Source organism: Phascolarctos cinereus, unplaced genomic scaffold, assembly GCF_003287225.1.
Source record: "Phascolarctos cinereus isolate Bilbo 61053 unplaced genomic scaffold, phaCin_HiC Scaffold_9;HRSCAF=440, whole genome shotgun sequence".
Lineage (NCBI taxonomy): Eukaryota > Metazoa > Chordata > Mammalia > Diprotodontia > Phascolarctidae > Phascolarctos > Phascolarctos cinereus.
In genome coordinates, this window is record NW_027556402.1 from 114,028,895 (window position 1) to 114,173,073 (window position 144,179).

Consider the following 144,179-nt stretch of genomic DNA (forward strand, 5'->3'; position numbering starts at 1 on the left):
CAAGTAATTTTCTACAGCAGATCATAATTTTTAGTTATATAATTTAGTGAAAGGTACAGAGGATACATAGTCCCCACTGTGCAGAATATTTGTTGATTACAAAAAATTAAATAAATGAATGAATGAATAAATTAACCTGGTAGAGCAAAAATTAACCTGCACGACTCCCTTTCAACAAGGGATCTCTTATATAGACATTAAGATCATACAAAATTGCTTGATAAATGCAACCACATATATGAATGTAATGGAATACTATTGTGCTATAAGAAATGATGAACAGGCTGACTTCAGAAAAACCTGGAAAGACTTAGATGGTCTGATGCTGAGTGAAGTGAGCAGAACCAAGAGGACTTTGTACACAATAACAGCCACGTTATGGGATGACTAATATTGTTAAACTGAACCCTTCTCAGCATCGCAAGGATCTAAGACATCTCCAGAGGCCTCGGGATGGAAAATGCTGTCCACATCCAAAGAAAGAACTATGGAAGTCGAATCACTATCACTTGTTTTTACCTTCTGTTGAGTTTTGTTTCCTCTTTCTGATGGTTCCTCCTATTGGTTTTAATTTTTACTTACAACTTCACTAATGTGAAAAAATGTTTAATGGGTATGTAAATATAAAGCCTATATCAGATTGTGTGCAGTCTTGGGGAGGGTTGGTGGGAGCAAGGGGGAGAAAAATTTTCAACTCAAAAGCATATGGAAGTGATTGTTGATAAATCAAAATAAATTAATAAAATTAAAAAAAAAAGACTAATGCAACCACAGAGATGACTGTACGATCACACTCTAACATCAAATATAATACAGGGAGCTTTATCCCTGTCAAAGGTGTGTTTGTCACTGTCATGGAGGATGTCTTCTCTTCTCCCCACCCACTAGGCTGTCCCTATCTAGAGGCTTATAGCATAACATTCTCACTCAAACCAGCCAGGCAGGAAAGAGAACTAGTCCTACCTGTCTAATACTTTTTGAATGCATGCTGTATTCCTTCTCATAATTTCTAGGCACTCATTGGCCAATACTAGTCTCCCATTACTCTTGAAAAACAAGCTGCACACAAGAGATAGTCACAGTTTTATGAACAATCCTCTTTTTTATTTTATCTTGTATGTGGAAAAGCTCACTTTATTTAATGTTTAAATTCAGAATAAAAAAAGAATGTGAGCTGTATGAGGATAAACTGTTTTTGGCAATGTTTGGCACATGGTAAGCATTTAATAAATGTTTGTTGACTGGCTAATTGACAAGAAGATAAAAGTTCAATCCATTAAGCAACTCCAGCAGTTCATATCTGGGCACGGACAATGAACTGGGCCCATATAAGGAGAATTCAAACTGGGCTAACAACATGACCAAGATTGGATAATAAGTTAGACCAGAACTAATCCAAGAAGAGGCCTGGTACCCTAGAGTAGGTATATGGGACTGGTATATGCCCCTGTGGGACTTGAACAGAAGCTGAAAGTCTGGAAAAGATAAAAGAGAGAGGGACAGAGACAAAGAGAGAGACACACTGAAAGAGACAATGAATGTGCTTGCCTCCAGGGCACAAACTGCATTTATACCCTAAGTCAACCTATCTACATAAGATCCTCAAAGGAGTGACCTGTTCTAACCCAACTGAGTAGTAAATAGACCTTTCCAGATAAAACACTGAAATACTGGGCCCAGATTGATTGCCTGTCCATGCCCTGTGAGGAGCCAGCTTAGCTGATCAGGAAAGTCAACTGTCCACCATTGACACCAGGCCTTGCCAGAAATTTCATGAAGAGTCTCTAAAGAAAAATAGGTCATGTTCCATCTTTGTGAGCTGATGTGGTAGTGTATGCCCTACTATTGTCCTTTAATTAAGTACTTCCATTTAAATAGTTTATAATTACTCTCCCCTCCTCCTGCCACTGTACTGTTCACCGTGTGCACAGTAATTGTGGGATAGTGTGCCCTTGGTGTTGGGGGAAATGCTTTGTAACCACACTTTTAAAAAAAATCTCATTTTTTCCAATTACATGTAAAAACAATTTTTAACATTTTTTTGAGTTTTGAGTTCCAAATCCTCTCTCTCACCTCACTCCTCCCTGAGATTATAAGCAATTTTATATAGATTACACATGTGCAATCATGCAAAGCATATTTCCATAAGAGTTATGTTGTGAAAGAAGACACAGACCAAAAAAGATTAAAAAAATAAATAAAGTGAAAAATAGTGTGCTTCAATCTGCAATCAGACTCCACCAGTTCTTTCTTTGGAGGTGGATAGCATTTTTCATCATAAATTTTTCAGAATTGTCTTGGGTCATTGTATTTCTGAGAATAGCTAAGTCATTCACAGTGGATCATCATGCAACATTGCTGTTACTGTGTACAGTGATCTCCTGGTTCTGCTTACTTCACTTTGCCTCAGTTCACATGAGTCTTTCTAGGAGTAACCACACTTCAAAAAAAATTATTTTTACTTTTATTTTTTTAAAATTACTTTTATTAATTTATTTTGATTTATCAACAATCACTTCCATATGCTTTTGAGTTGAAAATTTTTCTCCCCCTTGCTCCCACCAACCCTCCCCAAGACAGCACACAATCTGATATAGGCTTTACATTTACATTCCTATTAAACATATTTTCACATTAGTGAAGTTGTAAGTAAAAATTAAAACCAATAGGAGGAACCATCAGAAAGAGGAAACAAAACTCAACAGAAGGTAAAAACAAGTGATAGTGATTCGACTTCCATAGTTCTTTCTTTGGATGTGGACAGCATTTTCCATCCCGAGGCCTCTGGAGATGTCTTAGATCCTTGCGATGCTGAGAAGGGTTCAGTTTAACAATATTAGTCATCCCATAACGTGGCTGTTATTGTGTACAAAGTCCTCTTGGTTCTGCTCACTTCACTCAGCATCAGACCATCTAAGTCTTTCCAGGTTTTTCTGAAGTCAGCCTGTTCATCATTTCTTATAGCACAATAGTATTCCGTTACATTCATATACCACAACTTGCTCAGCCATTGCCCAATTGATGGGCATCCTGTCAATTTCCAGTTCTTTGCCACCACAAAAAGAGCTGCCATGAATATTTTTGTACATGTGGGTCCTTTTCCCATTTGTATGATCTCTTTGGGATATAGCCCTAGAAGTGATATTGCTGGATCAAAGGGTATGCACATTTTTGTAGCCCTTTGTGGACAGTTCCAAATTGTTCTCCAAAATGGTAACCACACTTTTTGCTCTGTTCTTTGAGTAAATGTTTTGGTTAAAGAAATGAGTATCACAATTCTAGAGACCCCATGATGAAGCATGCTATTCACCTACTGACATAGAGATCTTTGACTCAGAGAACAGAGTAAATATGGTTTTGGGGGAAAAAAATAAAGCCAATGTGGGAATTTGTTTTGCTTGACTATGTATATTTGTTAGAAGGGTTTTGTTTTTCCTTTTCTTTTTTCAAGGGGAGGGAGTAGGAAAAACAAAATAAATTTTTGTTAATTGAAAAAAAATAAAATGAAATTAAAACTAAATTTTAAAAATCAAACTCTAAAAATAAAATAAAATAAAATGGGACTAGCTATCTTGGTAGATGATGGGTTCTCTCTTATGAACAAGCTTGGAGCAGAAGTAAGAGGACTACTTGTCATGTAAGTTGTAGTAGGGATTCTCTTTGGGATATAAGTTAAAATGGATAACCACTGGAATCCCTTCCAACTCTAAAATTCTGTAAAAATGGTATAGAAATGTCAGATATGATTATCACAAACCTGTCAACATTTAGAATTTAAAAGGACTAGTGAGTTGTACATAATAAATTTACAGTTTCATGTGCAATCATCTTTTTTTTATTACACTATGTTATGGAAATGCTTGTTTTATTCCATAAGTTAAAAATAAAATAAATAAAAATTTTAAAAGAATTAAGTGGCTAATTTTTACTCCATTTCCTACTTATTTTCAGTCTGATTTCATTTAGGCCTCAGTGAAATTCTTTCCTAGAACTTGAGATTTTTGGGCCTAGGCTATAATGGAGGGCCAAGAAACATATAAAGACATTCAATGAAAACTTTCTCTGTTCATAAAAAAAGGGAAGAGGACCCATACGTACAAAAATATTTATAGCAGCTCTTTTTGTGGTGGCAAAAAATTGGAAATTGAGGAGATGCCCATCAATTAGGGAATGAATGAATGAATGAATGAATGAATGAATGAATGTGGTATATGAATGTAATAGAATATTATTGTTCCATAACAAATGGTGTGCAGGCAGATTTCAGAAAAACCTGGAAAGACTTACATGAACTGATGTTGAATGAAGTGAGCAGAACCAGGAGAACATTGAACACAGTACCAGCAGCATTGTGCAAGAATTGGCTTTGATAGACTTAGCTCTTCTCAGCAATACAACGATATTAGAAAATTCCAAAAGACTCATGACGAAAAATGCTATCCACATCCAGAGAAAGAACTATGGAGTCTGAATACAGATTGTAGCATACTATTTTGTGTCTCTCTTTTTTTCTTTCTCGTGGTTTTTCCCTTTTGTTCTGATTCTTCTTTTACAACATGACTAATGTGGAAATAGGTTTAATATGATTGTTAAACCTATTTCCGCATTAGTCATGTTGTAGCCTATATTAGATTGCACACTGTCTTGGGGAGTGGGAAAAAATTAGAACTCAAAATCTTATAAAAGTGAATGTTGAAGGCAGCTAGGTGGCGTAGTAGATAGAACACTGGCCCTGGAGTCAGGAAGACCTGAGTTCAAATCCAGTCTCAGACTCGACATTTACTAGCTGTGTGACCCTGGGCAAGTCACTTAATTCCAATTGCCTCGCCAACATATATGTATATACACACACACACACACACACACACACACACACACACACATATATATTATATATATGTAATGTATATATATTTTTTAAATTAAAAAGTAAATGGTGAAAACTAAAGCTAAATAAATCAATACATTAAAAAGAAAACTTTGTCTCTGTAACAGGTTCTTCCTTTACCTGTGTGTGTAAAGGTGGGTGTGCAGTTGGTTTGCTGAGCTTCTGTTTGTCCAGCCTGCTTTAGTCTTGAGCTAACCCTATTTTATAAGATCTCTTTTTTCCCCTGTGCCTGGTTTTTCATTGTTTTAAGGGATTACAGTCAGTTAGCAAGCATTTATTAAGTGCCTATTACGTGCCAGGCACTGGGCTAAGTGCTGGGGATACAAAGAAAGGAAAAAACAAAACAAAATAAAACAGTCCCTGTCCTCAAAGAGAGACAATGTACAAACAACTGTCCATAAACAAGATACATGCAGGGTAAATTGGAAATAATAGGAAAAGAGAAGGCTAAGGATTGAGGGGGATCAGGAAAGGCTTTTTGTAGAAGGGGCTACTAAACCCCAGGGATCCAAGAAAAGACAAAAATTCAAGGAAAAGCCAAAGAACTCACATTATAATGGACTAATAATATAAAAGAAAGAGGCAGCTTGGCAGTAGGGAGCTGACCTTGGAGTCTGGAATCCAGCATTGCTCAAATTCATATTGACATATTTTAGCTGTGTGACCCCCTGGCCAGTAATTTCACCTCTCAGTGTGGCAGGTAACCCTCTAAGACTATCATTTGGAGAGCAGGTGCTAATGTAGAAGGACTTTTCTCTGGGAATTCCCTATACCGATGACATCATAATTTTGCTTCAAAATAAGAAAAATGAGAGAAGAATTAGTCTAGTGATAATCTTCTCTTAAGTACCCTAAAGTAGGTATTGAAAGAAACTAGAAAGACCCAGTGCTCAGACAAGAAGGTGAAGGTAAAAGGTATGTGTTGACAATAAAGATGGTGGCCATGTGGTCCTTAGGTTTTTTCTCTGCGCAGGAGATACTGTTGTTAGTTCCTTGGGAAACAATCCCTGCCCTTTTGCCTCCAATTTACCACCTTGTTGGAGGTTTTTCAGTGCTTTTGAATACAATAGGATTCCCCAGTATCAAAGCTGGAAGGGACCTTAGAGGCCTTAGGATCTTAGGGTCATTTATTTAGAGCTGGTAGGGGCTTGAAAGACCATTTAGTTCAATACTTCATTTAACCAAGGAGGAAACTACTATTGTCTCTGTGGTGGGAAGCTGAATCAATCCAAGCCACTCTCTTACGTCTTTATTTTCTTGAGAATAAAATGTGAATGCTTCTGAGTTTTCTCAGCATCGAAAATACTCTCAACTTTATGAAACCTTAGATCCTATCGCTTAAGGGGAAAAATTCAGCAATTTAGAAAAATCTTAAGAAAACATTTTTCAATTCCTTTTATCTACTTTCATTCCCTCCCTTCTTTACCAACCTCAGCCCAAGTTGGTTTTAGATGACAAAGCAGCTTTTGAAGAATAATAGCTCACATCACATATGCCCATAATGACTCAGCAACGTATGTGGTATAAATATTACTATTCCCATTTTGCAGATGGAGAAACTTGGGATACCCATCAGCTAAGTGACTTGACCAGGGTAGGAAGTCTGGAAAATACAGCAGGTCCTATGACATCTGGCTGTCTCCTGATTCCTAAAATCATAGCTCCTTCCACTTAAGCCACAAAGCCTCTCAAGACAATTAAACAAAAAGATGTATTTACATGAAAGAAGAGAGAATAGATCATGGGTATGGCCTTCTCTATGTGACTTTCTATAGCCAGTAAACAAAACATCAAATCCATCAGACAGTCTGGGCTGGGGCTCTTAGCCTTTCTTGTGTTATGGATCCCTTTGTGGCCCTGGTCACTAAGGGTCAATAAACGTTTATTAAGCACCTACTGTGTACTAGGCACTGTGCTAAGCACTGAGTATAGAGATGAGAAAATGAGAATCTTTCCTCAAAGAGATTACAACCTAATGGCGGACGACAATATATAAAAGGAAGCTGAAAATAGATGGGAGGCATGATATTATAGACGGAAAAGTCTGAGCCCTCCAATAAGAGTCCTGGTGAAGCCCATGGTCTCCTTCTCAGAATAATGTTTTTAAATGCACAAAATAAAATACATATAATTACAAAGGAAAGTTCATCAGTCTCCTGAAATTTAACCACAGACCCAGACCTCAGGTTAAGAAACCCTAGCCTAGGGGAAAGATAAAGGTGGTATTCTTTATGAGGAAAGACCTTGTTTTTCAGTTTGGGGATCAAAATCATAGCTCTTGGCTCTGAATTTTTTTGTTATTTTTTTCAATACTTCCTTACCTTGTATAAATGATCATCATAAGACAGTGGGTAGGGAGGTTCTATTGTCTAAGGCAGGGATCCAGGGCCTTGAGGCATCAACAGCAGAGCAGTATATTTACTTACTGGGTGGGTGGTCAGGCCTTGCTCTTTCCTAAAATTGGACAGATGAACAGAGAACTAGGGAGAGGCCAGAGAAACGGGAGAAGGGAAGGCAAGGCAGGATGTGTTCATTCTTCTTTGCCTTGGCAGTGGGAAGCAGAATTAAGGGTCCTGAATTGGGATGGCCTGATGGAAACTATTTTTTGTTTTTGTTTTTTTTAATGAGAGGGTGTTGGACAGAAATAATTACTCTGGTTCCTTTCCTCTCTAGGGTTCCTTACACACTGAAAGCTGCAATTGGTCTCCCCTGTCCTATAACAGCTCACATTCATATAACTCTTTAAAGTTTACCAAGACCACTTATAGGTCAATACCCCACAAAGCAATTTTAGAAACTATAGGAAAAAAGTCACTCAACTGTCCATATTCTTTGACCCAAGGATACACTCCTAGGCCTGTAGGCCAAGGAGATCAAAGAAAGAAGAAAAGGACACTTACGTACTAAAATATTTAGAGCAGCCCTTTTATCAGCAGCAAAGAAAGGAAACCTAAGAGATTTCCCATCTAATGAGCAATGGCTGAACAAATTGTGGAATATGAAAGTAATGGAATGTTATTGTGTCCTAAGAAGTGATGAAAGGAATGGTTTTAGAGTAATTTGTATGAACTGACACATAATGAAGTAAATAGAATCAGGCACACAATTTATACAACAACAACAACAACCTTGTAAACGGCAAAAAATTTTGAAAGATCCTTGATCAATGCAGGGACCAACCCACCATGATTCCAGAGGACCATTGATGATGTATGCTACCTCCTGACCAAGAGGTGAGAAAATGAATTCTTGTTAATTGAGAAAAATAAAATAAAAGTTATCTAGGTAAAATAGAGTTTATCAAACTCTTTAAAAGAAGAATAATAAAGGTTATAGATTTGGAGTTGGGAGGGACCTTAGACCTCAAAGAGCTCAAACTCTTCATTTTACAAATCAAGAAACTGAGGTGCAGAAAGGGATAAACCTCTTATGGCTTGTCTACTCCAAGTATTAAGTGGCAGAGATGGAACCATACACGAATTGCCCTGACCATATTATGGGTGAAAAAAATGAGTTTCAAAGAGGGTGAGTGACTTTTCTCAGGTCGCATGGATACTGGTGATTGAAGTTTGAATTTGAACCTGGGTTTCCTGACTCTTTCCATCACACTATGTTGCTGCTGCATCATGATGTCATACGGGCTATAGTGCTTTATCCTTTTACAATGCTCTTTGAATACATAATCTTACCTCATCCTCACAACAACCCTACAAGGTGGATTTTACCCCTTCTTTGGGAGGAAAATGAGGATCTGAGAGGCTGGGACTTGTTCAGAGTCAGAGAGCTAAGAAGGCTCAGTGGGCATCTTCATGGCTTGCTCGCCTATTTTAGAGATGGGCCAACAGATGTAGCCACTAGGAGAATGTGTGAACCGGGCCAGTAGTTCTAATTCTGCAGCTGTATGGGAGATTCCTGCCCTAAGATGCCTTTGGGCTAAAAGCTGCTGATTTGTCCTCAGCTTGTCAGGTGATCAATCAATATTTATTGTACCTACCATGTGCCAGGCACTGTGTGGAGTGCTGAGGGTGTAAAGAAAGTCTCAGCCCCTGCTCTCAGGGAGCTCACAGTCTAAAGGGGGTTGGGGGTGGGGGAGAGGAGGACCGAGCACAAAAAGAAGTAGACGGGAAGGGGGAAGAGGGAAGATGGAGGGTTGGGGGGCATGATGAACTCTGACAGTCAGGTGGGCAATGATGAGGTGTCTATTCTGGATCCACTTCTTAAATAGATCTAGGAGGAGCCGTCCTAGTCCACCCTTCATCCTCGATAATCAGAGGAAGGGAGGAGCCTCAAGGTCAGGGAGTACTGAGGTGGTGTAAGTTTCAGAGTTTCTATCCTGCAGGAAGACGAGTTTCTGGAGTTAATGATGAAGTCCAGGTATGCAGCCAGGTGGGAAATGATGATGAGTTTGTGGCTTTTTCTTGACTTGCCTCTTTTCCTTAACCCCTCCCTCCCCTCCCTTCTTTTCTCCTTTCTCAAATTGCTGTGTTCTTCCCCCACCCCAAGGCTTATGCAAAAGGAAAGTGTCTCCTATTCCTTTAGCCTGTTGGCTTTTGCCCCTCACTCTATACCACGCATTCAATAAGCAAACTGCTCAGACTGATAGCCATCATTTTTTAATTACAGCTTAAAATGTCCAGAACTTGGAAGCAAACCACTGGAGAAAAATGTACCTAAAGACAAAAGGTGAAAACAGCTCTTCCCCCCTTGACCCCTTCTCCTATGAACTGAAGGTAGACAACAGGAAGGGAAGGACAAATTGGTCAACAGAAAGACTACCTTCTCTCCCTACTTCCTGTAAGAACAGGTCTGGGGGATGGGTGGGGTGGGAAAAAAGCAGGTTTCATAAAGTAGATGTTTCTCACCAGCCCCATGTCCTTCTCCTCATTCCTAGCTCCTCTAGGCTTGGGTCTGGGGAACACTTTGCCCTACTTTGCTTTCGATTTCGTCTGGTCAGTGGCTTGACCTGCTTTCCTTTCCTCTGTAGTTCATGTTGCGTGAACTTTATTTGAAGTTCATTGTGGTTACTGGACATTAGTCAGGTCCTCGGTCTGACAATGCAGGTTGCAGACTTGGCTGGGGCTCCCTGCAGACCCCCTCAGTTTCTCCAGAGTGGCAGCCACTCCTTCATTCTTTGAAGTCCATTCAAAGTCAAGAGAAAAAACACCAGAACATGAGGAAAACTGGATGGTCTTCCTGGTCATAAGGTAGATATGGGGACATGGCAAGACCAGGTTACACAGACATAAATGTGAGGGTACTTACTGGCCCCACATCTTCCAGGGAGTCAGTGGCAAACCCAGAGTGACAGGGAAACCAGGGTTCCTGATTTTCCATCTAATATTGTCTCTCTCCTGTTATTTTTGTTTCTTCCAGCATCCTGCATGAGAGATAATACTGTTTAGTACTCGCCAGAATTCTTCGTATCATCTTTTAATACCTATATAATTGTCCAAAATCTAGCTGTAGAAGTAAAACCTTTCAAAGAGCAGATCTTGGGAAATGATATTAACTAACATTTATATAGTGCTTTAAAGTTTGCAAAGTACATATGTTATCTCAGTTTATCCTCACAACTCTTGGAAGAAGGTGCTATTATTATGTCTATTTCATGCATGAGAAAACTGAGGCAGAGAGAGGTTAAGTGAATAGCTAATATTTTTATAGTGCTTCCTATGTGCCAAGTATGGTGCTAAGCACTTTACAATTATTATCTCATTTGCTCCTTACAACAACCTTGGGAGGTAGGGTCTATTATTGCCCCCATTTTATAGATGAGGAAACTGAGACAAACAGAGGTCAAATGACTTGGCCAGGGTCACATAGCTATTAAATATCTGAGTCAGGATTTGAATTCAGTTCTTCCTGACTCCATACCCAGCACTCTATCCACTGGATTTTCTCATAAATGATCAATTCCTGAGACTCTTCTGGAAAACTTAGCACTAGTAAGTGGGGGAGGAGGAGTGCTCTAGGTATCAAGGCCCATATTGGGCCTGTTACTTTGTTTTGGCCAGTATTAGATACCAAACTTAGCTCGTCAATCTTTCACTAATGTCCTACTTGGAATTTATAAACCCTTTAAAACCTCCTGGACCCTTCCTGCCTTTCCATACCTTATTCCCTCGCACTTACTGTGGCCTGGCTGGCTTCCTTGCTGTCATCTGCATATGACATTCCACTTCCCTACTTTGTGCATTTTTGTGAGCTGTCCCCCCATGCCTAGAATCATTTCTTTCATATCCATGTCTCGCCCCCTTCCCGCCTTCCTTCACGTATCGGTTAAAATCCTACCTTCTGCAAAAAGCCTTTCCCAGGGGCAGCTAGGTGGTGCCATAGTGCATAGAATACTGGCCCTAGAGTCAGGAGGACCTGAGTTAAAATTTGGCCTGAGATACTAGCTGAATAACCTGGGCAAGTCACTTGACCTGATTACCTCTCCCCCCCAAAAAAAAAACAAAACCAAAACCAAAACAGCAACACCTTTCCCGACCCTCCCCTCAGTATTATCGCCTTCCTTCTGAGACTTATAAAAATTTATTCAGTTTGTACATAGTCACTTGCATGTTGTCACCCCCGCTAAATTACAAGCCCCTTCAGGGCAGGGAACGTTTGCCTTCCTTTGCATCCCCAGCCCCTAGCACAGGGCTTGGCTCATAGCTAGCTCTTAATAAGTTGCTTGTTAGCTTGACTAGATTCAAGGTCCAAAAAACTGCCAGTTGCAGCCAAACCCAGGGTCAGCCTAAGACTTTGGTGCCACTTTCAAAACAGGGCAAACAGCTAAATCTCAGCAGATGACACTGATCCATGAAAATCTGTCAACTTGCTTTACCCTGGAGTACTTAAATGCTCCAGGCATGGGAAACCCCGCACTTTCCCAGCCCAGTCCTGTGGTTTCCACACATGCAGTCTTGGTAAACTTGACTATAATCTGTAGTCCCAAGCCTGTTGGCTAGATGCAGACAGAAATTTCTGAGCCAGGAACCAAAGTGATTTGTTTTTGTTGTTTTGTTTTGGGGTGGGGGGCTGGAGGTGGTGTTGGAAAGAAGTTGGCAGGCAGAGGGACTTTAAAATCAGTTTTCGAACTAATGGAGGAAATAAGATGTCAGAGCACTCCAGGACAGATTGCTCTAAGTCAATAAAAAATAACAAAAACCCCCCATCAAAATGAAGGAATTTAGACTCAGCTTTAACCCAGTTCCATTCAGAGGGCTCCAAACTTTTACTGCCACTGGAGGAGACCTGGAAGAGGCAGGGACAGGGGCTAGAAGTGATCCAAGTCCCCTCCCCCACTGCCCTTTGAATCCAGACTGTTAATGTAGTTTTCTCTCCTGCTCTTTGTATTTGAATATAAAAAGATCGGGCCAGAGGCACTCCAACTCTTTCTACATCTGGACTGCGCAGAAGCGTACCTGGCCCACCGAGCCTGTTCTGTTGGCCAGCCAAGGGGACGTCCTGAAATGAAACCACAAGCAAATATTTTTTCAGCAAATGGCCCCGATCGCTGTGGTCTCATACACCATGCTGAACTTGCATGGCAGCTGTGAACCCCTCCCAGGTTTGATCCTTATTTACAGAACACCAACTTTATTTTTGTTTGTTTTTGTTTTTCAGTTGATGCCTTTAAAAAAGTTACTTCCCAATACACCATTGCCTTTTCCTGTCTCTCCCCCCTAGCCCCCAACAGTGAGCCCTTCTTTGGAACAAAGGAAAAATTAAGCAAAATCGAGGGTCAAAACAACCAGGTCTGATTAAATGAACAGCGTCCCACCCCCCATAATGTCCACACTCACTACTCATCTGCACCTGGTACAGTGGTGTGAATTTGGGTACCCTCTATTAGGATTCAGATAACCTGGATTCAAATCTTAACAATGCCACTTAGTACCCATGCAAGTGGCACTTTGAACAAGCCACTTAATCTCTCTAGGCCTGTTTCTTTACCTGTAAAATGAGGGGTTGTACTAGGTATCTTCCTAGCTCTAAGCCTATGATCCTTATTCACAGATGGAAAAATTCCACATGCCGATGATACCAAGAATATGTGAAGAGCACTTTCAGGGTTAACTCCTTGTTAACAAGGTTAAAAGGGTTGAAGGAGGAGGCCTTTTGTTCTGGAATTGAAGATGCCTCTGCATGCAAAGCAACAACATCCGGAACGATAATAGCATTTGAGACTTCTTTCTTCTACTGATGATATCTACTTGATTAGGCATGAAACCTCCTTACCCTGTAAAATCACTGGCCCACTGATACCACATTAAGGCCATTTGCTGTTTCAGACTCAAGACATAGACACCTATTCCATGAAAGGAAACCTGCAAAGCCCCATGGTAGCAATGGAATGGCATGGTGAAGTTCCCAGCAACTGAAATAACTTTAGGATGGAGTATTTTGTCAGTCAGTCAATAAACACCTACTATGTGCAGTAGCTACAAAACATTTTCCTATAAACCTGGGGTATATTCTCTCACAAATACACATAGCATCCATTTTCTTTAAACATAAATTTAGAATACAGTGACAGTGGGGCACGTGCATAGGACACAAGTGTGGCAAAGACACCTCACAACTCTTGGTATGATAAAGTTGTCCTTTCTCTTTATATAGAGTCCTTATAAAGCTCCCCTTGAGTGCAGCTTCCCTGCTAGATGGGTTGCTTAGCTGACTTCCCAGGATCTGCTCATCTCCATAGTGGGCTCTCTTCTCTGATTCCATGGGTCCCATTCCTCAAAGCTGCTTTATCCCTCAAGTAACTGGCTTTCTACATATGTCTGCCTAGAGTTTATTTCTGCTCCCTTAATTGTGCCTCAGATTATCTCAAAACCACAAATTCTTGAGCTACAGAAATGGGTCCCTCTTCTGGGCAAGTTGCTGCTAGAATCCATGACCAAAGTGTGAGTGAGAAAAAAAGGCATATTGAGTAGATCTGCCGTGGATAGTTTATGAAAGAACCCAGAAATCATACAGGATAAGGATGTATGGATTAGTTGTGATCTGATTTAGTATCCACACTGAATAAATTAGGGATCTATCAAAATATGCAAGTGCTATCATACTTTTATAAATTTTTTCACTATTTTACTTGAAATTCTATAACTTTTGTTCTTCCAAAAGGATCCTGTCATTTTGTCTAGTTATAAAAAAAAATAAGCCCTTTGAGAGTTTGGTATAGATTTTTGGGTCATGTCATCATTTGCTATTATACTAGTATGACCCAACTATACACAATGAATATAATTTCAATTGTGTAAGCCTTTATTTTTATGGTGTTTTATAATTGTATTTATGTTCTGAGTATGTCTTACTATGTTTACTTTCAGATATCTTATTCATTTCACAGTTATTATGAATGGGATCTCTCTATTATTTTTTCCTGGTTGACAATTTTTCGTGAATTTATTTTGTATTGGGATACCTTTCGGAAAGTGTTGATTATCAATCAAAATGCATTTTGAGCATCTTCTATGTGTCAGGCACTACGCTAGGCACTAAAGATATAAATCCAAAGAATGAAACCATTTTTTTTTTGCTGAATCTCTGGGGTTTTCTAAGTAAAACATCATGCAAATTGCACATAGAGATAATTTTGTCTCTTCTAAGAATGGACTCTTAGAGAAAATAGCTTATTCTCTAGTGAAGGAGAAAGTCCCTTTTGCTCAGTGGAATTTACAAATAGCTAGGCTCATCTCTATGGGAGCATGGCTTCAGAACAACACATACCTTCCAGCATTTTTTATAAGGAGGTATCTGCCTTGGAATGGAAAAAAAAATCATAAAATGGTGACTTTCAAATTATGAGGGTGAAGAGTGTGATGAGGAGCGTAAGTTTTATATGTTTATTTCAAACATATGTGTGAGCATATGTCTTTTAAGATTTTTTAACAATAGTTAAGAAGAAATACTTCCATTTCCCCCTCCCCACTCTGTGGACACCCACTCAGTGTTTCCCATGAATGCAGGGAGAGAGGGAACTCATTGTACCTTAGAAAAGGCAGTGAAATGTAATGGACTTGGAGGTCCTGCTGCTGGCACTAAGTAGCTGAGGGACCTTGGACAAGTCAGTGAACAATCATTTATTAAGCACCTATTGTGTACCTTCCAAGCACTATGCTAAGCTCTGGGGATACAAGGAAAGGTAAAAGACAATTCTTGCTCTCCAAGAGCTCACAGTCTAATGAGAGAGATAACATGCAAACAGCTATGCACAGACAAGATCTACATAGGATAAACTGAAGATAATTAATAGAGGAAAGGCACTAAGCATTAAGGAGGAGTGGGATAAAACTCAGTTTCATCATCTCTACAATTGGAATAATAATACAAAACAAGATCGGTTTTTAATTTTCTTTTATTCTGAATTTAACTAATACCAAATAAAATGTGTTCCTATATTCAAAGTAGAACAGACCAAACAGAGTTGGTAAGATGCTCCAACAAGATTATTGCATTTAAAGCATTTTACAAACTTTAATAAAAAATGAATAAACTTCAGTTATATTATTGTCTGCATTAATGGAGGCCAGCATTTCAAAGATAATAGAAAATACACACATACACAGCTCTCTGAAACATCAGGAACCAATCTTCCCTGTGGTCTACCAATGAATAGCAGGATGAAGAGGAGGAAGGGAAAAGTGTAATGAGTTTACTTTGATTAGACCACAGGATGTCATGAGAGAGCCCAAATCTCTACCACAATTGGACCCTCAGAATCTAACCCACTTAACACATTGGGTTTCTAAGAAAGGTAGAGTACACTTAACAGTTATATATGACTATTCTTGGTAGAATCACTGAATTATTTATGTACGATGGTTGCAAAATATATTTTATTCCATTTTGGCTCACATTGTTTATCTATTTCCTTTCTTGGATCTTATTATCCAGAAGTCCCCTATTCCTCTGCTAATTCACCCTTTTGTTCATATAACTCTCTAGGCCTCCCTCTCCCTTATACTTGAGCTGGAAGTAAAGAGATTTAGGCTCTTAACAACTCTGCCACTAAACTAGCCCCGCTCTGTGCCTCAGCTTCTTTATCTATAAAATGATGGAGTTGGATTAGAAAATCTCTAAGGGCTCTTTGTTGTTGTTCTGTTGTTTCAGTCGTATCCAACTCTTTGTGACCACATTTGGAGTTTTCTTGGCAAAGATACTGGAGTGGGTTGGCATTTCCTTCTCCAGTTGATTTTACAGGTGAGGAAACTGAGGCAAACAGGGTTAAGTGACTTGACCTGGGGTCACACAAGTAGGTATCTGAGACCAGATTTGAACTCTGGTCTTCCTGACTCCAGGCCTGGCACTCTATCTACTGTACCACCTGGCTGTCCCAAGGAATCTACCAGCTCTAATATTCAGGGACCACATTGAGTTGTTTGCTTTGACAATTCATTTGCCTGGGACAGAGGTGTATGCCCTGTGTTCTAAGAGCAGCAATTATTCTGACTCAGAATTCTAATCCAAAAGCTGTGTCTGAAGGACTAGAACCCAAGTTTTCCTGACTCAGAAGCTGGCCCTCTGTTTGCTACACCATGCTACCTTTCCAACCAGATTTGAATATACCTAATTATACTATCATTGCCAGTGGCGTCAAACTCAAATAAGAATGGATCCCTGCAGGGTCCTGTAGGTTTAACCAATTAACATTATCTGTTTTACCTTTTATTTTAATTTACTTTGTTCCCCGTTTCCCAATTACATTTTAATATGGTTCAGCAGCACTTCAGAGTTTTGTGGCAGCTTGTAGCCAATGGGTACTGAATTTGACACCTCTCTCTGTCATGTTCACAAGAATGGTATGAGAGATTCTGTCCAATCTTAGTTAAAATCTAGATTAACTAACTATATCTCTGGCATTCCCCTTCTTTACCAGTTTAATTCTGTCAGTGGCTTTAATCTGGCATGACCTATACGTGAGGAAGCCATGATAGCCTTTTGTGATCACTGCTTCCTTTTCCAAAGGTTTAATAACCATTCCCTTGATGATATTTTCTAGGATTTTTGCCAGGAATTGAAGTTAAGTTCACTAGTGTATAATTTGCAGACTCCACTCTCTACCCTTTTTTGAAAGTTGGACATTTGCCCTTCTCTTATTCTCTATGATCTTATAAAGTTCATTGACTGTGGCTTAGAAATCACATCTGGCAACTCTTTCAGAACCCTGGCTAGCAATTTGTTTGGGTGACTGGAACTCCTTAAGGGCCATGAGGTGCTACTTATACTGGGTGTCAGCTCCCTATCAGCTATTTTAATTCTGCCTTTTCCAGTCCAGAGATTATTCCTATGGTGGGGAAGCAAAGCAAGTGTGGAACCATTTTTTCCCCTTTTCTCCAGCATGCATTAACATTGTCTCAACCACCCAGAACAGAAATTGTATCTCTCCTTTGATTTTCCTCTTTTCCACATTCCTTGACTATCTCTGCTCATTCTGAGCTCTAGCACTCCTGATGCTATTGCATGATCATGCTATGCTTGTCTAGACATCCTCCAGCATCATCCTTTCATACTTGCAGCATCCTTATGGATGGTGCATCCTTAAAAAAAAATAATCTGAGTTTGTTGATGACTTCCCTGGTCTCTTTAAATAACTCATCAGTATTCTTTCTCATTTGTTCTTCAGAATTTTATTTTTGAGAGCTCCCTATCCCTCCTGGGCTATAGAATCATATGGGTGCTTACATAACCTTTTTTCCAAATGAAATTTGAAATTTGTTTTCCCCAAATCTAGGGCATATGCTATACTATGTCTAGTATTCTTCTCTCTCACGGATTCTAGGATGGAGTGGTTATTTCCCCTGAGGTTCCCATAATTTCCTCTTCAGAATCTAGTTCCTCTTTGAATTATTTTTGTTAAACATTTTGGACAATTACTTCCCCAAAGCACTGAACTGAGTTTAACTGGGAATGTTTTCTGTTATTTTTTGGTTAGTGGGATTCACTGCCTCAACATTTTTTTCTTCTCTCCAAATTCTCTAGAATTTCATATTCTCGAGTCCAGGAGGAGGAAAGAAGCAAACCCTTACCCTGTTCTTGCTTCAGAGTTCTTCTAACATAATTGCTTCTGCTTTTGGGAAGATCCTGGTGAGGAAAGCATGGCACACCAACTGACCATCTTCCATAGTATTAATGGATTCTCCATGTTCTGTGCCTTGGATTTCTAGTTTTTCTCCATTCAATTAAAGTGTACCATGGTGGGACCAGCTTAAAACAGGTTATGTCAGACAGAACAATCTGAGGGCTAACAGTGCCTCTCCTACCTGAGAATAATGAAGTTCTCTGGAAACATGAGCCATTAGGGTTGCAGACTAAGAAGGTATTTGTCAATATGTGGCTTGGAAGCCACCCAAAGGGGAGATTATTTTGGAGATGCTGTTTTGCCAGCAATGCTATCTACTCCACATGCTGGGACGGTGAGATCAAGGCAACATGAAACACAGTACTCACAGCCTCAAAAACAGTCACCTTGTTACTGCAGAAACTGGGGCCCAGGTTGGTGCTGTATTTTGAAGTGGTAAAGAGAGAATCACCAGCATTTCCTCAGGAAAACAAACTTAAAAGGTGATGTAACTTATGGGGCTAAGATATATAAAATGCTTTGCAAACCTGAAAGGGTGTTGAGGCAGGTTGGGGCAGTAAAAAAAAGAGCACAGGGGATTCTGAGCCAAAGGACCTTCATTCAAATCCTCTGGGTCCTCCATTCTATCCCCACGTGATGCTGAGCAAATCACCTCACCTTTTTCATCCTCTGAGGCATCCAGGGCTCTTTCTAGCTCTAAATCTATAATTTTAAACACCATCCATGAGATAGTTCCCAGATACTGTCATGAATGAATGAATACAGCATTTATTGAGCACTTATTGCATGCAAAGCACTATGCTAAGTCCCCAGAAGACAAACAGAAAAGTAAGACAGTCCCTGCCCTCAGGGAGCTCACATTCTAGTGCGGAGACAACACACATGGAAAGTTTCAGCTGCAAGATAGACAGAAAGGTCCCATGATCCTTAGGGTGCAGCGGCAAAACAGATGGTAAGGCACCTTGAGCGTCATATCCACTGATGAAATCATATGAGTTCGTGATTTTGAGCTATTTGACAGAGCCAAAGTCTTTGGTGGTAAGAACTTTCTTTCCTGGGTCTTCCTTCAGTATTGGTGGCTCTGGTACATGCAGGAGTTGTTGCTGGGCTACCTCTCCAAAGGGTGGTGGCTGAGGGCACTGGGCTGGAAGCACTGCTATTCCTGAGGCTTTTGAGATCAGGGTCCTGGCCTGTCTCCATCATGGTCTCATGCAAGATGGTGGTCAAGTTGGTGGTGGTGCTTGGTGGGGATGGCTGGCCCCTTCTCCATAGGGCTGGGATGGAAGGCTGGATGGGTGGGCTGGAGAGTATCACTGGATCATACAGCATGTGGATGAGAGTAAGGGGTAAGAAGGAAGGGAGAGGCTATGAAGAAATTTAAAAGCCAAATAGTGGATTTCTAGAGACAGCCAACTTATTTCCCACTGAATAGTAGAACTGGAGGGAATTTGCCTCAGAGGGTAAATCATTCTAGACATTCACATTAAATGAACAGTTACATTCTCAGTGATTCCAAAACACTTATATAAGAAGGGAAAATGTGCTATGACAATTATTTTCCTAAAATTGACATAGTGTTGTTCAGATGGCTTTCCCACTGTCAGTAGTCAAAGAGAACTTTGAGGTCTTAAAACTGGAAAGGAGGGCTTAATCCACATTGGGAAGTCAGAGGTTAACTCATCTGTCTGAACATTCTAAGTCTGCTATATCCATTCATTAAAAGCCAGTCAACAAGCATTTATTAAACATGTGTAATGTGCAGAATTTAGATACAAAGTCAAACAAACAAACAAACAAACAAACAAGCAAACAAACAAGAAAACCTAGTCTCTGAGGTCAAGGAACTCACATTCTACTGGGTGAGACACCATATAAATAATTGTATAAATAAGATATATACACTGAAAATGGAGAGTAATCTCAGAGGGAAAGGACTGGGGGGGGAAAGGGAAGATGGGAGAGTAGCCCAGGTTGAGAAGAGTCTCCTGAAGAAAGTAGGATCTGAAGGAAGCCAGTGAAACTAGGAGGTAAAGGGGAGGAGGAAAAGTATTCCAGGAGGATGGGGGACCGCCAATGCAGAGCAGGAATCAGGAGATGAAATGTTTATGCAGGGAAAAATAAAACCAAACCAGGGTCACTGGATCACAGACAACATGGAGGGGAGCAGAGTATTAGATAGATGACTTTAGAGACAGGAAGGGGCCAAGTTGTAAAGGGCTTTAAATAACAAACAAAGGATTTTATATTTGATCCCAGAGGCAACAGAGCTGTGGAAATTTAGCGAGCAGCCCTTTGGGGAAATGACTGGTGTTGGGAGAGACTTGAGACACGGATACCCAACAGAAGGCTAAAGCGGTCATCCAGGTGTGAGGTGATGATGTCCTGAACCTAGGGAGGTGGCTGTGGGAGTAGAGAAAAAGTAATGTATTTTAGAGACGTTGTAAATGTTGAAAAAATGACAAGATTTGACAGTACTCATGGTGAAGTCACGGTAATTGCCCACCAAAAATTTCCAAAAGGCTGAGAGAGAGGAGGTCTGTTATCTTTGAATAATCACAACCAGATTCTGATGGCAGGAGGGTTTGTATGCAAAATGAATTGAAAACCAGAGACTGGCTTGACAGACTTTGTTATTTATTTATAAGACAGTTGATGGATCCTGCAGAATAATGTTTACAATGGCTCAGCTCCAGTTTGGGGAGATGTGTTCTCATTTACTCATTATTTCCTTGAGTTTCAGGTGTCTTTGGATATTCACATCCTATGTTATCCATATTTTCAAAGAAAGCAGTCCCAAGCTTTAGCCTTTGGTGGAGGGTGATGGGGAGGAAGAGGATAAGTGTATATATTTCAGTAGGAAACTTGGAAGGTTGCCATCACAAATAGAAAACATTCCAATGCAGAAGCTCTGAACTGTCTTATATATAAGAGTTTTATGATTTTATTCAAGGCATCCATTCACAAATAGACCATCCAACAGGATAACAATAATAACTGACTTTTATATATTTTAAGGTTTGTAAAGCATTACATATATATATATATACATACATATGTATATGTGTGTGTATATATGATATATCATATATCTCTTGCATATATGATATTGATCTTGTATATATGATCTCTATGTATATATTTGATGTCATATATATGATCTCATATAAATATATATGTATATATATATATGATCTCTTGATCCTTACAACAACTCTATGAGGTAGGTGCTATTATTAGCATCACCATTTTACAGATGAAGAAATTGAGGCAGAGAGAGATTAAGGGATTTGCTCAATTCCCAGCTTTCTACTAAGTCACATTAGCCTTCATTAATATCTTAGATTTTCTTTTTAACTTACTGAAGAATGTTTCTGGTGACAGATTCTAGGTCTGTCCTCCAAGGACCAGGCTACCTATCATTGAGTCAGAGGGGCTCTTCACCAGGTTGAATGCACACTGATGAGTTTGGGGACCACAGCAACTCTCAAACACCATCTACTGACAGAGGTGTTGACAAAAACACAACTTCAAGAACTTCAAAAAGTATTTTTTAGGAAGCTTACCAAGAGATACTCAGAAATCGTTGTTAATTGGCATAGAGATCTCCTAACATTTCTTCAGTGATTTCTCCAAGGCTAGAGGGTGAAGTTTTAAGTAAGCCTTTGTGTGAGTTTAAGAAGACAGGGAGAGGAAGACATTGCTTACATTTAGCATAGGTTTTCTTTTCAAGTTTCAGGTTTGGAGCATCTTTGGGTCTTCAGTTTTTCATTGAGAGCTTCCCATGTGGCTCTAGGACCCTGGGCTATGGGATCCTTCCCATCCTTTCCCTGAATCCTTTGAAATATGCTCTCCCCAAATTGAGGCTGTATGTCAGATAGTCACCCTTTATAACAAAAAAGAAAAAAGAGGGGATAAAACATTTCAGCAAAAGCAAGTTACATATTAAAAAAAAAAAGCCTGACATTATTTGCAGTGCTCTAAACCCATAGTCCTCTACTTCTGCAAAGAAATGGAAGGAAAAAAGTAAATGATATAATTAATAATTTTAGTGAAGTTTCTGGATATAAGAGAAACCCTCATAAATCATTACCACTCCATTATATAAGCTACAAAAGTCAGCAAGCTATAGAAGCTATAAAATACTTGGAAAGTGTATTTTTCTAAGATTCAACCAGAGACTATGTGAATTTAATTATAAAATAAAGGCAGACTCAAATAATTGGAGAAACATTAATTGTTAATAGCTCAGTGGATAGACTGAGCTGATACAATAAAAATGGCAAAACTACTTAAATTAATTTACTCAATGCTGTATCAATCGAGATCCTAAAATAATATTTTATAGAGCTAGGAAAAACAATGAAATTCGTATGGAAGAATAAATGGTTAAAAATTTCAAAGGTAATAATTTTACAAGTGGGAAAGGGCAGGGGGGCCTATCAGTACCTGATCTCAAACTATACTATAATGCAGCAATCATTAAAATGATTTGGTACTGGTTAAAAAAAGAGAGAGAAGTTGTTTCATGGAACAGATTAGGTATACACAAATAGAAGCAAACAAACACCTTAGCATAGTGTTTGAGAAACCCAAAGACTCTAGTTACTTGGGGAAGGATTCATCATTTGACAAAAACTGCTAAGAAAATTGGACAGAAGTTTCAGGCTAGCACCTCACCCACCACATACTAAGATAGTTTCAAATTGATATGTGATCTAGATATAAAAGGTCATATCATAAACAAATTAGAAGATCCAGGAAGAAATGAACTTTTTGATCTATGGGTGGGGGAAGAGTTCATGAGTAACCAAATGATAGAAGCTCACGCAAGATAAAATTAACAATTTCTGTTATGTACAGTTTTAAAAGGTTTTACACAAGCAAATCTAATGTAGTAGAAATTAGAAGGGAAATGGATAATTGGGGAAAAAAATCTTTGCAACAAATTTCTCTGACAAAGTTCTCTTTTCTTTTGTTTTTAATGAATTTTTTTTTGGGGGGGCTAGGCAATGGGGTTAAGTGACTTGCCCAGGGTCACACAGCAAGTAAGTGTTATGTGTCTGAGGCCAGATTTAAACTCAAGTCCTCCTGAATCCAGGGCCAGTGCTCCATCTACTGTGCCACCTAGCGGCCCCAAAGGTCTCTTTTCTAAGAGATATAATAGCCAACAATGGCTATGTGCCAGACACTGTGCTAAGCGTTTTATGATTTACAGATATACAACTGATTAACATTTATATTAATTTAATTATTATTATATTATGATTAATTTAATTAATAGATGAATGATTAAAGGATATAAACAGGCAAGTTTCAAAGGAAGAAATCCAGCTTATCAACAATCAAATGAAAACATGCTCTAGATCATTAAGAATTAGAGAAATGCAAATTAAAACTTTAAAGTTCTTCATACCTATTAGACTAGCAAAGGTGACAAAAAGAGGAAAATTACCAGTGTTGGGGGGGGAGGCTGTGGGAAAACAAGTGCACTGCTGTACTATTGGTGGAGGTATGAATTAGTCCAGCCTTTTTGGAAAGGAATTTGGAACTATGCCCAGAAGTTACCAAACTGTGCATCACCTTTAACCCAGTGATGACACTGGTAGGCCTAGATCCCAAAGAAATCGAAGAAAGAGGAAAAGGATCTATATCGACAAAAATATTTATAGCAGGGCAGATAGGTGGCGCAGTGGATAGAGCACCGGCCCTGAAGTCAGGAGGACCTGAGTTCAAATGCGGCCTCAGACCAAACACTTGACCCATACTATCTGTGTGACTTAACTCCAAGCAAGTCACTTAACTCCAACTGCCTAAAAAAAAAAAATTTTGTAGCAGCTCTTTTTGTGGTAGTCAAAAACTGGAAACTAAGCGGTGGCGGGATTTATTGGGGACTAAACAAAATGTAGCATATGAATGCAATAGAATAATATTGTTCCATAGGAAATGATGAAATGGATGATTTCAAAGGAAACTGAGAAGACCTTTATGAACCAATGAAAAGTGAACAAAAGCAGGGGAACAATTTATATAATGGTAAAAACATTATAGAGAAAAACAATTTTGAAAGACTTTAGAACTCTGATCAATGCAATGATGAACCATGAGTCCAAAAGAATAAAGATGAAACAATGCCACTCCTCTCCTGACAAAGAGGTGATGAACTTAAAATGTAGAAAGAGAGGCATTTTTGGACATGGCTGAAGTATGTATTTATTTTACCAGACTATACCGATATGTATTGGAGAATTTTAAAAATTGATTAATGGGGAGAAGGGTAGTGGAAGAGATATAGTAATTTAAAAATACTTGTTTCTTAAATAAAAAAACCCAATAAAAATAAAAGTTAAAAAAACAAACAAACCAAAGTGAGGTGCTTTCTCATACAGGCCCATGCTTGGTTATTTTTTTATATGTATGTATGTAGATATATACGTATTTTTAAAAATTTTGCATCCCTGGGTGGGCTTGAATGTCATTATCAGTTTTTTAAAAGTTTCAAGCACAGTGATGAGAGTCATCAGAAGAACATTGTCCTAAAAATTAAAATGATTTTTTAAAAAATGACGGCCAATATATACTTAACATAGCCACAGGATGCTGTGGGCATTCCAACTTCTCTGCAAATAGAGATACAAGGGAGGATTCCCATGTTGCTAACTGCCAGTTCATTAGTCAGTTTAGTCCAGGGGTTCTTAACTTCTTTTGTGTCTTGGTCCCTTTGGAAAGCTGAGGAAGCCTATATACTCCTTGTCAGAATCATGTGTTTAAATGCATAAAAAAAATTTTCAAGGAAAACAATTAGTAACTGAAATACAGTTATCAAAATATTTTTTAAAAAACAAAACAAGTTCACACACAAAAAAGTTCACAGACCCCAGGTCAAGACTCCCTGGTTTAGTCACTCTCTAAATCAACAGAATTATCAGCAGACTCATTCTCCTGTTCTCTTGGAACAAAGATTCATCCACTTTCCTGCTTTCGACAGCTTGCTCTAAGAACTGAATAGACCGGATGTGTCAAGATTATGATCTGTTTGGAACAGCTGTTTTCCACTTATTTTTTTCCCTTGCTTCTTCCTTCATTTTTTTTTGCTTTAATTTCCAGGAGCTCTCTCTCTGCATCAAACTTAGCCTTCCAACTTCAGAAATTCTTAATTGTTCCAGGAATGCCATGGAAACAATGCTTTTCGGTTCCTTCTGTTTCTTCCTCTCTTCTAGTTTTGATTTGATTTATAATTTTATTTAGGTTTTTACAACTCAAGACATTATCTTCTAGATTTTACTGGGAGAACATTTCAGAACAAGGGTTTCATCTGGGTACTTTTTCCCATAAGGAAACTGAAGGGCCTTCTAGACAGTTTTATCACTTTCTCTTGCTTCTGATGTCACAATAATGGTGACACTGGTTTAATTTTCTGATGATACTATGAAGGAATCTTGGTAGTGGATTCCATGTCCTCCAGCTCATTCCGTTGCTTCTTGCAGTATCTGTTATTGGGGCCTAGAACGCTAGTCTATGGAACACTCAAACATGGCGGGCTGTAACCTAGAACCTGGGACCATCATGGTGATTTTGCAGCATTCAGCTTCAGTTTGATCATATTGTTATTGTTTTTGAAAGCCATTGGGCAAGTTAGCTGATGCAATAATGACTCCCATGGTGAAACCATCTTTTCTTGGTGTCTTTTTTCAGTCTAAATGTCAGATAGACTCTTGTCCAAAGCTCAACAATGGAAGGTTCTTCCCTCATTTCAGAAATGTGTAGACTAGAATCAAGCTCCTGCAGTCTATAAAATAGTTTATCTGGGGCAAATGCATATTTTGCTACCTCAGCACTCCAACACACAGCGTCTCCTTTCCTGTTTTAAAAATAGAGGTCTTCTTCGTTGCCATGAAGGGAGGATCACTGAGAGAGGAACTGCCTCTTTCACAAGAACGTTGTCACTAAATTTCTAGGTCTCTGGATTTGACAAGATTCAAATGTTGTAAAGAAAATCTTGATGATGACTTGCTGCAGAAATTATAGTTATATGGGAAAAAAGGAAACTTTTTTTTAAGTGGAAGAGCCTAATGATATATTTAAAGTCCAAGAAGGGAGTGGAGGGGGACTAGTCCCCGATAAACCCTGCCACCCCTTAGTTTCCAATTTTTGACTACCACAAAAAGAGCTGCTATAAATTTTTAAAACTTTTTTTTTTAGGCAATTGGGGTTAAGTGACTTGCCCAGGGTCACACTGCTAGTAAGTCTCTCCCCAAGGGGGAAGAAAGGAGGAATCAGACTTTATCCAGGGCTTCCCTAGGTGGTATCCTTTCTCCTCTTCACCACATCAATATTATTTATTCATGCATTTCTTCTATGCTTCCAGTGTATTTTTTTAAATAGCTGCCTCTCTGGGCATGCAAATCCAGGCCAATAAAAAACCAATTAGGGAGTGATAGCTCACTTTTACAAAAGGATTTAACATAAGATTCCTCAAATCGAAAGGTCCCTTAGGCAGTGAAGCTTTAAATTTAGATTTGGATTAGAGCCAGGACTTTAAACCTAAACTAAATCCAGAACTATAGCTTTGTCAGTATAGCCAAACCCTGAAGCTCAGTCACTATGAATTGTCTTGGGACCTCTACTTGTTAAATTTCCATGGCACCCATCCCCAGTCTACCGGTTGTCTAAGGAATTAAAACTGGGAAAAGATGGGAGTTTAAAAAAAAAAGGCTTTTATTTAATTTAATTACATTGATTTTTCCTGCTAATCAGAGAAAAAAAACCTAATCAATGAGTGATTTACTAAGGTAATTTTAACTACCCAGGTAAATTGTTCCAGCCCGAGATCTGTCAGTCTGTGCTAAATAATAGTAAGAGAGGCAGTTTGTCATAGAAGCAGAGCTAGCTTCAAAGCTGGGACGACCAGGATGCCTGGACTATTGCTACAGCTGAGCTCCCTTCCTAGTTCTCTCCCCATTCCAGCTCATTGTCCACTCACCTATCAAAATGATTGACTGTTAAGTCAATTCCTGTGGCTCCTTATCACCTCCACGATCAAATATAAAATCCTCTGTTTGGCTTTTAAAGAAAGCCCTTCATATCCTGGCCCCCTCCTACCTTTCTTTCCAGCCTTCCTGCATGTTCACTGGTTGTCCCCCATGCCTGGAATTCTGTCTGTCTCTGTCCCTCTGTCTCAACAGTGGCTACCCTGACTTCTTCAAGTTTCAGCTTAAGGGGCAGCTAGACAGCTCAGCAGATACAGCATAGACCCTGGAGTCAGCAGGACTTGAGTTTAAATCTGGCCTCAGTCACTTATTAGCTGTGTGACCTTGGGCAAGTCACTTAACCTCTACGGGTTCCAGAAGCCATTGTCTCCTTTTAGGAATAAATGAATCTGTATTTGGGGGAGAGGGAGGAACCTTAGTAAACATTGGTCCAAATCACTAAGCCCAATTTTTTTTTTAGTCTTCACCCTCCTTGATCTCGGTGACTTCTGACACTGTTGACCACTGCCTTTCATTTTCTCCTACCTGTCTAACTACTCCTGCCTTGTCTCCTTTGCTGGTTCCTCATCCTCTTCAATAGAGTCCTTCAGTTGAGATTATCTTCTCTTTTCTTTGTATACTCTTCTTGGCCACCTTGTTTACTTCTGTAGCTGATTATAGATTTCAAACTAGGATCTTAGAGGTCATTGAGACCAGTCCCTTCATTTTATAGAGGGGAAAACTGAAGCATAGGAGAGGGTAAGTGATTTGCCCAGGATCACACAGCTAAGTCAGTATCTGAGGCAGGATTTGAATCTAGCCTTTCCCATATTGCCTTCATTAGTTTTTTGCTTTTTCAAAATGCTATCCAGAAGGAAACCTCTTGATCATGAAAGGTTAGCCACTAAATTTCCAATCTGTTTGGACTCCTTATGAAGATGATCTAACCTTACCCCAGTCACTTTGTACTATAATTTTAGAGCTAAAGCAAGTACTGGGCTCCAAGCCCTGCTATTTACAACATCATTCAGTGTTCAATCACATGCCAAAGGATTAATCCTGTATTATCCCTCTTCCTTTAAACTCCGCAGTAGGAGCCTGAAATCTTTTCCTTTCCATGTGGGGAAAGTCTATATACTCTTCCTTGTTTCATTTTTCTTTTCTGCTGTGCCATATCTTAAAAAATAAAAAGCATTTATTCACCTTTTCCCCCCACTAAAACCCTTGTAACAAATGTGCCTAGTCAAACAAATTCTTGCATTAGACACGTCCAAAAATGTCTCTTTCTACATCTTGAATCTATCATTTCTCTCAGGAGATGGGTAGCATGCTTTATCATAGGTCCTCTGGAATTAAGGCTGGTCATTGCATTGATCAGAATTCTTATCTATCAAAATTTGTCTTTATGTTATTGTTATATAAGTTGTTCTAGTTCTGCTCCCTTCACTCTGAATTGGTTTATTCAAATCTGCTTAGGTTTCTCTGAAACTGTCCCTTCATTTCTTGCCATACAATAGTATTCCATTACATTGATATAATTTGTTCAGCCATTCCTCAATCAATGAATGTGCTTTTAATTTCCAGTACTTTGCTACTGCCAAAAGGGCCACTATAAATATTTTTGTTATCTACTCATCCTTTTTGATTTCTCTCATCCCTTTGGGAGCCCAGTAGTGGTATTTCAGAGTCAAAGGGTACGCACGGTTTAGTAACTTTGGGGACAGAGATCCAAAATGCTTTCCAGAAAGACTAGATCGTAAGCTTCACCTACAAGGCATTTATGTGTTTTCCCACAATCCCTCTAACATTTGTTATTTTTCTTGTCATCTCTGCCCATCTGATAGGTGTGAGGTAGAATCTCAGGGCTACTTTAATTTTCACTTTTCAGGGTCTTAATGGTTTGAAGCATTTTTCACATGGTTATTGATAGCTTGGATTTCTTCCTTTGAAATTATCCTTTGACCATTTATTAATTTCTCTTGGTTACCTTAAGAAGCCAAATTAAAGGACTTTAGCTTTGGCTGGCTTGTCTACTTCTGCAAAAAAAAAAAGCATCCCAGCTGAAGCTCTTTCTGGCAGGGAGTGGGATATGACTGGGTGGTAGTTTTTCTACAATAAAGTGCTGTCTTCTTTCCCCATTCACTTTCCCCTTATGCCATCCTCTTCCCCCATCCTAGCTTGTATTTCTTTGCAGTGATGTATACTAACAGATGTGAGACAGGCCTTTTATTATGTTCTCTCAAGAACAACTTGATACTCAAAATCAAGACCCTGGAAGTCGCCTTGAAGGTCCTAATCCAAGGTCCTGAGGACCCAAAGGCTATCAAAGGGAGGAAGGAAGGAGCCTGGTGGATAGAAAGGTGGACCTGGAATTAGGAAAACATGAGTTCAAAATTTGGCCTCAAACGCTTACTGTGTGACCTCGGGCAAGTCACTTAAACTCTGCCTGTCTCAGATTCTTCTGCAAAATGGGGCTAGTTATCAGGTAATACAATGGAGGGCACATAGTAAGTGTTATTATACTTATTCCCTTCCCTATCCAAGGCTTGCCTTGTGACTGCATAAATGACACTCAGAGATATTATTAGCGCTTGTTAAAGCCCAGTTCCAAGAGCAGAGGGAAACCTCTAATGCCACTGTCCAAGAGACCCTCACTTTGTGACCAAAGCCCATGAATCCCTCATCTGATTAGCAGTACAGAGTTAGCAGATGAGGACCTCAAGGTTGGCTGAGGGGCTGTTGGTGTTCCTCAGGAAGAAGGGGATTCCTCTCAAGGCTGCTAGCAAGCAACCTTTAAGAGGCAGGGTTTGGTCTTTTATTGTTGTCCCCCAAGTTCTCGATTCACTTAATCTCTTAAAGGCAGGGGCAGAATTTTTGGGAATAAAAGGATTTTTTCCCCTGCAGAGGAAAAAGATAAATTCAGAAGGCTGGGACTAGATGGTTGCCTTTGCATTGCTAATGGTAGTACTAAGTTTTTCTTTCCAAATCCTTTGGGCCTCTGGTGTATCCAGAAAAGCTTTAAACTGGGTGATAGGGCTTCATCCCCAAGGAGTTGTTCTACTTTATTGGGGGATTTGTGTGTACAGGGAAAAGAAATGTTTTTTGAGAATGAAAACCTAGCTGAAATCTCTCATTCCCTTTCTACAGAGATTAAAGGGAAGTGTTCTATCAACTTTTGTTTTTTTTCCTTGTTGGAAGATTATGGGGGGGGTCACTTCCTGTCCCCTGCTAGAAATCAGTGGAAGATTGGTTTTCAATGATATCATTTTCATCTTGGTTCTACATTTTGACTTTCAAAACTTGCTCATATTAGTGTACTAAATAAATTCCTACTCCTGCTTCCTTCCCCCACCTCCCTCAAAAGCAGATTGTCAATAGAAATTTTACAAAAGGAAGGAAAAGGAAGAAAGAGTGGACTAATACAGAAGTGCTTCTGAGTGTAACATCTGAATACTAAGCTACCCCTTGGTTTAATATCAGGAAGTAGCAAGACATTGGATAAGCAATCTCCATGAAAAATGGCAGGTGGACTTTTAGGATTATACCCTATTTATGTACCCCTTTGAAAGGGAGCAGACCTGACCTTTTGCAACTCTCATAACTTTTGCGGCCTTAACTACAAACAGGTTTATGATTGTAAATGTCTAGTTCTAAGGGAACCTCCAGCAGCCCCTGATCATAAGCGTACTTCAACAGAGGGTGCTGCGATGGATCCCATCTGGAAGAGACTGCAAATGAAGGAAGACATACCTACTCTGCGATGGGTAGGCAGTTTTGTGACATGTTCCTTTTTGCAGGAAAGGTGGATTGTTCAGTATCACGTGTGTTCATGTGTGCATACATGTTCATGTATAATCAATTAAATCCCATCCTTTCCCCTCCTTTACAAAATATTAAGGGAAGTGAATTATAGTCTCAGGCATCATACTTTTTATGACATACAATTGTCAATTTAAACCTAATTAGCACTGTTGGTCCAGTGGTTGTCCAATGGTTGGATATGGGTATAGCCAGCTGTTCATGGGTGTCTATGAGGGTGTCCAATCCTTTTTATTCAACTCACACGTCACACCTCTTTCACTCTCACTCCCCACCCCCATACTTTTTAATATTATAACATTCTAGGAGAATGAGGTTGGTTCCTTTTTCTGGTCCTGAGCAGGAGTCTTCCCCTCGCCATAACCCCCCTCCCCTCAACTATCATACTACAGATGAAGGCACTGGAAGTGATTGAAGAGACACCTAAACCCCAAGATGCCTTGAAACAGTGACCAAGAAGCCCTAGAAAACTATCCTAGACTCCTTCCTGCCACAATATGAATGCCATCTTAACCTATCTTGCCCTTTGAAATGAGGTTTCCAACGTAAAGGGCACCTTTCCCTTATCCCCAAGATGGTCTCCTCTCCCACCCTCTTGGGTTTTCTGTTTTTGAGCTCTTCCCTTAAAAATTTCAAATAAAAGAGGCTAGTGCTTGCAGAATTGAGTGACTTTTTAAAAATAATGCCTACCACAGGGCCAAAAGATCACTATAAGGCTACTTGGTGAATTCTAACATCTAGGCAATAGGTTTCTTCAAATGGATTCTTTCTCTGGTACGTTTTAGCTCTAAAATTATAATTCAAAGTGGCTGGAATAGGGTTAGGTCATCCTCATAAGTATAAGTCAAGTAGACTGGAAGCTCAGTGGCTCACATTTCACAGTCAAGGGGTTTTCCTCTGGTAAGCATTTTGAAAAAACAAAACAAAACAACAAAAGCTAATGAAGGCAATGTGAGCAATTTAATTAAAACTAGCTTGTTCAGTGATTAAACTCTTCCCAATCTCTTGTTCAACTTTTCTCAATAATTCAAGGTCATCTGAACAGTATCTTCTCCAAGGGCCTAAAATCCCATCATTTTTTTGAGTGGAAAGTGACAGATGTGAACAGGGAGGTAGAAACTACAAGGTATAGTATAAGGGAAAGTGAGGATTCAGACACTGACTTGGGGAACTTTGGTGATGGAAAAATGTTGGAGTCCTGTACAGTAAATAGGGAAGTTTAGAAGTGCTGTAGGGCTGTATCTGTGATGCAGATCAAAATTCACCCAAGCTTGGTTCACCCCACGAAGGACAGTCTGAACCACTCAAAATGTATAGGGGCTTCTATTGCCTTGGGAGCATAGTCAGCCCTCCTGGGAGATTCAGAATTTTCTGATTTTTGGCTGCTGCTCTGGGTGTTCCGGCAGGGTCTTACTCAAACCTGGCTCAATCAGGGTGGAACTACAACTGCAGGAGTGCTATCATGGGGGAAGGGTGGAGGAACATCCACTGGCCCAATCTTGGTTTTCATTCTCATGGCTACTACCTTAGCTCAGGCCATCTCACATCCTCCTCCTAATTGGTCTCCTAGTCTCTATTCTTCCCTACTACCACCCATCCAACACACTGTAGTTCAAGTAATTTTCCTTAAGGGCAAATCTGACCTTGTGGACTCCCTACCCCCTTCAATTAAATCTGTTTCTCCTAGAATCCAATCAACACTCCTCAGCCTCTAAAGCTGTAGGCCTTAGTACTGTTCCCAATGTACATGAAGCCTTTCCTGATCCTCTGCAACTATTAGTTGCAAACTACCAATCTACCATGTACATATTTATATTTATGCTTTCATGTGTGCTTGTCTCCCCCATTAGAATGTAAGCCCACATTAGCATAGGGAGTTTCACTCATTGTATCTCCAGCACAGGTACTTGGCACATAAGAGGCCAATAAATATTTGACAGAATACAACTGAAGGGACTCAATAGGTCTACAAATGGCTTGAAGTGTTATCTGATCCTTACAACAACCCAGTGAGATAAACTTGATTTGAGAGGTAATCTAGTTCAACTCTTATTTTACAAATGACAAAACTGAGGTAGCAGCAGATTCTTTTTTTCAGAGACCAATTTTCCTCCCAGAGTTGTATAAAGCTGTCATTATTTACTGATATAAAATACTACCCACCTCACAACATCTTGTATTTTAAAATCTTTCTGTATCGTGCTTTAAAGTTAGCAAAGTCACGGAAAGGTATAAGACATTGAAAAATAAGAAAAAGAACACAAAACTAAAATTAGTTTGCTGCAGTCATGGATAACTGTCCACTCCAGTAAATAAGCCTGTGAGTTTTTTTTTTTAAAGAAACACCACAGAGTGGCTGTTAGGTGATGATGGATATTTAAAACAGGGTTAAGAACTTTACTGGAGTGGACGGAGCACCCTTACTGAGGAATACAGATTCTTTAATTGTCAAAGTAAAAACCTACAAAAAGCATTTCAGATTGAATTTCAACTTATTCAAAGTACACATTCACTATTATTTTAGCTTATGGATCCTATGTAATACTAGTCAGAAAAATAAAATGACACAGGAATATAAAGATACAGAAATAAAGAAGAAATGAAAGTCATTTCGTGATCAGTTCTTAAATTTTTGTCCCAGTTGTGAGCCTAGAAAACGTAAGACCTTATTAAATTGCTTTAACCAAGTTGTGACTGGGGCCCACAATCATATGATGTGAGCCTTTGTAACTCTAAAAATTGGAACTTGGGATCCTGAACTTTAGGGGGTGAAAAAAGTCAGGTTTCAAGTGCAGGTCCAGGTTGTACCTCTAACACCTGGGGGGGGGGCTCCCCACGGCGAGTGGTTTGGAAGGTGACTTTACGTGCAAGATAAGGTCTGGCCAGGAACATGCCACACAGTACCGCCCTCCTCTAAAGGGTTTAGAAGTAGCACAGCATGGACAACAATTTAGTGGGAAACTTCAGCCCTTACACCTTGTGTCAAGTAATATTTCCTTCCTTCTCAGAGTCATTGAACAAAGTTTGCTTTCACTGTATGTCAGATGCTTCTGAAAAAGACAAAATCTAGATTTCTGTCTTTTGGTAGGCACTGAAAACAAAGGGATTTCCATATGGGGAGAAATCAGCCTCATTTATTCAAAAGGAATACCTTCGGCTGAACTAAAGAGAAATGTTAACTTGTTATCTTTATCTGGTCAACTCTATATGAGGAGCCTATCGGGAAGGAAGCTTGTGGAAGAAGGGAAGGAAAGTACAATGATCAGGAGGAGGAGAAATAATTCTTTGCACCAATATTCCCTTGCTTATAAATAATTTATATGTAAATCACTGAAGGGAGTAGTAAATTGTCCAAAATATATGTCTTATCTACTTATAACCAATTCCTCATTTATGAACTGTTTCCAATAATTCTGGAGCCAATTCTTTTCTAGACAATATTTGTAGAAACTGATGTTAATTTCTGTAATACTTCAAAGTTAAATTCATGTTCTACTATTATTTTGAATGGTCTCAGTAATAAAGGTCAAAGTTTATAATATAAATGACATACTCATTTATACTTTGGAAATCCAAACAATGCATTTATAATTTTGGTAAACTTTAAAGTCAATTTTTTCACCAGCAGCATTTATGATGGGGACATATTTCTTAATCTTCATCCCAAGCCTTCGATATTGCTGACATTTATACAATACTTAACGTTTACAATGCTCTTTACATACATTAGCTCACTGGATATAAATTCTTTATTTTCATGTCAAAATTTACTTGGAAAAGTAGGATTCAAAGTTGGCTGCAACAGAACTATAAAAAAAAATTGCTTGCATCTAAATTGCCTTCCCCTCCCTCTCCAAAAACAAACCAATTAACCCACCATTACAACAACAACCCTCACCTAATCAGGAGGACAGTGTCATCTTGTCACCTGTGGACAATGTGGAAAGTATGGATTGGATAGGAAATCTCCACAGTAAAGATGTTCATGGTCTTTCCTGTTCAAATGCTTTTCTATCAAACCTGGGCCATGAAATAATTCTTTGAGGAAGCCTCTACTCACAATTCATTTTCTTATTGTCACAAATCACAAATATTAATGCATGTACAATTTTGCCGTAGTTATCTTTAGAGGCTCAAGCCTATAGTAAAGATGAATAATAAAATCCCAGGCAACTCATTCACCTTAAAAGAAAAGTAATGCAGAGTTTTGACAGAACTGCTGTTTTTCATCTTTGTAGGGGAAAATTCCCAGTGAGGGACTTCCTCCAATCTATAACAGCAGATGCTGTGTAACTTAGAGTCTTGAGTTGTCTGGGGAGCCCTGAGAAGTTACATGACTTGGCTAAGGTCACAAAATCAAGTATATGTCAGAGGATGGACCTCAACTCATATTTCTTGATTCAGAAGCCAGTCTCTATCCACTATGCCATGCTGTCTCTCAACAACAATTAATTCTGCAAAAATATTTCCAGACTTTAACTCAAACCAATTTTTTTTGGGCTCTTTCCCTTTCTCTGGAAACTTGGACTTTTTACTTAACTGTAATAAAACAAAGGGAAAAAAGTCAAAGCCCAATTCCCCAACTTCATTCTTCCCTTAAGCTGTTTTCAAAGCAAATGTAGATGAAACAATCAAATCATAAGAACATAGCAGGAAGATTACTTTTAAAAAATAAATATTTTAAATTCTGTGTAGAGTAAGAAAGCAGAAATACTGATTTGAGCTTTTGATAGGTAAAGATACAGGACAATAAGTCCATACTCTTGCCCTTTTCAAGACTACTACAGAGATATAAATATATAACACATAGAGATGAGATCTAAACCAAAAATAAAACAAATTTACAGCTCCAAAAATTTTGGATCAATGTTTAATGCTCGAGATTTGTTTGGTTAATGCAATTCAAAAAAATTATGCTTTCCTAGAATAATTTCTTCTGAATTCTTTTAGGAGTTTAAAATAAACTACCAAATGTTTTTTTTTTCCTTTTCTTTTTTTTTTTTTTAGAACCACCAGATTTTACTTCTGGAAAATCTAATACCTTTCAAAAAGTTATAATTCTAATACCATCAACACAAAAAAAGTTAATTCTAAGGTTTCATGTTCTTTAAATTTTCTGCAGCCAAAGACTCACATTTTTAATTACAGTACTGCAAGGCACATACAGAACCCACCTCCTTCAAAACACGAAGCAGATATACTCCCTGAAATAGAATTTAAAAATCCTTAAACAATTAGAAATACTACAAAGTTAGCAAATTCTAGTTAAAAATTTTGCTCCTACAGGACCATGCACTCTTTTTCTGAAATCAATTTAGCAAATATCTATAAATGTTCTTCCTTAAACATTTGTATTTGAAATGTAAATAAAATGTCTCTGAAGAGCACTAATCTGGAAAGCAGGACAAATGTTAAGTTATTGCCTTCATTATAGATTGCATCACCTCTGATATTTTCAAGGATGTACAAATTTAATGATGGGATAACTACGTATGATACATTTAAATATGTTTCAAACCTCTTCCCACCCTCTCCTCCTCATTTCTTGGTTCAATGCAGATTTCTTTTCAAAAGGACAATAAATTGTCTTTTGCTCAGTATGAATAGGATCAGGACAGTTTAACTGCCTCTACTAAATTTAATGCAGCTTAATTAGGGGCCATGTATATATTTTCTTTGAAAGTTTTATGTTTTCTTTTGGTCAAGCATGTCTAACCATAAAAGTAAATGGACTTTTAAGAGGTAGATTTTTTCCATGATGCACTTTGTTAATAAATAAATGTATTGTCAAGAAAATAAAAACAAGTAATGGGTAGGTTCTTAGTATAGGGATCAAATGAAAAAGAAAATAAAACTAGATATGTTTGATACAATCTGACGTTTTAACAGTCATAATAAGAAGTATTGGATGCTGTTTTATAATCAGTGCATTCAGGATTGGACTTTTCCTTTTTCAGATCAAAAAACTAGCCTGCCAATCGTACTGAATCCTCCCCCTCCCCCTCCCCCCGTTGGTCCACAGCTTCCTGGAGGGTCATTGTCATCAAATCCATTGGGCCGAAAGGAACAGGAAGCAGAAGCAGCCTGTAGTGCACGTGTTCGAGCATTTAGCTCTTGTTCCTGAAATAAAAACAAATTGAAGAATATAATGGAAGTTATATGAAAAGTTACTCTTTTAATAGAACATCTCAATACTCTACATTCAAGAACAAATGGACTTTATGTACTTGAGTATACACTAATCTTTAAAATATTTCTGTATATAATCTTAATTTTATAGCTGGAAAAACAAGGTACTGGTTTTCTTGCCCTTCTTAAAACACAACACCCACTTTCCCATCTCCATGCTTTTTCAATAGCTGTTCCCCATGCCTGGAATGCACTTCTAGCCTTCCTCCACCTTTGGAATCTCATGTTCTTCAAAACTCTGCTCAGTCAATACCTTCAACATGAAGATCTCCCTAACCCCTAAGCTATGTTTCTTCCCTGCTCTCCACTTACCTTGTTTTTATTTTGTATATTCTTATTTATGTCACCATTAGAATATAAACTCCTTGAGGGCAGGGACTGTTAGTTTGGTCTTTGTACTCCCAGGGCCTAACCCATAGTAAGTGCTTAATAAATGCCTGCTGATAGACTGATGATATAGTGGAACGAGCCCTGAATCTGAGGATCTGGGTTCAAATACTAGCTCAGCTGTTTCCATTATTGTGACCTTGGACAAAGTCATTTCATCCTGACCTCAGTTTTCATCATCTGTAAAATAAGGGGGTTGAATTAGATGATCTTTAAGATCTCTTCTAGCTAAAAATCCCATGACCCTGCATCAGAAAGACAGCCTGTTAAGCTGCCCCAAAACAAATACTACAGCTTATTTAATAAACACCAACACTTAGGAAAAAATTTCTCTCCTTCCATATTCAAGATACATTACAGGCATAGACTTGTACACATATAAAAGCTAGCTAGTAAGCACAAAACTTTGTTTCAAATTTTTGGGCATTTTAGAAATTGTTGATTAAGGTAATAAATTGAGGCAATGAAAAAAAAGTATCAACTAAGTAGAGAGCCAAATTTCTTCTCCAAGTCTACAATGGTATTGTAAGGTGCCAACTATTCGGTCTCCACTAACACCAATGGCAAATCCAGATAGCAAAGCCTAAAATCTTGTAGATAAGTTTAATGGCTGGACATGAATATTTGTAAATTATTTAAATAACAGATGGATGCTGAATAGGGTCACAGAATCTTTGAGTTGGACAGGACCTTAACAATCACCTAGCTTAGCACCCTCATTTTACAGATGAGGAAAACTGAAATCAGATAGATAAAATGACCCAAGGTGACCCAGCCAGTTAAGTCCAACACAAACTGCTCATTTGTTTATTTTTAACTCTAGGGTTCAAGGTCTGATGATCTACAACCAAGTCTGCAGCATGCCATTTTTAAGAACAGCAGCCTAATTTCAGGCATATCTTCAATGTACAGCTTACCACCTATTTGATTCTTCATATTTTTATCAATGAAGAGAATCATAGGATGTTTGAGAACATCTATTCTAAACTGCTTATTTTACTGATAAAGAATTTTAAGAGGTTCTAAAGTCAAGTGATTTATTGGATACAAACCTTGTATCTGAGACATGCTATACTAAATTCTATATCTGTACAATTTATTCTTGACTACCAAACAAAAAACAAATGATGGACTATAGTTAAAATCAGTAAGTGAAGTATTTTTTCCAATTAAATTTCCAATGATAATTTAGAATCAAAACATATGATGACTAAATGCAATCTAGGTGGCTCCCAAAGTATCTTCTACCAACAAAAACTGTCGAGGCAGAGAGGCGATACTGCTGACCAATAAATACTGCTTAGTCAGACTGACACAGAAATCATTTTTATCTGCTTTCTACCTATCATTGCTGCAGAATTCTTGGCAGCACACTAGAGCAAAAGAAAAATAACATTTGCTATGACTGACTTAGGTATGGAAAATGAAATCCATCATTTTCTATGGGGAGAGCTTAGATTTGGATGTGATGGCTATTGATAAAGAATCAGCTTGACTCCTTTACTGAATGGGTAATCAAACTGGTTATGAACTATTCAAAACCACCCTAAGAAACAGCTGAAAAGAGTGCTCATTTTATTTTATTTATTTTTTTAGTGAGGCAATTGGGGTTAAGTGACTTGCCCAGAGTCACACAGCTAGGAAGTATTATATGTCTGAGGCCGGATTTGAACTCAGAAGTCTAGGTTCATCAACCTCTCAACCCTGGTGATCTGCTAAGTTTGGCCAACAGCTTTTCAAGAATATATTTTTTATTCTTAACCAAGTTTAAAATTTCAATTTAATCCCCTTGGTCCAAAGTGACCCAAGACTCAACTTTCCATTATGCCAAAAAAAAAAAAAAAAAAAAAGAAAAAAATCTAGTGCTTTTAATGATCCCCTTAGGAGTAGCTTTAGCTTTAGTTATGCTTGGTGACTGATGTAGGACTGTTAGAATGAAATGCTGCTAGTGGCATGGTAAACATAATAGCCACCATTCTCTGACAGCTAAAGGAGACATTTCTGTGAATTTGAGGAGCATTTTTGGACAAGCCTCTTGTCATTTTACTGAGTAGCTTGCTCTCTCCAAGACCTGCTGCAGCAAAGTACTAGACTACTCTTTTTAAATGCTGATCATGACCCCTCCAGTGGAATAGGAAACTTTCAGATGTATTCAATATTAATACCGAATCCAACTAAGTAAAAATCTTTGATTCCTTCAATTGAAAATAAATTAAACAGGTGTAAAAGACAAGCCACATGTGTTAAGGAGATGGAAAAAATTGCATAATTTCCAAAGCTCTAACCCTGTTACTTAATAGCAGCTGGCATTTATATATACTTCACAGTTTGTAAAATACACTATCTCACATGTTATGTCACAACAAGCCTGCAGAAGTATGTTACGTCTAGCTTTCTCATTTACAGAGGAAGAAACTGAGGTTTCAGAGAGGTTAAAAGTCTTGCCCATAGTTACACAGCTGACCTCTGGAAATGGGCTGGAGGTGCTTTCATTAAACTGATCCCTCAAATAGAAAATGTGATATGATACTAAGAATAATTAATTCTTAGTTGCATGTATAACCTGTGTGTTAGGAAATCTGATAAATGTCCCCGATGAGTGAGATTGAGTGAATTTACTGTGATGAATATGAGATGTTTTGTACACATCTCCCAAGACAGTTAGAGAATTTGGTCTGAATTTCAAGCAACTTTCAGAAAGTTAAGCCATGTCTTTTCCCAAGGCTTAATGAAGGATACAGAATAAGCAATTAAGTTAATTGCCCCATTACTTTTGGGATACTAAAAGCTGTATGTACTTAGTTCATGAGGTTTCCCAAGTAAGTAGCAGAACTAAATTGCCATTCTTTTTTCAGTTGTAATCTGACTGTACAGATAGTATAGGCTGACAGTGGTCTAGATACGACACATTCTTAGTCTTTTGGGAGAGATTCGAAAATGAAAGAAGGAAAAACTGCCCTTTTCATTTGATTTTTCTCAACAATGGAAAAGCATAAATTTTGGAGTCCATTTTTAGTAGTCAAAAGTCATGGTTCCCCTAGCAACTAATTTACATTGCAAATTTGTCAGGGTATTTGTTAACCCCAAGATTAATAATACACTATGCACACAGAAGAGTTACTGTTGCTAGTAGGGGGTAAGAATTTTAGATTTCTTGCTCTGAGTTAAGACAAATGATTAAAATCAAACTCTATCAAAGACTCAGGAAAGACTGACCTTCAGCACCACGGGCCTACACACTAAATATTGTTGATCTGTCTTCTGACATTAACTGTGTGATCATGGGCAAGTCAGTTTACTGAATCTGTTCACTCATAAGTAATCGTGCTTGGAAAATTTTAAAGTGCTCTATAAATGCCATCTATTATTCCTAAATTATTCCTCTTGAATCTCCACTGTAGGAATAGTTAGATCCTGTAGTGGTTGTTCCCTGGCCTCCCCCCCCCCCCCCCCCCCGCATATTCTCTCTAAAAAAGACAAATGGAAAGATCTCTGCAAGTTTTATGTGGGTACCAGAGTTTACAATCTGATTGAATTTCATATTTATGTATTAGGCAGGGAGTGGGGAACCTGCTTACCTAGGAACTACATGTGGCTTTCTAAGTCCTTGGGCGTGGCCTTTAGAGCAAGTTTTATGGAACAAATCTTTTTGTTAAGGGGATTTATTCTGTGAAGTTTAGATTCAGTTAAAGGGCCACACTTGAGGGCCTAGAGGGTCTTGTATTAGGCTATGAATATAAAAAAGGATATATGGAAAAGGACTGTTCTCTTGAAGAATATTTGCCTATGCAATGATGGGCCTCATCTTATCACTCAGCTTACCTAATTTTCTTTTGCTGTTGCTACTCATAAATTGATAATACTTGAACCTACCGCTAATAAACTGAGTTTGTACAAGTAAAATTTAAAATTTATTACATACTGATTTGTGAATGTGTAGTACACATACAGGTAACCTTAAAATGCTTAATCCAAGTCTTTTTTTTTAGTAAATTAATGTTAGAATAATCTTTTAGCAAAAAAAAAATTATAGCTTTAATGCTACATGTTAAAGCCCAAAGATATGCTATATAGAGTAATCTATTACAGAATAAAAAAGTCACCATAATGAATAAATAGGCACAAAATTAGTATTGTATTAAATAAAAATCTAAGGATACTAAAGGATAAAGCTATTAAAAAAATCTACCAAGCTATCAACATTAAAAATAACAATACTAAGTATAACAGCTGAATGTTCCATAACGTTTTCCAGTTGCTTGGCAATTATTAAAATATGCTTAAGTTTTTGAGAGAAACAAAACAGTTTCTTGGCATAAAATTAAAGGATCAAAATGGTTTGGTTTGATAAAGCAAGCAATTTAGATCTTATTCTAACTGCTATAACTGCTTTGCTAGTTATTTAGAAACAGCTAGGTGGCAAAGTAGAAGTGCTATACAATTGTAAGCTATTATTATTACTTCCTTAATACATAAGGCTGATGACAATAGAAAACCCTTAAATCAGAAATGTGATTAGATCTAAAGATTGAAAAAAATGCACCAGCTTGGGCTGGCTACATAACTAGATACAGATAATTCCCAGCTTCAAAATGGGCTAAGTCAGCTACTTTTCCTTAATGTCTAAGGTAACCCTTAAAATTGTATTTAATCCACAAATTCTCTCAAGTATAGAATTCTAATCTAAACACCGTGTGTAATTAAAATTTTGTTGTTGAAGGGGAAGAAGAGTTAAGCTAAGAATTTCTTAATAAGATGGCCACACTCCAAATCTGTTGAGGGCACACCCTCTTTTCACTCATCTATGATCTTTATGACCTTACCTAGGAATCTCTGCTGGTTGTCGATAATACAGTTTGGTAACCTGAATTCCACTAAACCACTGTCATAGCTCTAGAGGGATACAATCTAGATTCAGTCCCCTGCACCGTGCAGGCACAGTGCTGTGAAAATCATCCCTCTGATGAGACAAACAGGAGATCACCAGGTAGAAAGCAGTCAAGTCAGCCATTTCCCTTCTTGTTTAAGCACAAGTGCTTCATCTGTGGCCCCAGAAGAATACAACAGAATATACTTGTCTTGGTCCCATCATGGACAATTTAACTAGTAATTAAGGATTCTGATTAATTACAAGATTTTAACTAGTTTGATATGCTGGATTTCTAATAATGGCTAAGTGGAGAGCTTCTTAGACTTTGAGCAAAGAGGTCAGGGTTCAGATTTGCTCTGGATACTGCCTAGCTAAGTGGTGGCAAGTCATCTAATTGTTCTGGGTCCCAGTTTCCTCATCTACAAAATAAGAATTACACTTGCAAGACCTACCCATTACATAATGTTTTTTTAAGTAATGAAACTGCTTTATAAACCTGAAAACAATATAAGTATGAAAACAATATAAGTATTGCAAGTTTTTTTTTTTCAAGCTAGGTCACTCTTGGATAGTGCTATGTATCAGGTGCAGTCAGATGGGTGTTGGATTTGGAGTTAAGAGGGCTTAGGCTGAAATCCCACCCGCTGCTACTCACTATCTCTGTTAGACCTATTTCTCTATCTTTATGAGGGGACAGGACTAGTAGTAAAAATCTAGCTTGAGCTTTCTTATTTCAAAAGGAAACTAATAAGGTGAACAGGAATTTTTTCTTGCCTTCAGGGGAACATAACTCTTTTTTTTTTGGTTGTTCTTTTTTGCTAGGCAATGGGGTTTTAAGTGACTTGCCCAGGGACACACAGCTAGTAAGTGTCAAGTGTCTGAGGTTGGATTTGAACTCAGGTCCTTCTGATTCCACGACCGGTGCTCTATCCACTGTGCCACCTAACTGCCCCAAACATAGCTCTTTGAAAGTAGGACTGTTTATTTTTTCTAACTCCAGCATCTCCTAATGAGATCATCTATTAGTAGGATATTATAGGCTACCAAGGCTAAGTCCCTCTTTTACAGATAGAGCCCAATAGGTTCAGTGGTTTGCCTAAAGTCACAAAGATAATATCAGAAACAAATTTGAATACAGGTTCTTCTAAAGTCTTTGTATACCGGGCTGCCTCAGAACAAGGCAAAGTAGGTACTTACTAAGTATCTGTTAAATTTTTGCTAAATTACCTCCACACAAATTTTATGACATAAGATTAAATCAAACTATGTAACTACCATACTGTGAATAAAAAATGGCATGCAAGTAGTTATATAGAAAAACCCCCAAATTTACTCAACAATGACAAGTAGCAAAAAAAATTTTTTCATCACTGGAAGGTCATAGTCATTGGAAGCTACTTGGATTAAAGAAGTGGAATTAAGTATATTTTAGAAGGAAGCAAATTTATATGTTAAAATTACCAATACATGTTAATACAAATACATTGTTTTTCTAAGAATTAAATTTTGTTAACCATTTGTTTTTTTTCAAATCTGCTTTCAGGGTGGCAAGAGAAAATAATCAGTCCTGTCCACTACAAAAAAAAAAAAGCCCAACGCCAAATACTATGAATCAGAAATCTTTTTCTTGTTTCTAAACTATTCGATTTGTGGCAAAGGGCAAGTGTGCCTAAAAACTGGGTTCAAGTATAAGAACTACTACCGCTATTTCTCAGAGAATAATTTCACAAAGCAGTCATCAAAAGAATGAAATTTTCCTGATATTTATAATTTTACTTTAGTTAATTTAAATCTTAGTTTTAGCTATTTCTTAATTAACCAGGCCATCCCTTTTAGAAATTTGTTGGGAGGTGTGTGATAAAATCGAAACATTATGGATACTGTCTTCTGATCACACAGATACATTTCACTTGCACTATTAAAGCAAGGACTTGGTTGTCATGACACCAGACTAACAGCTACCTGCTAATAAGCCCAGTGAGACAGTCAGAGGAATTCTTTCTGCCACCAATCTGGGATTTCCATTCCCAACACTGGCCGGCTGGTACCTTGGACCATCTTCAATCCTACTTTTCACCTCATCCCCAGGGCTGATACAGGATGAAGTTTGAGAAGGAAAAAGATAAATATTCATACTTCCTAGGATCCTCAGTGTTGACATTTTAGTAGTATTCCTAACTTGCTGAGAACCAGTTTGTTATTCTTTCCACACTCAAGAGACAATCAAAGCCTAGAATTCCTCTGAAATGTAAAAAAGGTTTTGTATATCCAAAGACCCAGTATTTCTTATTAGTGTGAGGCTCAAGGGTTTAAATATTTACTAAGGGAAAAATCAACTAACAAGCATTAAAAATCTAGTCTACAGCTGGGCATCGTAATATCTTGGGGATACTAAGTAAATCAAATATCAAATAGTCCCTGCTCTCAAGGACCTTATATTTTATTGGGGGAGACAGAATATATGACAGTTTAGGGTTGAAGGGTCCTTCATCCCTAGCAGCTGGGAGAATAAGGAAAAGCATTTCAGGCATGGGATATAAGATACAGGACATGAGCAACAGCAAGGATAGACCAATGGTTCCCAAAGGATGTTAAGGCACATTAGTGTGCCTTGAATTTTGCTAGGTAAGCCACAAAATTCTGGACATCGTATTACTGTAGATAAAAGAAAATTTGCAAATAATTTAATAAAACTTTTACTTACTCAGCATACTTAGTATGTTAAGTATAGTACTGCAAAATAAATGACTTACCACATGACAGAGAAGTACTGAGGGCCTGAACTAGGCGGTAGTTGTGTGAGGACTAAGAAGGGACTAGATGCAAGAGACAGAAGAGGTAAGATCTGTCAACTGCTTAGATCTGAGGGGTGGAGAGGAGTCAAGGTAAGATGCCAATTTGTAATCCTCAGAGACTATTAGGATAGCGGTGCTCTCCAAAGAAATAGGGAAGTTTAGAAGAGTGAGTCTGAGGGGGAATAATGAGCTTTGTTTGATACCTGTTGAACTTGAAATGTTTTTTAGGACATATACTTTAAATGTCCTAAGTGGGCAGCTGGAGATGTGATGCTACAGTGCAGGATAGAGACTAAGGCTGGACATGTAGATCTGGAAGCTGGGTGTCTAGAGATGATAATTAAATCCATGGAAGCTAATGAGATCACCAAGGGAGAGAACATAGAGAAGATACAAAACAGAGCCTTGAGGCATAACTTAGGAGTGGAACATAAATAAGAGAGCCAGCAAAGGAGTACTCAAAGGAGAGAGGATGCCAGGATAGTCAAGAGTGTTGAATACTTTGGTGAGAAAGATGAAAAAAGAGAAATGCCCATTAGATCTGGTGATTAAGAGATGTTTGTTAATTGGGGAGAAGTTTCAGTTGAATGACAAGGGCTAAGGAGTGACAGAAGAGGAAGTAGAAGTAACGTGTGTAGAAAATAACTTCTTCTAGGAATTCAACTGAATATAACTATATTCAGAACTAGAAGATAGCTCAAGGGGATAGTAAGTTCTAGTAAAAGAATAGAGTGACTTGGGGACACTTACAGACACTGAGAAAGAGATGGGCCAAGGAAAAGAAAAAAAAGGATTTGGGATATGTTCTGTGAAGTCTGGACTCAAAGCCACACTTGAGGATCTAGAGGGCCACATGTGGCCTTCAGGTGCCAGGTTTCCCACCCTTCCTAAATTTAATCCTCCTATCTGCCTTCCCTTTCTTAACCCTATCATGAAAATCATTACCAGTAGCTTTAAATTGGGGGAAGAGGAAGTTATCCCAAGTTGGAATTCTTTAAAAATGTTTTTACTAATCATTGTACAAGCTATTTTCTAGCATTGAATGTAAGCTCTGTAAGGGCAGGAACTATTTTATCTATGTATCTCTAGTGCCTAGCACTCACAGGCACAAAGGTTTGATTGTTACACACTGTGCCTAAGCTCTCTAGTATTAATATGGGGCCGATTACTTCGAAGTACATTCTGGCTGCTGTGGACTAGCCTGGGGATCATAACCACCATTCCTGTAATATTTTTCTTTGGGAAAATGCCTTCTGAAATTAATAAAGCCAATTTAGAAGATTTGGAAGATTATCCATTCATATGCTAGGGTTCAATTCTATATTTTATTACAATGTTACATTACAAATCTTTTTAGGTGTCTTTTAGGGCCGCTTTTAAAATTTCCTTCCATTCAACAAGAACACATGGCGTAAGAAACTTTCTTCCAGATGTATTTGTCTAAGCATTAATTTAAACTCTTTTCTTTCTACCTGTTTCTTCTAGTATTTTGATCGACTTGCATTCTAAGTGGCAATTACATGCACTACATTGTAACTTACACACTTAATGCATTATTTGTTCCCTTTAGAAAAAAATTTAGATCTAAAGTTAATTTCTGCTTTGGCTGCCATACATTATACTATACTTTTATGCCAGTGAATATCAGCCAATTTTGCAAAAGTAAAATCTCATAGCTAACTTATTAAATCCCAATAGAGGGTGTTTTGATTGCATTTGCTTTATCCATTATAATAACTATCAAGTTTTGCCTAGTAGGATACTCTTAAGTCCTCATCTTAGATGTGTACATTTTTCTCAATGCTCTACTTATTATTCTGCCAAATTGTAAATCTGATGCCAAACACTCCTGGGATTTCTTCCCTCCTTAAGATTAGCACCCATAGCCCTCTTCCTCTTCCATCCTCTACCAGTCTCTTCAACAGTTCTTTATCTGACTGTCAGAAATAAAGCTCCAAAGCATATCAATTCTGTAAGGCCAGAAAGTCACCTGGACTAGATGGCTGAGCCACTTTAAACACGTACGACAGACATTTTGTGAAGAGCTGCAGTTGAGAGATTTTCCAAACAGGGATTTCTGGAAGAGCCTCATGACTTCCCCAATAAGCAAGACACTTTGCCTTCCTTTTGAAGGCTGAACAAATTCACCAACCTCAATTGTGTGAGACAACTTTCAAATAACTGAAATAACAAAATTAACCATAAACTATGAACTGATATTTATATTGCATATAATGGTTTATACAGACTTTAGAAAGCTCATCTGCAATTTTATAGACTCCATATCTTTTACGCTAAACTCATATTCATTTTAAGAACAAATCTCAGAGAACTTAGAGATGAGATTTTAAAATTAGCTAAGTAAGATTTGCAAAACTCTGACCACATGTGACAATTACCAAAGGGGAATGTTACAAATAGGAAAAGTTCTGTTAAGTCACAAATTATGTATATTTCCAACTCACCTGCAAGTATAGTTTATTATCCTTTGTTATAGCATCCATAAGTTCCTTTTGCAGAGGCGGGTCTCCATTCACCCAGAGTCCATTAGTTGTATTATTAGCGCTGAAACCACTAGTACTATTCTGTTTTTTGTACAATAGAACATAAGCAGTATCCTTTGGAAACCTACTGGTAATTTTCTGGACTGATTGAAATGAGGTAAACGTCACTCTGCTGTCATTAAATAAAAACCACTCCTTTGACATTTCATTCTTTTCCAGATCCTGCTCAATAACTGCAGTAGGAATTTCTCCCCCCAACAAATGACCCTGAGGGGAAGCTAGAGCCAGAGTTTCAGACTGATGGCACAGCTGAAAGGAAGAGTCAGAACCTGTGATATTTCTGGCATATGAATAGTAATGTCCACTTTCAGAGGAGATGCCCGAGTGAACAACAACAGAGCTTAATAGATACGGCACCAGTTTTGGGCAGCATGCTTCATCAGTCCCTGAGGACTTGAGCTTTTTAGCTAGGTTCTCACCAGTATCTGTGAAATCAACATCTACTGACCAACTTTCTGATAATGAAGTTAGAGAGGAGTTAGTTCTTTTGACTGGCAACTCCAAAACCAATGGCAGTGACACATTGTCTAGGATTTTGCGTCGTATGTGACACTTCTGATCATAGGAAAATCTTAGGAGAGTGAGAATAAGGTATTCAGGTTCCTCCATGATTTGCATAGTTTTCTCTGCATTCTGTAGAGAGGCACAGTTTTCACAATAATAGCGGTTATCGCCATTAAGGATCTCTGGTGCCAGAAAATAATTTAGCAAGTCAGTAACTGAAGGTGTGCTTTCACCTCCTGGTTTCTGAGATACTCCTCTGTTAATCTGAATGTTGCATGGTTCATTAGAGACCAAAGTGTTTTCTGTACAGTGAAGCTCAGAAGGAAGATTGTCTAAAGCTGCTTCATCCATGACTGTCTCCAAGCCAAAGCCATCGGGGACAGGATGACAGAGTGCTGACTCTTCAGGAGAGCCAGTTGTTACCATACTAGCCTGTACCACAAAATCATCCTGCACCTTAGGAGAACATGACGGACCTTGAAAAGATAGGTTTTCCATAGAAGAGGAAGGACAAAATGCAAGTGAAAGATCTGTAAAGGCTTCCTCCTTCTGTGAGGTACTCCTGCAGTTCAAACAGTGTATATTAGTTTGTAGTTTTCCCCCGAACATTTTTTCTATTAAGGTTTTCTCACTATCATTTGTGTAAGGGATCTCTGTAAATGGTGCTGCCTTGCTGGCTACTTCCTGTAACGAGGTTTCATTGGATCCCAAACTTTCAGAAGGCTTCAGTGAAGACAGGGCTTTCAAGGTTCTTTCTTCTTCATGGAGTCTACAAAGGAAATGATCACATTTATCTCTTCTCAACCAGCTTTAGAATTACAAGTAACCAAGTTTCCAGAAAAATCAGTAATTTAGAAGGCCATTTTTCTTCCCTCAAATTTCAGAAATGTTATCTTCTCATTTTTACAATGTTATAAGTTGTTGTTTATACCATTTTGGTTTTGCAAGAAAACAAACTGACCTATATGAACAAAAAAAGTCCTTGTTTTCATGTCACTTGGCTATTAAATTGAAGTACTTTATTACCAACTAATGCCTTCATCTTTAAAATGTCTCTATAATCAAAGAGTTTTCATTTTCTTGGGGTAGGGACAAGGCTTGGAAAGAAGTAATTAGTCCTACACAACATTCAGTAAACTGGGAGGCAAATCTGATCAAGTTAATAGTGAAAAAGGGTAAGTCTGTTTCTGGACTAATTTTCTAAATCTGTCAACAGCCTCTAATACTCTTCTAACATATCTTCTCAAACTCATGTTTCAATGTCCTAGCTCGATAAAAGTTTGCTGGAGATGATAACTATATGTAGCCATTTAACTTGTTTAAACAGAGAAAAGAAAGGCCACGTGAAGGAAAGAACAGAAAACTGAACTGAAACCAGGCCTATCTCAGTGTTTTACGCAACAAGCAGTTGGCAGCATGTGCCCAGGCTCAGAATTTCGAAAGCTTACAGGGTTTCAGAGCAACAAAAAACTAAGAGAAGGGAAGGGAAAGAAACAAAGGATGAACTGTACCTAGAATCTACCTACTTTACTAAGTTTTCTAGAATTTCTCATAGGCATCAAGGTACAGAACTTTGTTAGTTAGCTAAAAATAGCATCTTCAATAAAGAAAGAGATTGTAGGCTATAGAGCAAGAAAAGGACAGGCTTTTAAAAAAATTTAAGCAGAAGTGATTAGTAAAATGTGCTCAAAACAACCAGTTATCAGAAGGAATAAAACAAGATGATCCAGGAAGAACTAAATTGAATTTTAAAAAATAATGCTGAAAGAATAGATTGAATGAAAGGGATTTTAAAACCAATCTTCCTCCTTATTACAGCTAATAAATATATTATAGACACTTCAAGATACTTAAAAACAATATCAAAATAAACTCTCATTTGAAATATTTAAACATCAATATAAAAACTATCTCCTATTTGTAAAGTTTAGAAATACTTTACCTGTCTAGCAGAAACCTGAGGTATTCAGAACAGTCCTGCTGTGATCTAGGAGTAAACCAGGGAGGCCTGGATGCCTCAAAAAATATCCGTGGGGCATATGCTTCCCTCTATTGACAAAAGGTAGATTAGAACAGAATGAAACAATTTATCCATAGTGAACACAAAATAACTTTTGGCCAAGTCTTCATCCTCTGAACTCATGAATTATTGTAAAATTTTGACCATGGAGTGACCTCAGAAGGCTATCTACTCTAAAACCTGGACAAAAATCCACTCTAAGTTAGCTATCATGTTCCCTTTGCCTTCTATATGTTAAAATAACCCCAACTGTTTTAACCAATCCTCTCATGGCATGATTTTGAAGTGTTTTATCATCCTGGTTATTATCCTCTGGATTCTTTTCACTTTATGAATTTCCTTCCTAAAATGCAGATTGAACACAATACTCTAGATATAGTCAGACTAAGTAAGAGTACAAAAGGATGATCACTTTTCTTGTTCTAGATATGTTGCCTCTCATATGGCAGCTGTACATCATCTGAGTTATTCTGGTTGCCACTCTACATTACTGACTCACAACCTCACTGGAATTCTTAGTTTTCAGAATCATTCCTGAAATTTATCCATCTTCTTCAGGGCTGATTACCCCTAGAGAATTGTAGTCCATAGGCTCCTACCTACTTTTTCTATGAAGCCTTTGAAAACCGATTTCCCTAAATCTATGATGTATATCAGACTGTAACTACCCTTTCTTTCCTTCAACACTAATTCTAATATATAATAACTTCTTCCTAAGGCTCCAATTACTCCTACTGTAGAAATCAGTTTTTCTGTTGGTAAGATAACTCTGGGAGGTAGATGCTAATTGAGGAAACTGAGGCAGACAAAGGTGAAGGGACTGACTGCATATCTAGTATGTGTCTGAGGTCACATTTGAACTCAATTCTTTTAACCCCGGGCCGGTGCTCTATCCACTGCGCCACCTAGGGGTTAAGTACCATAGCACATCCTCACTTATGTGAGGAAATCAAGGAACCAGAGAGTTTCTGAAACACGGTGGAAAGAAATTTTACTAACAAAGTAGAAATAGGTCATAAACATATCACAGAACTGTGACAATGAGATTATATGAAAGTTGTTGGAATATTCTCTAACAAAAGCAAAGTAAATCCTTGGCTTGTGATTAAGAAGGGGGAATTGCTTTTTGGTACCAGATTCTTACCAACAAGAAAGAGCTATTAGGAATGGCTAGCTAGCAAAGCTATGGATAATAAGAGTTAAACAAAACAAACTATCCCTATTACAGGGGGGGAAAGTACTAGATACTACCACTTGACTTCCTGGGAATCCCTTGGGCCAGGAGAGAGAGCAGTGAATCTCAGAGGCCCATTTTCATCAATTGGGCATATGCTTTAAAATGTGGGGTAAAAAAAGCACCCCCAAAGCAAATATTAAATTACTGATTCTCCTTTACCTTGAAATCAAGGTTCTTCTTCCTTCACTGTTTTATTCCCTCCTGCACAATGTTGGCAAAATTAACACCCAGTAAAAAAATTTGTATTTTCATTTATATGCTGTGCAGAAATAATGAATTCTAAATGTCATGATTCACTATACTCAAAACTAGTTGGCAAAAACCTCTCTACTACCTGTACGAGAAAGCAAGATACTACCCCCATTAGATATCTGCCATGAAACATGTAAAAGAGGTCATTTTAAACTGTGCTGATGCCTTATTTTCATGTGATGTCTTGTTTCACAATATGAACAGTTCATCAGACCTGGCACAATGTGTTTACTGTTATAATCAACACAGGCAAATTCATACTTACCTGTGTATGCGCCAAAAAGGCAAAAAGATGCTGTAATTTTTTCATTAATGAATTGCACCCATTTAAATTTAAAGATAATACATGCCTCCTGAAACTGAAAGAGAATAAAACAGAATTAATGGTATTATTTCACAAGAAGGATTTCTTTAAATTTAAACAAATATGGATCTGAAAGAAAGTTACTGCACTGTATGACCTTTAAAGCCATAAGACCATTACTAAATTCACACACAATGTACCATGTTATGCAGTGGGGAACCCCCAAGACTGCAACAAATGCCATTTATCTTTAAACATAGGGCCAAACAATAAGACATACATAATCACCTAGAAGGTATGAATGCTACACAACATAATACATCGTGATATTAAGTTACAATGAAAAGGTTAAATTATACATTATATCCTTTGGTTAAGAAGGCAAAGATTTGTGCAGTGAGTTTTGTAATTATTTTAATTTTTCAAAGAGGTTAAAATGTTTTATACTCTTAAAGAGGTAAACTTAAATTACATAGAAAATCAAGTTATGATGAAAACATTATTCTATAATACTGAATTAAGTGTCACTCACTATGTAAGTGTGTATTCCAAATGTCTGGAATGGAAAATTGTATTAAAATATTTTGAGATAACATATTTTAAATAAAGAGACACTAGTATAGCCGTAGAAGTTCCAAGTGTCATGACACTCCTTTCTCAGAGCCATCAATATATTCTTTTACATTTTTGCCAATTAGAATTTTGTAGAATGCAAAAAGTACCAGAATCGTTGCAAGCTTCAAGGGCACAGCCAGACAAGGTGCTCTCACTCTGTGTTTGAATTCTGGCTTTGCCACTCACCAGCTGTATGAAGTGGGCTATATCATTTACCTTCTCTGAATTTTAGTTGCTTCATCTAAAAATGGGAATTGTATTTACAGTCTGTCCATCTTAGAGGATTATGAAGATCAAATGAAATAAGAGGTGTGAAAAAGTTACTGGTAAGTAAATTTTATTGCTTTAAAAAAGCTGGAGATAGAGGCAATAATCTTAACACTATGGCCCTAATTTTAATGATGATTTCTTAAATAACAATGCATGACTGGATAGCAGTGCAACGAAGTGCTTCCATATATTCTTCTACTTGTAACAATCAACCGTTCAAGGTAGGAAGAACAGATATAATTATCCTGATTTTCAGAAAAGTTATGTGATTTATGCCCAAGCTAGCAAGCATGGGGAACCATGCACCTCTCCCCAACAATTCTTAATCTTATTCTCCATAGGCACGCACAATTACAAACCACTCTTCTTTTGCTGAAGAGTTTACCTTTTACTTTACTGAAGATATCAAAGCCATTCCCCAGGAGCTCCTTTGTCCCCATCTTCTCTTTATCTCTAGACCCTCAAAATCCTCCCCAAATCTTGACTTCTTCTAGGCTCTTCCTGCCCAAGTAACTGCCCTTGATTACCCTTCCCTCCTATTTTCTCTAGTAGATTGTTCCCTAATATTTCATCCCTTCCTATCTACTGGTTCCTTCTTTATTGCCTTCAAACATGCCCAAGGTTTCCCCATCCTTTAAAAACTTGATTAAACCCTACCATACTTTGAAGTAGTCATCCCATAATTTTCCTCCCTTTTTTAAACCTCTAGAATACACACACACACACACTCACACACACACACTCATTACCTCTTTCTCCTCTCCACTCCTGGCAATCTGCCTCTGACCTTATCACTCAACTGAAAACTCCTCTCCCCAAAGTCACCAAGAACCTCTTAATTACCAGCTGTGATGGTCTTTCCCATTGCACATAACACTGCTGAGTACCGTTTCCTGTCCTGTCCCCATCCCAATTTCAAATATCTTTCTGGGTTTTCAGGACATGATTTTCATTTCCTGGTTGGTTTCCTACCCCTCTGCCAACTCCTCCTTTCTATCTCCTTTGCTGGCTGGTAATCCATACCGTAACTCCCAACTGTGGGTATTTTCAAAAGCCCTATACTGAGCTCTCTTTCTCTTCTCTCTACATTCTCTCAGAGATCATGAGCATCATGGATTTAATTATCACCTTTAGTCAGATGACTCAGATCTACATATTTAGTCCCAGTCTCCCTTCTGCAATCTAGTTCCACATTACTAATTACCTATTAAGAACTTCAAACTAGATTTCCAATTCAAACTCCACATGTTGCAAACAACTCATTATTTTCAAGGCTCACAAAAATTTGGGGTCCTTGTCCACTCCTTATTCCATATATTCAGTATGTTTCCAAATATTTCTGCCTCTATTTTCTTGCATTTGACCCTTTCTCTTACAGCACCACATCTTAGGCCAGACCTTCATCACCTCACAAGGAAAACTGCAATGATCTCCCCTAAGTGAACTCTGTGTTTCACTTCTCTTCCCACTCCAATCTATCCTCCACATAGCCATTAAGTTACTCTGCTTACAGATGTATCTGACCATGTCATCCCCTTATTTAAACTCCAAGGACTCTTTTACTGTTTCTAGGATCACATACATACTATTTTGCTTTTAAAATACTTTACAGCCCGGCCCCCATCTAACTTTTCAATCACATCATATATCGTATGCCTTCCTGCCTACTACAGTTTAGCCCAACTGCTTCCAGCCAAACTGGCTTTCCCTCTTTCTCATATAGCTCATTTCCCACCTGTTCTTTTAGAGTGGGCTACTCCCATGTCTGGAATGCATTCCCTCCTCACTTCTGCCCATAGAATACTTCTCTTTCTTCAAGATGTGTCTCAAACAGCACCTTCTACACTTAAGTCTTTCCTGATATCTCCCAACTGTTAGTGTTCTCCCATCCCTAAATACACTAATTGTACATGCCTCCCCCAGCAGAATATTACTTCTATGGGAGAAGGGATTATTTAGTTTCCTGGTCTTTGTATCTCCAGTGCCTGCCTTCTATGTAGCAAAAGTTAAATGAATGTCTGTTGGTTGATTGTAAAGTGTATAGGAAATGATCAACACTCCAATTTTCAGAATGGTTTTTTATATTTGTACTTTCTGGGTTTCATCAGTTCTTGAACAAGATAGTTAGAGGAAAGTGTTTTTCTTATTTCTGCTATGTTAAAATACTAGTATGATCAGCATGGACAAACTTTTAAAAGAAAAAAAATTCCATTAATATTAACATCCCCTGGCCTTAAAGGCTCTCTCCCTTTCACCTTCTAGAATAGTTAAACCCTAAACTGATAGCATCTATCTCTGCAGTCTCTCTCCCACCTGTTCCTTTCACTTCTACTGTTTTATAATCACTCTAGTTAAAACCCTTATTACCTATGAAACAGACTACTGTAGCAGTCTCCTAACTGATCTCCTGACCCTTAATCTCTCACATCCTAATGCTGCCTATATGTTGCTATTAATCTTTCTAATGTTGCAATTCTTAATACATTCACTCAAAAACATTCATAGTGATTCCCTAAGTTTAGACTCTTTCATATGTCGTCCAAGAATATTTCCAGTCCTGTCCAGCCTTCTCTCCAACTAATCCATATGCCAAACTGTAGTACTTATTGTTCCAACAACATGGAACAGTATCCTATCTGACAGATTGTTATACCTGTAATAACCCCATCTCTGCCTGTTAAAATCCTATTCAGTCTTTCAAGATCCAGCTCAAATCCCAACTCTTCCATGATTCCTTTCCTAATCTTGTCAAAATCATTAATTTCTCATGATCCATAGTACTCTGAAGCTTTTATGGGACTTGCGCTGATTATACATCACATACATGAAATATAACTTCCTTGAGGGTAGGAACCTTCTCTTGTATCCTTATCACTCAGCAGATAATAGTTTAATAAACACTTATTAGTTGTTGGTTAAGTACTGGTTCTCCGCTAGATTTTAAGCTCCTTGCAGAGTGAGGCCAAGACTTCTTGGACTTTGTATTTTCCCTAGCATATAACAGGGCTTTTCATATTATAGGAGTTTAACAAATGTTTGTTGAATATATAAAACATTCTTAGGTTTAAACTTACTCTGTGGCCATGAACAGCGCCTGTATCACACTGTTCATATAACAAGTATTTCCTAGGTTAATCAGACCAGTTTTCCCAGTTTCAGATTTTCCAGAAAGTCTAGACAAACAAGATGCCAAGGAATTAGACTGAGAAGTCCAGGCACTTTGATTGAGGATCAATTTAATCTTCTCTTCACTGGGTTTAGGAAAATCCTGTAGATCATTAAAAGAAGAAAAAAAAAAGACAAGAGGAAAAATGATTAATGCACTGTTTTGCTTTTGAATTAACTAGTACTTGGGCAGCAGCAGGTTTCTATTTAGAATTAAGTTTTCTTTATCTGTCATGTCACAATTCCCCACTTTGACAACCCAGGGTTATATCTTAGTTGGCTCTGAAATCAGACAGTAAAATTGTCTGGCTAGTCATCAAAGACTCAAACTGCATTATAGAGCCAAAATAAATCTTTCTAGAATCAGATTATCAACTTTAATACTAAAAGGACTAACAAAAAAAGATACCAAAATGGTCACTTCTGAACTGTGCCCTGTAGGTTAAACTTTTTATGAATATAAAATTTTGAGGTCAGAAAATATGCTGTAGTGTTTTTACAAGATGGGAGAATGAAGAACTAAACCAAAACGCAATCAAACAAATTAAACACCACAATGACAACAAAAACAAAACAAGAAAACAAAAAAATTAATCTTTACAACCCCTTAAATGTACTATGTACATCATTTATACACATTTTATCTTCCAACATTCATGCCATAATTACATGTGCAAACCGGTTTGGGGCTGAAAGGAACATCAAGATACATAGCTTTATGTATATTTGGCAAGCCAAACTTTATATTTTACCTAATAGAGCCTCATTTAATTTCTTAGTTCTGCAGAAAAGTCACCGTTTTTTAAAAATCCTTAAAAAATTTATTTTTTTTAAAAGTCATTGTTCTTTAAAGGGATAAAGCTATTTTCCATGCAGATTTTATGATGCAGTTGAGAAAAATTTCAAGTAAAGACCTAAAATAAGTTGATTTGTAACAGAGATATGAGGAGGAACCAAAGGGAAAATGAGTGAGGAAGTGGGTGGGAGCAAGACTTTCCAAAACTGTAATCACCTGCTATATAAACTTTAGAAAGTAAGAACTCAATTGAATTTCATGAAAGGATTTCCTTTTCCTAGCTTTGTATTTCCACAGCTAATTTCCACACAAACTACTTCTCTGAAGTACAATGACCACATGAGGCTAAGTTTAAGTTTTAAACTGGATTTCAGAAAAGTACCAAAGTTTCTTGTAAATGGTACTCTGCCATAAGGCAATAATATAAGTTTATTATTAAGAGCAAAGTCCCAATTTAGGAACATGTTACTGTAGGAGACACAAAGAAAAAGGTATTTCTTCTGAAATGTTATACAAAAAGATGTTAGTAAGAGCTATGCATAATTTTAAAAAATAGAGCATATTTTAGAAATGTTCCAAAACTTAGAAGATACTGTTATTCTCACTATCTTCAAAAAGTCAAGTTACATATTTCCATAAATTTCTATTTATGGATTTTTTTTAATCCACAAGATGTAGATATTGACTTTAACAAAGTAATAACAAAGTCATCCTTTGTTTCATGTAGTTTTAAAAAATTATTTATAAAAAATGCACATGCACTATAATAGGAGGGATAGTACCTTGTACTTAAAAAAAAAATAAACCTAAAGCTATGATAGTATTTAGAGAGCTTCTGGTGAGAAAATTCCCTCCGCCAGGACAGATCTGTAACTGCTCTTGTAAGTTATAGTTTTAAAGAGTTGCCCGAGAAGTTAAGGTATTCGCTCAGCTGTACAACCAGTAAGTGTCAGAGGCAGGACTTGAATCCATTCCTCCACTTTTTTTTTTTTGGTGAGGCAATTGGGGTTAATGACTTGCCTGGGGTCACAATGTCAAGTGTATGAGGCCAGATCTGAACTCAGGTCCTCCTGACTCTAGGGCTGGTGCTCTATCCACTATGTCACCTAGCTGCTCCCATTCCTCTACTCTTATATTTGCTGAGGCAATTATCAGAACTTTCTTCTATTGGTGATTAAAAAACACAAGTCTAAAAGTCCCCAGGAGGCTTTAGAGATGACTGACCATTAGCTGGGTTCTGACAACACATAACCAAGCCTCACTGCTTCCAGTTTAACAAATTGATTTTATTTTCTGATAGTTGTTTTTGTCAGAATGCTGCCTTGCCTGACTCACCCTCTCTCACTAAAAGAGGAAGGCCTGGCTGTGTTGTGATCCAATTTTTATTCTATCTTGAGAAGCCATAGTTGAATATGAGAAAAAAAAAAGAAAGAAAAGAAAAAGAAAAAGAAGGAAAAGAAATAGAAGCTGTCAGAATGTTTCCCAAACATTTGGTAAATATTTTCCAATTTGATTGGTTAAAAACATTTAAAAAATGGACTCTCAGGAATTTGTCTTTTTAAGTAGGTAAAAGGCATTCATATAATTTATAAACACATCCAACACATAATGAGATACTTTGATAAGTAAGTGCTACAAACTGATAGCAAGCTGGGAAGGTAACTATGGTCATGTACCAACCAGTCTGCACCAGGAAAACCTTACTCTGCAGGATAAAATTTTTACTGGTCAATTAGAACCCAAAATTGCTAATTAAGATGGCATAAAGGCTAAGGAACCAACAAGCAGGTGATTGGGTATGGTCTCAAGATAACAAATTCTACCCCCAGTTAAATATTTACTGAGGAATAGTTCTTACTCAAGCTCCTATGAGGTTGTATGTGACAATACTACACATAGTGACATAGATGCCCTGGATAGAATAGCTCAGTGCTTTTACTGACAGCATTTCCCAGCTTTTATTAAAAAGCACTTTAAAAAAATAAAATAAAAAGCTCTTTAAATCACTTCATTAGATCCTAAGAACAACCCCATGAGGTAGGTTTTTTTTAACAAATGAGGAAAACTGAGCTTCAGAGAGACTGAACGATTTCGACTGATATAAATGAAGTGTTCTTTCCATGACACCACCCCACTTTCTCCCTTTCAAAAACCAGTGTAATGTTATATGTGCTGTAAACTCATTGAGTCATACATACTTTTATTCTGTTCACTGGAGGACAATACAAACCAAACACAGTATACTAATCTATTATGAAGTCAGTATGTGAAAGAAAATGAAAACGATAACTTTTTGATGTTGTTTCTGTTTCATCAATGTATTGATGTGTCATACTTTTTTTGATCATTGTTTTCTTTTGAAATTTAAATTAGAAATGCCCTAGCAAGAAATAAATATGATTCTACATCTACAAAGAGAACCATATTTTAATTTGGGAAAAGAGTAAATTAGACTTCAACTGGAAAACCCATTAGCCAACCTGTAAATAAAGTTCAGGATATAAGAGGGAATACAAAAGGAGATTAAAGATTGAATCCATATGCCTATAAACTAAGCTGTGATCAAAAATGATTTAGCAATCAGTTCACATTAAAAGAAAAACAAGGAGTACAAGTGTATCTTTTTCTTTTGTCTTTCAAACATGTAGTCACGGAGGCTAACTGAATTAGCTTCTAGGACAGAACTATGGTCCACACTAATTTTTAATATTTCCATAACCAGTTCAGATAATTTAAGAAACCAATATACAAATAATTCCTCATACAAGGAATATAAAAAGGAGAGCTAAGCCACCACTCTCATTAACGCTGAAGATTACTGCTCTTAATTTATTTATAATTACTAATATATCCATGTTACAGTGTCAATAAAAATGTTATTAATGATCATGTAGAATGCTAACCTTTACTATTTCTTTTCAAGACACACTTCACAGTTGTCACCATTTCAGTTGTTTACATGTCAATGTTATTGCACATTCATGTCACACTGTACCTTGATGGCTTCCAGAATAGGTTCATAAAGATCTGGAAATCCTGAATAATGATACATCATACAGTGTATCAGCTCTGTTAACTGAACTAGGAAGGCTGTACTGGAAGGCAGGCCATCAGTTCTAAAAGAGTGAACCAAGTTAACCACATGTGGAACAATCTAAAGGAAAAAAGGAAAAAAAAATCACTTGAAATGTACTTATAAGATGATATATCTGATAACAGCCTAACAAATAAACTATATTTGAATGCTACACTTTTCTGGATAGTTTATATTATAATATTTTAAGTTTGGCACTCTCAAAATTTGGACAATTTTTAGCTTTTAAAAGTTATACAGATTTCTCTTAAGAAACAAATTGTATATAAAAAATTAAGTTCTAAAATAAGGAGGTCAACATTACCATTCTGAAAATATTTTAAGAGAAAGGAACCTTAGTTTTTGTCACACTAATCAGCTATTTCAAAGAGAATTATATTTTCTAAAAGAATTGCCCAAATTTAGTTTGGAGCTCCATCTAGTGTGGATTTAAGCTTTCCATTTATGGGAATTTTATATAATGTAGTAAACCATAACACCATTAAAAAACTTGGAAATAAGAGGCTACATATGACACATACAACTATAGCACAGGTTCATTAGCTATTTTAAGAGTAAGAGAAGCCTCTCTACTCTTAAAACTAAAACCTAATGTAGTAGAGTTTGAGTCATTTTTGTCTGTAACCTGTTATGTTACAGACTCACTTCTAAAGGAATGGAATTTTGTCATTTATAATAATGAATGCATGGTTCAGGAGGAAGACAAAAAAAAGAAAACCGGAAAACTGTTATTGCTGATATAACCAATGAGAGTATACAGCATAGACAGGGTCTTTTAAAGTCAACAGACTAAAGATTAGGTAGGATGATTCCAATGATAGTTACTACCATTATAAGAGATTTTCTGAATGATGAAACCATTTCAATTTTGCAGCAAACGGTTTGTTGTATTCAGCAGATATGGATAACATTTTATTGAGTGGGGTAAGCTAATTACTTGCAAATATCCAACGTAATTATTTCCTCCAAACCTTCTTCTAATTGCATAATAACTATGGGAAGTTACCTTGCAGGCTACAGTTTTTTCTGCAACTAATTCAAGGTAAAAGCTAATCTAAAGCTCTTTGGTTATTCTTCTACTCCCGCCTAAAACATATCCTTCAACTCTCCTTCCTAACCAGACTCCATATACAAGTGGTTCTTTTGGCCATAGTCCATTCTCAAGACTTCTAGAGCATTGCTTCATCTACTTGAAAGACTTTTCTCACACTTCAGTTCATTTCTCCAGGCTCAATAATCCTCAATTGCTTTAATCTTGCCTCCAGTCCAGGTGGTGATTTTTAACAATAAAAGTCATCTACTTAAATTTCTAAAATGTTCACAGCTGGTATTACAAATAATTAGCATTAATAACATTTTAAACCAAAATTAATAGAAGTATTATTAAAATACGGGAAATTTCACTGGAGGGGGAAGAAAAAAATTTTTTAAAAACATCCAACTATATTATTCCAAATCCCTGGAGGGCAGCATTTTGCTTTGCCCTTTCCTTTGGTAAGTACATCTGGGCCTTCAGAGTATATCCTATCACGTTCTGAACTTCCAGTTCTATTACAGGCACAAGGAAAGGAAGGATGGTAGGATTTATTCTCCATAAAGTTATATTCATTACACGCAAATACTTGTAATCTATAATGCAATTACAGGTAATCTTTCAAATATTCTACAGCCTAAATATCTTCAGTTGCCAAATCTGATTGTCTTTACCTCCGCAGTATCTCCAATAACCTTTGCCCCCTACTCTCCACTCACAAGACCATCACCACCTTAGCTCATGCTCTCATTCCTTACTTTTTATTACTATAATAAGAAGACTGTAATAGTTCCCAAAACTGCAGGGGGACCTTGTCACTCCAGCACTCAAACTCTGCTGCTTGCTGTTTGTCCTTCTTTCTCAAAGAGGACCAGGGAGGTGATTCCACGACACGCAGTGAATTGGATGTGAGTGAGGGAGGGCTGTGCAAAGTCACCAGCCTCACTTTCTCCTCCAGAGTCATCTGAGCCCAGTGGCCAGATATTGATCAGGACAACTGGAGACAGCCCAGGATGCAGTGGGTTACAAACTTTGGTGCCTCCCTGAATACCCACCCCCAGGAGTAAACAATCTTCTCTGTTCGGCATTTAAAGCTCCTCACAACCTAGCCTAACCAACTTACACTCTTCCCTTTTGTTCACTCTATGGACCAGGCAAGCTAGCCCTTCTTACTACTTCTTCATGGCACATCTCTGTTCCCTGATGCCTGGAATGCACTCCAACCTCACTTCTCCCTAGGCTCAGCTGAAGTGTCACCTACAGGCCTGGTGACTGAATAAACAGGAGAATCAAATAAAAGCAATTTTTTGGGAGAAATTAATAGTTGGAGGAAAGGACATAAATGGGGAGTGGAGGAAGAGGGATGTTAAGCTCTTTCCATATCATTCTGGAATTTTTAGGAGCCTTATCTTTAATCAATATTGTGTGCTCCATATTATTTTTTTTATTTCAAGGTCCTTCTTATAAACAGTTTTATGTTTAAAAGAATTCTACCTATTCAAAAAAATGACACCAAAAAAGTCAGCAAAAGATTCTATCCTTTCAATTTTTGAAAATAGTCCTTAATTTTAACCCAGATTTACAGAGTTCTAACATTTACAAAGCACCTTCCTTACACTGACACAAGTTTGACATAGGTAGTGCAAGTATTATAATTTCCATTAAAAAATAAAATAAAATAAAATCCAAACCTGTAATTCCACAAGTGCTGGGAATTTCTGGGTGGAAACTCCCTCCACCAAACACAAAATAGTAACTTATCTGTAACTTTTAAGTCCTAGAGAGCTGCCTTAGGGGACACTGAGAGGTCATGAGTTAGAGGCAGAACTGGAACCTGAATTGCCAAGACTACAAGTGCTTAATATCTTATTTATCCCCATGTGATATCTTTAATAAGCCTGCTGCTAATATGGTGAAATGACCTCATTTTGAGAATATAAAACTTGACTTAATACTAAAAAATTTAAAAGCAATTTAGCATATAAAAATAAAATGGAAAAGTAACTTACCAAATGGAAAGCCTCTGGAGAATGCTGAAAACTAAGCAACATGTGGGAAAGAACTGCAAGAGCACCAGGTCTCACAAGAGGAAACCAAAGTCGATTAAAAACCTTTAAAAAAAATATCCAAATATTTATGTTTAATTTTTTTAAAAAATCGTGAACATGTTAAAAATTGACAAGTCTAAGATTTTTTAAGTTATCAAAATTTCTTCCTAAAGTTCTGAAGTAATCTTTTTCATTTTTGCACTTGGCAGCTGAGAGAAATGAGAAAGGCTTAATGTAATCTAGAACCTCCCCCCCACAAAAAGACTCCAACAACTCCGCAGCGCTAAAAGTACCCCTGAAAGGCACTGTCTGTTATCTAAGTTAAGGCAACTTTGCAAGTAAAATACGTACTATATAACCTTATTAGAGATATGCCTTTATATAAGATATGTATGTAAATCATTTTTTTCAAACCTTAAGGAACTACAGGAATGAGCTATTACTATGTATGATTCAATTGTAACACCATATTTTAAAAGAGACTTTAAAGTACTTTTATTTTAATTATGCACAAATAATTCATAAACAAGCACATCTCTATAATCCATTAACCGAATATTCACATAACTTTAGTAAGCACTCCCTCTCCCACTTTCCAAACAAGCCCAAACATTTATTTGTTCATTATATCCCCTAAATTTAAAGGTTCTCATTCCACCTACCAATTCAATTTTGAGCAAAGTAACATCTATCAAAATAGTAAACTTCTGGACTGCTGCCAGTCCTTTCAGCAGTGCAATCACCCATGTCTCCACATGCTGTGCCAAAGGCCAAGATAGCCAATCAATCATTCTGAAAGACAAAAGAAAATCAGAAAAAACTTGTAAGCATATTTTCAAAATATTTTGCTCAGGAACAGCAATACAGCACTAATTTATTTTGTTTTTTTACAATGGATTAAGATGAGAATATAAATGTAGATTCTCAGATGAATAAATAACAGCTTATTCCCTCTCCACCTAACACACTTAGAAGAAACTGAATTATTATCTATTCACTCATTCAAAATAAGTATTTGAGTGTCTCCTCAGACATCTCATTTCCCACCCATTTTGGACTTCTTGGACTTTTCCACCATGCCCCCAGCAAACCCACCATTAGGAAATCATCATTTTGCAAATTCTAATCAGCCTTGTTACTCACACCTCATCAATACCCTCTGCCTCTCCAACTAGAAGGTAGAGTCATAAACTCCTATATTTAAGGAGAAGGGACAGGACAGATCTCTCATTTTCCATAGGGCTGTATGTCCTCATTTTGGATTTTTCTGATTTCTTCACCATGCCCTAGCCCCCAGTATCTTCCCCTTCCCCAGTTTATCATCTTTCTTTTGTATGCTGTCTTCCTCCATTAGATTGTAAACTATAGTCCAGTAGGCTCCATCTTTCCTTTTCATATTTGTATTTTTAGCATGGTGCCTGGCATACAGGATGTGTTTGACTATGGATTTGAATATGTGAATGCCCATGAGTGAGACATTGTGAAGGATAAGACAGATGAGTAAGGGACAATCTCTCTCCCCTTGGAGTTTATAAATAGCAATCTGATAAAAGAATGCTACAGAATGGTTATCAGTCTGCATTGGTTGAAGGAGTCTTGCTTGGGAGATTCCTGGACCACAATGTCAACTCCTGAGTTATGGCCTGAATCAGATTAAACTGTAACTGGGAAATGTTTAACAAAATCAATAAAAATAGATAATATTACACTTTAAAAGAAAGTCAATATGTGGCCCGTGGGGATCTTTATGTATCAATTAGTCCCCCTATTTCTATGTGAGTTTTTTGGACACTATTTCCTTACACCAATGAAATCAGAAGTTAGTATATTTTCATCAAAAAAAATTTTTTTTAAAGAAAGGTAAGAGAAGATTTTGAGAGACAAAAAGGAAGAATCAAAGAAATTGAAAAAGAACCAGGAAAAAAGAAGAGCTATAGAAAGCACAGGAAGAAAAATTTAAGAAAATGGGGTAGGTTTGCCAGTAGTGTTAACATTTCCAGAAATGCCAAGGAGAATGAAAACAGGGAAAAGCCACCACGAGTATAATTCTGATATAGTATTCATTTAATCTACCACTCAGGTATTATATATACAAAGTGCTGGGTATTCAAAGGCAAGAAGAAAACAATCTCTGCATAAGAAGCTCATATTGGGGGGTGGGGAGGGGGAAAGGGGAGAATAGTGATGAATGAGATTAAGGAGAGAAAAGAAGGTAGTCAGAAAATAAAGGTACTGGGTAAGTAAATTCATTTAAAGTGGACAGTGAGAGGAAGCAGATAGTATGAAAGCTAAGAAAGGCAGGATCTTTAGGCAAAAGTCTTTTAAACAGAGACCAAAATGTCTGGAGACAGAAAAGAAGAAACAAGTGAGGAAATTTCAAAATTTTGGAGAAGGAATGGTTAAGAGTTTGGATTTGGGAGAGGCAGAAGGGAGTCTGGAAATAGAGGAATAAAGGGTTAGCGTTATGAGAATACAGGGTACATAGCATTTTGCACTGTCATGACCATACTCAATATTGTAGGGTTGCCACAACATTGAAGTATGGAAAAAAACTGTTTTATAATCTTGTTATGTTGTATAAAAAAAATTAAAAGTGGGTTTGGTAGTGAAATCTACCGTCAAGTGTGAGACTAACACTGTAACGATTTCTGTAATCTGCATTTTAGTTAAAAATGTCTCTTGCTTCCAAATCTACAATCATTGTCAATACAGTGACATGAAATACCTGCACAGAGCTTGAGTCATACTTGCATCTTTTACATTTGGATCGGTGGTAAGGCTCCTGATGAGAACTGTAATCATCTGCAGTGGAATATGCTGCACAAGACTTGCCAAGGCAACAGAGGGTTCAAATGAAGCATCTGTTTAAAAAACATATCACAAGACAGTCCAAATACAGCATTGAGGAATATGGCACATTATTAGAAACATAATTAAGAGAATGGTGGCTTATATATTCTTAAAGTACATCTTATGTACATCCATGCACTCAACAGTCAAAAGTCTGGAACATCTGACTTACTAAAAATATCAAGGTTGCCCTTTGTTCATTATTATATATTATATGGTTATTTTGTGCTAAAGTTCATATTTATATAATATCTGTTTAATAACCAGAAACAGCTGGTGGTACAATGGATAGACAAAGTTGGCCTTGTAGTCAGGAAGACCTCAGTTCAAATCCAGCCCCCAGGAAGGCACTAGTTGTATGACCCTAGACAAGTCACTTTAACTTGTGGCCAGAGTTTCCTCAACTGTAAAATACGAATGATAGTAACACCCACCTCCCAAGGTGGTTGTGAAGATCAAACGAGATATTTGTTTAAAACAAACAAAAATGCTTATTTTCCACATATGTGTGTTATAGTATATAACAGAAAGTGGTATGCAGTTACAACATTTGACATTTTATTTTAAAGTAACTTACAATCATTAAATGAACCTAGTCAATACTGCCAATGGGTCTGAATCCTACTCTACCACTTAGTACTTAAAATGAAACCGGGGGCAAAAGTCTCAAATTCTCTCAATATGAGTTTTCTTATTAGAAAGATGTGAAAAATACCACTTAAGATAGTCTTCACAAGGTACTTGTAGTAAGGATCAAATAAAACTTTATAAACTATAAATGCCAGGTAGCAAATTCATATTAGTTACATTAAGAAGTAAAAATTTACTTTTATCACATCCATTAACATAAGGAGGATAAAAGGAAAGAGGCAAACATTAATATATTAGATAAGTTGTTCAATTTATAACAGAATACTAACAAAGTTACAATGATATGTATGAATTAAAATAATTTAAAAACACTTAGAAAAAACTTGATAATCTTAATTAGTATTCACGCTATGTGCAGAAGTCGAGAGAGCCCTGGTCTGGAGTCAGGAAGATCGGAGTTCAAACATGTGTGACCCTAGGCAAGTCACTTCACCGTGTTTGCCTCAGTTTCCTCATCTATAAAATAAGCTAGAGAAGGAAATAGCAAACCACTCCAGTATCTTTGCCAAGAAAACCCCAAACAGGGTCACAGAAAGTCAGGCATGACTAACAACGACTGAACAAGTATAACATGTAGCATGAAATGTAACATCACCTTTCATAAAGTTCTGACATCTCATTTTTTTCTTGCCATGTAAGTGGTGATAAAGTATTTTAAGTAGATACTGATGATTACAGTTCTCATCAAACAGTATGATTTGAGGGGACCTTAGCCTAAAAGCAGACCCCATTTCTAGTAGTCACTGAAAGTTGATTTAGAATGTCAACCTACAGCGCATTCTTCTTAACAGCTTTATCTCTACAAACCACTCAAGAAATTGATTAATAAATTGACAGACACGATCAATTATTATGTTTAGGATACAAAGATTAATAAAATATGGTCCTTTGTTTTCAAGAAATTTACACAACCTAATAGGAGGACAAAACGAATGATCAAGGGCTACAAAGAAGTCAGTGAATGATGAATTTAGGGAGGTCTGAGAAGAGATTACATTCCACTGGGAGGTAACCAGCAAAGAAGGAAAGTAAGGATGGCAAGGAGGGAAGGAAGGCAAGGGAGTTTGCATTTCACAAAGTTTTGCTAATGCCTTTTGTTTTTATGTCAGTCATATCTGGAAATACCTACTTTCTTACTTCAAAATTGAATCCTATCTTTTAACTAAGAAAAAATACTAAGAATGGGTAAGATTTCACTGGAATATAATCCAAAGGAGTGAAGAGCCCAAGTAAAGTCACCATGTCAGGAAAGTTTGAGGAATAATCTGGGAATGAGTTTAGCTGAGGGCTAGGGGACATAAAGCTAAAAAGGTAGATGAGGCCACTGCAAGGAGTGCCATAAACACCAGGATACAAAATTAATTTTTATTGAGTAAGCAATGGGAAATTATTGAAGGCTTCTGAGCAGAGGGGGATGACAAGACAGAAAAGATATGACTGGTATAATTAGGGTATATAATTACATTTAAATGACACATCAAATGGGAGTGTGTAGACTGGGTGTGGAGGACAAAGGTAATTTAACCCCATAGGACACCTCCAGATCAGGAAATACCAGGTCAGAACAAGAAATGAAGGGTCATAGGTGAGAGATTTCCTGATGAAGAAGTCTAGGACCCCAATAAGGCCTACTTTCCTCTTCTCCTTGCACCTTACTGTGATAGTATTCTAGAATTCACCCCAAAGAACATCTATATCTCTAAATGCCCATCATTACACGTTCCTAATGTTATTCTCCCCTCCTATATATTAGAGAACAAAAATCGCAATGGATAGGAACAAAATATTAGTAATAGTTGAGTAAGAACACACAAATTACTTTCTGGAAAGTCTATGAAACTCACAGAAATGAGACATATTACATTAAGGCAATCGAGTTAGCTAAATATAATGTTTAGCCTGTGATTATAATGAGTCATTAATGATTAGGAAAAAACTTAATCTTCAAAGCAGTGCATAAATAAATAACTTGAGCAAAGGCAAAGTAGTAAGGAAGCTTGATCAGTGTCACTAGTTTTCTTGATGAAGGGGAGTGTGGAACAACAGACACACCATTGGCTGACAGTCAGGGAGCCTGGGCTGAGAATCCAGTCACTACCTGTATGATGTTGGACAAATCCATTAATCTCTCTGAGCCCTGGGTTTTTCAATTGTAAAATGAAGCAAACTGGACTGCATGGTGACTAAGGTACCTTAAAGCTCTTAAGTTTATGTTCCTATAACCTAGTAGTTTTAAAATTTATTCTAAAAATTCATCTTCTTCCACTAATCACATCCAGCTTGTGATTTCTCTATTTTTGTTTAGACCTACACCACACTCTTCTTAGTCATCTAGGTTTAAAATTTGTTCCTCTTGATTTTTTTCTTACCAGTCAGTTAATGTGAATTTATTAAGTGCTTACTATGTACCAGGCACTGTGCCTTAGCACTGGGTATACAAAAGAGCAAAATGAGTTTCTGCCCTGGAGCAGCTCAAACGTAAGAGGGGAGACAACATGCAAATAAATATGTACAGGGATAAGCTACATACAAGATAAATAGGAAATGGTCAGTAAAGGGAAGGCACTAGAATTAAGAGGGATTTGGAAAGGTTTCCAGTAGAAGGTGGGGATTTTAGATGGGATTTGAAGGAAGCTGGGAAAGTCAGGAGGCAGAGATGAGGGAGCGCATTCATTCTAGATATGGGGGACAGGCAGTGAATATGCTGGGAGCTGAGAGACATCAAAGCCTTCTATGATGTGGCCCTATTCTATTTTTCCAGTTTTCATTTCCCACTACTTTCAATATACACCAGCAGAGTCCTCTCCAATCATGTCTCAGGCACTTTCTCAGTACCCAAACTTTGTTTATACACTTCCTCTTTCCTGAAATGCCATGAAAGTTACATCTCCACCGTGGAAATCTAACTATCCTTGAAGTCCATTTCAAATGCCACCTCCAATCACAAATGCCTGACACCTCCAAAACTATTTTGCCTGTACCTATTACGTTAACTACATGCTCTTAGCTAGAACCTAAGTTCTGAAAGGACATATTAACCTTTCTTATCTTTCAGGTTCGGCAGTGTTGGTACCTAACTGAATGTTGAACCAATGCTGCTTTTAGTGTATTTATAAAGCTCCGGGTGACCTGAAGAAAACAGAAGACTTTAACAAATCTTTGGCCGTGGTTACTAACCTGTAGGTTTGCGAGTGGTTGTTTTGGTTTGTTTTGGGGGGGAAGGGGTTATTTTTACTAATGGAGCTCCTGATACACACCTGCATTGGAAAATTACAAGAAAACTCCTTACCAGTAGAAGAGATACTTGCAAACACTTCTTGCAGAGAAGGCAGCAGTGTGGAAGGTTCAGCCTTCCAAATATTCTGCAGCAAGTTGCTCACTTTGGTCACCTGTGCCACATACTCCCGCAGCTCTTTCTCCTGCGTGGACACGCACTGAAAGTGTCCTATAGTCCGGACCAGCTGCTGGCAGAAGGCCACCGACAGCTTCCCTTTGGGGATGCACTGCACAAAGTCGCTCAGGAGATCGCACAGCCGCGCACACAGCGCCGGCTCGGGCCTCTCGCACACCATGCGCAGGACCTCCACCTGCAGCAGGCTGAACAGGTCCAGCACGGACGGGCAGCTCATGATCAGCTTTAGTCCATTGTGGATGTAGTCTAGGATGGCCACGTCTTTCCTGTCCAGCGTGCGGTAGCCGCGCTGCAGGAGGCCCAGCACAAAACTCTTGTTGAAGAAGCTCTCGAACTCCGATCGGTGGTAGCGGGCGTAGGCCTCCAGCACCTGGTGTCCCACCTGCCTCTGAAAGGGGTCCTGGCCCTCCAGGATGAGCCTCGTCGTGAGGCCGAACATGGCCTCGCACTGCGCCTCGTCCAGCCAGTTCTCGGCCGACTCCACCACCTTGCGCACGATCACCCTCTTGAGCGGCAGCGGGTGCGACGAACTCACCAGGCCCTCCAGGATCTTGTCCATGGCGGCAGCGGCAGCACGGGAGAGGAGGCGGCAGCAGAGAGAAAGAGAGCACCGGGGCAGAGGCCAGGGGGGGCAGCAGCTGGACCGGCCACCGCCGCCGCCGCCTCAGAAGCAACATTTATGGGGCGGGCGGGCCCATCCGAGTGCGAGCGCGTGCGGGGGGCCGCCCAGGACGGGACGTAGCCCGCACCGGAGCCGCCAACGCCCCGCTTCTCCGGCTCTGCTGCCGCTGAGGCGCCCGAGACCCGAGACCCACCAACGCCGCCTCGTCCGTAGTAGGAGCTCGCCGCGGTCCCGGGCCGGCGACCTCCCTCACCATGGGCGCCGGCCGCGGAGAAGCGTTGGGGGTCCCGGAGCCCAGAGAGGAGGAAAGGTCTTCAATCTTCGCCCGTCCTCCAACCCCCGGGGTTAGGAGAAGGTCGGGGCGAGCTCCAGGAGGACGGAAAGAGAAAACTGGACCGGGAACTAGCGAGGAAAGAGACCGAACCTCGTTGACCCCGGATACAGAAATATCTCCTAACAGGAAGTAAGGGAAATCTGGGTCAGTTGGAAGAGGGCCCCGCCCCTTCCTTGGACCTCCCCCTTCCCCTCCCACCCCCCCTCCTTCCCAGTTAATGCGCAGGCGCGCTCACCTCCCCCACTTAATTTCCCCTCCCCTCCCCTTCTTATCCCCTCCCCTCAAGCACAGTCACGCGGCGACGTAGGCCGATGCCCACCGCTCTGTCGTCATTAGGGAGGTTCTGTCCAGTCACAGGCGACCATGGTGGGAAGAAGAAGTCAGTCCTCGGGAAGCAGTCTGCGTGAACGGTCGCGAGGGGACGTGCCTCAACGCCTTCAACTTCCGGCCGCCTCGAGGCAGTTGTTTCCTCACACTCAATCCCCTCCCCCCACCATGCCTTCGTTCTGCGCGTGCGCAGCCGTTACTACACATTTTACCGGCCCTCCTCTCACTTCCGGCCTCCAGCCTGAGGTGAGAGTGTCTGCCTCCACCTACTCCTTCCTTTTCTTCTCTGAGGCTCTCCCCTCCTGTGCCGGGCTCGGGGTCCGACCTTTAGGCCCTTCCCCTCTTCTCCAGAGGACCTCACATCAGCCCCAGATAAACAGACCCGCCTTCGAATTCCGTGGGGCCCGGTGGAGTTGGTCACTTGATTAATCCCAGTCTTAATTTTTTCATTTGTAACATGGGGATGCTAGTGCCGGCTTATTATTTCACTTGCACCTCGGATAAATTTTGCCTGAAGGGCTTTGCCAGCCTTATAAAATGTTATAGGGACACCTACTCTCATTGTTAGGTCTCAGCATCTTTCAGCTGCAGTCTCCTCTGCGGGGGGTGGGGGTGGCATACAGACCTGGGGCACCGACCCCCCAGAATTGTTGAGGTTCAAACCTCAAGCGCTTTGCAAAACCTCGACGTGCTTCATGTGGAACTTTGGCAGACGAGGTCTCAGGGACGGCCCTTCATGGGGTGGCGGCTGGAGCTGGGTTAAAATCTCCATCCCCTTTCTCACCTGCCCGTGCTTAACAGTTGTGTCCAGGGGGGAGATTGCTGGGTCTTTCCAGGGGGGAGATTGCTGGGTCTTTCCTCATCTATAAAATGTGGGTAACGGCTCTTGTAAACCTGCTGAAGAACAGTAATTGTGCTGCACTTTGCGTGCATGAAATCTTCCAAAAGCTAGCCTTCTCTGGGATATACTGATTGCCTGACCATGAACAGATCATTTAACCTGTCCTTAAATTCCCCTACCCAATTCTCTAAACTATAAATTGCAAATTTGTTCATCTAGATTCATGTGTGTGCGTGCGTGTGCGTGCGTGTGTGTGTGTGTGTGTGTGTGTGTGTGTGTGTGTGTGTGTGAGAGAGAGAGAGAGAGATTCCTTTGCCAGTCAAATGAAGCTTACGGATCCCTTCTCAGAATGTTGTTATGTACATAAAAAATGCATAGTATTACAGAAGATTCATGTTGTTTGTCCTTCATTCTCAAAGAGGACCATGACATGCAAATGAATTAGATTTAAGTGAGGGACAGCTGTGCAAAGTCACCAGCCTCACTTTCTCCTCAGAGCCCTCGGGGTCCAGTAGCCGGATAGATACACCTCAGGAGGACTGGAGATGGCCTCAGATGGGGTGGGAGACCTTGGCCTTTTGAAGCTAAGGTCTTCAGTAGGTGTCAGTTTGACTGAGGCAACACCCATTCTGTGAATAAGGCTAGGAAAGAAAATGAGGCAAAGAATCACTTATTTAACATAGTCCAGAAGAAAAATCAAAGTGGGAGAAGACCCTTGGGTTTCTGGCCAAAATAGAAACAATTCCTATTTGCATTCACTCTGAGTCAGTCAGGGCCCAAGCAAGACCAAGTGGGGTTTGGCCGGGGACCTATTGTTGGCCAATCAGTGAGGACCAGAGTGATTTGGCTTTAAGGCATGGTCCTTAAGAAAGAAATCTAGCTTGTAAATCCCAAGATAACCTGTGACAGAAAAGAAAGAGATAGAAAAGAAGAGGAAAGAAAGACAAAGGAAAAAGATCATATTGAAATACAGCTTTAAAAAAATATTTTTGAATGCTCTAACAACAGGTTAAGAGCCCCTAATCTAGAGGGAAGCATGAAAGGTATATACACAGAGAAAATCACAAGTTTTTGAAAACCTCCGCTTCCAACCCTTTAATTATATAAAGGATAGCTATTATCATTATACTATCTAATACTATTTCATCACCCTTTTAGCTACTTTTGCTTCCTTCCTGCCCCCCCCCAGCATAGTCATCCTTGACTTTCAGTAGCACTTTAAAGATTTACAAAAACATTTCCTCACAATTGCCTCATGAAGTTAATAAACGTGTATTTCACAAGCTGAGAAAATTTGAAGTTTGGAAAAATAAAGTTTGCCTTACTGAAGGTCACACAATCGTTAAGTGTCAAAGCAGCAATACAATTTCAGTTCTCTTCTGATCCAGGGCTTTTACTATACTAGAATGCAAAAACATATTGTTGTACCAGGCCTCTTACAACTAATCTTCCCTCCTCTGACATGGTTTGGGGTTGCTGGGAACCCCAAAATGTCAGGGTACAGTCCAGTCTGCCTGAAAAGTCAAGCACTCAAGCCTTCTTTCAGTCAAAATAATGAGGTTTATTGTAACACAAATAGAGCAAGTGACATTTCTAGCGAATCTTTGCCTCAGTGAGGTGAGATTGATACTTACATACAAAAAAAGGTACAGTGAAAGGATCTGGATGGGATTATGGTGGGTTAAGTAGTCTGGGACAGGGCAGGTGAAACAGTGATTGTTGAGTAGTCTAATTAAGTGATCTAAGTGGGCTGGGCCAGAAGCCTTGGATGGAGGCAGCAGTGATCTGGCTACTGAAATGTATGGGAAAATTCAGAGACAGGTTGCTTTCAAAGACATGGTCTTTTCCTTTAAGGGATCCAGGTCCCATCAGATCCCCATCAGCTCCAGGTTAATAGATTTAAAAAATTTTATTTCATTTTTTTCCCAATTACATGCAAAAACAATTTTTTGATATTTGTTTTTAAAAATTTTGAGTTCCATATTCTCTCTCCTTCCCATCTTCTCTCCTCTTCTTGAGAAAGCAAGCAAATTGATATAGATTATACATGTGCAGTCTTGCAAAACATTTCCATATTAGCCATGTTGTAAAAGAAAACACAGACCAAAAAAAAAATCTCAAGGAAAATAAAGTAAAAAGTGTTTCAGTTCTATCGATGGAGGTGGATAGCATTTTTCATCATAAATCCTTAGGACTTGTATTGGATTGTACTGCTGAGAATAGCTAAGTCATTCACAGTTGATCATCAGTATAATATTGCTGGTACTCTGTATAATGTTCTGGATCTGCTTGCTTCACTTTGTATCAGTTCATATGTCTTTTCAGGTTTTTCTGAAACCATCCTCCTCATCATTTCTTATACATGATAATATTTCATTACAATCATGTACCATAACTTGTTCAGCCATTCCCCAGTTGACGGGCATGTCCTCCATTTCCAATTCTTTGCCTGCTATAAATATGTTTGTTCACATATTCCCTTTTCCTTCATTTTTTAAAAATCTTTTTGTGATACAGATTCAGTAGTGGTATTGTTGAGTCAAAGGGTATACACAGTTTTATAGCCCTTTGGGCATAGTTCCAAATTGCTCTCTAGAATGGTTGAATCAGTTCACAATTCCAAAAATAGTGCATACTAGTGTCCCAATTTTTCCACATTCCTTTCATAACATTTCTCTTCTTTCTTTTTCTGATAGGCATGAGATGGTACCTCAGAGTTGTTTTAATTTGCGTTTCTCTAATAGTGATTTAGAGCATTTTTTACATGACTATATAGAGCTTTTCTTCTGAAAACTACCCATTCATATCCTCCGATCATCTATCAATTGGGTATTCTTATAGTTTTGACTCACTTCTCCATATATTTGAGAAAGGAGGCCCTTATCAGAGAAATTTGTTGTAAAATCCCCCCTCCCCCCCCAGTTTTCTGCTTGTCTTCTGATCTTGGCTGCCTTAGATTTGTTTGTGCAAAAATTCTTTGATTGAATGTAATCAAAATTATCCATTTTCCTTCCCTGTATGCTGTCTCTTGTTTTGTCATGATTTCTTCTCTTATCCATAGATCTTCCCTGCTCTCCTGATTTGCTTATGATATAACCCTTTATGTCCAAATAATGTACCCAATTTGACTTTATCTTGATAAACAGTTTGAGATTTTTGTCCATACCTAGTTTTTTTGCCAAATTGCTTTCTAGTTTTTCCAGAAATTTTTGTCAAATAGTGAGTTCTTGTCCCAAAATCTTGGATATTTGCATTTATCAAGCACTAGATTATTATGGTCATTTAATACTGTGTATTACATACCTAATTTATTCCACTGGTCCATCACTCTATTTCTTAGCCAGTACTAGATTATTTTGATGATTACTGCTTTATAATACAGTTTGAGATCTGGTATTGCTAGGCCACTTTCCTTCACATTTTTTCATTGATTCCCTTGATATTCTTGATCTTTTGTTCTTCCAGATGAATTTTATTATTTTTTTCTAGCTCTATAAAATAATTTTTTGTTAGTTTAATTGGTACATGGCACTGAATTAGTAATTTAGGTAGAATTGTAATTTTTATTATATTGTCTTGGTCTACCCATTAGCAATTAATATTTCTCCAGTTGTTTAGAATTGACTTTATTTTGTGAAAAGTATTTTGTAATTGTGTTCTTATAGTTCCTGGGTTTGTCGTGGCAGGTCGACTCCCATGTATTTTATATTGCCTATAGTTATTTTAACTGGAATTTCTCTTTCTATTTCTTGCTGCTAGACTTTGTTGGTAATATATAGAAATGCTGATGACTTATGTGGGTTACTTTATATCCTGCGACTTTGCTGCATTTGTAAATTACTTCAACTAGTTTTTTAGTTTATTCTCTAAGCATACCAGTATATCATCTGCAAAGACTGATAACTTTGTTTCCTCATTGCCTATTCTAATTCCTATTTGCTATAGCTAGCATTTCTAAGATGATATTGAATAATAGTGGGGCTAATGGGCATCCTTATGTCGCCTCTGATCTTATTGGGAAGGCTTCTAGTTTATCTTTGTTATAGATAATGCTTTTTGATAGTTTTAGATAGATACTACTTGTCTAATAGTGAGATTTTTCAAAATTAATTTTTTTCAATAAAAAATATTTATTTTTCTCTCTCTCCAAATCTCCCATTCAAATTGAAGGAGGAAAAACCCCCTCCATATAACAAATATGAATAATCAAGTAGAATTCTCATATTTACCACATCTAAAACTATATATTTCATTGTGCATAGGTAGCCTATTAGCTCTTTGCTATGCAATGGGTAGTATTCAACACAGGTCCTCTGGAATCATGCCTCATCATTGTATTGATCAGAGTTAAAGTCTTTCTAATTTTTTCCTTTTTGTAATGTTGTAGTATAAATTATTCTCTTGGTCCTGCTCACTTTACTTTGTATCAGTTCTCCCAGGTTCCCATCATTTTCCCAAGTTTCTCTGAAACCATCTCCTTTATCATTTCTTTTTTTTTTAAGGCTGTTGAGGTTAAGTGACTTGTCCAGGGTCACACAGCTAGTAAGTGTCAAATGTTTGGTCTGAGGCCGGATTTGAACTCAGGTCCTCCTGACTCCAGGGCCGGTGCTCAATACACTGCGCCACCTACCTGCCCCATCATTTATTATTATATATAACATTAATAGTGAAAATTGGTAAGTTGTTGCAAAAAAAATCAAATGGATAAGAAGAAACCCAGGTCAGTGTATACAGTACTAAAAGATTAAAAGTCTTTGAAAAACTGATTAAATGAGAGATTTTCCATAAAACAAATACCAGAAATTAAAATATGCTTAATTAGGGTTAAAGACTCCTAGGAAGAAGTCTTTGAGTTCATTTTACGTATGTTGTATTTAGATCACAAGATTAAGTCTGGTGTCTGCTTTTTTTTTAATCTTCATCCTAGGAATGTGTGTATGGAGATAATGATCAGGGAAGGTACCTACTGCATGGATTTGGAGCTGGAAAGGGGTCTTAGAAAGGGACTTCCAAGTGCAACCAACTCATTTAACAGCTGAGGAAACTGAGGTTCAGAGAAGATCATACAGGAAGAAGCATTTAAGATTTGAAAGTACTCCAAAGTTAGCATTCTTTCCATCTCAGTGATGAGCTTACAAGGTGGTGAGATTTTGTGACTGTACCTTGCTATGGAGAGTGTAGACATGCTTATGGGCAACCTTACTTTCTACTAAGATCTACTCATTAATGACATTTCCATAGGAATGAGTGATTGAGTTTTAGACATTTTAGAAAATTTGGTAGGAGCCACTCCTTTTGCTAGGCCTATAAAGGTATTTGCCAGTTCTAACAGATTGCTATTGTTAAATTGTTGTGTGAGCATTCACAGCCTCAGAAATTAGCAAATGCTGCAAATTGGAGCTGGATTTATTGTTTTGTTGAATGCCTAGACTTAAGAAAATGATGGAGAAAATATTAATAATGCAGATTACGTATGTGTGCCATGTACAGATTTCTCCATCCCCCATTTCCTTTATCCTGCCCCTTTCAGACAATTGTTAAACATTTACCAACACATCATTGGGTACAGTATTTGCATCACTAGCATTTAGTACAACTCCTGGCACTTCTAAATACTTAATAAATGCTTGATAATTGATTCACTCAATTTAACAGACCATTTATTAAAAGCCTAGGATTCCCAAGGACTATAAGGTGCTGGAGATATAGAGACAAAAAAGATCCCTGACCTCAAAAAGCTTACATTCTACTGGGTAGGAAAACATCATAAATAGATTTATAATGTAAAGAATACACAAGCAATTCCAAGGAGAGAGGAATAATAAGGGGTGGGAGTGGAGCAAAATGTTGGGAAAGTGGAAGGAAGTGGCACCTGATTCTGATAGATGTGGGTGAAGAGGGAGTGCGTTCTAGGCATGGGGGAACCACTTTGTTCAAAGCATGGAGATGGGAAATGGAATGTTGTGTTTGTGAAAAAAAACAAACTGAAGTTAGTTTGACTGGAACAGAAAGTGCATAATGGGTATAAAATAAAAAGACGATAGGTAGCTGAACATTTTATATGGTCTTAGAGACAATAGGAAGCAATTGAAGATTTTAAAGCAGGAGGTAACAGTTATAGCTGTGTTGCAGCAATATCAACTTGCTACCTTGAGTATCAGAGTTGGGTGGCAGTTTTTCAAGTGAAACAGAGTGATTAGGGAACCCCTGATTTGCTATACTGGGGTACCTGCCATGGAAGTAGACATTTACTAATCCCAAATTGCTTTTCCTTTTCTAGAAGACTCCAAACCACAGTGTGATGTTATTAATTGGTTGCAAAATTTTCTGACGTTATATAATGTACATAATAGAAAGAAAACTAGCTCAGAAATCAGAGGAACTTGGTTCAAATTCTACTTGTTAAGATCTGTTATGACCTTAGCAAGTTACTTAAACTTTTTCAGCCTTAACTTCCTCATTTGCAAAATGAGTAGGTTGGATTAAAATCTGTCTCTAGGGTTCCTTTCACCTTTAAATCCTGTGGAATAGGAAGGAAGTCTGCTGTGACCAAAATAAAACATTTACGTATTTAAGGTATAAGGCATTTAGAATTGTTAGTGTTTTCTTATCATTTTTCATTATTCACACTATGTTCGTTGAGTCTATTGAATATTGTTTCTTTACTTTTCTGATGACTTTCACAATGACCTAAAATGTAAAAGAAAAATCTCATCTTTTTTATGGATCAATATTCCTATAAAAGTTCATAAAATGTTATTGTCAATTCTATGGAGTTCCTAAAGTGCCAGCATAAACCTAGAGGGAGGCCTGATAAAAGAATTTGTAATGAATGGCTATAGGAATATAAAGACCATATCTTCCTCATTAGGAATCATGTAATAATTTAGGAATGACAATTAAAAATTTTTAAAAATATCTTTTGTTTTTACATCACTTATATTTGTTTTTTAAAAAATGAATGAGAATTCCAAATTTTGTAGTCTAGCCAGCAAATGCCCTACATATTCAGAAAAAGATGAGAGCAATGTCATCTAGCAATAGGGGAAATAGCAAAATTTTGAGACCAGGAATTTTTTTTTCATTTTGTCTACTTCCTCAATTCCTAGAACAGTGCCTTACATATACTGGAGTACACAGATGAGTGGCTCATAAATCTTCTCATTACATAGTACTGAGATTTAAATTTTACTGTGTGTTAAAAATAAAATATTATACATTCTATAGTGTTCCTTTTTTTGAGAATAGAACTGGAAGTACATTTTGAATTCTGCTTCATTTAGTCTTGGAAAGTATTTGGATTTACATTTTCTAATGAAAGGTCTGTAATGGTAAAATTGAGCAGAAGGAAATAAATCAATAAGCATATATTAAGTGCTTCCTATTTGTCAGGTAATATACTCAGTGCTGAAGATACAAAGACAAAAAAAAGAAACAATTCTCAACACACACATGTATATTGTGTGTATATATATGTATATATGGGACATATTTTTCTTCCTATAGAATGCTTTATAACAATTTCTCTACAAGGTATGAAGCAAATTCTTTCTATGCCTCCTAACAGAAAAAAAATCAACCAAAATTGTACATTATACAGCAAGGTTTAGCCAAATTAAACTCTTTTGTCAGTAAAGTGGTAATCTTATAAGTCCTTTTATCCTTTCCTACTAATTTCTCAAACTTCCTGACAAAAAAGTGTCCCAAATCCTGAAACAACTACCAAAAACTTCAGCCATGATTAGATTTCCAAACTGCTCACTGAAAATCAAACAACTAACCCCAAAATCCCCTCACAAAAAGATCATGGATCTTGGAAGAAAAAGATAACCATCAGTAATACTGTATCGTGTGCATAATATTCTTCCCTCTTCCATTGTCTTGCTTATTCTTCGTGTCAAGGCTGCTGTTTCATCTCCTGGGTAGCTTGGTTTCTAGCACTATCATCATTCTAACAAAATACCAGAAATTTGAATATACATACATTTTTGGGACAGCCTTAAGGAATCTGCTATAATGGGTTTTGTTTTTTAAAATTGTAGCAGTTTTCATGTGGAAACACTGCAAGATTCTTGGTATGGGTGGAAGGCAGAAATAGAAGTGGAAAGGGGTGCATGGAATACTTTTTGCTTTTATTTTTACTTTCAATAAAAGATGCATGATAGGCATATGTAGGTTGAAGCATATTACAAACAGAAACATCACTTTTTTTGGCATAGATGACATGAAAAGCACCATTGATCTGTTAAGTGTAAATTTTAATTGCCAGGTGGCCACATGATCATAGATTTCACATTCTGAAACAAAGGGAAATTTAATCCTTTACTTTTAAGAAATTATAATCTGCATAATTGGAGATCCTAGTAGGTAATTACATCCTTAACAGGATGTCTGTGAGTCAGCATTTCATTAAAGTGAATACTACCAAAGGGCATACTTAAAAGAATTTGACTTAATCAAAGTGAAACAAATCATAGTGCTTTTGGGGATATGATGTAGAAGAGAACTCACCTCAAGGGGGCACTGGATGATAACGGCTGTGGCATCTGCTGCCAATTCTCTTGTCCTATGGAGTTTTCTAGTAAGCTGCCTTAAACCCCAAGGGGTCTTTTACAAAAGGGGAGGGAGATCACACAGAAAACTAAAGTGACTCTTATTTGAAGTTAAGTCTTGTATTTTCTACCGCCTTAGGTTGTGGTATAGATTTAATGTGGTATAGTATTATTCTGGGTCACTCATGTTTGGATGATAAGGGAAGTTAAGGACTTAACTGTTTTGTTAAGGTTTCATTTCTATTTGAAAGATTTGACATATAACAAATTACATGATGGTATAAGCAAATAAACTTTCTCTTATTAATGTTGTATATGGTTTGCACTATCTCCACCACCCCACCCTCTGGCCCTTTCTTTTGTAGAGTAAGATTTTTATTGCTTGCATACACTGAAGAATAGAACTCTCAAATAGGAAAGAAAATATTTTTGTAACAAGGAAATAAGGTAAATTATTCCAGATTCTAGAATAAGTCAGACTACTTCTCTCGGGGTGGGGGTAGGGGAAACTATATTTGTCAGAAAACTCCAGAACAGTATCTAGGCAGGAGGGCACTTTAATCAAAATGGCAGTTCCACTGATGGTCTTTACCTAGTTCCCAATACCTGTTTGGCCACAGGAAATAAAAGGAATAGCTGAATCTGTATTGTTCCTTCGAGTTGCAACAGTGATTAAGATGCCCAAATTTTAAATCACAGAATTCCAAACTTAGAAGCTATTTAGTCCAACTCATACCTGAAAATAGTAATCTCTACAGCACTGGTTCTCAAATTTTTTGGTCTCAAGACTCCTTTATACTCTTAAACATTATTGAAGACCCTAAAGAGCTTTTGTTTATGTGTGTCATATCTTTGATACTCACTGTATTAGGAATTAGAGGGCATAACATGTTAAAATATTCATTTAAAAATAACAATAATAGCCCCATTGTATATTAACATAAATAAAATTTCTCAAGAAAAACAACTGTTTTCCAAAACAAAATTTAGTTAAAAGAGTGGTATTATTTTACATATTTTTATAAATTTCTATGATGTCTGGTTTAATAGAAGACAGATGGATTATCAGATATGCTTGTGTGTTCAATCTATTCTGATATGTTTTAGTTGAAGTAGAAGATTAAAGACCGGCCACATACAAATATGTAGTTGGAAAAGGGAGGAGTATTTTAATAGGCAAATAACATCTTAGTATTATTGTGAAAATAGTTTTCACTTTGTATTCCCTTCAGGAACTCTCAAGGGTCTGAGGACCACATTTTTAAAACTACTGCTCTATGAAAAGTTTCCTTAATCTTATTTTGGTTGGTGAAGACTGTAGACCCTGTCTCTGAATAATATATTTATTTTTTTAATAATTTATTTTTAGTTTTCAACACTTTCGTAAGATTTTGAGTTCTAAATTTTCTCTTCCTGCCTACTCTCTCTCTCCCCAAGATGGCATGCAGTCTGATATCGGCTCTACATATACCTTCAAATTAAACATAGTTTCACATTAGTCATGTTGTAAAGAAGAATTAGAACTAATGGGACGAACCACGAGAAAGAAGAAACAAAATGAAACAACAAAAGAAAAGGAGAGTAAAAATAAAGAGAAAATAATATGCTTCCATCTGCATTCAGACTCCTAAGTTCTTTCTCTGGATATGGATAGCATTTTCCCTTATGAATCTTTTGGAGTTGTCTTAGATCCTGGCATTGCTGAGAAGAGCTAAGTCTGTCAAAGTTAGTTATTGCACAATGTTGCTGTTAGTATGTACAATGTTCTTCTGGTTCTGCTCGCTTCACTCAGTATCAGTTCTTGTAAGTCTTTCCAGGTTTTTCTGATGTCTGCCTGCTCATCATTTCTTATGGAACAATAGTATTCCATTACTGAATATACCTAAATGCATAGAATAAAATACACAGGAATATAAAGGCAAAGATATGTTTTTGTTTTTGTTTTTGCTTTTAGGCAATTGGGGTGAAGTGACTTGCCCAGGGTGACACAGCTAGGAAGTGTCAAGTGTTTGGTCTGAGGCTGGATTTGAACTCAGCTCCTCCTGACTTCAGGGCTGGTGCTCTATCCACTGCGCCACCTAGCTGCCCTGAAAGATATGTTTTCAAAGTATATTTTTAGAAAGTTCATAGGTCCCAGGTTAAGAACTCTTGCTCTTTGACAAATTCCTGACAAATGATCATCCAGACAGTAGTACCAGAAGACCTCCATTGAGGAGGAGTCCATTACCTCTCCAGGGAACATATGATATATGTTATTATAATAAATAACATTATTTATATTAATATGCAATGGGGTTATTGTTATTAGAGCTGTCTAATTTTAGACAGCTCTAATCTCTAGTAAAGTCCTCAGACACCTTGGCAGTCTGGTCAAGACCTCTACGTGGGGTAGAGTTGGGTTCTCAAAATTTTGATCTTCATTATTTCTATATAGTTAAAAATATTATAAACCCGTAATAGTAAGATTCTTAGAAAACCATTCCCTTGGGCGGGCCTGGAGCATAACTAGTCTTAGATTTCTATCTAGAGAAATCAAACTTCACCTAAAGCTATATACTGTAGGCAGAGTGGAATGAATGGGTTGAAGGAGAGTGAAGAAGTTATTGTTAGATCAGTGTGAGAGGAATCTTTTGAGGCCAAGTAGAGAAGTATCTTCTCATGGTAGGATTTCCCAGGGCTTAGAATTGTAGAGAACTCTGGGAAAGGCATCTGTAAAGTCTTTGATAGCTGGTCTGAACTGTATGGGAAGAATCTTTTGGGACTGGATAGGAAAATGCCTACCTCAATAGTCACACCTGGTGAAATGTGGCCAAGAAACACATTCCAAGAGAGATGGAAATCCTGGAAACCTTGGCAATTTGAATCTACCTAAGCCAAAGAAATCCCATATGTAACTCAGAGAAGCTTTTTGTTGCTGGCTCCAGGGCAGAACACTAACTGGGAATTCTGGTATTTGGAGAAAAGTTGCAGGTGGTGGTGCTGGACAACTGCTATGAAGGAGCTAAGGGCAAAGTTGAAGGGCACATAGAAAAATTCCTTGTTTGTTCTCCTTCCTGTGATCTAGATCTATGAACCCAGATCTAGAGCTTATAGAAGTCGCAAAAGCCATCTATTCCAATCCCGTCAATTTACAGATCAAGAAAATGAAACACAGGGAGGCCTGTGATCACAAAGGTAATAAGTGTCAGAGATGGGATTTGAACCCATATCTTCTCACTGCAAAGCCAGTGCTTTTCCCACTTTACCATGATATCCCCTCCAGTCTCACTAGACAATTCCTAGGAGGATGAGATAGGGTACAGATGACAGTTTGCCCCAGTTAGTTCTGTCAGGACAACCAACCCTTTGGAAGTGTTGTAGATGTGGGGAGGTGGGATAAGATCTGATCTGTGATACAGTTGTACTGGATAGTCTGGGGGAGGAGGTGAAGAAGGAACATATAGAGATGATAGTTGAGTGCCTTCTTATTGGGCAACTCCAAGAAGATTCAAGGGGATATGGGAATGGGGCAGGTAGAAATTGCGGTGGAAGATGGGTTCCAGGAGAGGGATGGGATAGTGCAAGGTCCAAGGAAGACCAGGAAGGAATGGGATAGGGGCTAGGAGCAAATATATATATTTTTAAGGAGGTTGGGGACTTGGGAATAAACACTTCTGTGCTCCAGGGAGGAAAACTTTAAGAAAGACCGGGAGGTAAGATTCTATAGCGAAAAGCTGTGAAAGTTCTAGGTTTAATTACCTAGAAGATCAGGATTAGTTTTTAAAACTTCTGTAGTTTAAGGCTTCCCTTTTGCCTTTGCTTTTAAAACTCTGCATATTTTCTTACAGATACTAGCAGTGTTTATTTCAGAGATAGTGGGATAGTAAAGAAATTGGAAACCTATGTCATTTTCTTCAGGAAAGCTGGGCAAGAGGAATTTAGGACTAGAGAAGGAGTGATAACAGTGAAAACAAGAAATGACAGATAAGTGGGTGCACAGGGAACTGGCCAGAGACTGAGAATAACAAGAGCCTTCCCCATGGTATATGCTACAGATAGTAGTATTAGTTATTAGGAATAATTCATACCTAGCAAATTTATCTATGATTGTAAACCTCTTTCCTAAGGCCACACCTTTACAGTGTGGAATCTGAGGATCAGACTGCTATAATTGGATTGAATGCCTACCCAAACTTTTGCACTTGTAACCCCAATAGCTTTCCTGGCTGGCAATTGTTATTCTTCTTCAGGAATAGTATAGGCTCTATCTTGCCTCTTTCCCTTTTCTCCATTGTTAATTAGTCACTGGGGGTCAAAATGGTGGTTCTTGAAAGCCACCTCATCCTGATACTCTTCTGTTCCCAATGACCCATTATATTTTTCATCAGCTTGGTTTCCACTCCACTTCATTCCTCCTTCAGGATAAACTGATACCTAAAACCCCATCACTGTGCTAATTGGCTCAGTTTTTGATACTCAGCACCTTAACTCCCTCAGTTGCCTCTCCCCTCTGATTGGAAGGCTGAAGGGTAGAATAAGAACCTCCAAAAGCCTTCCTTTATAGAGGGCTCTGAACTCAGCAGGTAATTCTCCATTTTTCATCAGTGCTTCTGCTTGGTTTCCACTCCAATGAACATCATGCCCTCATGTCAGGTACCTCCTCGTAAACCCTTCCCCCTACTTTTATCTTCATTTTATGTATTGTCTTCTCCCAATAGATTTTGTAAGCTCTCTGAAAGTAGGGACTGTCTTTTTCTTATTTGTATTCCTGGCACTTAGCATAGTGCTTGGCATGTATTAGGTACATAATAAGTGTTTATTAATTTTGAATATTGATTATATTTACTGCTCTCAATGGCAGCTCAGTATAGGCTCCCTAACAACCTCTTAGCTGGGCTGTCTATGGAGTTATTGGAGCAATGGAGTTACTCTATGAGTATTACTTCTACAGAGTAATAGTTCATTGAAACATCCCAGCTGAGACCCCTAGAATTCACTACCATAGTATGTAGGTCCTGTGAAGGAATAATTTTTATGAGAACTTTAGAATCACAGTATAAACAGGGCTCAGATTAGCTGTCCCAAAGGCTAGGGTCAGAGTCCAGGTCCTAACTAAGTATTTTGGGTTTTGTAATCCAATACGCTGAGGATTTATTGCTTGTACTAAATTTACTGCTTACATCAGTAATATGGCAGGAGAGTTTAAAAAAGACATGGTGGGGGGAGGGGAGCCAGCACTAGGGAAGAGAATGTTGTAAAGTTTCAGCAGGGGTCTAGGGTAGCACCACAGCCATCAGGTTCCTGGGGACATCTTGCAATGTGCAGTCCAAGATGACACACTGAGCATGATAGGCTAGCCTGAGTGTCAGTCTCTCCTTTTAAGAATTAAAGACTTCAGGCTAAATTTGTCTACTGTTCACCCCCCTTAAGAACTCTGGAAAATGCTACTGAAGTTTTTTCTTTCTTTCTACTTCTTTGCTTTACCCCCAAGTTTACTGCATCTATTCCTTATTTGTTTCCTTGCTTTGTTATAAGCTGTTCTTGTTTTATAGTTGACTTTGGCTTACTTCTCCTCAATATCTAGGGTTGGCCCTGAAAACTGTGCACTATATGTTTGCATTTTGATGATATGGAACAAGAGTAAGGAGAAACACAATGGCTAACGGGGATTTATACAGAATGTAAACTAGAGCATATATTCTAATCACTGGTCAGTGGTCTGAAGAACCTTCTCCAACTGGGGGCTTTGAGCTTTTTCTTATTTTATTTGATTAGTAACTGGTATTAAGAATTCACATTTTTCTAAGGTTTCCATCCCCCAAGAAGGGAAAGGAGAAAGGATAGAGGGAAGGACTGGAAGAGAATGTCCTCCCTGTAAGCTAGTTCTGTGGGCAGAGACAGGTAGAGTCTGGAAAGAATTGGCCCCTCCCCTTTTCTTTGCAGAGTAGTACTGAATACTAGCTGGACAACTCCATCTTCTACAGTGTTATCTATAGGTTATAATAGAATCAATGTACCATAGAATTTTCGAACTCAAAGAGACCTTAGAAATCTTCTAGTACAAACCACTTTTTGTAGAAAATTGAAGCCAATTGAAGTGAAATGATTTGTTTAAGGTCACTATACTGATTAAAATCTATATCTCTTGATTCTCAGTACAGTGCTCTAGTGTAGTGAAAAAAGAATATCTGGGTTCAAATCCCAGCTCTGACACAATCACTAGACCATGTATAAGTTATTTAACCTATTCTTGTAACAAATATTCATAGTCAAACAAAACAAATTCCCTTAATGTCTATATACAAAAATATTAAAGGATTAGGCTAGTCAATTTGCAAGTTAAAAATTAACAAACATGTTTAGTGCCTACACATACAAGATGCTGCATTAAGTGCTGGGGGGAATACAAAAATACTGTGACATAGTCACTGCCTCATAAGGGGCTGACAATCTACATAAGGAGACGAATATAAACATATTGAATTTAGGAAAAAATAACAATAAAAACAAAAAATATAAGGTGTCAGGAATTAGTATATGATTAATTGCAAAATGGGGAATATAAATAATGAATGCTATAAGTTCAGAGAATGGAAGGCTTATTATGGCCTGGGAAAGCTTCAGGAAGTAAGAGATTTGAACTAGGCCTCAAAGGATGAATAGGATGGATTTGATCCTTAAAGAATGTGGCTAGGAGGAGATAAGGGGAGGGAGCCACTCAGGAGGATCTAGGGAAAAATGTGAGCAAGGTAAGTTGATGAAAAATTATAATTTATATTTAAGACAACAGTAAGTAGAGAAGGTATGTTAGATAGTAGACCTATGTTAGATGACCTAGAAGATACGACTAGATAATTAGATTGGGGCCATAGTCTGGGGTGTGTGTGTCTTAAATTCCAGACCTTTGGGCTTCATTCTGCTAGCAATTGAAAGTTTAAGATCAGGGGAGTAGTTCAATCAAAGAAATGTTGGATAAAATTGATCTGGTGGTAGTTTGCAGGATGGACTGGGAGGGCACAAGGACAATAGGCAGGGAAACTAATTTGGAAGCTATTGTAGTTGTCCAGGTGTGAATTATGTTGGATGACAGAGTCAGGATCAAGAAAAATATTGACAGGCTAAAATGTTGGATAATTGGAAATTTAATAAAAATGAATGTTAAGTCTTATCCTTGGGTTTAAATGATTGACTTCATGAATAATTAATGGGAGATATATTTCTGAACAATAGTTCTGAAAAAGATCTGGGAGTTTTAGTGGACTACATCCTTGATAGGAACCAAAAGTGTGTTACAACAAGCAAAAAGTGCAAGGGAGACATGGTGGACTCCATTTCCCATGATGTTTTGGTCAGGGAGACCCTTAATCTTTGGGGGAAATTCTTTATGACTATTTCTCTCTGTTCACCAAATAGCAATATCACCCAGCACATACTCTGATTAGGCATGTTCCCTGTGCATCTAGCTTTAAAAGGTGACATGAGTCTGGTAGACGAAGTAATGGTAAAGGTAGAGTTGTAATAGTTAGCAGGTATGGTAGAGAGAGGGCAGGGAGAGAATGCAGGAGGAAATGATGGCCACAAAGACAGTTTTGAAAGCATAGGTGTGGGCTGGAAGAGTGTGCTGTGTTACTGGGGGAGGAAACAACAGAAAAGAGAGTCAGGATCACAGATTTAGAGCTGGAAGGGACCTTGAAGACCATTAAGTCTAACACTTGCCCCTTCATTTTGCAGATGATGAAACAGACCACAGATGTGTGGTCCTGATAGCCTCAAGCTTCATTTTGTAGGAGGACTAGTATCATTAACTGCTGTATCAAGTTAAAGCTAAGACCGTTTAAGACTGTGACTTTCTTATAGCTTCCTGTGAGTTTAAACAGACTGCATCCTTCTCTTACTGTATTGGGGACACAGAAAAACTGAATGGGTGTTGAACTGAAATTTGTGGTCTAATTTAGAGTCATAGAAAGTAGCAGGCATCCAGGTAGGACTATAAAAAGTACTTGCCATCTGATTCACTTCCATGTTATTATCTTGATGTTTGATTTAGTTAAATTCTTATTTCCTTTGAATTCATGTGTCATTTGGCTTGCTCAGGCAGAGATTCCTAGACTGGGGGCTTAGAGCTGCAGTTTTGATTAGATGATAGACCCAAACAGGTACCAAGAACCTGCGTGTAGATGGGAAGGGTGATCCATGATCTTAGAATACTTGAAGAGGGGCATAATTTCCAGAACGAGAGAGGTATTAGTTCTGTTGTACTCTGTCCTAGTCAGAGCACATCTAGAGTATTGCATTCAGTGCTTGGTGCCACATTTTAAGAAGGATGCTGATAAACTGGAGAACACCAAGAGGAGAGAGACCAGGGTGGTAAAACCTTTGTCATCATGCTATATGAAGATAAGCTGAAAGTGCAGCAAGTGTTTATTTAGTCTAGAAAAGAAGAGATTTACAAGGTGGTAGGGGTAAGGTATCTTCAAGTATTTGAAAGACCATCTTGTGGGAGAAGGATTAGACTTGTTTTGCTTACACCCAGAGGGCAAAATGAGGAGCAATAATTCTAAGTTTCAGAGAAGCAAATTTGGGTTTGATATAAGGTAAAAAAATCCTCATCTTGACCTAGGCTTCCTCAGGAGATTTTCAAGCTGGATGACCAATTGTTAAGTAATATTGTAGAGAGAATTCTTGTTCAGATGTGAATTGGACTAGATGGCTTCTGAGGTCCTTTCCATTTCTGAAATTCTGTGATTCTGAGATAAGGTAAACTAGAGTAAATTTAGTGGGAATGGAAAGAGAAGGATAGATATGAGACATGGTTCTGAATGAATTAATAGGAATTGGCTAGTTAGTTGTGAGAGGATAAGGGAAGATGACTACAAATTGCCATCTCAAGAGACTGGAGGAAAAAGTAATGTGAAAGAAATAGGAATATTAGACGAGGGATGAGTTTTAGGGTACAGATGGCAAATTCAGATTTAGATATGTTGAAATAGAGGTGATGATGCAGGATAGGAGCTCCAGAAAGACATTAGGATTGAAGGAATGGACTTGGGAATCATGTATAAAAGTGATAATGCTGGTTGAAGCAATGGAAGTGGATTAATGATCCCTATAAAAGTACAGAGGGAGAAGGGTAGATTTACAAGGTCTGAGAACTGAACCCAAATGATACCAGACTACTTGGAAGATAACCTAAATTTGTGGTGAGAATGGCTTTCATTGTGAAATGTAAGGTGCATGGAGAAGGTGGATACCGAGGGTAATCCACTTTGGGTTTTCACAAAGGGACAGAGTTCTACATTAGAGGATAGTGAGGATAGTGGGTACTTCGACTGGCTAACCCAGAGTCCAGTTTTGAAAGGGAGAAAGAGAGACAAGGATTGGAGTGAAGCATAATTCATCATCAGTCTTCTAGAGTTATGAATCTTATCTGTCATTATTATTTTTCTTTATGGTGTTATGGACATATCAATTATTCTCCTGGTTCTGCTTACTTCACTGCATCAATTCTTACAGGTCCTCCTAGATTTCTCTGAATACATTCTTTTCATCATTTCTTCTGGCTCAATAACATTCCATTACTTGTAACATAATTTGCTTATCCATTCCCCAATTGATGGGAACCCTCTTTGTTTCCATTTCTTTGCTACTATAAAATATGAGGCTATAAATGTTTTTTCTGCACGTAGATCCTTTTCCTCTTTCTTTGATTTCCATGGGGCATATGCTTCATGGTGGTATCACTAGCTTAAAGGATATGCACAATTTAGTGAATTTTGGAGTATAGTGCTGTATTGTTTTCCAGAAAAATTAGGCATTGCTTGCTGTGCCTTTCCCTCACGCATTTTCTCCAATATTCACAGTTTTCCCTTTTTTTTTCGGTCATCTTTGCCAGGCTTATGGGTATGAAGTGAAGCTTCAGAGTTGTTTTAATTTGCGTTTCTCTTATTATTAGTTATTCCAAACATTTTCATATGGTTGTTCCTAGTTTGCTATTCTTTTTCTGAAAACTTCTAGATCATATCCTTTGACCATTAATCTACTGGAGAATAGCTCTTGTTCTTTTATTTGTATCAATTACTTAGATATTTTGGATATCAGACCTTTATCAGACAAATTTGCTGCAAATTTATTTTCTGTTACTCTATACCAATGAAATCACAGGTCCAGTCACTATGCTTATCGCTTTATGAATCACAAGCTCAATATGAATATGAAACAGCAGCTCAAAAAGATAAAATAATCTTAGGATGTGCTAAGCAAGTCATAGCATGTAGAAGGAGGGAAGTTATAGTTTTTTTTCTCTAACTTGGCAAGACCATTTCTGGAGTATTGTGTTCAGTCCTGTTTGCCTTTTAAGGAAAGGCATTGATCAAAGAGCATCTAGAAATGGAAGAATGATGGAGAAACTGAAGATGGTTAACCTAGGGAAGAGAAAACTTAGCAGAAACAAGAGAGATTGCTATCTTCAAATACCTGAAGGGCTGTAATGTGGTAAGAGCAATCTGACTTGTTTTGATTGGCCTAAAAGTGCAGAACTATGAGCTAAGAGTGAGTCTGCAGCCATGCTTTCCCAATTGCTGGGCATTCACCATAATCTGGCTTGTCCTCCATAATATACTCTGACCATCTTTTTGTCATGCTGTTTAATGTGTATGCCTTACTTACTAGTTGTGTAGCAAGTTAACATCTATGAACCTCATTTTCATCATTTGTAATGGGAATGATTTTTATAGGCATTAGTAACAGTAATTCACATTCATATAGCATTTTAAGGTTTACAAAGCCACTTTGTTGCAATACCCACCTCATAGGGCTATTATGAAGATCAAATGAGAGGATGTTTGTAAAAAGTCTTTATAAATTTGAGAGTAACCACTGCCTATGAAGTCATAATGACAGTCTGTTCCCCTACTATATTCAGCCTGGTAATGCTTGTGCTATACTGGTATTGCTTTTGTGAACCCAGGGTCACCATTGTGTCACAATGAAGAATTGAAGTCGGCCATTAAAGCCTATCTACTACCATTATGATGATAATGATAGTAATGATGGTGATGTTGGAAAGACCATTAATAATTACACAATATCCTTTTATCTCCAAGCTCCCAAACAAATATTGAGACACAAATGTCTTTATATTGCTTGACCTTTTCCTCTCAGTTTTTTAAGATATATTCTTATAAATCTTCAAATTCATTTTTGACACTTTCAACTTCTCTCTAATGATCATTTCTTTGTTAATGCTTTCTTTGGTGTTATTTTCTTGCTCTGTTGACTTTATCATTGTTTCTATTTCTGTTTCTCCTGGTTGTCTTACTCTGACACAGTTGTATGTAGAGCCAACAAGTTAGAAGGGCACAATCTGAGGTCTCCTCTTAAAATAAAAACATTTAATTTCCAGCCTCCAGAGAAAGTGTGAATGAGTAAGTAGCCCCACTTATGGTAACATATTGAATCAGTTGCATGATTGATCCATACTGACTGAAGAACAAGAAGAAGAAATTAAACAAAATGCATATTCTCAGTAAATAGAACATTTCATTTCAAAGTCTAATGGAAATGATTCTAGGAATTTTCTAATGTTTTGGATTACCTATGCCATTCAGGCATAGATTCTATGCCTGAAATTGACTTTAAGTATATTCACTGAGAATTGGTAGGGTACAACAATTTAGGCATCAATCTGTATATATGCTACATGGATTTAAGGCAGTCTCACAAGCAGCAACTCCAGAAGACCCCTGCTTACTGAATCAACATTAAATATCATGGATCAGGTAAGGCATGGGTTAGAATCTCTTTTTTATGAATCAGGATGTATATCAGGTGAACTTGCATATTGGTTCTTGTGCCACACTATTCATCTTTACCTTCAGTGCTGTTTCTATCTCCAGTAGTCTGAAAAAGGATTTCAGTGAACTTTTTTTAAAGATAGGAAATAGTGCCAAATAACTAGAGTCATAACAAAGTCAATATCCTTGTTAAATATTCAAGTTGTGTACAAGAAGTGAAAATTTCCAATCACATGTGTCATGGTGCCTTTCCCCCCACATTTTCTCCAATAATCATAATTTTCCTTTTTGGTCATCTTTGCCAAGCTTATGAGTATGGAGTGAAGCTTCAGAGTTGTTTTAATTTGCATTTATCTTATTATTAGTTATTTGAGGCCTAGCTGGATTCTTTTAACTTAGCATATAAGTCTCTGGATGTGGCAGTTTTGGCAAGGGGTTTCTATATTACCCTTTACACTCTTAGTTACCATTTCCTATTTATTGTTGCCTCATGTTTATTATACTAATCAGTGGGAGGTTTGTGGGGACCATAACAAGATACAATTTCAACACATGGAGGCAATGACGACAGTAAGCTTTTATTTTTTTTGGTAAGAATTTGAGAAAGGAATACTAGATAAAGAACTGTAGCTTGAGGAAATGGTAGCTTTGATGTAGTGAAGGTTTTTGAAGGATGGGCTAGACTTCGTGATACTTTAAATTTTTTTCTTTTTATGTAGCACCACTTCTATTATGTAGTTCCCCCAACTTTTATTGGCAGGTGATTCCTGCCTTGGAGTCTGAGGGAAAACCTATGGGTCCCTACTCCTAAAACTATAGTACACAAGTTACCATTGATGTACTTCCTCTCTCCCTTCCTCTTTCCTTTCTTCCCCCACCCCTTCTTCCTCTTTCTTCCTTCCCTTCCCTCCTTTGACCACTTTCCCTTACCTTTCTCTATCCCTTTCCCCTTCCCTTCCTTCCATTGGCATTTTTTTAAGAGGAAAGCAGTAGAGAATTATTGGAAGATGGAAGAGTAAGAAAGGAAATTACCTGGTTCTCCCAAATCCTCCCCACCTCAATAATTTAAAATAACTTCTCAAAGTGAATTTTAGAGTAGCAGAAATAATTAAAAGTCAGGGTAAAGCAGTTGTCCAGCTGAAGACAACTTGGGAAGAGTTAGAAAAGATCTGACCTCCTGGGTTGTAAATGTGGAGTCAATAAACAGCAAGCCACGTGGGCAGCTGTATTGGCAGCAGCTTTGGGAACTTTCATCTTGAAGTGTGGGGGTTGGATGGCTGATCAAGGGGAGATTGCAGGGCCCTCCACTGTTGCTGGATATGAGGCCCAGGTGCCCTGACCAGACATAGTCCCAGGCTGTGGTTTTGGGTGAGAAGCAGAAAGCATAGGCCTCAAGTGGGGTCATAGAGGGGCAGGCCTCTGCTGGCTGTGGGCACTTCCAGGAGAGAGGATTCCCTGGTTCTAGTTCCAAGGCAGGGGGTGAGCTGACATTTGGGTGCAGTAGTGACTGCAGGGAGCAAGAGCATTTGTGATGGCAGTGGTGCTGGGGGCCCTGGTCATGGCTCAGGGGCAGAGAAGAGTGTCTGGCACCAAGAGACCAGGGCATGAGCCAGAGGAGCAGCGATTTCATCTGGCTTTGGATTACAGAACACTGGGAGAAACAAAGTCAAAGACCTCCAAGATAGAGCTCAGAAAACAATAGTAAAAAAACCCCCAACAACTCTGAAGCCTGAGACATCATCCTTCATACTCCAGGAGCAGAGCCTGATCATAACACAAAGTTAACAGCCAAAGAATAGGCCACTAAAATGAGTAAACAACAGAGAAAGAACCTGACTATAGATAGCCACTATGATGGTAGAGAAGATCAGGGTTCAAATAAAGTCAGATTTAAATAATTGGAGAAATGTTAATTGTTCATGGGTGGGCCATGCCAATATAATAAAAATGACCATTCTATTAAATTCACTTATTCGGTGCCACCTCAATCAAATTATCAAAAAAAATTTTACAGAGCTAGGAAAAAAAACCCAACAAAATTCATTTGGGAGAACAAAAGGTCAAGAATATAAAAGGAATTAATGAAAAAAAAATGTAAAGAGAGGAGGTCTTGCAGTACCATATTTTAAACTCTATTATAAGGCAGTAATTATCAAAATTTTCTAGTACTGGCTAAGAAATAGACAGGTGAATCAGTGGAATAGAATAAATATGCAATTACATAGTTGTAAATGATTTACCTTTTGTTTGATAAATATAAAACTTTAAGCTTTTGGGATAAGAACTTACTATTTAGTAAAAAAAAAATTAGGAAAACTAGAAAGCAGTCTGGCAGAAACTAAGTACAGACCAATATCTTACACCATTTACCAAGATAAGGTCAAAATGGATACATGACCTAGACATAAAGGGAGATATCATAAATAAATTAGAAGAATATGGAACATATTGCCTATCAGATTTATGGATTAGGAGAAAAAATTATGAATAAAAAAGAGATAGAGAACATTATGAGATGTAAAATAGTTTTGATTACATTAAATTAAAAAGTTTTTGTAAAAAATAAAACCAATGTAGCCAAAATTAGAAAGAAAAAACAGAAAACTGGGAAAACATTTTTATAGTTAGTTTCTCAGATAAAGGTCTCATATCTCAAATATATAGAGAACTTTGTCAAATTTATAAGAGAGAAGGTGCTTCCAACTCATACATGAGTCCTAAGATGCTTTGCTTGGAACCTGCTGATTTGAAGATAGGCATTGTTTTGCCAGTTTGTTGGAGATTGGCTCTGTCACTTGAAAGTTATTGTCAGCTTTTATGTTAATGAACAGAGCTATCTGAGTTTATTGCTCTTTGGTACCAACTACAGGCTGAGAGAGGGGAAACATCCCTGGGTGCAGTTGCCTGCTATAAAACTCAAGGGGAGAGAGGCTTTGCATCTGTTTTGATGTGAGATGCACTTGATAGAGAAGAGACTTTGCTTTGCTGTAGAAAGCATACTCCTATTCTATGAAGAGCTGGCTAGGCTTTTCTGTATTGCCCAAAGAGTCAAAGGAGTTGTGCGGTTCTCTAGCTTAAGAGAACTGTTTGTTGCTGAACAAGTAAAATGTTTGCTTTCATTTTGTTTTTGTTAGAAGAACGTAGTTAGAAGAGCCCTTTCATAGTGCCTGTTAAGGCTGTCTGTTAGCAAAAATAGCTTGTCAGTGCTTTGTTGGTTTGAGAGCAGAACAGGAATGTCTTTGCCCAGAAGGAGGGTAGTGAGGACCAAAATGGCAGCAACCAGTAGAGAAGTGGCTTCATGTAGTACATGTTCCTGAAAGGACATCAAGGTCTGTAGTTCAGGGTTGTGAGTTGCCCCAAGCATATAGATATCCCTATACATATACCTCCTTGATAGGTATCTATGGGTTGAACACTGCATGCATTGGTAAGAGGGTATTTATGAATAGATTATGATATTTTGATTATTCTTCCTCTTACCTTCTATTAAATAAAAGTTATGATTATTTCTTTTTTACCTTCTATTTAGTAAATGCTATGATTATTGTTGCTTTTGACTTTTTAAAGTAAATGTCTTATATTTAAGAGTTTAAAAATATTACATTTATAAGAATATGAGTCATTCCTCAACTGATAGTCAAAGGATATCAATAGGCAAGTTTTAAATGAAGAAATCAAACCTATATATAATCATATTAAAATGCTCTAAATCATTATTGATTAGAGAAATGCAAATTAAACCAACTTTGAGATATCATTTTACACCTATCAGATTGGCTAAGATGATAGAACAGGGAAATAACAGATGTTGGAAGGGATGTGGAAAAATTGGGACAATAATACACTGTTGGTGGAATTGTGAACTGATTCAACCATTTTGGAGAACAATTTGGAATTTTGCCCAAAGAGTTATAAAATTGTGTATACCCTTTGATCCAGCAATACCACCATTAGGTCTCTTTGATCTTAGACCTATTACTCTCATGCTTTTTTCATTTTCAGGCACTTGTGGAGACCTGGCTGCCTCCCGAAGATTCTATATCCCAGAACATTCTTTCCAGTACTGGTTCCACATTCTCTCATGTATTCAATGCATTCGTCCTGGAGGAGGAATCAATTTACTACTATTGTTCCTCATAGCAACTTCCAGACCATTCCTCTGCCATTACCATTAAGCAGTCCTTCCTCCTTTAAAGTTTACTCAATTGACATATATCAGCTAATCCAGATCTTGGTAGCAGAAATCTATCAGCCACCAGTTCATTCTTTCTCTTTTCTCAGGTAGTTTGGGACCTGGCTAACAGTCTTTCTTTCTACACTAGATTTTGCCATTATATGGGGGACTTTGATCTACATATACCTGAGCTGATCCTTGAAAGTATAAGAATTCTCAGAGGTGGAGATGAGAAGAGAATATATTTCAGGCATGAGAGATGACTTATGCAAATACAAGAAGGCAGTAGATGGAGTAAAAAGTTAGGGGAACAGGTTCTAGTCCAGTTTGTCTGGAACATTGAATGCATAAAGAGCAATACTATGAGATAAGACTAGAAAAATAGCTTGCAATCTGTGGAAGATCTTAAATGCTAGGTTGAAGAGTTTATATTTTATTGTAAAGGCAATTAGGGAGCTTCTGGAAATTTTTGAATAGTGGAATAACATGGTCAGATCTATTGCCTAGAAAAATTATTTTAATAGCTAACTGGAGGATGGATTGGGGGGTGGGCAGAGAAGAATAAAAACAGAGATACCAATTAAATGGCTATTATAATAATCCCAGTGTTAGGGCATGAGGGTTTAAAGAAGGGTATTAATAGTGTATTAGAAAGAAAAGGAAGAAGATGACAATGGTAGTCTTATCTGGAATGAAAAGAGGAAGTGATTACAGGGGATGAAGTAAACAGTTTAGAGAGTGTTAAAAGTTATTGAAACAAAGAGAAGAAGTGGGTTTTTCTGCACACATCATAGGAGAATGTTGTAGGGGTTATTGTCTGTTCTTTTCACAGGAAGGGTGATGTGGTTGAGGTAGTAGATGAGGGAGATTTAACTTGTGTCAGGAATGCTAGTGAGAAATGTGTGTTGGTCCTAAAGGGAGATGATTAGGGCTTTTGCTTTATATAGACTTACATTTAGCACTTGTATGCTTGTATGGTGTTGCTTTCAGTTTAATCTTTCCTGGGAAAAGGAAAAAGTAATAATGATGAAGCCTGGGATAAGATGACTTTTTTCAAGTGCAAATTGCTTTAAATGTGAAGGAAAGCAAAGTTTATGTGAAGAAATTGTTTTGATGAATGACTCATTGGAAAGAGCTTAGATACCTGCTGTGAAAACAGCCTGTTTATATAAATGGAGTTATACATCATCATAGTGATCTGTCAGAAAGCTGTAGTAACAGATAGGCTAGAAAACCATCTCTGGCTTGGAAATAAGATAGAGCATTCACTGTAGAACAACCAACTGAGAGGCCATTCCTGAAAATGGATTTCGTGTATACTCCATTGAGCTCATTTCCTAAATCTGTGTCAAATGTCATATTACCCCTAAAAATGAAATGATTCAATAAATGAAAGATAAAATATTAGTCCTTGTAACTTTTATCGTTTCAATATTCGAGATAAAAAGTTCATTATTTCCTAAAGTATTTTTCCTAAACTTGTGGTGGCAAATGGAAAAATTAAAATGTGAATTATGCAAAATATTGCATGCTTTGCCACTTTCCCTTTTCTTCAAATTCTAAAGGGGCAACAGACAAATTGGATTGGAACTAAGAGCTATTTTATACCATATCTGTGGTTATGCTGCTATTATCCCATGCTGAAATTACTCCAATTGGACTGTCTAACCAAGAGTCAAAAAGAATCATTGACTGTGGATAATATCACAATGAGGACATCCTTATATCTTGGCTATTTGCTTATTATCTTTGCCTAAAATATTTTTTTGAAACAAATTCCTAGTTTCCATTTTTTCTTATCCACTCTTTATTCAATTTCTTCCTTTATTGGGTCCATGATCTATCTATTCACTAAATCAGAGCAGATCTGAACCCTCATCTAGTGTCATTTTTTTGGTCCATGTCAGTAAATTCTTCATGGAAGACATATGTAATATTTTAGAGAACTTTTCCTGATGCTTTTACTAGTTACTTAATGCACCCTCGTGTAAGATAGCTTTCTTTTTGTAGATATCTCTGATGTTTGTAGAGGCAGTGTGGTGTTGTGAGTAGGGTGCTAGGCTTGGCAGTAAAAAAAACCTGGTTTTAGATTCTGCCTCTGATACTTAATACCTGTATGACCCTAGACAAGGTACTTAACCTTTATGTCTCTTTGGTAACTTACTAGGACTTATCTACTATTGTGACCAGCTTTGTAGGAAGGAGTTCCCACAATGGAAGTAGGATGGAATCACAGATCCTTTGTATATTCTGTTATACAGCCACTAGGGAGTTGTCTGATTTCATTGATTTCTATAATCTCTGAACCTTTACTCCCACCGCCCACAAAGTGGGAAGTTTGTAGATAGGATTTGTTGGGTAATGACATGGAAACCCATCAGTGGTTGTTGACATCCTTTTTGCAGAATAGCCTTAAGAGTTGTTGTATATTACCTTTTATCTCTGGCTGGATTTTGTTGCTTCATTAATTTTTTTAGTTTCATTTGTGAAGGAACTAATCTTGATCCTTTATTTTCTATTTTCTATAATTTTTTAATAATGTGGTGATGGAATTATATCACAAAAGGAAATTACTTCTAGAGAATGGAACAATAAAGATATATTGGTCTACTGTATGGTATACTGTGATAATTTCAAAGCACAGCTGATTCAAATATGAAAAGTAAGAGGTTCTATACATGCTATATTTCCTCTGGCCCTTTTGGATTGATATTATATAAAGCAGCATTACATTATGGTTTTTCAAAGTCTAGTTGACATTAATGATTATTCCTTTGCAACTCACCAAAAACAAGATCCCTCTAATTTTTTTTCTAAGGATGTGAACATTAATCTGTCCAATAAGAGGACAAGTATTCATTTACAACGTTCTTAACTGATTAAAGCATTGCTTCCTCCCATTAACTAGATTAGAATTTGCTCAGGGTTGTTTTGTTCTCCTCAAAACACAGACTAGGATAAATTGGCTATATTTCAGTGTTGTCAAGATGAAATGGTTAATACTGATACTGGTGGAAGATCAATGACCCTGCCTGTAGAAGGCCAGTGCTTTCGTTCTGGATGAACACCAGTGAGTAGGGGTCTATTCCAGTTCAATTGGCCAGTTAACGATTTCCCATACACAGAATTCTCTTTCTGCCTCTGAGCCTTATGCAGATGTTCCCCCATTTCTGTGTGAGATGGCTTGTTGAGAGTCACAAAGGATTTAAATGGAGTGATACCACTCCACCTTATGGGTTGTGTTCCTTTGCCTTTTCTCCTCCCATTATTTCTGTGGGAGACCAGAACTAATTCTGGGTTTATGAAAACTGGGGACTTAGTGGAGGGGGAGTCTCAGACTTGACAGAAAAGGAAGCCCCCTAATGATTTTGAAGGGGTATAGTTTGGCAATCATATATTAAGTGACACTCACAAGGACTTTCTTTTTTATTTAAGAAATTTTTAAAATTTGTTTTAATCAGCCAAAATCTGTCTTCTCACCCTCTTATCCAGTTGGGAATGTGAAAACAACAAAGCCTACTACAAACATGTAGAGTCAAAACAAATATCTACATTGGTCATGTCTCATTCTGCATTCTTAGTCCTTCACCTCTCTATCAGGATGTTTCATCAATTGTCCTCTGGAAACTTGGTTGGCCATTATGTTGATAAGAGTTAGCACCATAGTATTTCATCATATTTATATACCATAACTTGTACATCCATTCTCCAATTTATGGACACCCCCCTCAGATTCTTATTCACTTCAGAGCTATAAATATTTTTATATATTGGTAGAGTTTGTTTTGCTTAAGATTATGGAAGTTCAGCACACTACTCCCTTTCACTCCACCATCTTGGCTTTGCTCCTCTAACAAGGACTTTCGAACAATAGGCCAGATAGAGACTCAGGACAAAGAATTTGCCCTTACTGAGAAGGAAGAAAAATATTAAAATGACAAACTTGATGCCTTTTGGTACTTCTCAATAGGCTGACTATTATGTGTTCCAGAATAACTTGGGCCCTGGAACTATAACTCTTCCTTTGGAGAGGAAAAGTCTATCATATTCAGGTTTTTGAGAACTAACATTTTACTAATTGGGAGAAAAGACAGCCAAGTATTTTTTTTAAAATTAGAATTTTTTTTTCAATGATCAAACATTTATTTTTTTTTCTTCTGCCTACAGACCTTTCTCCTGGAGGGAAAAAAGAAGAACAAAACTCTTGTAACCAAAATGCATAGTCAACCAAAACAATTCCTATGTTAGCCTTGCCCCCAAATACCTTTCTCATTCTGCATTTTAAGTCCATCACCTCTATCAGGAAGCGAGTGGCATGTTTTATCATTAGACTTCTAGAATAATGGTGGATTATTGTGTTGATTAGTGCTCTTAAGTCTTTCAAAATTGTTTTTTTTTTGTTGTTGTTGTTTTAGCTAAGCATTGTTCCCAAGTTAAAATTGGGATCTGAAGGGTCTTCCTTTCTAGAATAGCTGAAGCTTAGGTCTCTGATCTTTAAGCCAAAAGAGAAGTGACAGAGCATACTTTTCCTCTTTTGGTGAAGAGGTAGTATCTTAGCAAAAGATTCCAAGTGAAGCCAGAATCAAAGAAATTCGATAAAAATACCACAGCTTCATGGCCAGTGGAACTATGCCTGGTAATGACCACATGACCAGCAGAGCACTGTTATAAGAAGCAGTCATGCTACTTATATCAGCCCCCAGAAATCTTGATCCACAATGATTCAATAGCAGTTGTTCTAACAATCCACAAAAGAAAAGCCAAATGGAAGAGGAATACCTTTTCCCAGACCATGACATGCAGTTGAAGGGATAATCTATTGAGCTAGTCTGGAAATACATATCTCTCGAACAAGTACTGCAGAGAGAAAATGAGCTGTATGCATAACTGAATATTGCATTTAGCAAGTTCTTATTTCAATATGTTGATTTTTTTCCACCATCAGTTTTCTGGAATCCATGTTTCATGTATCAAGAAATACCTGGCGCTTATTATTCTTATTACTTATTACACAACTGGACACTTTTAACAATCCCAAGCTACTCCCTGAAACAAAAATCCATTTTTTCCCATTGATATTTTTCCAATGATGTTTTATGACTTTGAATTATGGAATGTTACAGTCTCTGAAGAATCAAAATTTCAGGTGACTTTAAGTCCAGTGAAAGGACATAAAAGGAGACATAACTTTTTCTTCAGCAGAATGTGACATATTATGAATGGTGACTTGTATGCAAAAACTGGTGTCAAAGACAATCTAAGGAACGTATAATCAGAAAAGGAGTTGGGTCAGTCATATAGTGAAGAGCAACAAATGGATAGTGTGAGTGCTGCACTGGTATTCAAAGGATATGAAAAGGCTTAGAGAAAGGCCTGTAACACAATGGGTAGAGTCCCCATGGAGGATTTGTGAGAGAATATAAACAAGTTACCTAGGATGGAAGCATGAATAAGCTATTTTGCATGATTGGAAGACGTATCCCAATTGATGAGAACACAGATCTTTACATCATGGAGCAGGGTGCATAGACTTAGCAGGCAGTCACAAAAAGTAGCCAAAAGTCCCTGCGTCTTTCTCTCCCACGTTGAGTGTAGTTCCTCACTTCTTGTCACTACCCCCAACCAAATCCCTGCTACTCCAAACAAAGGTTGGAGTAACAGACAAAGTGAGAGGAGTGTCACATACAGATGAGAATAAGGCTCTGATATAGACCAGATCTTTCCTGAGTTGAGGTTCCATGCTCTTCCCTAAGAAGAGGGAAAGGGGTTCAGAAATAGAGATGGAAAGGTGATAAAGAAACTTTGCTTATGAGCTTGCCTGAGTTAAGGGAGAGGCTAAAGGGCACAGTGGAGTAAGTATGCTGGATGTGGAATCAGAAATATCTGGATCTGATGCCTTGTCTTTCCCACATATTAGCTGTTACTTTCCTCTGAGCCTCAATTTATTCATTTGTAAAATGAGGACAATAATTCCTTTAGTACCTATCTCATGAGGTTCTTGTGAGTCTCAAAAAATATAAAGTACTATATACAGGTCAGTTCTTATTAATAATAAAGTATGAGGACAATTTTAGAAGGCTTTAGAGTCCCCTAGTTCCAATCCAATCTCAGACATTTATTAGCTATTCAATCCTAGGCAAGTCATTTAAAGTCTTTCAGTCCCAATTTCCTTATCTGTAAATGGAGATGATAATAATAGCATCCACCTTACAGGATTGTTGTAAGGATCAAATATAAGATAATGTGTGTAAAGTACTTTATTAAAGTGAGCTATCAACATCGGCATTACTGTTTAGCCCACTCTCCCAAGTCCAGGGCTGTTCAGTCCATTCTCTCCATTTTCAAGTGCATATAATACCTACCTCTTCTTTTCCCTGGGAGGAAGAGAGAAAGTAGAAAAAAGAGCATATGTTCACACAAGACCTCCTCTCATCTTCTCTGTCATTAGCACACTACTTTTAGAATACTAGAGGGATCTTTACAACTGCCTTCCCTACTGAGAGTCTGCTGGATTGCTTTCCCTAAGTTTCTTGAATTTTGAAAACTGTCACAATTGGGGAAAAATTACTGAAAGCTGAGCTACAGGGTTGAGTTTTTTTCCTCTTTAAAGAAAGAAATGTTTGGCATTGTGAATAACTCAACACTTAGATTCAATGAAATCCCTAAGTGGCAAACAGCTTATGGAATCTGAAAGATGTGTCAAAATGAATTATGCCCTTCTATGCCTGGATTTCTATGCTTACCTAGCAGTTCAGTTTCAGGCCACAGGCACTGATAACAAAGGACAAGCAAAGATTCCTTTTTCTTCAAAAAGAAGGCTTTCCATAGTATTCACTGCACAGGTACAACATGGTTCTGAAGTTGAGCTCTTAAAAGGCTTTTTTTGCCATTATAAAACCTGCGTCGTTTCTCTTCAGCAGCATTTCCCTGAAAGAAAATATGCAGATCTTTCCTACTAATCTATAAGCTGTGTAGATTTTTTTCTTACATAATTTTTTAAATTTAGGGTTTTATTTTTCCCCAGTTACATGTTAAAAATAATTTTTTACATTAATTTTTAAAACTTTGAGTGCCAAATTTTCTCCCTCCCTCCATCCCTACTCTTCTTCATTGAGAAGGCAGTTTCATATAGGTTATACATGTGTAGTCCATGCAACACGTTTCCACAATAATCACGTTGTGAAAGAAAATGTAGATAAAAAATAAAATTCAAGGAAAATAAAGTAAAAAAAAAGTATGCTTCATCATTAGTTCTTTCTCTGGGAATGGACAGCATTTTTCATCATAAGTCCTTCAGAGTTGTCTTGGATCTTTGTATTGCTGAGAAGAGCTAAGTCATTCACAGCTAACCATCTTACAATATTGCTGTTACTTTGTACATAGTACATTTCACTTTGCATAAGCTCATGTAAGTCTTTTGAAGTTTTTTCTGAGAGCATTCTGCTCATCATTTCTTATAGCACAATAGTATTGCATCATAATCACATACTACAATTTGTTTAGCCATTCTCCAGTTGATGGGCATCCCCTCGATTTCCAATTCTTTGCCACTAGAAAAGAACTGCTATGAAAATTTTTGTATATATAGGTCCTTTTCCTTTTTATTTTTTATCTTTTTTTGGGTACAGACATAGTGGTGGTATTGCTAAGTCAAAGCATATGCATGGTTTTATAGCTCTTTGGGTACAGCTCCGAATTGCCTTAGGGAATGGCTAAATCAGTTCTTAACTCTGCCCACAGTCATTAATGTCTTCACTGTGCAGATTTTTAACTCTTGTGTAACTTCTCCCACAGCATCCAGGAAAAGGCCATTCAACAAGATAGAATCACCACTTATTTGCTCACCGCCATTGAGTAGTTTGCTGTTCCACAAGACAGAGTTTTCCAAATAAATGAAGTTAGGATCATGGGTCTAGGATCATGGATCTTAGAAACCATCTGACAGAATGACCTCATTTTATTAGGGAGGAAATGGATCCATAGAGGTGAAATGACATAGGTAGTAAGTAGCAGAACCATGATTTAAGCTCAGGAACTCTGACACAAAATCCAGTTCTCTTTGTTCTTTAAAATTTCCATTTTATGATAAATCTAACAATCATCTACATGGAAGAACAGGGAAGAGAACTGTATGAAAAACTCAACTTCCAATGCTTACAGTTTTTATATATATATATATATATATATATATATATATATATATATATATATATGTATTCACACACATATGTTTAGCAAGGTAGTAACAAAATTGCCATGTTTTCTTCTCCAGCTCTTTTTTTATTCTGTGCATTTAAAATGTATCATTGATACTCTTTTCTTTCATGTCTATCACTACCCACTATCCCACCTCCTCATTATCCACCTTTCTTTCACAAGTAAAAGACCTACTTTCTAATAAGTATCTATAAACGAGCAAAACAATGAATATGTCGGCCATGTTTGAGAATGCATGTCTGGTTCTATGCCTCTAGTCCATCACCTCTCTGCCAAGAGCAGAGTATGTCTCATCTTCTGAAGATGTTGATTGATTGATGGTTGGTTTCTGCTTTGGTCAGAGTTCTGAATTTTTCAAAATTCTTTCCACTTATTATCATTGTGGGCATCATATGAATTATTATCCTGTTTCTTCTCATTTTACTCTGTATCAGTTCATAAGTCTTCCCATCTTTCTCTGAAACCTTCATATTTATCATTTTTAATGGTCCAATAAAATTCCATTACACTTATATCCCACAGTTTATTCAGCTGATCCTCATTTGATGGATATCTATTTTGTTTTCAGTTCTTCACTATATCAAAAAGTGTTGCTATAAATATTCTTATATAACTGGTTTGTTTCCTTCTATCCTTGACTTGTGTTATGTACCTAATAATAGCAGTTGGGTCAATGAGTACATATAGTTTGGAGACTTTTGGGATAGATAGTCAAATCTTCTACCTTTGCCAGTATAATGTGCTTAGAAAATGATTCAAAAGTAAAAAATGCAAATGTTGCTTCATGGAAGCTCAGGGAAATAGCAGGTTATATTCCTGCTACCACCAAAAAATTTAATCTTTTGCAAGCAATTGCTAAAAATACACTTTTCTGCATATAGTTCTTTGTAACAAAACATTAATTCTGATAATGTGCACTTTTTCTGACACATGAAATAACCTATAAAATACAGTACATGAAATAAAATTGATAACATGCAAAATATTTTTCTCACTAGTAATTCCTTAGAATCTTATGATCTTTTGTGCTAACATCTCAATTAAAAAAAACATTGATTTCAGACAATATTCAGTTTTCATAACACATGAAATCTACAGTACCATAAATACCATAAAACAAATAAAATTCTTAAAACTAAAATTTTTTTAACCTGAATCTTACCTTCAATTGGGTCAGATGGTGTTGTGAAGGTGTTGTACTATATGTTATACTGCTGTAAACCTCTCTACTTTGGCTGTCCTCTGAAAACCAAGGGAGAGGTTGCTGGGACTTTAGTCTCTGTTGTTGGAAAATGCCAAGACTAGTGAGATCTCAACATCATGTCTGACATTCTGTCCTTCATGGTTGGTGGATGGCATTGGTGACCATGAAGGATGTACCAGCTTGAAATAATGTATCAACAATGTTTGCTTCATGTGCTTTTAGATTCTTAAGGGTATCAGAGTATGGGAGCATAGCAGAGGTGAGTTGACATTTAACCTTGAGGCTGCCTTCAATGATGGGATCAGTGGCCTTGATGTCTGTCTCTAGCCAACTGGTCAATTATGCCAAACCACCCTTTGAGCTTGGAAACTGTGAGTGGCACAATCTTGGGAGCTTGTTTGTTGTTATTGTCTTTATGGTCCTGAATATATCCTTAAGCCATTGTAACTAATTCCTTATTCATCAGCCACTTCACAAACTTGTGTGCATTGTGCCCCTCTCTCTTGCCCTCTCTCTCTCTCTCTCTTCTCTCTCTCTCTCTCTCTCTTCTCTCTCTCTCTCTCTCCCCCCCATCTCTCTCTCTCTGGATAGCCACAAATGTGCCTGATTGCCAACCTGAAAGTGAAAATAAGCAGAACCGAAAGTAGCAGCAATATTATTTTAAGAATGACTTTGAGTGAATGTCATTTTAACTATTATAAATACATAAATTAAAAATAAAGGACATATGAAGAAAGATGTTATCTGCATCTGGAGAAAGAACTGATAAATAGAAATATGTAGGGGGTGGAGTATAACCAGGGACTTGTTTGAGCTCTCCCCTAAACCCCTCCAAATACCTGTAAAAAATGACTGTAATCAAATTCTAGAGAAGCAGAACCCACAAAAAGACAGAGTGAAACAAATTTCCAGCCCAAGACAACCTGGTAGGTTGACAGGAAAGGTCTGGTGCATCAGGCTAAGAGAGGAGTGCAGTCTGACACAAAAAACACCAGAATGACGGGGCGCCAGCAAACCTAGAGCAGGCCTCAGAGGACTGAATTGCAGGCAGCTGTGGTAGTTTACAGGCTTCTCAACCCATAAACACTAAAGACAACTTAGAAGGTCAGTAGGACAGGTCTGTCAGACCTGGGTGAGAGGGGAGCATGGTCCTGCCCTGGCTCCAGCCTAGCCCCAGGGTGCTGGCAGCAGCTTCCAGAGCTCTCTGACCACAGATGATGGAGAAATTGAGGGGTTGATCAGGGGGAGATTGTGGGAATCTCTTTGCTGGCACTGAGGTGTAATTCTGTTGCTTTGCCCATGCTTGTAACTGGGTCGCAACTCTGGCTGGTGGTCCTGGGGTGAAGAGGAGCACTGGTGTGGTGGAGCTTGTGGCAGTGGTGGAGGGGGGAATCTCACAGTTGCAGGGCAGAAAAGAGTACTTGTGATCACTCACAGACCAGAGCACAGGCCAGGAGAGGAGTAAACACCTCTCCTTAGATCATACCAACTTGGAAGAACTGAAAACTTATAAGTCCCTAGAAGTATCTCTGAAAGCAGTTGCACAAAACCCCTGAAGCTTGAGACAGTACACTCTCCACACTGGAAGCAGATACCTACCTTAACAAAGAGTTTAAAAGTCAAGTAATTAGTTGTGAAAATGAGCAAACAGTCGGGGGGAAAAAAACTCAGACCATAGAAACTTACTTGGTGAAAAGGAAGATCAAAACATACAATCAGAAGAAGAGAACAAAGTCAAAGATCCTACATCCAAAGCCTCCAAGAAAAATATGAATTAGTCTCAGGCCATGAAAAGCTCAAAAAGGATTTTGAAAATCAAGTAAGAGAGGTAGAGGAAAAATTGGCAAGAGAAATGAGAGTGATACAAGAAAATCATGAAAAATGAGTTAACAGCTTGCTAAAGGAGACCCAAAAAAATACTGAAGAAAATAACATCTTAAAAAATAGACTAGACCAAATGGCAAAAGAGGTCCAAAAGGCCAATGAGGAGAAGAATGCCTTAAAAAGCAGAATTGGCCAAATGGAAAAGGAGGTCTAAAAGCTCACTGAAGAAAATAATTCCTTAAAAATTAGAATGGAGCAAATGGAAGCTAATGACTCTATGAGAAATCAAGAAATTATAAAACAAAACCAAAAGAGTGAAAAAATAAAAGTCGATGTGAAAAATCTCAGTGAAAAAACAACTGACCTGGAAAATAGATCCAGGAGAGAGAATTTAAAAATTATTGGACTACTTGAAAGCCATGATCCAAAAAAGTGCCTAGACATCATCTTTCAAGAAATTATTAAGGAAAACTGCCTGATATTTTAGAACCAGAGGGTAAAATAGAAATTGAAAGAATCCACTGATCACCTTCTGAAAGAGATCTGGAAATGCAATTGATATGATCTGAAGTTTATTGTTTATGTTCCAGCTAAATCAATTTGGCTATCACTTATGAAAATTGTAAGACTGATAACTAAGATATTTGGGTTATGTTTAATGCTGAAACCTAAAACTGGTAATTGATTACTGTGTATGTGTGGAAAGGAGGGGATGAGGTGAAAGCCTCATCCAGATTAGTTCTGCCCATTCAGAGTTGTCCTCAGGGCTAGTCAAAAGGCATAGCACACAGCAGCTCTAAGGGTAGATGGGGTGGATAGGAAGCCTCTTCTCAGGGTTTCTTGTAGATCCCCCTTCTTTTGTAAATTTGCCAAAGAGCTTGTTTGGGTTATGAAGTTCCTAAACAATGAACTTGACTTGGTGAGAATTTGCAAGTATACAGAAATGATCCTTAATGATTGGCTTTTATACCACAACAAATTTAAATTTGAGATGTATGTCCTGGTAAATTTTTCCTCAAGCTATGATTAGTGAAACTTGTTTGAGGTAAAAACTCATGGGACCATAACTGATTTAATTTTAGTTGTCAAATGGATCATAATAATTCATTCATAATCAATAGTCAGTAATCAACCTTCTGAGAGAAATGCCACAAGCTACTCAGAGAGAATGTGATGTTACAGGTGGGGGTCTGCATCTGGAAAATCTGAGAAGACAATTTTAGCTCCACTCTAAGATGGGATATTCCTGGCTCAGTGGCCCATTGTGTTCCTTTGAAAAAGGAATGTTACCCACTTGTCTATTCTTGAGTCTGGCTATGAGGTGGAATTGATACTGCGTGGTTGGAAAACTGAATTTTCTGAATTCAAACAGAGCTAAGGATGTTTTGTCCTGTCATATTTGGTATAAATCATATCCATGTTTTATCCTTTTATAGCAAATTTCTATAATCAGAGCAAATGGTCAGTAAAAAAAAGTAAAAGCAAGTGTGGGAGCTTGCTATTTTGATTTGAATGTGTGGTCATTCCATATTCCAAACAACTGAAATTGAATTAGAAACATCTTCAGTTTGGTTTGGAGAAGACAGTTTCAGCACAATCAATTTTCTGAGAGGGAGGTAACCTATAGAAAAATGGATATTTGGCCTAGTCATTACTTAAGTATCCTCCCAAATGTTTTGTTACAATTGGAGTAAAAGTCAGTCTCTGGCAAACAACTTTTGAGAAAGTAACAAGATCAGATAATCCTGTATGTCAAATGTGAATGATTTTTATGAAGCTCTTGTTTTCTTTCTTTGTTTTCCTCCATTCTGATGTCACTTTTAATTCTCCCTATATTTATATTCTCCTTATTTATTTCTTCCTATAATTCTCCCCAAATTTCCCTACATATTGAACTTGATTGTCAGACTTGCTTGTCAGATTTGTGTCTTCCAGACCACAAACCATTCACCTCTAGTAGCAAACAGTGGGTACCAGCCTATGTTCACCCATCACTGCCTGGATATAGCCTATGCTCGGTTCCAGTCAACCTCCTCCCCAGAACCCCCCTCAAGGCAGGGAGAGCTCTATGGCTTTTGCCAGTAGGAATCAGTTTCAGAAGCCAAGACCTTTGCCCAAAAGATTTTGAGACCCATTTGTCTGAGGGGAAATGATGGGTTTATGTGACCTGGACCCTTAAAGGAAAAAAAAAACACTTTGTCTCTGAAAGCAACCCAGTCCCTGAACTTTCCCACACTGGCATTTCGCCTGAGGCATCTGGAGCCTACCCAAATACTCAATAATCCTTTTAACTGTCCTCTCCCTGTGGCTCTCAGACCCAGCCCAGACCACCTACCTCCTTTCATTGTCTGCACCTGCATCACTCCAGGCTACTGACCACTCCTTAATCCCATACAGGTCTTCTCACTGTCTTTTTTTAAATGTAAGTACCAATCTTACCCCCATTAAATTGTACAGATTCACCTGGAATCTAGCTTGCTTCTATTGATGTCACAAATAAATCTCACTACTTTGACTGAAAGAAGGCTGGAGTGGTCAGATTCTTTCAAGGCATACCCCCTGTATCCTTGTGTTTCAGGGGTCTCAGCACCCCAAACTACAACAGGAAAGTTAAAGTTACTAATGTTGAGGACTGACTGTAGTTGCAAATAGTTTTTCACAATGATTGAACCAATTCAAAAATTCCACCAATAATATACTAGAGGGCCTATCTTCCTATAATCACCAACAATACTATCTTCCTTTTCTGTCATTTTTTTCCAATAGTATGGGCATGAGGTGGAACCTTAAGGTTATTTTATTTTGCATTTCTTTTATAATTAATGGCTGGAAGCATTTTTATATATGATTCTTGATAAGTTAAATTTCATTTGAGAGTTGTCTATTCATATCTTTTGATCACTAATATATTGGGTATGCCTCTTATTTTTATATACTTGTATCAATTCTTTATATATCTTGGATGCTAGACTTGTATTAGAAAAAACTGCCATGAAGATTTTTTCCCAGTTGTTTTCTTTCTGATTCTAATTGCATTTATTTTGCTTGCGCAGAAGCTTTTCAATTTATATAACAAACATTTTTCACTTTATGCTTTATGATCATCTCTATCTCTTATTTAGATAATTCTCCCTCTATTAATAGAGGTGAAAAGAATAGCCTTCATTTGTCCCCAACATTTTCATTTTAAACTATGTAATCCTTTGTACTCAGGTTATGTCATCCTTTTGGAGTTTATTGTGATAAACAGCGCAAGATATTGATCTAAATCTAATTTATAATTGTCAACTTCCAGAGTTTGGTCTAAGAAAAACAAAGAGAATTAGGTTGTTATGTGCATTTATTTCTCTCAAAGTGAGCAGACATACATATGATTGCATGGGAGCTGCCAAATGAACTCACTTTGGGGGTTAGGCTTCACAGTTTATATAACCTTCCACCTGGGGCTGATATCACTCCATCATCATTTTACCCCTGGACTGAGAAAATATCTCTACATCAGACATCCCCAGCTATACCAGACCACTTCTAGCCTTGGGCTATCTAGACAAAAGAGTGTCTCCACCCAAGCTTTAGTAGAACACAATGAGCTTCCTCTCTTTAGATAAAATTCCAAGCTTAGACAGCATCTGACCAGGATAAGGAGAGTCAAAGCAATCTCATTATCAGTAGTGTCCTTCTGAAGAAAATCTGAACTTAAAGTCAAGACTTTGGAAGAAGGGGGCTGGGAGATCTCCAAACCTCCCCAAGATATTGGTTATTAATAATCATTTTTCACATACTGAACTGGTTTCTAGTTCACCCCATGTAGTCCTTAGTATTTAACAAAAACTTCTGTGAAAACTGGAAAGTATTCTGGCAGAAATTAGATTTAAACAAATGCCTCATGTTATATGCCAAAATAAGCTCCAAATGAATACATGACCTAAGTATAAAAAGTCACATCATAAACAAATTAGAGAAATGAGAAATTAACTTTTGGATCAATGGATAAGAGAAGAATTCATGACTAAACAAGGTATAGAGAAGATCAGAGAAGATAAAATGTACAATTTTGGTTACATAAAATTAGAAAGCTTTTGTACAAACAAAACCAATGCACCTAGAATAGAATAGAAACAGGAACTAGGGGGAAGAATATTTGCAGCAAATTTCTCTGATACAGATCTAATTTCCAAGATATATAAGGAACTGGTTCAAATAACAAGAGGTATTGCCCAAAAGATAAATGGTCAAATGAAAATGGTCAAACTGGACAATTTCAGAGAATTTAAATGAAAAAACACTTCAGATGACTAATAATTAGACAAATGCAAGCTAAAGCAACTCTGAGGTTCCACTTCATACCCATCAGATGGTGAAGATAAAAAAAAAAGGAAAATGACACATGTTGTGAGGGCTATGGGAAAACAGTCACACTAATGCACTGATGGTGGAGCTATGAACTGGTCCAGCTATGCTGGAAAAAAATTTGAACTGTGCCCCCAAAGCTACTAAATCAAGTATATTATATATCTATATCTATATCTATATCTATCTATCTGTCTATATCTATCTATCTATCTATCTATCTATCTATCTATAGTGAAAAATGATTTCTCTTAGTAATCAGTATCTTGGAGGTAAGCTCTATAACAATTTTATTAAAATATTGAAGTATCACAAATTTTCAGTTTAGTCAAAGCCATAGTCCTCTCTGGATGGGGCTCACCTTAAAATGGAAGAAAGCCTTCCATAAATAGGCTTATAGAAGCTTCTTCTGCATTAGATAGCATGATGAGAGAGAGGGGAGGGGGCAGCCTTGCCATAGTCTGCCCCATGGCAGGTTGTCAGGAGCAGGAGGGCTGATGGAGATGTTCACTATAATGTAGGGTCTAGTACAGAGCAACAGAGAGTCTTGACCAGAAGCTTTTCTAGCTTCTTCCAACTCTAGTAGTGCCATGAAGGGCCACCATTATTATATAGTCTGCTCTTGGGGCTGCTTTCCCTTCAGTAGGGGAGGTCTGGGCCTAAAGGGAAGACAGAAATGTTTTGTAAGATGTGTGACCTTGAGGACCCAGAAAGTACCAATTCTCCAACAGAATTAAGTTTTCTATCTTCTTCCAACTCTAGTAGTACCACCAAGGACCAAAATTCCCATAGTCATAATGGAGGAACAGCTAGGGATTTTCATGTAAGGAGTGGCCTGGCTTGGCCCCTGACAGCCTGCCATTGGGTTAGTTGAGTCAAAGCTGTCTCCCTTGACAGCTTTCCGGATAGATGACCCTCAAAATTGGGCCCCTCCTAAAGTGACAAGGGTCATGGAATTGACATAAAAATGGTTCCATTCTCCATTGTTCAAGTCAGGCTTTCTCACATGATGGAAGGTTTAAGCAGGGACTTGCAAGATGAGAAAGCTGAAACACATTTCCAGTTTGTAGATTCTGTTGTTGCCCTGATTGTCTTGGACCTCAAAGTTGTAATAGTTATCGTTGATTGTAGAAGAAGATTCCAGTCACCATGAAGATTCCTTCTAATGACTTGGCAGGCTGCTTAGTCAGAGCAAGTCAAATGAACTGGCCACAGGTGGCTGCTGCTTAGCCTGCTAGTCTGTGGTACCCACATACCAGGAAGACCTCAGAGGACCTGGGGTGAGTGGCTGGCCTTGAGGGACCCACCCACAGTGGGGGGAGAGAGGGAATCGGGGCCCTGAAGGCCCCAAGACACAGGGCCAAGGTGGGCAGGCCTTGTTCGGGAGGGCCCAAGGGTGCATGAGCCTCCTGCAATGCCTCAAAATCTTCCATGTTTGTAATTTTCATAATTTTGAACTAGTATTGTACTTTTGGTATAGATCTAATCAGATTACAGTGAAATATTTTAAATGTAGCCTCTTTACTTATATTTTACTCAATATTTCTCCCTCATTATTCATTAAATATATTAGTCTATGGTTTCTTTTTCTATTTTATCTTTCCCCAGTTTAGGTACCAGAACCACAATTGTTTCATACGAGAAATCTGATAGAATGCCTTTTTTCCCTTTCTGAATTCACAAAAAAAATGCAATATTGGAGTTAGTTATTCTTTGAATAAAATTCACTTGTCAATCCATCTAAGGCTAGGTTTTTTTAAAATTCATTTATATCTTGTTCAATTTTTCTTCCTGAGATTGGATTGTTTAAACTCTCTCCTTTCCTTTAGATCTGGGTATTTAATTTTTAAAAATAATCATTCATCTATTTCTTTTTATTTTATCAATTTTGTTGGCATGTTGTAAAATAGTTTTTAAAAATTTCCTCTTTTTAATTTTTGTTATGGTAATTTGATTTTTCCTCTTTTTTGAGGAAGTTAACAAATCGTTGATCAATTATTTTATTAATCTTTTAAAAAACCTAATTTTATTTAATTCATTTAAAAAATTTTATTTTATTTTCAGAATGCTTATTTTTATGTTTATTTGAGATTTTTTTATTTAGTTGCTTTTCTAGTTTTTTTTTAGTTGAATGCTTAATTCATTAATCTATTGTTTTTCTTTTTTCTGGATGAATGTATTTAGAAATCTAAAATTTCTCTTAAAGACTGTTTTGTCTTAATCCCCCAAATTTTGGTATGTTGTCTTGTTTAAGTTTGTTTTTTATTGTTTCTATGATTTGCTCTTTGACCCACACTTTTTTTTAGTCTTCTGTTATTTAGTTTCCAGTTAAGACTGGATCCTTTCTTCAAGTTGTGCTTATTGATTATAATTTTTACCGTTTTGTGATCAGTAAAGGATGTGTTGCTGTCTGTTTCTCTTCGTCCCCCCCTCCCCAATTTATTTGTGCACTTTTATGCCTGGCATATGGTCCACTTTTTTGAAGATAGTATAAAAAGATGAGAAATATGTATGTACTTTATGATCTCCATTCAGCAGTTGTAAGAATTCTATTGTGTCTAATGTTAAAAAAATCTATTAATATTTTTAACTCATCTATTGTTTATCATTTTGTTAGGTTTGTCAGAGTCTGAGAAGGCACACCAAGGACCCTAACAATAGTTGTTTTGCTTTTTATTGCTCTTTGTAGTTTAAATGACTTTTCCTATATGCATTTGGATAATCTGTATGCCAGTCCACTCATTTATATTTAGTACTGATATTATTTTATTATGATGCCTTTCAGCATAATGTAGTTTCCTTGTTTCTCTCTTTTAACCATGTCTATTTTTATTGTTGCCTTCTCTGAGATCTTAATTGCTTCCCCTGCTTTTTAAAATTAATCTGAGGCATAAACATTTCTGCTCCAGTCCATCATCTCAGGATTGGGTGAATCTTTGTTTCACTTGTGTTTCTTATAAACAACCCATTGTTGGATTCTTCTTTCTAATCTGTTTTGCCACTTTTCTCAATGTAGTTGGTAAGTTCGTCACATTCATAGTTGTGCTTACTAGGGATACTTTAGAAAAATGTTCTCCTGTGGCAAGGTTCTGTCCCTTCTGTAGGCTGGAAGTTGCTGCCCTGTAGTCTTGGGGTGAGGACGGGACTTGGGTCAGCTCCTATCTTCCACCCCTTTCCAGGTCTGAAATAATAGCCTAGTCCTGGAGACTGGAGCTGGACTCAGCTTTGAGTCCAAATCTTACTCGCTGCTGTTATCTACAGCTTCTATCTCTCTTCTGGGTCTTCCCCTCATCCTGGTCATTCTGGTCCTGTCTGTTTCCTGCTGCTGCAGAGCATGGTCCCTGAAACAGCTGAACCCTGGATTATACTTGTTTCAAGCCTCCACTAAGGCTGTACTCAGACCTCTGATCGTGATGGTTTGATGGATGTAATCTGAAATAACAGCAGAAACAAAGGTTTGAGCTTCTAAGCTTATAAATTTATTAAGCAATTCATGCCAATTGCATAACAAATTAGAATGAGGCCTTCTCAGCTTGACATTGGACCCTGAATATAGGGGGAGACAGATTTTTACATATTAAAAGAAAACAATTAACAGGATATAAACTAGGATACAAGATTAGGTAATCTGATTTCTAATTGGAGGAAAGATTAGGAACTTTATAAATTGGGAGGGGGAGAGTGAACAGGTGCAGTTCCCTGAAAACAGAAAAAGAGGTATCCCATATCCCCTCCCCCAAGTGTCTGTATTCAATCAAAGGAACAAGGAAACAGTAATTGATTGACAATTATGGGGCCAATTTTCAGATGAGACATATGTATTTCCTGAGATGTATAACTGTGAGAAAACTCCTTTCATTAGTCTTTGGATCTAATTGGCTTTCTGGTCAGCATAACCTAGGTCCTTAATTAAGAGATTCTAGATGGTCCAGCTCCTGAGCCATGCAGGGCTAGGTTCAAACAGTGCAATAAAGTTTTCTCTCATTTCTCATAATTAAATAAAGTTTTCTCACAAGACAGAAATTGGACTGGACTCATGATTGAATAGAAAGGGTAACTGAGCCAGATCCAGAATTGAGTCACATCATGGAGTCAATGTGATTTACACAATTGCCACAATTCTCTCAGTGGTCTTTCTGTTTTTGTTTTTGTATAGACACCTATCCACAGGTCGGTGGTTTCAAACACTGGTCTCTGGTATGGCAACATGGGAGACTGCATTGGTTTCAGAAAGGTCAGTCAGAGTATCCCTCAATCCCAGGTCTCCCTGGCCCTCTTTCTTTATGTATTAAATGAGGATAATCACATTTGTATGATCTACAGGGCTGTTGTAGAGAAAGTACTTTGTATGCTTAGAAGCACCAAACAGATCTAAGTTATTGTTGTTGCTATTATCAGGATGTCTACCTTCTGTAACCTCTTTCATCAGTCTTATAAATTGTTGTGGGGTTGGGGAAAAAAATTGTTATATTCATGACTAAAAAAAGCATTGCCTAAAGGGCTCCACTTAGAGTAGATCAAAAAATCAGCCAACAAACATGTATTAAGTGCCTACTATGTGCCAGACACTGTGCTAAGTGCTGGAGGCACTGTGCTAAGTGTAAATTATGTTGGCTTTTGTATATGAATTTTATGCTATTATTTTAACTGCTCAGACATACATTTGTGTTTACTTCCTGGTTCTTGACTGCATTCTATATTGTTGAAGTTGCTAATTAAGTGCAATCTGCATAGATGAGGTCATAACAGTATTATGCTTTAAAATCATCACAGTAGCAGATGTTTTGGTTTATTTGAGGCTGCTAAACATTTTTAAAGTGGTTTCCTATGCTTGTTGATTTATTTGTTCTTGGGGTAATCAGGTTTAGATGAGCTAGTGATAAAAGTGCCAATCTGAAGGTGTCTAGAGTAGGGTAGAATTTAGCCTCTGCAGAGTTCATGAGATGAAGACACTAAGCTTGAACAGTTAGCCAATGCTAGAAGTTTTTACCCATTTATATTGCTCCTCAAATTTTGAAGGTTTCTGCTTTTTACAACTATGCTTTCAACCTATAGAAATTAGTTTTGACTGGCAAGATTTCTATGTGGGTACTGGGTGGGTGATGATTAAGGAATTAGGGTTTGTGGAAGGAATGATTCAAGATCTGAATGATTTCTTTTAGCTAAGTGATCCGCAAGCATCTTCCAATTTACATTTTTGTCACTTAAACTGTATGTCTGGCTTTATAGGAGGAGTTGTTGGGTATCTAAATTCAATTCAACTAATTTATTAAGTACTATTTATTATGTGAAGTCATTGGGGAAAGTAAAAAATAAAATGGTCCCCACCTTTAAGAAACTTCCATTCTTACTGGGGAGCTACAATAAGCACGTGGATAATTATGTAGTAATTTCAGGAGTGAGAGTGCACCAACAATTTGGTCAGTGTCAGGTTGAGGTGAAAATCAGGAATAACTTTGTGTAGAAGGATGATCTGTGCCCTGAAGAAAATATGAATATCTTAAAGAGAACAGGACAAGCATGGAAAGGATTTCAACTCCTCAGGAGGTGAGACAAAGAATGGGTTAGGTACTTGGGGAGATTCTTGGCAAGGGCTTTAAATGGTGAGCTTGGTAGGAAATGTTGGTGAATGAGTCAGAGTGTGGAGATGGAAATATACATAAAGAGGGAGCTAAGTGTGACTGGACTGAGAATCTAGTAGGAAATATTTGGGTAGGTAGTGTTGGGTTAGATTTTGGAGGACCTTTAATGGTGAGCCAAAGGTGTTAGATTTGGGGTGGTGAGCAGTCTAGAAGTGTTGTACATTCTTAGACAAGAGAATAATGATAATAATAATAAAATTTGGCCATGGTGAACAGGATTCATTGGAAGAGGGAAGACTAAGAGAGAACAATTAAGAATTTGGTATGGGTCCAGGCTTGAGATGGTGACATCTCCTTATTTCCCATCCAAATGTTTTCATTTTTGACTTCCTTGATTTCTTTGATTTGCTTGACTATCCTACTCTGCCCAGAATACCTTCCCCAGTTTTTCATCTTTCTTTTATGTGTTGTCCTACCATATTAGATTGTAAGCTCCCTGAAAGCAAGGACTATCTCATTTTTTTGTGTGTGTTTGTATTGCTAGCATTTAGAACAGCTATGTTGCATAGTGGATAGAGTTCAAGCCTTGCCTCAGACACTTACTAGCTGTGTGACCCTGTGGAAGTCACTTAATCCTGTTTGCCTCCATTTCCTCATCTGTCAAATGAGTTGGAGAGGGGAATGGCAAACCACCTCAGTATCTCCTGAGGAAATTGACTTCACAGAACAATGACAATGACAACAACAACAACCACAACCACAACCCTCAGCACTTAGCACAGTGCCTGGTACACAGTAGCTGCTTAATAAATGCTCATTGGCTATTGACTATGATAAAGACCTAGGTTAGATAGAAATGGGAGTGGGCTCTAAACCTGATATTTTCCAATTATCTTATTGCTTTTCAGAAATACCTGTAGCTTGATGATCAAACTAAAAAAAAAATAATGGCCATTTCTCATGGATTTGTGAAATTTTCTTCTTTTTGGGAAAAGATTTTATTCATTTGGTTAATTCTGCTAGTCATCAGAAGCATCTTAATGAGACCTCTGTTAGAATGTATTAAATTTACAATAGGCTAAAGTTTTGTATGGGATGAATTTACAAAACCACTACCACCATGCCAAACTGGATAGATACATAGTTTTTTCTGTATGTGATAATGTCTAGTCAAACTGGGCTTCTTCCTCCCCAGGGAGGAGTAGGAACATATGGATAGAGATAGGTTGAATAACTGCTGACCTCATTACATGCTGATTAGGGATTAGACCAACCCTGGGTTTATCCTTATTTGAGCTATTCTTGATTGGTGTAGGCAAAGTGACTGGAGCTAGCTTATCCAAAACTAGTGTGTTTGTAAAAGGCTCTGCCCTCTTTGTCCTCCTGTGTATAAAACCTCAGAGACCATTACAATTTTGGACCACTCTGAATCAAACAATAAAATTCTGGGTTAGGCTGTGCAGCTTCATTTCTTAGAACCAGAGCCAATACTGAGATCCAGATGACATTGAGCTGATCAGATCATATGTATCCCCAGTCTCCTTTGTCCAGTAGATTAGTATTGGCAAGAAACCCGGTAGTTAGACCAAACGAGTGTCAGTTTCTGTCTCTGGGTCTTGAAAACCCCAAACAGATAAACAGATATTGTAAAAACATAGTGGTTATCATTCTGTCTATGCTTTCCTCCTATAACTGTTTTCTCTCTCGAACTCTAAATCCTCCCCGGTTTATGGTTTACCACCCTGGCATTTTTACTCTTAAGTAGAATGCAATTTGTTTCTTAAATTCACTGGCTTCTTCCCTATCATGAATTGTAAGTTCCCAGAAGGAAAAGATGGAACTATTTACTTTGCTTGATATAGCATCTAGCATAATGATCTAGTGAAGACATAGTTAAAGGTTTTATTATATGGTTGAAAACTTAGGTGCACGAGTAAAGTCCACAGAGCTGCCAAAGTGATTTTCCTAAGAGAGGTTAAAAAAAAAAAGATGAGGAATGTGAAAAGGCCATCAGATTTGGCTATTAAGAAATCATTGATAACTTTGGAGAGAGCAGTTTCAATTGATAAATGGTAGGTTTGGAAGCCAGATTGCAAAGGTATGAGAAATGAATAAAAGAAAGGAGGGGAAGCAATGAGAGCAGAAAAACACAAAAAAAGCATTTTACAGAGGCATAGGTATAGGGCTGATCCTTGCCCCTTAAATATTGAAATTAATGTTCTTCCAAATCTTAAAAGAAAAACTTCACAAAACACTCACTCATACACACACACCCTGTTTTCTGAAAACAAACAAAAAACCCCCAACAAAACAAAACCCAGCAAAAAACCAAGCTCATACTGTAATACACATTTTCAGCTTATTTGAAACAATTGAAAATGCTGCCCCTGATATCACACTCTTGTATGTTCAAATTAGTGGATGAATGTCTTTATCCAAAGGTTTCAGATGTGTAATCTTTTGATTAAATGAGATAAATTTTTCATATAAAATTAGCAAGCATAGCTATAAACTATAAAATAAACAAACAAAACAAATACAATTTAACATAGAACCCTTAGCCTCCCTCCCCTCCCTCCTTTCCCTCCCCTCCCTTCCCCTCTGTTCAATGTTGGTTGTATTGATTTCACTCACATAACTTTTTAATATTTTGTTCTGTTTCCCTTTTTTAGGGCACCATTCCATCATACACCTTTAACATACCATATTATTTATCCAGCCATTGATGGAAGTATAAATTGTTTCCAGTTTTTTTTTAAATTTTGCTATTAAAAGTAAAAAGCTATGAATTTTTTTTTTTTGGTACAGATAGATCTTTTTTTTCTTTTTGATGATTTTTTTTTTGAAACAGTCCTAGAAGTGAAATTGATGGGTTGAAAGGTATGATAAGTGTTGTGATTCATGTTGCATATTGATATGTTTGTTGCTTTCCAAAATGTTAGCACTAGTCTATGGGCCCATCAACAATATATTAGAAAGCTGTCTCCCGATAGCCCTGACAACACTGGTTTGTGATATTTGACATTCTATTTGGTATAAGGTGGCATTGTAAGATAATTTTGATTAACAGGGACTTAGAGCATTTTTTTATGTGATTATTAGGAGTTTAATTTCTTCTTGCACAAATTTTTCATTTCTTTTGACTGCTGCTTCATTGGGAAGTATGTAGTATTAGTCTTATAGACACACAATTTTAGTTCTTTATAGAGTCTAGTTGTCAGAGCATCATGTGACATATTTTCTTCAAATATTGATTTTTAATTGTAACAGGGGGCAATTCTCAGGTGTGCTGCTTCCATGTAAGGATTGAATGCCAGTAAATGATGTTTCTTTTCTTTTAATTTTAAAGATATTGCTTTTATTTCTGTGTAAAATTCCTTCATCTTTGTATAATCAAATATATCTATTTTGTCCCCAGTGAGTTCTTTCTTTGTTTGACTGTTAAACAAATATCCCTCATTTCCATGGTTGTGATAAATATGTTATTCTTTTTTTCCCTCAGTGTTTTAAAATGACTTAAAAATTGTTTAGACCTCTGATCTATTCAAAGTTTATTTTGGAGTTGTGGATCTAAACTAATTTCTCACCATATAGTTATCCTGTTTTCCCAGAAATTTTTATTAACTAGTGAATGATTCTATTCCATGATATTGTGTTCATCAAACACTAGCCTTTTATTATATTTTTTGAGTTCTATTTCTGGTTTCTTTATTCTCTTTCTTGATCTATTTCTCTAGCACTAGACATTTTATAATTATTGCTTTATAGCATTTTGATGTCTGGTAGTGCTATTCTCACTTTGGCAGTTTTATTTTCCATAATTCTTTCTGATATTTATTCCTCTGTCAATTTTTAATGACTTGCATTTTATAAAATAAACTATTGGTATTTTGATTTATATTGGATTAAATTTATAAGTTAGCTTGGGAAGTACAGTCATTTTTGTTACATTTGCGTAGCCTGATCATGAGTAGGAAATGTTTCTCTATCTGTTCAATTCTCACTTGATTTCAGTCAGTATCATAGTTGTATTTGTATGGGTCCTTTTTATGTCTTCTTAAGTGCTAAGTGTCATTAATTGCCACCCAATCCTGTTTAGCAAAAGGATTCAAATTTTGGGGAGTCCCATCATCACCCTGGGAATCTGAGGAAAGGGAATTGGCTCTCCGCCAAAGCAGAGGATACCATGCATGTTGTTCTCTGAGCATAAAATCAATAGGCAAGGGAACTATATATAACCAACATTTACCAACATTTAAGTGGTGTAGCCCATCACTCTCCCAGACCCTGGACATTCCCAAACACAGAACTGAACTGACTAGGAAATGTACAGGTTGAGTTCTCCATTTAGTGGGCAATGTAATGTAATGTACAGTTTTAGTCTTGAGTCAGAATACATGTGTTGTTGGAACTGGCCAGGGTATAGGATCAGCTCCATGGGATATGTGTCAGGCTAGCTCCATGTGTCACCATAACCAGCCATCATGCAGTCTTAGTGACCCACATTCTCCAATCCAATCCTGGGTTAGGATTTCTAAAACTGTGTTAAATAAGAATGGACATCCCTACTTATACTTGTTTGTATTGGAATATATCTAGAATATCTTAATAGTACGTAACATTAACTCATGGTTTTAAAATTATGCTTTTAATTATATTGTGGAAAGATTCTTCTGTTTCTATATTTTAAAATATTTTTTGCACATGCATTTACTTAATTGGAAGTTTTCTTCATATGTAATGATATGGTCATGTAATCTTTATTTTTTCCTCTTGATAAGATTTGATCTGTTGTTTTCCCAGTAATGGATCAGCCTTACACTCCACTTGTAAATCCTATTTGATCATCATGGATAATCATTTTTGGTGTACTGCTCTGCTCTCTTTGTGAATATTTTACTTAGAATTTTTGTATCAATTTTCAGTAACAGTGTTGATCTATTATTTTTATTTCTCAGTTTTATCTTTGCTTTAAGGATTATTTGCTAAATAGAAAGAGCTGGATAACCCATCATACTTTTCTGAGTTTTGAAACAGTTCTTATAACATAGATGTTACTTGTTCTTTAAAAGTTTTTAGGATTCACTTGTGGATCCATCTGGTTTATTGTCTCTTTAATGGCCTGTTTGATTTCTTCCTGAAACTAATTTTTGTTTTTTAGGTTTTCCACTTTTTTATTTGCTAGTTTGGGAATTTTATACTTTAGTTCTTATTTTTCTTATTTTTCCTTGTATTTTTCATGTTTTGATAATGGAGTATTAAAATCTTCTGCTATTTTGAAAACTCTATTTCTTTTTTGTAAAGTTGCAGGGTTTTCTTTTATTAATTTTGCCACAGAGTTGTTAGGTAAATATATTTTTAACACTGACATATCCTTTTTTAGCATAAAGCAGAGGCAGCTAGGTGAAGCAGTGGCTAGAGCTCTGGGACTAGAGTCAAGAAGTCCCAAGTTCAAATCCAGCCTCAGATACTAGCTTTGTGATATTGGGCAAATTACTTAACCTCAGTTTGCCTCAGTTTCCTCAACTGTAAGATGAGAATAAAAATAGCATCTACCTCCCAGGGTTGCTGTGAGATCAAATAAAATAATAATTGTAAAGCTCTTAGCACAGTGTTGGCACATAATAAGCCAGTTATTATGAATATGATCATTATATAATGTTCTTTATCTCTTTTAATCCTTTCTGGTTTGAATTCATCTTTGTCTAATATCATTAGAATTCTTCACATGGTTTGTTTTGGCAGTAAGATGCTAAAATTTAGAATCATTTAAAAATTTGAATCTATTTAGAACTTTCTTGATTAAATATGTTTTGTTTATGGAACATATTATTTGATTCCTTTTTTTTAAACCATTTTGTTACTCTTCTGTGTTTTGGGAATATTATTATTAAATTTGTCTTTTTTCAGTTATTCTATTTAGAAGGAACATATGCTTTCTTGTTCTTGTTTAATCTATTATTTATCCAGACTTAAAATCACTCTGAAAAAAATCTATTTTATATTAATAGCTATGTAGTAACTTTATTTGGACTTGGCCTTTATGAAAGATGGAATTTTTATTTCAGAAATTATTCTTTCCCTTATCTTTTTTATCTCACCCCTAAAAAAAAGGTTAGCCATTACAAGGAGCCAAGTAAAAAATGAAAGGAAAAAGTGAAAATGCTTTTTGTTAGCAATGTTATATTATGTTAATTTCTAGAAGTACTTCTCTTTTTGGCTGGGAGGCTTTTTATTTTATTATTTATAGTTCAATTGTTTAATTAAAATGTATATGTCTCTCTGCCAACTTTTCAAAGTCTATTTACTTCTCATGTATCCATTTCTTGTCTTCATACATCATGCAGAGTTTTGCTGGATAGATAATTCTGGGTTCATGGCCCAAGGTTCTTGATTTTATAAATATGATATTCTGATTATTGTGATCCTCAACTGTCTATCTCAAAAGTCCATTATGATCATAATTATCAATCTTAATTGTGTGATTTTTATACCTCTTTTGAAAGATTGAAGTATTTTTTCTTATCCTTTTAACATTGGAGTTTATCTAAGATGTTTCCAAATATGTCATATTTTGAGTTCTTTCCTATGGATAGACTATAGATTCTTTTATTTGTATTTTGTTGGCTATTTTCATGAATACTGGAAAGTTTTTCCCCTGAAATATGGTGTCCAGATTCTTTTCTGAGTTTTCAGTAATCCTGATATTTTTGTTACTATCTTCTAGTTTTGCCACTTGGGTCTCTGACTTTTCCAATAGTTTGACTAACACATTAATTATTTCTAGTCTGATTTTCCACCTGGCCTTCCTGTTATTTAATTCCACTTTCCACTGGTTACTCTTGTTGTTGTTCTTGTTGCTTCCATGGGTTTTAAAGGTTTTAATTTTATTTTACATTGTGGTCATTCTATTGAAGGATTCATATTACTTCACTCCATAAATTGTAAAACAAGTATAAATTTAAAAGCAACAAATAAGCCATTAAAATCATATACATCTGAAATTGTTTTTCAAAAATGGTCTTATCATTCATTCCCATAAACTATAGAAGGAAAAAATAAAATAATTTTCTTTAAGAAACCTGAACAATGTATTCTAAAATGCATATAATCTAAGCAGGAACACCATGCTGTTAGCTGTATTGGTGTCAAACATAGGATGAAGAATTTAGATGGGTCGTTTTCTTCATTGTTTTCTGTCACTTTTTTCATGTCTCTTACTTGTCACTCAATTTCTTTGTCATGCTTTCTGGTTTTAAATCCAGCATTCTTTCCATTGTGCCATGATGATTTTGATTAAATCATATGTATATTCTCAATCTGTAATGGTGGAGGCAGGTTTCATATTTTGATAAAATCAAAGATCCTATGTATAATTGTGTGTATTTTAAACTTGTGGTATGTGAATGTAATGGAATACTAACGTGCTATAAGAAATGAGGAAAAAGATGACTTCAGAGAGACATGAAAAGACTTGTATGGGCTGATGCAGATTGAATTGAGCAGAACCAGAAGAACACTATTTACTGAAGTATCAATATTATAATAATGAAAGACTTAAGAATTCTAATCAATTAAATGATCACTTTTTGACCAGATTTACTACTCCAGAGCTTCCCTAGCCTTCTCAATGGACTTTCAGCTGTTATGCAAAACAACTCATGTAATAGCTTCTTAAGAGTGTAACTCCCATAAGATTCCTTGTTGAAAGGTACTAACCCTTCTCCCTTCTGACCTGCCTGGATACTCTAGTACTTTGGTGCCATGTGGTGATCCTGAATTGCAGTCCCTTTGCCTCCATTAAAAGATCCTTTGTTGTTAGTACTTTAGTTGTCTTCTTTATTTCAGGTTGACACTTCAAATTCCCATCTTTTCTGATGACATTAGGCTTTTCCTGATAGCAAAATGCCAAAACACTAAAGAGAGACTGTTGAGGTGAAAGGCATGAGTCACAGTGTCATCTCAAAAGAATTCAGACTCAGATTGTCTCCAAATCAAGTAAAGGCATTTATCTGGGGTAACTCAGCCAGTGGGTTCTTCTCCTTAGAGGAGGCAGCAGTCCAGCCAGGTGAAGCTAGGGGTTTATAAAGAAGAAAAGTGCCATGTTGGCCGGAAGATTAAGTAATCAGGGACATGCAGGCACTAAGAGTGGAGCCCACCATATGACAGAGAGTTATTTGTCAAATATGGAGAATAAGAAATGCATTTTTGGACATGAATAATGTGGGAATATGCTTTGCCTCACTCATTGAAGAATAATTTCCTTCTCTTTTTCCTCTTTATCTTCCTCCTTTCCTTTCTTCTTCTCTCCCTTCCTCCCTACCTTTCTTCCTCACTTCTTCCTTTCTTCTTTCCTTCCTTCCCAGTAGGTGGGGGAGCTAGGAGGAAGAAAAAAATACTTGATAATTAGAAAAAAATTAAAATTGCATTGGCAGCCATCTTTGCTTATTTTTATTTTCTTATATGACTTTTTAATAGCTTTTTCTTGTCTCTAGTACTTCTCTTTGTTGTTTCTTTGCAAAGATTTGAGATGAGCCTGGCTCCCTTCTATTCTCTTATTCAGGCAGCTTGGTTGAGTCTTTAAATTAGAATGTATTTAATGGCTCTATTCTTTGCAATTCACAAGTGCTTTCCTTCTTATAAAGGAAAATTTAGGAGGAAAATCTTATAAGGAAAATCTTTAGGAGTGTATCTCCCCTTTTTCAGGTTACTGTACACAATGCTTAAATATAGCTGTCTCTAACACTTTATGCTTTTTCGTTTTACCACAGAAAGGCTTTTTTTTTTTTTTACCAGCAAGAAGACTATGTTACAGTGCTATTTAACAGTCTGGCAAAAATAAGTCAAAATTTAAATTGTGATTCTGACATTTACAGCAGCCTCACTTAGCAAATATCCACAGAACCTGTTCTTGTTTATTTACATAGTACAATTTTTATATTGCTCCACTGAAGTTACATCTGAACCCTTCACAAAATTACAAGGACTAGAACCCACATAACATTAAAGTTAGTAAGACATTGACTAGCTTAATTAAGCATTCTTTGCATTCTGTTTTTCTGATGAAAAATTACATCAGGAATGGCCCTGTTATATGGGCTTGTCTTCTGTAACCAGAAAGACACAAGAATTGCCGTGTTTGGTGAAACTAAAGGTCTATCCAAACTAGTATTTTATCTTTGCTAGTGACACCACAGCATGCTTTGGGAGGGTCATGGCCTCATTGACTTCAAACTTAGAGGTTATGTTATTCATGATTTTTATTTTAGACTTTTCAGTCTCTCAACCTATATAACCTTTTGGGGCAGGTGTTGGTAGGGTGGGTGGGCTATGAATTCTGTAAGTCTATTTTCCACTGTGTGAAACAGCACTGTTACTACCGTATTCTTTTTAAGCTTACCTTCTTCCGGCTTCAAGGAGTGCTCCTCTAGGGGCAACAAGATTCAGAGACAGTCTAGGTTCATGCATCCCTTTCATGTTTTTGCAGACTTCAATCATATCCCTTCTTAGCTTTTTTCTTTCCAGGCTGATGGCTCTTAAGCTTTTCAGTCTCTCCTTACATGGCAAGGTATGTTGCCTTTGCCTACACTCAAATTGCCATGTTTCTGAAAAACAGACTCTTAAGATGTCCCTGTAGCCTTGATGATGTGTCTGGACTTCAGTAAAAGACTATGTCCCTGGCAGGGACCCTGTATCTGAGTGGGCCCCAATCAAGCAAGACAGTGACTTCCTGCTGCAGGCACAAGATAAGCGATAAGCCTGCATGTCCCACTCATGGTCTGAATGGGCTAACACCTCTTGCCTGCATGTCCCTGATTACTTAATCTTCTGGCCAACATGGCACTTTTCCTCTTTATAAACCCCTAGCTTCACCTGGCTGGACTGCTACCTCCTCTAAGGAGAAGAACCCACTGGCTGAGTTACCCCAGATAAATGCCTTTACTTGATTTGGAGACAATCTGAGTCTGAATTCTTTTGAGATGACACTGTGACTCATGCCTTTCACCTCAACAGTCTCTCTTTAGTGTTTTGGCATTTTGCTATCAGGAAAAGCCTAATGTCATCAGAAAAGATGGGAATTTGAAGTGTCAACCTGAAATAAAGAAGACAACTAAAGTACTAACAACAAAGGATCTTTTAATGGAGGCAAAGGGACTGCAATTCAGGATCACCACATGGCACCAAAGTACTAGAGTATCCAGGCAAGTCAGAGGGGAGAAGGGTTAGTACCTTTCAACAAGGAGTCTTATGGGAGGTACACTCTTGAGAAGCTATTACATGAGTTGTTTTGCATAACAGCTGAAAGTCCATTGAGAAGGCTAGGGAAGCTCTGGAGTAGTAAATCTGGTCAAAAAGTGGGCTTTCTCTTTTTACCCTTTCCTTTTTTTAAACTAGTTTCAGTAGTCCTCTTTTAACTAGTTTCGATCACCTTCAGCCAATTCATAGTTCTGGGAGCAGGTAAGATCAGTTTATAGTCAGCTGTATTCAACATAAGTTTACCAAATTCAGGGTTAATGTAAAGAGTGGTTGAAGAACCTTCAAGCCAACATTCTGTCTTGTGCTTAGCAATACAACAGAAACTGAAGAACAAAAATGGTACTATTCTTTGTCCCCCCCCCCAAACTCCCCCAACCACATCATGAGGATGAAGAGGGTATTAGGATCATAGATTTAAAACTGGAGGAATCTTTGACCTAATTTAATACAACCCCTTCCTTTTATAGTGGAGATAATGGAGACGCAGAGGTGAAGTGATTTTTCAAGTTTTCACAAATTAATACATGACAGAACTAGAATTTGAAACAATGTCCTCAAACTCCAAAATCCTGTGCTGTTTCCACTTCATCAGAGTTGAGCAAATCTCTTGTTTATGTGGGAAATGAATAAAGCCTTAATGGATTTTATGTACTAGAGGCATATACAGAGTGCTACACTTAGAGCAACACAGAAGGGTTGAATGATTGTGATAAATACAACAAAATGATCTTGAAGGCAATCTCTTGTGATTTGTTTTTGGCTGAGTACAAGATTATTGCTATGCTATATTGGCATATTTTGACTTAAGGAATAATTTGAATTTTATTCACGTTTATCCCCATTAGTGCGTTGTAGGTGATACTGTATTGATGAAGATTTTAAGAGATAACTTGGCATAATGGAAAGAATGTGCATTGGGGCATCAGTTTGAATCCTGTCTCTGAAACTTGATGACTTTGAGAAAAGTCACTTATTCTCTCTGATCTTTAGTTTCCTCATCCATAAAATGGGGATAATAATACCTGAAGCTCAAGGTATAAGAGGTTGTCATTTAGTTAAATTCAGCAAATATTTATTAAATGCTTTTTATTTGCAAGGTATTATGGTAAGGGCTGGGAATACAAAGACAATAAAATAAAAGGATTGTGACCCTTGGAGGAGCTCACATTCTTCTGGAGGTGGGGATACAGCATACATACAAGTAAGTAATTACAAAGCACATATGGCCCATGGTTCAAAGACTATTTGCATAAGAATCTCCTCCTTAGTGGATGTTGATTACTCAATGCTCCTAACCTTCCAGAGTGACTGAGTTGGCAAGAGAGTGAGAGTGAAGAGAAATCCTAGTTTTCTGGCTTCCAGCTTTAAGAAAGAAGACATACCAACTTCTCTTCATGTCTCTTCATGTCTCAGAGACATGAAGGGAGAAAAAGACTCTGAAAAGAAGCTGACATGTAGAGGAGCCAGCACCATTATTATGTCCTTATCCCCACTTACTGCACTAGAGACTTTGGGGAATTTTCCTTTGGGTGAGATCTGAGACTCTCTAGGTTAAGCTGAGATATTTAATTCTCAGTGAGAGAGCTTTCACTCTGCGTATTGTCTCATCTATATGCTTTCTCTGATTTCTGTTTGCTATTGGCTTGAATTCCTTCCTTCCTTCCTTCCTTCCTTCCTTCCTTCCTTCCTTCCTTCCTCCCTCCCTCCCTCCCTCCCTCCCTCCCTCCCTCCCTCCCTCCCTCCCTCCCTTCCTTCCTTCCTCCCTCCCTCCCTCCCTCCCTCCCTCCCTCCCTCCCTCCCTCCCTTCCTTCCTTCCTTCCTTCCTTCCTTCCTTCCTTCCTTCCTTCCTTCCTTCCTCTCTTTCTTTCTTTCTTTCTTTCTTTCTTTCTTTCTTTCTTTCTTTCCTTCTTTCTTTCTTTCCATCAGATATGTGTGATGGCCTTTTTAACAGCTGGAATTTGGTAAGATGGGAATCAAACCTTGGATATATAGCTTGGGATATAGCTTTCCTGTTAAGGGATAAGGATCAGGAGTATAGCTTGAACCTTGGGAATTATTTCCCCTAGACTAATCTTTAGGAGGATGGATAGATATAATTCCAACCCCATATTATTCCTGCTGGTCTTTGGTCCCAACCTCCTGTTTTCTCTCCCGGAAGGAATCTTCCTTAGAGAAGGGTAGATGGAGGAGATTCTAGAGCTATCTAATCATACCTCCCTGCCAGCCACATCTAAATAGACCCATGTGGACACAAATAATCTACATGGGCAACACAAGACACACCACTACACACACACACACACACACACACACACACACACACACACACACACACATTAATAGGGAGAGGGGATCAAGACTGCACTTGTAATTACATTGGTATTAGTATAGGAATCTCCCAGGCGACAAGATTTTTTCTGAGCAGGTTGACTCTTCTGCAACTTGTAGGTATATGAAATAATTTTAAGAAGAAGAGAGATTATGCTAACACTTAGTTGTGTGGATTGAAAGTCTAGACTAGGAGACTAAGCATTGAGGCAATGAGGCCTACTGTCAGAGCTCTGGGTATTGAAGGCACCTCTACTTTCAGTGGTATTGATGAGATACAGGCCCAAGCTGAGACCTTTGCCCCTTGCCCCAAAAAGAATTTGGGGCCCATTTGTCTACAGGCCCTAGAGAAACCCTACCTTGGACTCTCCTTGAACTCTCCCACTTGATCAAGGACGTCTCTAATGTTCACCTGAGGCTATAATCCTATCAACTGGCCTTTCCTTATTGCCTATGCCCAGGCTCCCAAATCTCTGTTACCCTTAACCTAACTCAGCCCTCTATTATGTGTTACCTCCAGATGCCCACCCCCTCCTGCCACTTCCTATCTTTGATTCTCTCTATACCCCGTTCTACTTCCCAGGCACTCCCATCCAGATCCTCCTTAGACCCCTCCTCCAGTCACCCCAAACTACTTGGCTACTCCTTGATCCCTCCCATAGTCTTTCTGTATATAAGATCCATCTGGCCTCCATTAAAATGCTCAGATTCTTAAAATCTAGCCAAGGCTCAGATTCTTTAAGAGTCTAGCCAAGGGCTCAGATTGTTAAGATATAGCCAGCAGCTCACTAATGTTCAGATTCCTTAAGAGTATGCCCAATATGGTGGATTTCTAATAAACCTTGTCTTTGGCTGAAAGAAGGCTTGGGTCAAATTCATTTGGGCAGGACCCACATCTCTTGCTCTCGATATTTTGGGGTCCTAGCACTCCTAAACCTCAACATTTGGTTCTCTAAACGTCAACAGTATCAGGCAGTAAAATAGCTCTCTCCCTTTCCCCACTGCTCACTGAACAAGATGGCAAACATTTACCTCAAAGTTTTTCTGTTCTAAAAATGTATTCATAATTCCTGATTTAATGACTAATAGCAGCTTTGTTGTTGTTCAGTTGTTTTCCCAGGTGTGTCTGACTCTTTGTGACCCCATTTGGGATTTTCTTAGCAAAGATGGTTTGCCATTTGCTTCTACAGCTCATTTACAGAAGAGAAAACTGAGGCAGAGTTAAGTGACTTGCCCAAGGTCACACAGCTAGTAAATGTCTGAGGCCAGATTTGAACTCAGAAAGAGGAGTCTTTCTGACTATAGGTCTGGCGCTCTATTCACTGTGCCACCTAGTTACCCTTAACAGCACTTACTCCAGATAAATAAGATCATAATCTCTTTGTTTTTTCATTATTTGTAAAGATGAGAGCTACAAAAAAGTAGGATAGTGATGTTGTTGTACAGGTGAAAATGAATTATTGGCTTATTTGGATACCAAGTGATGGCTCAGGAACAATATGAAAGAAAATAACTGGTTTATTAATTTGGCCCCAAATAGGTAAACTTGGATCTTGGAATTTCGCTCTTAGAAGAAAGTGAATCGGTTGTCATGCCTTTCTGACATGAGGCTGGTTTGTTAGGCTATGTTGCCATTTCCATTGTTTCCTCCATTGCCCAGAAGAAAATCTCTCCATGGTGTGGAGTCTGACTAGGTCATGCCCAGTGGCAAGAATCAAGGAATATCTGGACCAAGAGACTAATGTCTGCATGCCAAAGGCGATGGGTGAGGGGAGGCAGTGAGTACTTCTCCCTTTTGTTGTTGCATTCAATCAAATAAGTCTCCAAACCTTTACAGTACAAAATGCTACACTTGCAAACTCTTTGCTCTTGCTTTGCCAAGTTACTGCATTCTCTCTCTTCATTTTTTTTCCCCCTTTCTCTCTCTAAAAGGACAATCTAGAAATAATTTCCAAAGCAGAGCTTTTGGAACAAATTTCATCTTAGAAGCACATTTTCCATTATTCATACATCAGATAATTTAGGATTATACATTGTTTAACCTATGTCCCAATTATAAACAATATCAGAAGTGTCATTCAATTTAAATGTTCATAAGACCATTATTTTCTTTCTTTTCACCTCTGTATGTGTGTGTTAGGTGGCACTATCTTTCAGAAAGGAATCATTGTTTAGCTACTTGGAGTTTTTCATCCTTTGGAACTCAGTTGAAAGGTACAACCAGAGAATATAGAAATGGCCTTAGTGGGTGATTTGTCTGTGCCACCCACCATGTTTGTATTATCATTGAAGAGTGTCCTCTGATCTGCTCCCACCTATATCAGCTCATTATTTCTGGTATTTCAGTGGTACTGATGGGGTACAGGCCCAAGCCGAGACCTTTGCCTGCAGGAACTCTGGGCTCTCAGTGGCAGGGCATTTTGGCTTATGGAAAACCATGAAAAAAATGACATTCAATGAATTGTTCATCTCATCCTGCAGTGAAGGCCTAGGTGGGTTATATCACACTGATGATTCCTTCATTTACAGTACCCTGTTCTTTGTATTTTACTTAGAAATTAGATTCCTAAGATAATTTACAGGAAAATCAGGACATTTCATACTTACAGAAGACTCTCTTTAAAGAGGTGACCTGCTTGAGCTGCATGAACAGCTGGAACATTACAAAAAATATCAGATTTGGTTGATCTAAATATATTCTGATGTCCAGGTCCCCTTGGCCCTCTAGCATGCTGTTTTCTGGAATGTTTTTCAAAGACATATTGAAATCATAATAATGGTTCTATGCACCACATTTGAATATCACATTTGTTTCAGGAAGGTGGGTGGTACAGTGAGATAGAATCCTGGACTTGGTTGGCGGCAGGAAGATCTGAGTTTGAATCCTGTCTTGGACACTAGCTTGTTGACCCTAAACAAGTAATTTAACTTCCTGAATTTCGTTTTCCTCTTCTGTAAAATGAGAGAGTTGGTCTAGATGGCCTTTAAATTCCCTTCTGGCTTCAAATCAATGATTCTGTGATCTGACTCGGAATAGCAAAATGGTCCCAGGAAATTCTTTTGTCTTTGGATTGCCAACGTTTAGCAAAGTGCCTGGCACATAGAAAATATTTTGTAAATGCTTATTGATTGGTTGACTAATAGCAAGAATTTTCTGAACACATCATTGTTTTTCCTCCTTTGAATGGGGCAGTATCTCTCCCCCATACCTGCATCAGCACCAGCACCAGAATCACTACCATGACCACCACTACAGGCCTATTTTATTGCTTGGTTAGTGTGAAGATGTATTGCATACACTGACCATTCTGGAACCAAACTTTACCCAAACTAAACAGTATTAAAATCAAAGAAACTAAGTCTGGGGTGGAGTGGGGGGGAATATGCAAAGTCAGGCTTAATTCTCAGAGCATAACTTGGCAGAACTAGTCTACAGTAGAGGCACACAGGGGTTTCCTCTCACCTCCTCCCCACCCCCCACCGAATTAGACTTGTTCTTGAGGAAGATACTAGAGTGCTCCAGAATGATTCTTTGTGCAGCTATCAGACTTGTGTAGAGAGAAGCAGCATTCTTTGCAAAGGCACATAGACTGAACTAGAAAGAGATATGTTAGAAGAAAAAAGACTTCTTTAAACACTCTTCCCTTGGTGGGATATACTGGGATACACTAATATTCCCTGATACACTGGGAAAATAAAGGGTGATAAGGATTGTTATGCATTCTATAGTTTAAAAAATACATATATTCTGGAGAGTAGAAGCAATTTTTTAGAAGTGATTTTGTTTCTTGTTGCTTCTTTTTTTTTCTTCAAAACTCCTAACATTGACATTGCTTTAATTTAAATTTTGTGCATTTCCAGCTAAACCCCAGCTTCCTCCATGACCCTTTTCTCATTATGGGGTATGTGTACAACCATGCAATATAGACCTTATATGATGATCATTGTTGTTTTTTTCTTTTTTATTACTAAAACTTAAATATACAATAAGAAAAAAAGAAACACATTATAAACTTAAATACAAAATAAGAAAAGAAAAAAAGCATGTCATGTGCACAGCAGAATGTAAGAGAGGATTCAAAATATATAGCAATAAATTTCTGTTTCAACATTTCATTTCTTGTTGCTGCTTCTTGAGGAAGGTGATTTTATCTTTTCTTGCTCTTGCTAATATTGGTTTGGGATGAGCAATGTTACACATTATGCCTCCCCTCCCCTTAAAGCTCATCTCCTCTGCTTTTTCTTTTTAAGGTTTGAAAAAAATTTTAGGAGACACTTTCCAACCTCTTGTTAACAGAATTTTTACTTTTTCTAAGTCCTGGAGAGACTTAGAAACCTTTTGTCTGCCTATCCAAAAGCTCTGATATACAGCAGCAAGAACACTTCAACAAGGTCTAAGGAATATATCTTTATTCCTCTGTCCAATCTTCCTAAGACTCCTGCAATGCAAGTTGCTGTCTCCATGTCTGTTTCCAGTAGTCTATCTGTATAGCTTTCTTTTTCATGAACCTTTCTTCTGATCATCCCTCTTTAATGTGCAGTCATTCCTCAGCTTAACTTTCACGTTTTTTATTAACCTCATTTTTGCTTTTGAGCACTAGTCTGTGTCTTCAGATAGCACTGACTAAAGTCTCAGCAACCTTACCCTTGGTTTTCAAAGGGTGGCCAAAGCAGAGAGATTTATAGCAATATAGTGTATAGTACAATGCCGTCACACCACCATCTGGTAAGATTTAGGTTAAAAAAAGTTTTAGTTTTAAGAATTTTATTTGCTGTGCAGTATTTATGGTATTATAGATTTCATGTGTTATGAAAATTAAATATTGTCTGAAATCAATTTTTTAAAAATTGAGATGTTAGCATAGGTCACAGAATTCTAGGGAACTGTAAGTGATAAAAATGTTTTGCATGTTACCAATTTTATTTTGTGTACTGCATTTTATGGGTTATTTCATGGTTACTGTATTAAGAAAAGTACATATTATCAGAATTTGTGTTTTATTGTAAAGAATTGCATGCAGAAAAGTGTTTTTAGCAATCCTTAGTGAAAGATTACAGTTTTCGGCTATCATGGGAACTTAACCCTTCATTTCCTATAGGTTCAGTGTATCAACATTTGTATTTTTGACTTTTGCACCATTTTCTAGGAAGGTTATCCCTGCAAAAGTTGAGGATTGATTGTATATGTCTTCTCTGACTATGGTGGTGAGTAATTTACCACTTTAAATTATTAAGGCCAATTTCCTAATACAAAGTAGCCATTTAAGTTCATTCTAATTTTGATAATTATTTATATACTCATCCATAAGCTAATATTTCCCCAATATTATCAATGTAGATTTTATTTCTATATGCTTAATGAGGCAGGCAATCCACCCTAGCTGATCAGTAAGGCAACCTGAGGGAGAGACAAGAGACAGTATATGCCAGGCAAGTCAAATTACCACTATCACCTTGACCAGCATCTCCTTTCAGATTCCTGAGGAGGACAGCCCAGGATCCTGACCCTAAGGGACTTGGAAATAGCAGTGCCCCACAAACAACCAGACCTGCTTCTAGCTCAGCCTCCATGCCATTATTGAGGGGAGAAGTCATTGTAGAAAGAGGGCCCACCTTCCTTACCACCACCACAAACAATTGTTGGCCAATTGCCACCAATGGGCAGATAGGCACAGGAGCCCTGGGAGGATTTCCCAGACCACCAGTTCTTAATTCCAGCCTAGTCCTCATAAACCATCGTTGGAGAGGCAACTTCTATGGAGAACAGTCTAGTTATCCCACCAGCTATTAACCAACTGCCATATACAGGGTAGACAAGCCAGCCTAGTTGAAGCAGAAAGGTACCTGAGGAAGAGAAAGGAGGTAGCATGTACCAGGCAAGCACAATTACCATCACCACCACTTTGACCTTCCTTCAAACCTTGATGGAGACAACCCAGGATCCTGAACCCAAAAACCCTGGGAGTAGCAATGCTTCTAGACCAGCATCCTTAGTCATCATCTTGGGAGGCAACACCTATGGAGATGCAGCTGCAGGAGCTACAGCCATCACCACTGAAGACCCAGAAATGAAAGTTCTCCCCATCATAGGAATATGTGTGAAAGAAGCACATGTCTAGGAAATGGAGGCTTTCTGAAGCTAACACCTGCAGTAAAAATTAAGCAGAATTTATTATTGTCTGCATTGGTGGTTTCCTCTGTCTGAGAGCTATCTCTTAGGACTCCTATTTATGAGAGTTTATTATGTCACAAGGGTTAGGAATTACTTGACTTTTATAGACCTAGTGTTAAAAGGAGAGGGTTTTGGGGAAGGGAATAAGCATTTATATAGCACCTACTATAGGTGCTGTGCTAAGTGCTTCATAAAAATCATTGAATTTGATACTTATAACAACCCTGGGAAGTAGGGACTATTATTATCCCCATTTTACAGTTGAGGAGACTGAGGCAAATAGAGGTTAAGTGACTTGTCCAAGGTCACACAGCTAGGGCCTGTGGATGCTGTCCTTGGATTGTAGGATCATAAATCTGGGGCTGGGAAGGAGCTCAGAGGCCATCAAGTTCAACCCCCTTGTTTTGCAGATCAGGAGACTCAAGTGAAGTGACTTCTCCAGGGTCACTCAGAAAGTGTCAGGGCTGAGATTTGAACTCAGGCCCTGTTGCTCCAAATTCAGAAGTCTCTCAGTTCCTTGCAGATGTTTTGGGATTTAAGGCCTTACACAGTGACATGGGGGAGGATGAGGAGTACTTGAAGGGAGGAGGATTTGAATTTGAATTCTGCTTCTCACATTTATTAATTTTAGGACCCTGGGCAAGTGATTAACCCCATCCATCCTCAATTTTCTTATTTATAAAGTGGGGATCACAATAGCACCTATCTCACATTCAGATAATGTATGTAAAGTACTTTGTAAACTTTAGTGTATTCTATAAGTGTTAGCTATTATTTTAACTCACAGGAGACACACCAACTAGTGATGCTAAAAGTAGTAGGCTTGTCATGTTTATGTTTTAACTGTGTGGCAGAGGGAATGAGGTCTAAAATAGAGATGCCTGGGTATGGGCAGGGGTAAAGCAAGCAGAACCAAGGAAAGGGAAAATCATCACCCCCCCCCCCAACAAGGAGCTATCAAGGACTGATGGAAGCAGGGAGACTATCAAGGAGACAATTGGACTTCCCTGGAACATTGCTTAGATGATATTCAGGTTGTAGCATTCAGGCTATGTCAAGTTTCCATCACTCCCCTTAGTTCTGAGTGGAGTCCCTTATATCTTTGGTCTTTAATGCATCAGTGCAGCTCAGGGCAACATTGGACTTGCCATCACTCCAAATGCTTAAGAGGGGAGCTTATCTACTGAGTCAGAAACTATAGAGGAGAGGCAAGGACTCACTCACACTTGGGCACTTCTGATTGGTTTTCCATCTCTGATGTCATAGGCAACAAGATGCCAGGGATTGGCCAGCGAGCAAAGGGCATGGAGGTTTCCAGTATGGAAGCTTCTTGCAATTCATGATTCTAGAAAAGGGTCAGGACAGAGCAGAGATGCCAGGTTAGGAGAAGTGGTAGGATTTCTAGAGCACAGCTAATTTTTCACAAGAAAGGCTGAGGCCAGAAAATGGTAAAGGTTTTCTAGACTACTACATGGACTGCAAATGACTACTTATAGAACCACTGTTGGCCCCAGAAGGAATGGGGCCCACCCCAACTCACCTTTTCCTGGTAAATGGCCTCCAGCTCATGGACTTGATTCAGTCCTCAAGGGAGGCTGGTGAGTTTACAAGATGGGTCAGGTTCTTCTTCTCAAGCTCTTTGACCCTTTATATACCCACCCTGGAGCCCCACGTAGAATCACCTAAAGCTTAGGCTTGGCTCCTATCTAAATCCTTCCTAAAAGTGAGTAAAAAGCTATTCAATTTACAATGCAGATCAAGTATATGACAGCTATTTATTTCTTCCACAAAAAGAAATGCAAATCCCCTTCCCCCCCAAAAAATTAAATTGATCTGTCAGTATTTATCACTTCTTGTCAGGCACTGTGCTAAGGGCTGAATGTCCAAATAAAAAAGCAAAAATAATCCTTGCTTACACTCTAATGCTGTTACTTCTGGTGGGGACAACATATATAAATCAGAATATTCAAGATAAATGCAGAGTATTTGACAAAAACTGCTGGGAAAACTGGAAAAGAGTATGGCAGAAACTAGGCATAGACCAAAATCTCACACTATATACCAAGATAAACTCAAAATGGGTTCATGATTTAGATATAAATGCTGACACTATAAGCAAACTGGGAGAGCAAGGTATAGTTTACCTATCAGATTTATGGAGAACAGAAGAATTCATGACCCAACAGGAGATAGAGAACATTATGAAAAAACACAACAGAAATGATCCAACCATTTTGGAGAACAATTTGGAACTATGCCCAAAGGGCTATAAAAATGTGCATACCCTTTGACCCAGCAATAGCACTTCTAGGGGCTGTATCCCAAAGAGATGATACAAATGGGAAAAGGACCCACATGTACAAAAATATTTATAGCAGCTCTTTTTGTGGTGGCAAAGAATTGGAAATTGAGGGGATGCCCATTAATTGGGGAATGGCTGAACAAGTTGTGGTATATGAATGTAATGGAATACTATTGTGCTATAAGAAATGATGAGCAGGCAGACTTCAGAAAAACCTGGAAAGACTTGTATTTCTGATGCTGAGTGAAGTGAGCAGAACCAGGAGAATGTTGTACACAACAGTAATGTTGTACTAACATTGATAGACTTAGCCCTTATCAGCAATGCAAGGATCTATGACATCTCCAAAGGTCTCATGATGAAAAATACTATCCACATCAAGAAAGAATTATGGAGTTTGAATGCAGATCAAAGCATGTTATTTACCATTTTTTCCTTTTGTTTTGTTTCCTCTTTCTGATGGTTCCTCCAATTGGTTCTAATTCTTCCTTACAACATCACAACTGTTAAAATATGTTTAATAGGAATGTGTATGTATGTATAGCCTATATCAGATTGCGAGCTGTCTTGGGGAAGGAGGGGAGGAGTGAGAGGGAGAAAAATTGAAAACTCAAAACCCTATGGAAGTGATCATTGATAAATCAAAATAAATTAAAAATAAAAGATAAATGCAGAGTAGATAGAAGGTAACCTTAGAGAGGATGTTGCTGATAGTGGGGTTGTGGGGACCAGGAAAGATCTCCTAAAGGAAGTATACTTGAGTTGGATTTTAAATGCAGCCAGGGTTCTACAAGTCAGAGGTTGAGAGGGTGAGCATTCCAGATATGGGGTTGTTGTTGGGCCTCTGTTCTGGAAGGGGACCACTTTTTTTTGGTGAGGTGATCGGGGTTAAGTGACTTGCCCAAGGTCACACAGTTAGTAAGTGTTAAGTGTTTGAGGCTGGATTTGAACTCAGGTCCTCTTGATTTCAAGGCCAGAGCTCTATTCACTGTGCCACCTAGCTGCCCCCAGGAAGAGGACCATTTTTAATAGGCCTTTTAAAGCTAAGTTCTTTAGCAGGTCTCAGTTAGACTTGGGCAATGCCCATTCAGTGATTAAGGCTAGGTAAGATTCAAGGCAGAGAATGGCCTCTTTCACCTAGTCAAAAAAGAAAAATCAATCTGGGAGGAGAAGACCCTCAGGGTTTCTGGCCAAAACAGAAACAATTGCTATTTATACTCACTCTGAACCAGTCAGGGCCCAAACAATGACCAAGTGGGTCTTGGCCTGGGATCTATTGTTGGAGAATGGCCTTTGCAAAGGTACAAGGATAGGGGATGAAGTATTGCACATGAGGATAGCAAATAGGATGATATAACTGAATCAAAGCCTGTAGTGTGATAGTGTAGTATGTTAAAGCATACTCAGAAGAGATACTCTCAGAGGAGATATGGGTTCAAACTTCACCTCTGACTCTTACTGGTGTGACTTTGGGCAGATCACTTAAACTCTTCTCATTTATAAATTCTGTAATATTTGAAGGACCCATCTCACAGAATTGTGAGAATCAAAGGGAATAATGTGTGTAAAGAACTTTTCAACTTAAATTGAATACATAAAAGTTAGCTATTGTAAAATCTGGAAAATGATTTTTGAAGAAAATAGTTTTCAAAATACATCCTGGACTTCAATATTTCCCTTGGGATTATGCCCAAATCTTCTTGAGTTTCTAACAAGATTATTTCCTCTAATCCCTTATCTCAGCCACCATTTAAAACTAAGCCTCCCAGGGAACCTCAAGGGGCCAGATTTCAGATAAACTAGTCAAAGATCAAGGAAGATAAATATAAAGTACTTGAAGCAGGAATGCCTTAGGATAGTAACAGCCACAGAATCAGAAACCTGGTGCTTGTGTGACTTAGGAATAGGTTGCATGTGACTATACTTTGGGTGTACTGCAGTAGTGCAAGCAGCTCAAACAGTCTAGAGTGTTGCTTTCCACATCAGTACAAAAGGGCAGGTTGTCACTATGTTAATTATCCAAAGAGGGAGTGCAATATTTGCTTTTTCCAACAGGTGGTGCCATACTCAAGCAGCCAACATAGTCATTCTTTTAGAGTTGCTCTGGTGTAGTATCCTCACTGACCACTGGAGAGTGCTAAGCCAGAAAATATTCTCTATGAAGTTCCTTGTGGTGGTGTTGGCCAGGTTCTGAATTTAAAGTAGAAAATGAAGATAAAACATTGTTAGAAAATACAGAAAAAAGGAAGAAAAACCCGTAGTTTACCTTTACCTTGTATTTGTGATTTTCCTTAAGTCTGAACAAGAAGCACATTCATAGAACACAGTTTCTCAATTTACTGTGGCCATATAGTTTATTGGACAGAGAGGAAATTATAATAGAAATGCACCAAAATCTCCTTCCTGGAACACCCATCCAACCATCTTCTGAAAACTCTTCCCACAACTGTAGATTTTGGAAAGAGGATAAGGGAAGGAGTGTGTGTGTGTGTGTGTGTGTGTTAGTGCCCTGAGTCAGGGTTTAGAATTTGTCAAGGTAAGTGAAAGGAAATGTGTGAAAACAGAGAAAGGTTTCAGTACTGGTACCGATCACCACAGATGGAGATATTAACCCCAGTCATTGGTAATTAGGAGGTCTCACTCAAAGGCTCCTATCCCTTGCCCCAGCCTTAGTGGCCAATGTATTTCTCCATTCTCTACACTGAATGGTACACAGGAAGGTATCTCTGAAGGGTAAACAAAAAGAAAACAGAGGACCTTGAAACATATATGGCCAAGCACAGATTTCGCTACTTTCTTATGTCTCACCTATCTATTCTCCCTATTAGGACTTCCAAGGTCCCCTCCACAAGTGAAGTTGACTTGTTCTTTATGATCCTGCTTTTTAGTGATCACTGCTTCCATTTGCAAGTACTCATCAAAGTATTGCTTAACAATGTGTTCTATGATTTTTCCAAGAATAGAAGTTGAGCTCATTATAAACTCATTATCCTAGCCTTAGCCTGGCATTCCTCTTACCTTTCCACCTTTATTTCATACCATCAGCTCTACAGACTATATGTCCTGACTAAAATGGCTTATTCCTTGTGCTCATATAGCATCCTCCTATCTCTGTATATGTATGTAGGATGTTCTTCCACATCTTTGCCTGTTGCTTTATCTTCCTTCAAGGGTAAGTTCTGGTACGTTCAATCAGAACTTCTTAAGTTCAAAAATCATCTCATCTATGAAACCTTCCCTGATCAACCTACCTGAAAATATTCTCTCCCGCCTCAAATTTTTCATAAACATTTTGTCTGATCTTTCCTCTGTCTCTATCATATTTTGTCTTATGCTAATTTGTGTATATGTCTTAGTAGATTGTAAGCTCCTTGAAGGCAGGACTGTGTAGTTTTTCATTTTTGGACCCCCATGGCTAATATAGTTACCTTACACATAGGGGGCATTTAATAGATATTTTTTGAAATGAATTAAATTAGATTAAATTAATTCTGCCCAACAATACATTAAGCTACTATGTGAAGTAGGGTATTCCATATTGTTGTGAGAATCATACATCCAGAAACTGAATGGCCGTAGGGTAGGGATATTTTAGTGGGGATTCCTGTATAATTGGGCAATTGGAGGAAAGGATTTCTAAAATCTCCTCTAGTTTTGAGAAATTGTGATTCTTCTCCCATTAATGTGTGTGGCATAAATCAGGGGAATTTAGCTAAAATGTAAATGAGTCATTTAAAAATGTTACATTTGTAAGAGGGAGAAATATTACTTTTGTAGTCCCAGGCTGGGATTCTTAAGAGTTGAATTAATGATAGTGTGAGTTCTTTCTGAAATGCTAATATGTTTGGGGAGGCCGACTTGAAGAAAAGACTCAAGGAATGACTCTAGGTGGGCAGAGATGTAAAACAGCTTGAAGCTTTTAGCTTAGGGAGGCAGGAGAGGATGATCGGAGGCTGCGTGTAGAGCTACAAGGCTGCTATTTGAAGAGGGGATGCCCAACATTAGCTTAGGGTTTCATTTACTACGTGCATTAGCACTTAATAAAGTGCTACAATTTCCAGAAGGTATGAAAGATTGGTGGACTGAATTGGGGGTGCAGGCACCTTCAATTAGAATTGCTTTGACCTGAAGCTGAGAAGCAGCCCCAGGACCCAGGAAAAAAAAAAAGAAATTTTGCTCTGCTAGTGACCCTGAAAGTGAGATACTGAGATACTTCTTGAGGGCAGAAATCATTTTACATAACTTTGTGCAATCCCAGCTCCGTGCCCCAGTGCTTATCACTATGCTTTGTATCTAGTAGGTTCTCAATAAATATAGAGGCAGCTAGGTGGTGTGGTAAATAGAGCACTGGGCCTAAAGTCAGGAAGACCTGAGTTCAAATAGAACCACAGACAGTTACTAGCTGTTTCACCCTGAGCAAGTCACTAACCTGTTTGCCTCAGTTTCTTCAACTGTAAAATGGAGATAATAGCACCTACCTCTCAGGTTGTTGTGAAGCTCAAGTGCAATAATATTTATAAGGTACTCAGCACAATGCCTAACACATAGTAGGTGTTATATAAATGGTAGTGATTATTATTGTTATTATTAGTCTGTTAGGTGGCTGCAAAAACTCAGGTGTTGGGGTAGAAAGTAAGGGTGAATTAGTATGAAAGTACAGGTATCCAAAGAATTGATTATAGGACAAGTTGGCCCCTTAGGGACTGAGTTGGCCTGAGTCGGGGAGCTGGGCAGGGTTTAGCTGATTGGTTGAAGGGTGGATTGCTGTAGCAAAGGAGTGGTTAAAGAGACAGTAAGTGATTTTATTATAAAAGGGTGTTGATTGGGGCAATGTTGTATGGGGTATTCTCGAATTAGAAAGAGACTTTAGCTATATCTCCATCTTGGCCTTGAAGAATTGTGATTAGTAAAGGCCATGAGACTGAGCATGACTTATACATGTGCATAGACTTGAAGTGTTGCATATATTGCCTAGAGCTAAGCAGCCTTTCCAGGTAAGGGGATTGGGAGGGAGAGAGCTCAGCTGGTACAATTCATAGAGCCAGCACTCAGATGGACCTGCACCCAGCTCCCAGTGTTTAGTTCACCTTCCCACCTAAGGTGCATGTTGTATGGAGGTCAAAACTCTGGAATAACAGATGCCCCAGAACGAACAACTGCCTTTACTTACCATAATGATCACAAATCTAAGAAGGGCCCAGGATGCTGCCCATCCCAGCTGCCATTTTTTTTTAAGGCAATCAGGGCTAAGTGACTTGCCCTGGGTCCTGTAGCTAGTGAGTGTCAAGCGTCTGAGGCCCAATTTGAACTCAGGTCCTCTTGATTTCAGGGCTCGTGCTCTATCCGCTGGGCCATCTAGCTGTCCTTGCAGTTGGTTTTCTTACACTCATTATACTCACTTAGGATCGTAGGTTTGGAGCTGAAAGGAAGCTTAGAGGTCATCTAGTCTGATTTCTTCATTTAAAAAAATTGCTGATATCTTGTCTTTCCCTGAGGCAACATGGCGTAGTAGTTGGATAGA

General features: G+C 37.8%; 1 protein-coding gene, 1 long non-coding RNA gene and 1 pseudogene across 2 annotated transcripts; all 3 read right to left on the minus strand.

The window, feature by feature from the left end:
• Window positions 1-19,697: 19,697 nt before the first annotated feature.
• On the minus strand, window positions 19,698-21,831 carry LOC144455153 (uncharacterized). Its single transcript, XR_013483851.1, has 2 exons — window positions 21,666-21,831; window positions 19,698-20,360 (listed from the first exon to the last, which is right to left on the minus strand). It is a non-coding gene; the product is annotated as an uncharacterized LOC144455153 (long non-coding RNA).
• A 3,034-nt stretch (window positions 21,832-24,865) lies between these two features.
• On the minus strand, window positions 24,866-27,082 carry LOC110210859 (RWD domain-containing protein 1 pseudogene; annotated as a pseudogene).
• A 5,935-nt stretch (window positions 27,083-33,017) lies between these two features.
• On the minus strand, window positions 33,018-71,211 carry USP38 (ubiquitin specific peptidase 38). The gene is made up of 11 exons (XM_020989842.2): window positions 71,077-71,211; window positions 69,679-70,876; window positions 65,614-65,749; window positions 63,551-63,680; window positions 62,850-62,951; window positions 59,709-59,867; window positions 55,827-56,020; window positions 51,829-51,922; window positions 49,997-50,103; window positions 47,452-48,823; window positions 33,018-36,865 (listed from the first exon to the last, which is right to left on the minus strand). The coding sequence occupies exons 2-11, from the start codon at window positions 70,358-70,360 to the stop codon at window positions 36,704-36,706; spliced, it is 3,138 nt and encodes a 1,045-aa protein (XP_020845501.1). The 5' UTR covers window positions 70,361-70,876; window positions 71,077-71,211; the 3' UTR covers window positions 33,018-36,703.
• Window positions 71,212-144,179: the final 72,968 nt, after the last annotated feature.

Bases quoted from the DNA above. Each gene is read 5' to 3' on its own strand.
- USP38 (XM_020989842.2), bottom strand. From the start codon at position 70,360: ATGGACAAGATCCTGGAGGGCCTGGTGAGTTCGTCGCACCCGCTGCCG. The intron at 65,750-69,678 runs GTAAGGAGTTTT...TTTTTTAAACAG, and splicing joins TGCAAGTATCTCTTCTACTG to ATGCTTCATTTGAACCCTCT. The intron at 62,952-63,550 runs GTAGGTGGAATG...TTTTTTTTAAAG, and splicing joins CTTTGCTCAAAATTGAATTG to GTTTTTAATCGACTTTGGTT.